We start from the raw sequence: 144,179 nt of genomic DNA, 5'->3' as shown, positions 1-144,179 counted from the left end.
AAAAAAAAACCCACCAAAAAAATGATTCAATGCAAGGTTTTCATAAAACCTTTCATGGTTTTGCAAAAAAATTTAAAATATTTTTGTTGTCATACATCCAAGATGTTGCATTTAGATACTCACTGGCTTAATCAAAATTTCAAGGTGGGTTTGTCATTCTTCCTCGAAAAAACCATACCTTTCAAGTTCGGTTCCATGAGTTTTCTTCCAAGGAAACCAAAATATTTTTTTTCAAAAATTTAACTTTTTTAACAATTCTTTCATGACGTGGGTGTTGAATGGAATAAAAAGCCTATTTTCTGAAAGGTAAAAGAATTCCAAATCAATTTTATGACTTTCCTCCCAAAGAAACCAAATCATGCAAATTCAAGAGTTTTCAACAAAACAATCCAAAAAATTATTTTAACATTAAAGTTGAAAATACTTTTTGAGAACTAAAAATGGTTTGATTCCTATTTTGAGGATATGAAGGCAATCTACTTTATAGATCTAGTCATACCAAATAAAAACCCATAAGGTCTTTATTTCCTATTTTCTTTATTTTATAATTTATGTTTGTTTTGTGTGTCATTTTAAATGGCCATTAAGTAGTAGGATTTTCATTAGGTTAAGTCCTCGGTATAGATCAATTCCATGAAAACCTTTTTAGAGTTGTTAAGATCTAGAAGCTTTCTAAAGAATGAACAAAAAGAGTCAATGGATCTCTACAAGTAGTCGACTACCTCATCGTGCAACATGATTTTTTAAAATATTTTTCAAATTCCAACCATTTATTTCATAAATTTTCTTTCAAAATGGGTAGATATACTCATAAACACAAGCTAAGCATGATAACCATTCATAAAATGAGTTTTAGGTTGCTAATTCTTTCAATTCTAACAAAAAGGAATTTAAAGTATTTTCTTTCTAATTCACAAAAGTACTATTGAACATTATCCCTTTTCAAAAAGGTTTTCCTTTATTTTGTCTTTTCAAAAACTAAAATAAAATGACAACTCCATTTTCTAAAAATAAGCAAGTTAAGAAACCAATTGTTTAGTTATCTATACTTGTTTGGTTTGTAAACGGTCACCAAAATGTTGGCAACCTAAATGGATCATCAAAACCTGATATGGACATTACCTTTCAAGTTTCATCATTTAACATATTAGAAAATCCAAAGAAAATAAAAAATAATAGAAGGTCAAATCATTTTTCTTTAATACTATTACTATTGTTATAATTATTATTGGATTGTTATTATTATTATTATTATTATTATTATTATTATTATTATTATTATTATTATTATTGCCGTGTATTAATTTCCAAAAGTCCAAAAAAGTAAGGTTAATATGTAGAGAAGAAAAAAAAAATTCTTGGTTATTCACTAGAGGTATTAGGGCCTCTAAGATTTTTATTTAATGCATCTTCATATGTTAGTTTTTCCAAACTTGTCATAACAAATCACAAAAAAGGAAAAAAAAGTTTAAGAAAAAAAGTATCCCCTTATGCATGACAAATTTGAGCTTTGTTTGCATATACATATTTGTACAAGAAATATAAAATACCTCTAAATAGAAAATTAGGATTTGAATTTGCCTAACTCTCTTTGTAGATTATGGTAAGCATTAAGTGCTATCTTGTTTCCTCGCTTTAGAGTTTATTGTGCTATTTCTTTTTTATTGCATCTTATTTTAGGTAATTTTGATTTGTTTGAATGTTTGCTTCAATTGTGGATTGCTAACATATTTTTGTACCCTAACATATGTTTTCTTGCAAGACTTAGTAGATATGTCTCCATTTGTATTCTTATGTATTGCATATTTTTTTAATATTAAAAATAATTAATTAATTAATTAATTCAAAGATGAAACCTAGAAGTAGGCGATGGCATCTTGGGATTCTCGAGGTGAGGGAAGACCTATATTTGTAACCAGGATACTACATGGTCATTGGGTGGAAAGATACTTAAAGAATTGTAATCTAGAACATAAATGAAGAATCAATAGCCATGCAAGATTTATGTTTGAAATCCAAGTTATCATGGTACCGTTCATGGAATGTGTGTGTAGGGAGCCCTAATACCCTCCCCTCGCATAATTGTACTTATGAACTTAACTCTAGTATGAAGGCCATAATTATCAGTTCCTTGGACATGGTTTAGTTAGAGACAAATTAATCGATCGTAATTAACTGACCTAGCCAAACCTAGGGTAAAATAAAAGGTTAGTTGCGACTATGTAAAGCCTTAACATGATTAAAATCTCACAAAGTTCATATTAGGGTTGTCATCCCTGTCAGGTGTCAAATTCTCGATTTGTACATGTTGACACCCACCTTTGGTATGTAGGTAGCTTGCTGAAGAACGTAGTTGAATCTAACTTTTTATCATTTAATTGTTACCATCCAAAATTATGGGCCTCGAGTTTAATATTAGAATTTCAAGCCTAGTTTCCTATCATTTCTTCCATCTTTAACCCGACATACATTTCATCCCGTGTCACTAAGTCCAGCTTGATATCATGGGTTTAGCATAATACGCCAAGATGCTTACTCTTATATCTTAACTCAAGGCCAGACAAAGACAACCAAGGGTGATTTTACAAGCTTCGTCAAATTTTTAGGATTCAAAGGAAGTTAAGGCCATATGCAGTATTTGAGTGCAACAAGTCACTTAGAAATTCAAGGGATCAAGATATCTATGTGTACAGCAAAAACTTGCAAAGGTGGTATACGTGCAGAGCCAAACCTTAATAAAAAAAAAAAAAGGGAACAACTTCAAGTATGGGATTTAGGCACCAAAAAAAAAAGAATAATTTTTTAAAATAAAAATAAAAATAAATATAGAGCAAAAGAAGGAGGAGAATCGAAAAGGTGAAAATTCCACAAAGAGCCAAAGAAATATGTCACAAAATACACTGAAAGAGACACCTTGCTCCAAATTAAGGAATTTTTATTTATTTAAATAAGGAATTGAGCATGAAATAAAAAGCATATTTTCATCTCTCAACTTTGATGAATTTTATTTGAAATGGATTTCTTTTTGAAATAAAAATGGAGGCAATGAAGGTCGTCTACAATATCTCAGCCTAGGTTCTTGAATTATACCCAAGCCAAATGTTACAATTTGTGAAACAAACCAAAACCTTCTATTGTTTTCTCATTAGAAATAACTTGTGTTTATACCTTGCTCCTTGCCATCTATTCTTCAATCATTAACTAATTCCAACTATAGGTTTTGAAATGTGCATTCTCGTTCCATAAGGATCATGTGTATGATTCCATATGTCTTAACATTTTATTCTGACAGGAATGGTGTGATCCTAGTGATTGTCTCTTCAGGGTTCATCATAAATGTTTTATACTCACTAGTGAGCATGTCAATTCAATGGTGTGATCCTAGTGATTGTCTCTTCAGGGTTCATCATAAATGTTTTATACTCACTAGTGAGCATGTCAATTCAACTATCCCTTTTGTCAATCGTTCCTTCATAAGTAACTTCAAGCTTATCCCAGATTTCCTTAGTTGATTTACATCCCATTATCCTATTGAATTCATTGGCCTCTAAAGTACAATATAGTGCATTCACTGCACTTGAGTTTATCTGCATCATCTTCATATCATTGTCAATCAGTTCTTTTCCTTCCTTAGGTATTTCTTTGTTATCTATAGTTTTAGTGGGAATGAGGTCACCATGTGTGACTACTTTCTAGACCTTCAAATCCATGGTTTGTAAAAATATTCTCATTCCCTGTTTCCAGAAGGTGTAATTAACACCGCAGAAGATAGGTGGTCTAGATGAAGATTAGCTTTCGCCAAATGGGGATACACCTACGTGTGCCGTAGGAATTTTTATGTAGCTTCTAGTTCAAGATTTACTACAACCTAGGGCTCTGATACCAATTGAGAATCAAGGTGTAATCCCAATAGGGGGGTGAATTGGGTTTTTAAAATTTTCTTTTAGTTTATAAATATCTTAATTAAGTATTACCCTTTTCAAATTAACTTCCAATAGTCACACAAACACAATAACACTAATCAGCAACAATCACAACCAACAATCCTTTGTATATTATCACAATCTATATTCAATCTTCTATAAATAAACAATATTCAAGATAAGCTTTAAATTTAAATGAAAATATCAAGATAGGATTTCAGAAGATTGATCTCAAATACCCGGCAATATATCTTCAATGAAATATTTAGATTCACAAGGTTTATCTCAGTTGTATTCTCAAAACATCAATATTCATAATATTTCCAATCATACAACCAATTAATTACTTGATTCAAATATCAATTAAAATTAGGATTTCAGTAAGCTCCCAATATTCAAAATATTTTCTTGTAACCATGGTTTTCCTCCGCCATAAGTGAGGTTTTATTAATAAATTTGGGACGGGGCTGCTATGTGGGTGGCTACCAGCTCTTTTTCGAAAAAAAAGAAGAAGTATAATCTGATTTTTCAATCCAATAACAAACAATCAATATAGTTCATTTGATCAATTTTCCAGCAATTCCCTAATAACTAATAAGTTCTCAGCATTCAAATAAGCATACACACAGTGGATATACTTGCAATAAATTTAAAGAGATTAAGGGAAGAAGAGAGGAATACCAGATTTTTTACAAGGTTCGGCTAGTAGCCTACGTCCCTGCCCCAAGCAATAAGATATTACGATTCCTTTCCAACTTCTTTACTAGGAAAAGTTACAACCTTTCTCCATTCGAGGTGGAGATCCCTCTCTAACAAGAATACCCCTCTCTCTAGGCAATGATCCAACAATCCTGAATCGTCAAACAAAATAAAAACAAGAAACAACTTTGTTCGTACAAGTATAACTCTCAGTTAGAGTAGATTAGTACAATTCAAAATCAGTATACTTCAATCAAAATACAATATGGAAGATGAAGCTTATAATAATATCACCAGAATTCTGATTTGGGAGTGAGTAATTCATGAAATCGAATAAGAACTTCAACAAGATTTTAGCAATAGCACAATATGACTTTCAGCAGAATATCAACAAGCCTTTAGTAGAGAGTTTTCAAAATATGATTCGTATGTGCTTGTATGTTCTTTCTAATTTGCAAAAACATCAGATATATATAGTGTAGAAAAGTTTCTTACCATTTTCCCCAAGTTTCCTCTTAGTTTGGGAGTCAAGAAATCAAATTTGGAAACTTTACAAACGTTGTTTAAAAGTTATAACATGTACCTCAGTCGACTAAGCCCAAGGGTCAGTCGCCTGATCTTTTTAAGTTCAGGGTATTTTGAAAAACATTGTTAAGAGTTAATCAACTATGCCTTAAGGGGTTAATCGACTGCTTTGGTTTTGTTTGCTTATAAATAATTAAAACAATATGTCAGTCACCTGTCCTCTTACTACTTCTTTGTTCTTCAAAATTTGATTTCAAAACTTGACTTTGATCTTAGAAAAATGTATGTGAAACTTTATAAAGAAATTTTCCATGATTTTAAAAACAGGTCTCTAAGTCAATGATATTCTTAAGAGCTTCAAAACATCTATATTGAAATTGTGAAGTACTTACATGAGACTTTCGTGAAATAAGACTATCTAAGCTCTAAGTTTTCATGCTTTAGCTTCCATTCTTTGTGTCCAGTTTGAACTCTTTCTTCAATTATTTTAACTTCATCATTACTCATGAGACTTCCATTCATTCAAGCTTTTCAAATGCTCGAAGTTGATCTCATGAATACCTTTGAGCTCAAAAACTATACTTAAACAAACATGTTAAGTAACCTTGATTTATTATTATCAAAACAAGATTTAGCCTTGTTAGTCTAACAATCTCCCCCTTCTTCATGATGACAAATAAAGAGGAAAAATTAGTAAGCCTTAGTAAGGCTCTCCCTTACAATAAGCATTTTTCTTAACAAGATTTGTAGAATAATAAGATTTCATATCAGAATTCATATTTCATATCAAATTCATATCTTTCAACAATGGACATATATCATGATATCAATATTTATCAAATATAACTCCCCCTGAATATATGCCATATTCAATAAACTTTAAATTTCATTAAAGCATGTAAAGTGTGAAGCCAATATTTTCTAGATGCTTAGTTGCTCTAACTTTATACTCAGTTTTGCCCAACCTTTGGTATCAACCTTGTCCCCCTTTTGACATCAATCAAAAAGGAGAAACGAAATACGAATATCATGCAAAGGTACTAAAGACCAAAAATCAGCATTTTGTTCTCAAAATACAAGGTCCATAACTTAACATGTGATTTGTACTTAATCAAGACATAGTTATCATTCAACATGCAAGAGATAGTCAATATAATCCAACAACAGCATGTGTAAAAACATAGTCAAAAGAAAAAGAAGAGCAGAAGGAGCTAAGAAAAACAAAAGAGCATTGTCAAACACAAATATTACAGCCTAAAGTAGTTCATTTAACGAGAATAACTACGCATCACCATCGTCATCAGTTGCAGTTCCTTCCTCATCAGCATTGTTTTCATCGTCATTATCATCATCACCCAAGCTTGACTCCATAGGAGCTTTGCCTCATGAAGCAGACGACTCGACCATATGTTGTTCAATTCGTCCAAGTTGTTGGTAAAGTGAAGTGAACCTTGTATGCACTTTGATCAAGGAAACCAAACAATTATTACTGATAAGCCGCAAACCAAGAAGGAGTGTCATATGTTGGAGGAGCGGGTGGCTGACCAGGTTACTGTGCAGGATCCTGGTGACGTCGCCAACCATATTTGGGAAACCACTCTTGATCATGACATTCATAACCCATTTTCTTAAGTGTAGTGGAAGAAAATATGTCATAATGGGTTCTTTTGATGAACCATGAGGATGGTGTGGCTACGTCGAGATGGTCAAAGATGAGATTTAGAATTCCTCCGTTGGGAAGAATAACTCTACGAGCTTCTTCTCTAGATATCATCCATTTCAGAATTAAGCTTGGTAAGTCAAGCTTTTTCCCTTTGAGCAGGCGCCACATTACAAAGCAATCAAGATAGGAAACGTGATCATAAGATCCTATCCTAGGCAAGATATTGTAAGTAATGAGCTTTTGTAGGATTTGAGCCTACAAGTTCAATTGATTATAAAGTGGAGGATGACCCAAGTAGAGAGGATCTTCAGATATAACCAGAGGTAGAAATTCTTTAGGGGTGAAATTTTGAGTCATAATCCATGACTGGCCAAGAGGTGGACACTCAAATTCTCCCTCTTTGATTTTTAGAACGACAGCTAAGGTTTGAGGAGTAATGGCAAACGATTTATCTATGACCTAGGTCGAGGTCACTGTTTCTCCTTTGATCATATTAGCATAAAAGAGCTTAACCAAACTTGGATACATTCCTTTTGCTTGATATGTAATAAAACAACACCAACCTAAAGGTTTGAACATAGGAAAAATTGCAGGAAAATCATCTTGAAAGAATGTAGTATCTAATACCTTACCAAAGACGGGTTCAGTAGATCGAAGATGGTCACGATAAAGTTGCTTGGCATGGGGAGTCATTAGCCAATGCTTAATACAAGTGTTGTCATCTTTCCTAGAGGAATATCCTTTTTTTTGTCGTAGTCTTTATTCTTGGCATGATTTTGGAGAATAAATGAACCGGTGAAATCCTTAAAAATAAGATGGGAATGAAGTAAGAGGATATATTTCAGGGATTAATTGGAAGATTTGTCATGGGGGAACACTCGGGAAAGAAAGAGAAAGGGTTTAGAGGAGAGGAGAAACATGGTCAATAGACTGAGGAATGAAAATTAGGGTTTTGATGAACACTTAATATTTATACTACCACGGGTTAGTCGACTGTGCTCAAAGAGTCAGTCGCCTGACTTGTGTATTTCTTCAAATTTTCACAAGTCAGTAGTGAGTTAGTTGACTATAGTCGACTATGCCTCAAGGAGTCAATCGACTAATGAGCCTTAAAAAAAAGAAAAAAACTTAGTAACTCAGAGAGTGACCAGTCGACTGAGGGTAAGTTGTCAGTCGCCTGACATTCAGTGTTTTGACTTACTTCCTAATTCAAACACTCATCCAATTTCCTTTTCAAATTACTTCTCTACTATGCAATAAGCCTAATTTACTTTAGATTCTCTCCCTTTTGATTCAACTTTTTTCCTTTTGCATATGGATTGACCAAGCTTCAAATGACTTTCCAAATTAGTCATTAGTGCTTATATCTCTTGGATTCATTGCAGTCTAAGTTAAGGCTTGCACAATCCATTTTTTTATTGTGGCCAACAATGCCATTTTTGTATTCATTTGTTTCGATATAATAGTCATCAATAAGCTCAAAAACTCATTTGTAAGATTTTTATAATCCATTTCAATTATGTTCAATACTCTTGTATAAGTTATGGTTTTGGGAACTTCTTGAATTTCTTAGTAGTTGCTTATAATATGATCATTGAATTGAAGCTTTTAAGCTATTACGAGTTACTAACTTATATAAACTCAGAAAAATTACTGAGGTACATTTTAATTTTTGAAAAAAAAATTTCATTGCACTTGAACTTGCACTTAAAGATGAATATCCTATTGATTTATTCAATACTTAACCAGATAAACTATAGATTTTCCCTTTGAACTTCTTTCAGTGTTTGATCAATCAACTAGGTTTCAAGACAAGTTTAGGATTTTATGAGTAACATTATTAGGGCTCTTTTAATTTGGTCTTCTAAATCTCAAGTATGTGCAAAGAACAATATATGTTGTGCTCTAGAATTTTAACCTTAAGTATTCATAAATTATTTTTAACGATTTAACTAAGGTTACCACTGTTGTCCATGGGAAATGAATTAACTTGATTGTGCTCTCTTATCTCTTGGGCTATAGCCATCATTTTAATCAATTAATCATGATATGCTCGGTTAAATTTGCCTTTAGATTGATTCTTAGGATTCATTATCTTTACTTAGTTTCTCAAGGTCTCTACTATAGTAGACATATCCATTATTAATTTATACTTTGAGCATTATCTACTATCAAAGCACACTTATTGTCATTACTAAATTTCTTCTTATATTAGGATAGACTAAGCTAAACTCTATGAGCTGTTGAAGCATCACTAACCCCTTTTATTTTGGTACAACTGAATCTTTTTTATTCCTAAAAGGGAAATGACTAATCCTAGGATCTTTGAAGGCCTTAGTTCAAGAATTAGGCTATCATTTTGGTACCCATATTTTCTCGGGTCTTAATGGTTTAGTAAGAGATGATTCTTTTACTCTCCATACCTTCATGATTTTGACTTTTTTTTTTTCTCTTGTATGGACATTCAAACTTTACGTGTCCCTTTTCCTTACATAAGAAACACGTGTGTTCATATGCATTTGTGGAAGATGTGTTTGCAAAATGTTTTAAGGCTTTTACAAAGTACCCCATGTAGAGGTTTTTTTTTTCTTTTTTCTTATTTTCAGCTCCATTAAATCCTATTCCTTCTTTATCCAAGGACATTCTTTGCAATCCAACTAGTTTATTAAAGTTTTCCTTTCCTCTAGTAAAATTGTAAATGATTTTAGATTGATTCTCAATTTTACTTCCAAGACTGAGTATTTCTGAATCTTTTATATATTTGCAATTTGCTTGTGACCGTACTAATTCTTTGGCCATCTTGTTAACTTTACTTTCTAGTTCAGAAATATATAGATCCTTCTCATTTTCCATAGAAATTTTGGATCTTAGATCTTCTAATTCTTTTATCACCTTTTCATTCTTACTTTCCAATCTCTTAATTTTTAAGTCTATTTCTCTTTCAGCAAGATTTTGAGATTCTAATTCTTTCATCACCGCTTCATTCTTATTTTTCATCAAAGTGTACCATTTAGTCACTTTAACTAGAATCTTGTTGACTTTTCGGGTCCTATCTCATTTTTTATAATGACAAATACAAGGTATTTAATGTTTGCCGAGTTTGTGTGCAGGATCAGTCTTGCATGTTTTGGAAAAATCATATGGCGTCACATGGTGACTTGAAGGGAAATGAAGACCCAACATGTTTAATTCTTGTAATCTATATTTCATTCTCGATCTGTAATATTATTAATTCCAAAGGTCTGTAATAAATTATGCATGTCATGCATGGTAGGGACTATAAGCTCACGGCCATAGATGGACCTTAGAGATCACCCTTCAGTCGACCAATGCCAGATTTTTGGGGTTAACTCTCAAAGACCTTAGACTGACCATAGGTCCCAAACTATTGCATGAATAAGTTCCCTATAACTTAGAAGTATCAATTATGTGAACATGGGTGTCTTTAAAAGAGAGTTAGAAATTGAATGCACAAAGTTAGTGTGTTCGGTCGACCGAAACCTAACATACAGAACAACTTTGGTTGACCGAACCTCCCCAGGTCAATAGTTGACCATTTGGTCGACCGAACCAAAGTCCTTTGGTCAACCAAACCTCCCTAGGGTCAAAAGTTTCACCATTTGATAGACAATCCCTAAAATGTACATCAACGCCCTGGTCGACTGAACCAGAACGTGGGGAAATCCCAACGCCCTAGTTGACTGAACATCCAAATTCGGTCAACCAAACTTAGCCTGGTCGATCGAACCTCGAAGGTTCAAAAATCGCCTCAAGTCTGATCGACCAACACCTCAGTTCAAAAACACTTTGGTCGATCAAACTGAGTAACCTGGTCGACCGAACGCTAAAAATGGTTGACTAAACCTCTCGAGTTGTTCAATTTTTACCAAGGTTAAACTGGATTATTTTTAATTAAACTTAATTAATCTTTTCCCAAAATACCTAGCGTGTCCCCAATGGCTATATTTTTTCTCATCTCTATATATAGGTCCTCAATTGCAAAAATTAAGATAAGATTAGGGATTTAATTAGCAAATATTTTCTTTGAATTTTTTAGAACCCTTCTTCATACTCCAAGCCAAAATACTCCTCCTTTGATCATTCTTTTGCAAAATCCATTTGAGTGAGAGTATTTTAAATCATCCTATATTGCTTTCCAAAGCTATAACTCTCATTGTGTTTCATTGCTTGTTGATTTTTGATTGAGAGTTGTTAGCCAAAGTTTTTCCCCCGGTTTAATTAATAAACTCATTGAGTGGGGAAAACTTTTAGCCAATGAGTCTTTGCACTATTATTGTAACATTTATTAAGCTTGTCTTGTATTGTTTTCTTGCGAAAACTATTTTGACATATATTACAAATATCTCTTGCGCTAGATTTTTTGAGAAAATCATTATTGAGATATTTTAACTACACTATTTGGATATCTTTGAAACCCTACCTAAGATTGAGATATATTGATTTATTGTTTCAAAGATTGTTTGAGAATACACTCTTGTGCATGATTGACTATTGACATTAGATTGAGTGTAATTACACTTCATTAGCATTGAGCTTATAGTTCTTATCATATTGATGTGCGTTAATTATTACATATGCATATCGGTACATATTCTGCTTGTGATAGAAGCAATTTGAATTGAACACAAATTTGTATTTTATTGTTGTATTCCAGGTGTGGCCTAAGGGGGTTTGATCTAGCCCGTAAGGATTAGGTTGGGGTCAGCCCTTTGAATTTGACCTAGGGCTTTCTCCGTCCCACAAGGAGAGTTTGTAAAGGTTGAGGTTAGCCCTGGGAATTAGACCTGGTTGTAATCGGTATCGCTCCACCTGTTAAGTGAGCAATAGTGATAATCCTTGGGCTTGCAGGCTAAGGCGAGGACGTGGGCATAGTTGGCCGAACCCCAATAACATATATTTCCGCAATTCAATTACTACACATGTATGTTATTTTTCAACAAGTCCATGAATGTTGTGCATGATTTAAATTTTTGCATATTATATTTATCTGCGCATTTGGTATTGCATAGATAGACCCTAGGTTGTGAAATACTATTGTTTATATAAAATGACCTAGGAAAGTCTAAATTTCCAATTCACTCCCCCCCCCCCCTTAGGAATACACCAATTCCAACAATTGGTATCAGAGTCTCGTTGCAATAGACTTAAACATTTTTGCAAAAGATTGCAATGACTCATATTGGTGTATCCCCATTTGGAGAGGGACAGTCACCTTCTAGGCCTCTTGTATTTTGTGGTGTTGATTACATCACCTGAAAAATTAGAATGAGCGTATTTATAAAATCAATGGATTGGATAGCCTGGTGGGTGATTGTTAATGGAATTCGTATGTCTCTGGATGAAAATGATATTAGGTTAATGCATGCGAATTCATATGCCATGGATTTATTATACTGTGCTTTAGAGACTAATATTTTTCATGAGATTATGGTATGTGGAAGTGCACAGGAGATCTAAGTTGAGCTGGAAAAAAGATATGGAGAGACCCATGAAAAGGAGATTGCCACTCCAAATGCTCCAAGCCTAAATGATCAAGGAGTGGCTAATCATGAGCAGGTTGCATTAGTAGACGATGAGGTATATGAATCTTACCCTACCTCATTCACTGATTTGTCTAATGAAGCATGTGATGATTCTTATGTTGAATCATTTGATATATCATATATTGAATCATTTGTTGCCTCTAATGACTACTTTGACGATAATGCATGTATTAATTCATGTGATGTTTACTGTGATGATTCCTGTGCCAAAACATGTGATAAACTATATGATAAATCATCTATTGTTTTTTATAATAATATCGTTTATGGTGCGTGCATTGATTTATTTGAGTATTACTATGATATTCCTATGTTGAATCATGCAATAAATCTAATGATAATGGCATGCCCTTTAACAAGGAACTAGAATGTACTTTATTGAAAATGAATAAACTTTTAGCTAGGTTGTCTAAAAAAAAATATGTTTGAAAAATGAAAATAGAAGGTTAACAAAACATAAAAGATCTAAGAAAACATCATGCCACCTTAGGGAAGAAGAAGATTGTGAAAGGGTTGAAAATCATCTGCTCAGAAAGAAAAATTGAAAATTATTCTAAAATGATTTTCAAATCCAAAAATAAGAAGTATAGTTCAAATAAGCCCTTAGGAGCTAAAAGAAATAAATCTTTTCAAAAGGGTTTATCATACAAATCTTATTGCCATGTCTCATTGAGCAAAAATAGAATAAATAAGCATAATCTTTTATATATATTCAAAACCTACTTATTTTGCAAAACTATGTGACACGTATGGTTTAATTGTTTACTCAGAAGTGTCAGATGCTTATAAAAAGAAATGAAATGGATAATCAGCAAAGCAAACCCTGTAGGACCTAAGGAAAAAATTGATTTAAATTAATATTACTTAAATATTTAATTCTTCCTTAGTTCCTAGGTTTAAAGGTAGTGATGACTGTTTGACTAGGAAGTGGTTGGTGCTTAAAATGAAAATTCTTAGTAGATATGATTACTAAGATCATTAGAAATTCAAGCAAATATGAAAACATTGGAGGTTTAGGGATCCATCCTATTCTATATATCCTTAACCCTAATCTCATTAATCAAAATTTGGTCATCACTCTAGGTATAAGCATGGATGATAATAAATGTCCATTCCATTAAGTTCTTATTAAGAAGTCATCCTTTATAACAAAATTAGAGGCATCCACTAGAGGATTCGAGTTTCATCGTTAAATCAAAATATTTTCTCTGTGTTTCAAATGCAAAAATCCTCTATTCATTGGTTCACCTTCTCCATCATAGGAATTCTTTGCCTTACCATGGTCATATCTGGTAAAGATTCTTCCTTCATTGGATCGTATCCTTGCTCATAATTATGATCATATTCGAAGGATACATTCCAATCTCCAAAGAGCATTGTTCAAAAATATTCATATTCTCCTATATGCTATTTGCCTAAGCGGTTGGACATATTCATTTCCACGCAAATATCTTGAATCATGTCCACTCATAATGAATACTCTTCTAAACTTAATGAAAATTTTATTATTTAGGAGTATTTATCCAATTCCCCTTCTTAAAGCTCTCAAACTTTAAATCAAATCAATTAGAGCTACATATCTTTAGAGATGAGTCGAATGGCTAAGTTGGTTGCACTAGGTCTTAAATTCAAGGAGACCTATGCACACATAGTTTAAATAGAAAGTCATTCTGAATTCGTGCCTCTCACATATTGAAAATCATAAGAAAAAGAGACAAACATAGGCTTATCACACCTAGACAAATATTCGTTGTGACTTTTTGATCCGATAAGCCTTAAGCATTCATTGCCAAGATTAAATCATTGAAAATCTTAAGAATCTTGGCTAAGATATTTAGAAATGAAAAAAGGCATAAAATGAATAAGTGCATAACTCAGGGGAGCATTTCTCTTTCATGACTATTTATAAAATGCTCTCATGATTTTATCTTTTATGCCCATATGCCTTCATAAGAAAAGCGCTGAATTCCTACTATTCATTTTGTGTTAAATGATTATATCTTCTAATGGATAGTTTATCTTTTATATCATTTGTTGATTACTACTAGATTACACGTTTGAATTGAAAGCCTCCTGCATGGCGGATGCAGTGATGTGTATTGTATGCTAGTAGTGGATATAGATTCTCGTGTGCCTTGAACTAAATTATAAATTACTTATTTGAACCTATCAGGTACAAGTTTTATGGGAAAACGTTCAATTTACAAATGGCATGCTGCCGAAATTTCGATAGATTTTTCCCAAAATAAAACCTTGTACAAAGATGATCATTTTTGAAAGGATGAGTGAAAACTAATTGAATATTAAATTTCATCCTAACATAATCATCTAATAGTTAGAGGAGCTCAGCTTCATTCCTAGAGAAAGAGCATAAAGAACTCATATGCATCATGCTTTACTTTTTGAATATTGAGACTCTTCTAAGAACCCTGAACATTATATCCCGCTTTTAAAGCTCCATGTTTTGATATGGATTGTTCTTGGTTTTATGCTTTATTGTATGCCTTAATATATATTTTATGATGTATGTGTGACCTATAGGGATAATTATACTGGTCGAATGGTAAAATGAATAAATATTAATCCAGTATATTCATTTTAAAAGTCTTAAAAAAATATTCCTTATACTACTTGGCATACTTAATGAAATTAATCTTTGTTTAGTATAAGCAGTTCACTGTATCTAAGCATGAATTCAAATCTATAGGGGGAGCATCCAAAATTAAATCCTACCATGTTATGCTCTCCAACACTTTTTTAGCTTAGATCTGTTTTGAATTATGTATGGCATGTGCTTAAATGTAATGTTCTTATTGCAAATCATAATTTGAAACGTGTTAATTTGCCACAGTCATTTGATTTTCCATATGATCTTGTACGTGATTGTTATTTTTTTTATTTATATGTTTGTCCTATTCTAGTTATATTATGAAGTTGTACTTAAATGTTTAACCAGAATAATGTTGGTTGCTTGTTTTAAATTAAAGTTCTTTTTTCAGCAAGCACCCCCACTATTCTTTGCAAATATCAAAGGGGGATAAATATATATATAAATATATATATATTTATATATATATATATATATATATATATATATTTATATATACTTTTTGGCAAGATCAAATTTCAAAACTAAAACTCCTTATCTCTTGCCTTATTATTATATACATATATTTTTTTTAAAAAAATTGCATAACTAATTCGGTAACTTCTCATGAAAATGCATGCGAACTTGTTAGATCATGTTTATGGTCAAACCTATTTTTTATATGTCGCATGTCTTCAAATTCCAAAATTCTACGGGTCTTATGAAATGTGTAAATTGCAATGGTTTAAGGATATTTCTTGTTTGACTTGTTTTCATGTCATTTAAATATTTAAATGACCAGTTATATTGTTTATGTGCTTAACTGCCATATTTTTTTAAAAAAAATTATTTATTTTTTTATATACCCTTTTTTGCTGATACCAAAAGGGGGAGAAATACACTTGCAAAAATTGGTATGCACATATTCTTAGGTGGAGCTTTATCTGGCTTTACCCATTTTTGTATTTGTATTTGTCATTATCAAAAAGGGAGAGATTGTTGACTGTTTGAGTCCTATCTCATTTTTTGTAATGACAAATACAAGGTATTTAATGTTTGCTGAGTTTGTGTGCAAGATCAGTCTTGCATGTTTTGGCAAAATCATATGACGTCGCATAGTGACTTGAAGGGAAATAAAGACCCAACATGCTTATTTCTTGTAATTTATATTTCATTCTAGGACTATAATATTTTTAATTCCAAAGGTCTGTAATAACTTATGCAGGTCATGCATGGTAGGGACTATAAGCTCAAGGCCATAGATGAACCTTAGGGATCACCCTTTGGTTGACCGACGCCAAATTTTTGGGGTTAACTCTCAAAGACCTTAGATTGACCATAGGTTCCAAATTATTGCATTAATAAGCTCCCTATAACTTAGAAGTATCAATTATGTGAACGGGGGTATCTTTAAAAGAGAGTTAGAAATTGAATGCACAAAGTTAGTGTGTTCGGTTGACCGAAACCTAATATACAAAATAATTTCGATCGACCGAACCTCCCCAGGTCAACAGTTGACCATTTGGTCGACCGAACCAAAACATACTAAGACCTTTGGTCGACTGAACCTCCTTAGAGCCAAAAGTTTGACCATTTGGTCGACCATCCTTAAAATGAACATCAATGCCCTGATCGATCGAACTGGCACGTGGGGAAATTCCAACACCCTGGTCGACCGAACATCCAAATTCAACCAACTGAACTTAGCCTGGTCAACCGAACCTCGGAGGTTCAAAAATCGCCTTAATTCTGATCGACCAACACCTCAGATCAAAAACACCCTGGTCAACCGAACTGAGTAACTTGGTCGACGGAACCCTAAAAATGGTCGACCGAACCTCTCGGGTTGTTCAATTTTTACCAAGGTTAAACTGGGTTATTTTTAATTAAACTCAATTAATCTTTTTCCAAAATACATGTCCCCAATGACTATATTTTTTCCCATCTCTATATATAGGTCATCATTTCCAAAAAGTAAGATAAGATTAGGAATTTAATTAGCAAATATTTTCTTTGAATTTTTAAGAACTATTCTTCATACTCCAAGCCAAAATACTCCTCCTTTGATCATTCTTTTGCAAAATTCATTTGAGTGAGAGTATTTTAAATCATCCTACATTGCTTTCCAAAGCTATAACTCTCATTGTGTTTCATTGCTTGTTGATTTTTGAATGAGAGTTGTTAGCCAAAGTTTTTCCCCCGGTTTAATTAATAAACTCATTGAGTGGGGAAAATTTTTAGCCAGTGAGTCTTTGCACTATTATTGCAGGACTCATTAAACTTGTCTTGTATTGCGTTCTTGCGAAAACTATTTTGATGAGCTTATATTACAAACATCTCTTGCGCTAGATTTTTTGAGAAAATCATTATTGAGATATTTTAACTACACTATTTGGATATCTTTGAAACCCTACCTAAGATTGAGATATATTGACTTATTGTTTCAAAGATTGTTTGAGAACACACTCGTGTGCATGATTGACTATTGACATTAGATTGAGTGTAATTACACTTCATTAGAACTGAGCTTATAGTTCTTATCATATTGATGTGGATTGATTATTACATGTGCATATCGGTACATAATCTTCTTGTGATAGAAGCAATTTGAATTGTACACAAATTTGTATTTTATTGTTGTATTCCAGGCGTGGCCTGAGGGGGTTTGATCTAACCTGTAAGGATCAGGTTGGGGTTAACTGTAATGACCTGCTACTTATATAACTTTTTTTTCCCATAAATATATAACATAAATACCATCTATTTGAAAATACTACTGAAAATATCTCAGGCTCAAAGGAACACCAAGGAAACTCTGTATGTCAAACATACCTAAGCAGCGATGTACAAGAAACTGTAATCTGTTATACACAATACCAGAAAATTATAAATCTCATAGTGTATGTAAATATTACAAAATACCCAGTGACATCACCAAAACCTAGAATCTACCCCAAACCGCTGGTATATTAGAAACTCCTACCCTTCCAAAATGGGTAATGCAAGATAACCTCTACCCGCGAGCCTGATCTGCTCGCGAACTGGATCTCCTGAAAAATAGTAAGTCACTGGGATGAGACAACACTCAGTAAGAGGAAATATGCTATCACTAGTGTGTAACAGTTGAGTTACACATTTAACATACTGAAATAATACTGATACTATAAAACGAGTAAGCGGATATACTTTATAAAACCCATGTAATGTAGTCTAAAACACAACTGTGTATCTGAGCTTGCTATCTGTACATACTACTAATATGATAATATAAACTTCTATTGTATTATATATCTATATATACATAGGAACTTTTCCTATTCCCTGGGATCTATATGTCATGATATAACCCCTCATGACAGGGTTGTGCAGCCCGTAGGCTGGACTTACTCTAGTTGGCCTACCAGACAAGTCAATCTATATCTGCTATCATCTGCCAATCTAACCCATTGCAATCTCTACGGGCAATCTCCATATCTAACTCGTCTAATCGGCCATGTCAACCCAGCTTGTTGGGGAGATTGTAATCTCTCCTGGCGCGGTTAGACGAAATCCACATACTATCTGAGTTATGTGGTTGCACTCTTACTATAATAGCAACGGTACCGTGCTCTGTTGTCTGTATCTATTTGTAATATCCTCAGGGATCTGATACTGTGTAATACTATATATATACATTTATCTTGCTATTTTAACATGATTTCAAAACAACCATAACACTATAAATTTGAGTTGTAATATCTGAAATATCTATAACATCTATCTATAACATCTGTTAGATCTATCTGAATTATTTGTAACATTTGTCTATAATATCTATAATATTTGACTGAGTGCTATGGTTTAGAAATTATGTTATTTTGAAAAATTGCTATAAATCTTACTTCCTGCTAATATACTCGTATAACTGGATATCTGTAAAGTTTCATAATTAACATATTTAACTATAGTAAACTCAGGCTACACAACTGTGTAATTAAAATCTCATGCTTCATATTTGTAATTTCACTAAAATAATAATACTCATGATATTCTGGAAAAATAAACGGATCATCATACTTGTAAATATACATACATAATCTTCTGTATTACATTCTAAAAACTCCCTAGCATAGCATATTTCCCTTACCTAATTTCTGAAAAGCCCCTACTATATTCTGGCTTTACACCCATAGGGGTTCCTCACTTAACACCTTGAAAACAATATCTCACAGAACAAAATATCAGTATTTCTTTGTGTACTAAATTTCTTATAAATGTGGGAAAGACAAATACTAAATAAAATGCCTTACTCTAAGATTGGGATGAATTTCAAACCAGCCCCACCAACGATCCGCTCCAGCAGACTTGAAGAGAACTTTCCCATGAGCGTCATGGTAGCCTTGAATCATCGAACCGGCGAGAATCTGGCCCGAAAACTTAGAGAGAAGGTGGAACGGACAAAGTAGAGAAAGAAAAAGGTTTTTGTGCATGAAATTCCGGCTAAAAATGAAGTTTAGGCTATTTATACACTGGCCTTCGTCGACGAGGTCAAGAAGTAAGTTCGTTGACGAATGCCTACTCCTCATTGACAAAATTTAGAACTTGGAAAAAAGCCTCTCGGTATCTTCTCGTCGTCAAAACAGGTCCCCGTCAATGAGACCCTCATGTGTGCTCGTCAACGAATCCCCTGTGTTCGTTGACGAGACCCTATTTTAATTTCTTCTTTTCTCTCTTTCTCTTATTATTAAATTATGAAAATAATCCGGGTCTCTACATTAGCCCTATGAATTTGACTTAGGCCTTCTCCGCCCCGCAATGAGAGTTTGTAAAGGTTGAGGCCTACCCTAGGAATTTGACCTGGTTGTAATTGGTGTCACTTCACCCATTAAGTGAGCAATAGTGATAATCCTTGAGCTTGCATGCTGAGGCGGGGATGTAGGCACAGTTTGGCGAACCCCGATAACATATTGTATGTGCACTTTATATTTCCACATTTTAATTACTGCACATTTATGTTATTTTTCAACAAGTTGGTGAATGCTGCGCATGATTTAAATTTTCGCATATTATATTTATGTGCGCATTTGGTATTCCATAGATAGACCCTAGGTTATGAAATACTGTTGTATATATAAATTGACCTAGGAAAGTCTAAATTTCCAATTCACCCCCCTCTTGGGAATACACTAATTCCAAAAAATCTTATGGACCTTGAATAGTTCTATTTGTAGTTCTTCATAAGATGGCATACTCTCATCACTAGATTCATCAGATGAACATGACTCATTACATGTATCATCAAATGAAATTCATGCTTCATCATCGTTCCAAGCCATAAGGCAAGCATTAGCAACCTCTTGGTCACTTGATTCACTTTCTGAGCTACTCGAACTTACGTTGTCCCATGTAGTGGCCTTTATTGCCTTTTTCTTCTACTTCTTAGAATCCTTCTTAAGCTATGGACAATCCAGTTTTATGCAGCCTACTTTTTTACAATTATAGCATGTAGGAGGTTCATTCTTTGTTTCCTTCTTGCTAGTTTCCCCTTTATTAGTTTTTAAGCTTTTGAATTTTCTTTTAAATTTATTCTTCTTTCTAAGGAATTTTGCAAATATCTTGGTTATGAAGGCTATATCATTAACATTTGTTGATTTAGATGTAATCCCAAGAGGGGGGGTGAATTGGGTATTTTAAACTTTTTTGAATCTATTTACCACTTAATCCCTATTTTTATATTTAACAAATCAATTTCAAGGATTTATGACAAAGACAATTTTATTTTACCAATGAGTTCTTTTTACCTAATTAATTGTGTGTAACGTTATTCAACCTACACATGCAATACGAGTAAATCAAATGTAGTGCAGAAAGTAAAGAAAAAGGGAAGAGAGAAGACAAACACAGTTTTTATGAGGTTCAGCCAACTCAGTTTACATCCTCGCCTTGAGCAACCACTCAAGGATTTCACTATAATCTCTGCTCCTTAAATTGGGACAGAACTTCCTTTACAATCTTCTTCTTACAAGAGGTACAACTCCCTCCTACTCCGTTGCTTACAAGAGATACATCTCTCTCCTCAAACTCCAGTTCACACATCGAACCGTGAATATAATGAAATCTATAAAACACTCAAAATTGCTTCCAAATAAAGCTGGTGAGTACAATTCAAAATCCTAATACATTACCATATGATGAAATTAGAAGCTCAAAATGTATGAAACGATACAATCATTTATGAATTATATGCTTCAACACACAAACACCTTTTTTATCAAATCTCCCAAAAATATTTGCATAACTCAATGCTGTGGAGAACTTAGGTTAAATCTTTGAATAAAAAAGCACTTTGAAGATTTCAAAGATGTTAAATACACTTTGTCAAAAACAATATTTCTCTAAATATTTCAATCTCAATGTGATCTTGGTAATATTTGACTTAATGTATATATATGCATCTATATGATGAGAATACCAAAGATCAACACACTTACAATATGACTTTCAGAAAATATCCTTCAATATATATGTAGTTATAAACATTAAGGATCTACAAATAATTAGATTTGTTATATTGAAAATATCAACTCTTTAAATGAGAAACTCACTTGAACCAAAAATATTTAATCAATAACTAAAACTCTTCTCAAGTGGTAATCTTCTCAAAAATGATTTGCTATATGCACAAACAAGATCAACCTCTTATCAAATATTCAAAAGTAGATTTTGCAATGATCAGGTCTATGAGAAAATAGATATACTCTTGAATCAAAAACTTATTCAACCAATAGCTAAAACCTTTCTCAAGTAATGAACTTGTCAAAATCAATCTTTATATGAATGTGAAACACTTAATATCAAAGTTCTCTAAAGAAGTTCAAAAACAGATGTTGATATGAGAATTTCTTAATAAAACTAAATGGATTAATCAAATCTCAATACCAAGTTGAACGAAAGATGTATGAGTGAGATCCCTTTTGGTTCTGAGTTGACTTGCCCAAAGAAGATGAATGAAGAATGAAGTGCAGGCAATCGTACAGCAATCAGCTCAAGTTTCTCTATTCTCTTTCAATAAGACGTGTTCTTCTCTTCTTGTTTATCTTTTCTCTTTTCTCTTCTGTCTTTTCTATTTTCTCTTAACGTACTAGGGTTTAGATATGCAGTATAAATAGGTGCTCAACCCTAGAACCAATCTTGACTGTTGGATTACAAGATAGCTCGCGTGTTTGCTCATTAAAAATTAAGTTTTTAATCTTTCCCGCAAGTTCAAACGACTGACGTCAAGGGCCCAGACGACTGAAGTTCTTTTTAACCTTCGAAAAAATAACCTGGACACAAAGTTAGATGACTGAGGTTGGGTTCAGTCTTCTAAGGTGCTTTTGCCAGGTTTTGAGTTTTACTAGAAAATCTTCAGACGACTGAACTTAATCTTCGATCTTTTGAAGAAATTCTTCAGATGACTGAAGTTAACTTCGGTCTTCTGAAGTTGCCACTTCAGACGACTGACTATTGACTTCAGTCTTCTGAAGTTCCTAATTTTTGAAATTTTCTTTTCGAATTTGAAAATATGCTTTGATCTCTTTCTAAACTCTTTTATAAAAACATTTTTCGGGGTTTTGACATTATTTCTAAGTCCATGAATGTCCCCTAATGATGTTCATGAAATGCACGAGTCCTAAATTCTTTCTAAGATATTATTTGAGCCTAAAATTAAATTATATGAAAATGTAAGTACATGAGGTCTAAGTACTCATTCCCATGACGTTCTTGAACTTTGCCACTTGCATCTTGATTTTTGTATTCTTTGAGTTCCATGGAATGTGCCAAGATATGTAAGCTTTAATCTTCATGGCTTCCATTACTTGTTATCCTTCCGTGCATGCCTAATATAATTCCTGTTCACAATCTCAATTGCACAGATCAAATTCCAAGTGATTTGTCATTATCAAAACAGGATTGGACATGTAGAGTCAACAACATCCATTACCTTTTCATCTTCATCGCTAGAGCTTTCATTTGAGGCATTAAATGTGATGGATTCCTTGGTTTTAGATTTTCAACTAGCTCTTTCATTTATTGTCATATCATATGTGAGAAGCGATCCTATCAATTCATCTAGTGAAGTGTTCTTCAGATTTCTGTCTTCAGTTATGGAAGTAGACTTAGGTTCCCATACCGATGGAAGTCCTCTGAGAATTTTTTGAATCATCTCATAATTAGAGTAGTTTTTCCCTAATACATTAAGGGATTTTATTATATGGGTAAACCTAGTATACATTCTAGTGATAGTCTCTTTAGGGTTCATCTTAAATGTTTCATACTTGCTGGTGAGCATGTCAATTCTACTATCCCTTATGTCAATCATTCCTTCTTAAGTAAATTTAAGCCTATCCCAGATTTCCTTAACTAATTTGCATCCTATGAACCTATTGAATTCATTGGCATCTAAAGCACAATATAGTGCATTTATTGCACTTGAGTTTATCTACAACATCTTTATATCATAGTCGGTTAGTTCTTTTTCTTCTTTAGGTATTTTTTTTGTTATCTATAGTTTTAGTGGGAATGAGGTCACCATGTGTGACTACTTTCCAGACCTTCCAATCCATGGTTTGTAAAAATATTCTCATTCGCTGTTTCTAGAAGGTGTAATTAACACCGCAAAAGATAGGTGGTCTAGATGAAGATTTGCCTTCGCCAAATGGAGATACACCTACGCGTGCCATAGGGATCTTTATGTAGCTTCTAGTTCAAGATTTACTACAACCTAGGGCTCTGATACCAATTTAGAATTAAGGTGCTATACCAAGAGGGGAGTGAATTGGGTTTTTAAAATTTTCTTTTAGATTATAAATACCTTGGTTAAGTATTGCCCTTTTCAAATTAACTTCCAACGGTCACACAAACACAATAACACTAATTAGCAACAATCACAATCAACAATCCTTTGTATATTATCACAATCCAAATTCAATCTTCTATAAATAAACAATATTCAAAATTAGTTGTAAATTTCAATGAAAAATATCAAGATGGGATTTTAGAAGATTTATCTCAAATATCTTGCAATATATCTTTAATGAGATATTCAGATTCACAAGGTTTATCTTAGATGCATTCTCAAAACACCAATATTGAGAATATTTCCAATCAAAGAACTAATCAATTACTTGATTCAAATATCAATTAAAATTAGGATTTCAGTAAGCTCCCAATATTTAGTAATTTAGTATTCAAGTATAATCTGATTTTTCAATCCAACAACAAACAATCAATATAGCTCCTCTGATTAGTTTTCTAGCAATTCCCTAATTACTAATAAGTTCTCAACATTCAAATAAGCATACACGCAGTTGATATACTTGCAATAATTTAAAGAGATTAAGGGAAGAAGAGAGGAACACTAGATTTTTTACAAGGTTCAGCCAACGGCCTACATCCTTGCCCCAAGCAAAAAGCTGTGAGGATTCTTGTTCAACTTCTTTACTAGGCAAAGTTACAACCTCTCTCCATTCGAGGTGGAGATCCTTCTCTAACAAGAATACCCCTCTCGCTAGGCAACGATCCAACAATCCTGAATCATCAAACCAAATAGAAACAAGAAACAACTTTGTTCGTACAAGTAGTACTCTCAGTTAGAGCATATTAGTACAATTCAAAATCAGTATACTTCAATCAAAATACAAATATAAAGATGAAGCTTAGAATAGTATCACTAGAATTCTAATTTGGGAGTGAGTAATTTGTGAAATCGAATCAGAACTTCAACAAAATTTTAGCAATAGCAAAATATGACTTTCAGCAGAATATCAACTAGCTTTCAGTAGAGAGATTTCAAAATATGATTTGTATGTGCTTGTATGTTCTTTCTAATTTTCGAAAATATCATATATAGTGTAGAAAAGTTTCTTACCATTTTTTCCAAGTTTTCTCTTTTTTTGGGATCTAAGCAATCGAATTTGGAAACTTTACAAACGTTGTTTAAAAGTTATAACATGTACCTCAGTCGACTAAGCCCAAGGGTCAGTCGCCTGATTTTTTAAGTTTAGCATATTTTGAAAAATAGTGTCGAGTCAGTCAACTATGCCTTAAGGGGTCAATTAATTGCTTTGGTTGTGTTTGCTTATAAATAACCAAAACAATATGTCCGTCACCAGATGTTAAAACGTCAGTCATTTATCCTCTTGCTACTTCTTTGTTCTTCAAAATTTGATTTCAAAACTTGACTTTGATCTTGGAAAAACGTATGTGATACTTTCTAAAGATATTTTCCATGATTTTAAAAACAAGTCTCTAAGTCAATGATATTCTTAAGAACTTCAAAACATCCATATTGAAATTGTGAAGTACTTACATGAGACTTTTGTAAAATAAGACTATCTAAGCTCTAAGTTTTCATGCTTTAACTTCCATTCGTTGTGTCCAGCTTGAACTCTTTCTTCAATATATTTTAAGTTCATCATTACTCATGGCTTTAAGTGCAATTTTCATTCAAACTTTTCAAATGCTCGAACTTGATCTCATGAATACCTTTAAGCTCTGAAACTATACTTAATCAAACATGTTAAGTAACTTTGATTTGTTATCATCAAAATAAGATTGAACCTTATTAGGCCAACACATAGATAATCATAATTGCTGTGAATTAGGCATAATTGTTGTGAACTTATTGCTGTGAAAATAATGATGATTCCATTTATTGGAAATCTTTGATTGAAATTGTTGATTTAACTAGTAATATTATTAATAATTTAAATTAATAATCATCTAAAAGTGGTATGCAGTATATTGTTCTAATTAAAAGATAATAGTGATGAATTAATTAATCATAAATTTTTTGTTCAAATTGTTAGTTTAATAATTTTATTAAATTAAATTATTATTCATATATTTATTTTTATAGTATAATACTTTTTGTTCACACTAATAATAAATTGAATTGATAGTAAAAGCTTACTTTTAGATACAATCAAATAATATTTATGTCCAATACTTTTTGAGTTCAATACTTATGATCAACACTTACCAAATTAAACACATTTTCTTTTAAAACATTTTTATAAGTAGTTTCAGATGTTCCTTACTTTTTGTATAAAACTAAAAATACTGCTCATTTTAACTTTTTTAAACTATTAAAAAACAACATCATTCTTTGAACCAACACAGAGAGTCCCTCCCCCAAAGTCTCATGTTTTCACATCACATTTGATTCACAAAAATGGAATGAAATAAAATATTGAAGTTAAAATATTAAAAATAAAGTAATAAATTTGATTATATTATATTCAAAACATGCAATAGTAAATTGGGTGAAAATTAAACTAAATGAAAATTTTGAAGAATAGAAAGTATGAAAAAATTGAAAAATAGATTTGATTTCATTCTATCTTACTTAATTCCATTCTTATGTATGTAGTTAGTTCGCACTATTTGGCATGGGATAAGGGTAAAACCATTTTTTTTTTCCCTTTTTTTTGTTGGCTATAAAATTATTTTTTCTTAGCATAAATAAATAAATAAATTTACTTTTATTTCAACAATAATCATCATATTTAATATATTTCATTTAGTTTATAATGAAAAGAATTAATTTTTTTTTTACAATTTTTTCTATTTATTTTATAATTTAAATAATTTCTATGTCAATTAACAGGATTTAAGATCTTAAAATGTAGACACCAAAATATATTTGAAAAATGAACATAAAAACACACATAAAAACTTCTCATTTAAACCTTCTTACTTCAAAATCAAAGCTAAATTTAATATGTATACAATAGATAAAAAATTTACACAACGAAAAATTCCATACGCATTCATAAATTTAATATGCATTCATCATTTCAACAAACAAAATTTAACATCCATTCATCATTCATACATGAATAAAAGCCTAACCTAAATTTGGGAGTTCCACAATGATGCTTCAAATCACCAAATTGACTTCAATACAAGTCAATTCAATATGCAAAATACAGATTTCTACTTCAAACTAATCAAAACTTTTTAGAATTTCAAATCAAATTGCAGATTACAAAAAGTTAGGGTTTTCAACAATGTTGAATGTGGGAGAACATACCTCATTTTCGTTCCTTATATAATGTTCCCCCAATGTTCGCTTGTACTTCGTAGGCAGAACATTCGATTGTACAATCTGAACCACGATGGTTACCTGCAAAATCTTCATTGACTTCTGTCGCCCTCCCTTTCGGCTCTTGGCTATCACCTCACCTCTTCGAACGTAGACAAAGAGGAAGGAAGAGGACGGAATTTAACCCAACAAAAAATGCTGGATGAACCAGCAATTTTTGCTAAAAACGTTACTTGACGTAGCATCTTTTAATGGTCACGTATCACCCGTGCTTTTATGCTCAAATTAAAAAGCACTGGATTGCCCCGTGTGTTTTGTTTAAAAAACACTGGACCATCTAGTGTTCTTTGGATGCATCAATTTGGGAAACAAAGTTCCATCCGAACTGTTTTTAAATAATTTTTATTAAAATAATATTAAATTGGGAAAACAAAAACAAAAACAAAAAAACAAAACTCCAACATTTTACGCCCTTAAATTATTCATACTTTGATACACAGTAGCAACAACAAAACCAAACCTCAAGTCCCACTAGGTGAGGTCGGTTATATGAATCATTTTCCGTCAATTTATGTGATCATAAACCATTCCTTTTGACAGATCTAGGATATACACACTTTTAAAAAATTGAAATTGATTAAATCAACAAAAGAGAACCCAAAATAAAAATGGTCTAGTTTTAGTCCTCTTTTTCCTGGAAAATTTAAGCACACTTGCCTATTTTTTATTTTTCATGAATATTAAAGGAAGAGAATGGGCAGATAAATGCTTTTTGGATTAATTAAGAAAGTAACATCCATCATTATTATTATTATTATTATTATTATTTTACAACAAGGCAGTAGACATGTTAAAATGGGCGGAGGCCAAATGGAGTAGATCATTAGTACACATTCATCCATTCATATGGAATAATTTGATTCATTTATAGTCCTATCTATTTGAATATAAATCAATCCATTTATGCATTTAATTAATGCATGGAAAGACGATTATCGAATGTGAAGTGAAATTTATAATAACGGTACACACTGCAACAGCCTACATGCTTCAATTCATCAACTAGATCTATGACTATCCTTGCTAACTGAATTTCAGCAAAAGCCCCAAATGAGGGTTGTTTTGTTGCCGATTAAAATATCCTAATTATTATATTAATTATGTAATCACATAATTATATAATTTAATTTCAAATTGTATACGTAATCAATACTTTACGTTCTTACATAATTGTGGACATCTAAATCGAACCAATTTCACAATCATATACGTATATATTAATTGGTTTTAACTCCAACCAATTACATCATTAAGTACATGCATAAATTGTTTTGAATAATCGAATAGAAGTAGTTATATATGTATATATAATCATGTAATTATATGCAAATTTGAATCACATTATTCATCATTATAAAATTATGTGTATACATATTTGAATCATAGTATTAATTACATAATTATGTAGTTTAATTTCAAATGAGATGTATAATAGACAGCATAATTACATACATATGAGAACCAAATTGTTTATAAGTACATAATTATGTGCATAGTTATTTAATTATAGTATTAATAGTGTAATTACGTAGTTACTTAGTCTAATTCCATAAGAGTGGATAATTGCATACATACATAATTATGTATATATCTGAATTGAACTAAGAATTGTGCAATGCATAGTTACATAATTGCATACACATTCAAATGAAGTATCCCCAAGTACATAATATATAATTACATACATAGATTTTCAAACTATAATATTAGTAACTTAAAGTTTAGTTTTAAAGAAGAGGTGTCAATAACATAATTACGTACGTATTCAAACCAAACTCTCCATAATTACTGCATAATTATGTATTTCTATAATCAGCTTGGTTTGGTTATGTAAACCAATTAATATGCATGTATGTAATTGCATAGTCAGTTCATTTAGATATGCAAATAAATTTATAAATTCATAATTATAGTATTAACCACAACTATCATTTTAAATTAAATTACATAATTATGTAATTACTTAACTAATTTATAATTTGAATATCTATGTGCATAATTTTGTACAAACGATTACGTTCAAATATTTACATAATTATGCAACCATGTAGATACGAAATCCAAGTCAACTAATAGTCATGAATACAATTACGTAACTAACTTAACAATGTATTAGGTAACCATGAACTTCCACTGAATTTTGACAAAAAGATTCTAACCTCTCCTAAAGTTTCAAAAATTTCAAGAATCTCCCCTAAGACTTCAGAAACACCAAGGACCTCTCCTAAGATTATCAAAAAACACAAATCTTACCATGAATTTTTTAAAAGATAAATCTTTTGAGGGAAGGTTTGTATCTTTTAGGCAAACCTTAGGAAAGATTCTGACAGTTTTAAAATCTCAAGAAAAGTCGACAATATTTTTAAAATCTCAAGAAAAGTTCATATATTTTTTTCTGCCCTCAAACTTCAAAAGAAATAAGTGTCTTTTGTCTTTATGTAGTTAAGTAATTATACCATTAACTATACATATTATTAATTATTTTGTTTCAGATATTTAAGCAATTAGTTTATGTAGGTACACACTTGTCATTTGCAATTAAATTATGTAATTAATATTATATTTCAAACATTTTAGCTAGGCATTAACCCTTGAATGGAAAAGATGAGAAAGATGTGGCCATTTGAGGGTATAAATTTCATTTGGTATCTAATAAATAACTTTACATGCTTATAAGAAAATTATATGATTAAATGAGTTAACCATGTGTAAATGGATTTGAGTAATAAATAAATCAAATTATTTTATATAAATCAATCATAAATGAATAAATAACTAAAGACCCAATCAAATTATTTTAATAAGTATATCAAATTATTTTATATAAATCGATCATAAATGAATAAATAACTAATGACCCAATCAAACATGCAAGTGCAGCTTCATCCCTTACTTTTAAGAAATTGTCGTCCTGTAATACCATACAATCGCTACATAGTTGGAATAATGAGTGTTAACAGTAAATTGATTAACTTTTCAAACTTATTTAGTAAAAACAATAAATAAATAAATAAACCATTAAAATTCCATTCAGAACTTAAAAAACATCAAATAAAGTGAAAATAAAAATAAAAAATATACCAAATCAAAAAATAAAAACTTAATTTTACTCTATTATTTAATTTTTATTAATGCTTAATCATAGTAAAATAACTTTTGAATTGTAATAACTTTTGATGTAGCATTTACTTACTTTTGCCATTTCGCTCGTCAAATGTTAAAAACCTTTTGGGAACTAAAAAATTAAAGTGGAATTAATATTTGAAAACAATCTCAAATTTGAAAAAAGGAAGAGTTGGTCCTCCCCTAAAACTCTGGATACACGAGTTTTGTGTACCGAACTACCCCTTTCTGCTTTTATGATTTTAAAAGTTTTTATCTTACCCATTAATGGAGCCCTCAAATTCATGATTTTTAAACCCAGACCGACCAGCTACCAGCTAGTCCGACGAGGTTGGACTAAAACCCATGACTTTTGCAGTTTTCATCAGACCAAAAATGAAAGGAACCAGTGTCAACCTGAATAGAGATGGTCAACCCGCCCCAACCCGATCAGACCCAGTGAACGTAGCCAATCGACTCACTTCTAACAATCAACAAGAAACAGAAACCTGCCATCTGAATTTTTCATACTCAAAAAGAACATAAAAATGGATGAGCAGAATAAAACTGAGCACCAATCAACGAGAAACGAATCCCAAAACCCTTGTACATGAACTTTCCAACATAAACTAATTATGGTGGCATTCTGGCAGCAGGGAAAGACAGCTCTTCAACCAGAGGAAGATTTAAGACACAAGCCAAGTCCACCATAGCAGCACCCTCTGTCGGAAAGCAGACCGTCCACCTAACGGAAATAAAGTGCATACCTTTCAGAGAAGAAAAGCAGAACTTGAATGTGACAATAATAAGAAACCTTCCCATATATACCTCATTTTAAATCAGTGAGGGGCCTTCATCCGTAATAACTCAAGGATTGTATGTGGTTTATCATATTAAAACTTCCAAGGGCGCTGGCAAAATTACAAGTGCATTTCAACATTGATGTGATAACAAGCTACAAAAAGGAGAAAGATTCACTCAGTAACCTTCCGTTAGTAAGTAGCATCACTGCTGTCGATTGAGAAGCATGCTGGAGAAAAAAATATATAGATATTTTGTACACGAGTACAAATATTTCATCAACGAGCAGAGTAAAATACAAGCACAGACATGGATACCTTATGTCCTTAACTATGGAAGCACGTGAGAATGAAATATAAGAGGATAGGTACAGCAAAATCCACTGCTCCAGCACTGCATCATCAATAAAGCCAGAATGAAGTTCTAAACCATGTTAGTCACAGAAATAAATGATTTTCACCAGTATATACTCAAAACTTCAATAAACTGTAATAATTGCCCCCAGAATTTGTCAATTATTTAGTGTACATATGAGCCTAAAAGTTTGAAGTCTATGCAGTCAAGTGACGCTTGTAAGTCTAAATCAGAAGAAGAAAAAAAGGCTCTGTACCACAAGTATGTCTCAAGCTTCTTAGGACATGAAAGAGTGTTCACTCAGGAAGATTGAGAATATTTACCACACTGAGCAATGGTCCTTCTTTGAACTTGTTATGAAACGAAAATGCTATTGGTTTCGGATTCTCTCCAGGCCCTCTAATGAACCCACTGAATTCAATAACATCAAAGCATAAGATTAGATATTGGCTAAAGATAGATATCACTCATCACTCAAAAAAACCAGAAATATAAAAGATATAGAAGACTCACCATTAGCAAAATAAAAAAATTATAGAAGAAACTCACATGAGGGAAGCAGAAATCAGTGGAGATCTTCTCACATCATATACGGCAACAAGGCCCTTGTACAATTCATCTCCACCTTTATATGACAAAGCCAACCTTTCTCCAGAAGCATCCCAGGAGATCTTTTCAATCGCCTCACTGCATAACACAGTAAGAACACAGAGAACAAAAATTATTGTTTGAAAAGCACTATAATGTAACCGAAATTGTTAAAAGACTGTAACCAAAAGATATATGTGCATCATGTTGCTACATGCATAACCATCATGTTTTTACCTCTCTTTAAGATGGGAAAAAAAATATTAAAATAAAAAAGGAATAACACAAGAAATCCTCATAAAAGAAAACTTAAAAAGAGAACTAAATGATAAACTCAAACAGTACTGCTCGCTCTGCTCGCTAACCAAAAGAGACCAAAGAAATGCTACCTAAGAAAAGTGCCTTAGCTGATAAAGCAAAGCAAATTCGCAAACTCCCGCTGACCTGCTTGCCCTTACTTTTACTGCCAAGTAACCCTTTTCAGTAGTTATAGGAGATATCATTAGAGATTTATCCAAGTCCTGTCCATACAACCCTCAGGCACAGCAACATCAGAATGCGAAGAAGCCGAATGTGAAATAAGAGCTAGAAGTCAATTAGAAGGGCCAAAGATCCTTCCTGAACTACAGCATTTTGATGGCCAGCATCTTTATTTAAATGCCAAACACCACCATGTGAATTTTACCAGAGATTCCCCAGAGTCCGCTGTTTAACCCCCAATTACACAATATTAGAGCTTGAAACATCATTGTCTTTAGTTTTATATATCTTTCTCCAAAAGCAAAGCTCTCCATTAATTGATCCAACAAAAAGGCCCCTTTCCAAATCACACAAGCTGTCATAGTCATCATCATCCTCATCAGTGAGTTCTCACATCAATGGAGACTCATATCCATCATCCTCCTGCATCACCTCCTTCCCCTTAACTTTCCCAAAGTTTAAGTCAATTTCTTGAATAGCTCTTGAATTTATTTCATTACCAAAATTATTAAAAACAGGAAATTCCACAGGATTTCCCAAACATGCTGCCACTGAAACCCCTTGACACTGCAAAGCCTCAGAGCTCTCATTGCCCTAAACCAAGTAAGTAATGAAATGAGGTCGATCGTTATTCTGTGAATTCTCAAGTCCAACTTCACGAACTTCTGCCACACCTTCCACTTCTTCCAACATGTCTTCAGCTTCTCCAGAACCCTTATATGAAAATTTGATATTAGGCTTATATTTCACAGCCAGCATTACACTGTATTACGTCTGTTTCTAGTAGGCCCATAATAAGCCCAATGCCTTTATTAATATTGAACAGCTTTGAACTAACTCCCCAATCAGTGGCAGCCCATTACAAGACACCCTATAGATTGACCAGCCTGTCCCAGCCCACCCAAATCAGAACTAGTATTTGCTCTATTCTCCAGCAAATCTTTGGGGGAATCAAAACTGAAAATCCACTTGGATTGTTGCCTGACAAATCTGTTTTTTCCAACCGAACTTTCCGGCAATGTTCTCATCATCCACCTTCTGCAAATTCCAATCAAAGTTTCCAGCTAACCCCCTCCATCATAGTACTCAAAAGCGTGCCTCAGGTGCAAGGTGCAGTGGGAGAAAAGAGCGCCTCATCAAGGTTGAGGCGAGGCGACCTTCAAGAGGTCACAGCCAGGCACAGTGAAGTGCACTGAGGCTCCAGGCGCAGTGAATCGCAACTTGAGATTTCTGACCTTTATAACTTCATTTTTTGAAACATTTTAAGAAAGAAAACATAGCCCGACTCCAGAGCCAGAGCTTTTGAACCAGCCCTAGCCCTAGCCCTAGCCCTAGCCAGAGGCTTCGACTCGAACCAGCAGGTCCAGGCTTCATCTTCGAGCCTTCGAACCAGCAGAAACCAGCAGGTCCAGGTTTCGTCTTCACGCCTTCAAGCCTTCGCCAGCTAGAGAGAGATCACAAGAGCTCTTTGTCTTTGAAGTTCGAGCCTTTGAACCAGCACAACCTTCATCCTTGAGCCTCCAAACCAGCACAAAACGCCTTCATCTTCAAGCCTTTGAGTCTTCACCAGCAAGAGAATCTTCGCAAGAGCCCTTCTTCTTCAAGGTTTGAACCTTCGAGTCTTCCGCCAGCAAAGAGAGCCTTCACCAGAGCCTTCGAACAAGTGGAGGCTTCAAGCCAGTGAGTCATCATCCCCAGTCTTCATGAGTCATCATCGCCAGTCTTTGTACGTCGTCAGGCTGCTTCAATCTAGTAAGTCATCTTCTTCTTCTTCTTCTTCAGGGCTCAGTATTTTGCTGCTGCTGCTGCCGGCTGCTGCTTCTTCTTCATGTTCCTCGGAGCTCAGTATTTTTCTGCTGCTGCCTGCTGGTGTCTGGCAGGCTGCGCTGCTCTTGGCAAGTTATTTATTATTGCATTAAGCCACCAAGTTATTATTATATAATATGTAATCAATTTATGAAGTATAATGCAAGTTTATAATTAACATATTACATTTTTTACTGAATTTAACCGCTGTTTTGTTTGGAAATACAGTACACAAACTATACATTTTTCTGAAATATATTATAAACTGCTTTTACATTTAGGGTAACAGGTCTCAAATCTTAAATGGATTCTAGATGTGGAAACTCTGGCTCTGCAAATAAAGATCCTCCATGGAAGTATGCACATTTACATGATCAAAAAAATAGAAATAATTGGACTTTCAATTTTTGTGGCAAAGTCACAAAGGGAGGAATATTTCAGGCAAACAATATATTGTTGGAGGAGTTCAAAATGTAAAAGAATGCTCTAAGTGCCCAGCTCATGTTCGTGAGGAGATTAGGGAGTATGTGTTGCAAAAAGATATAGAGGAAGAGGAAAATGAGTTATTGCCCGACTTTGATGACAGATTGTTATGGTGAAGATGAAGAGGATGAAGTTCAAGAAATCGTGGCAAGAGAGTGCTTAGTAGTGGAAGTGGAAGTCGAAGTTCATACCAATCCACCTCGAAGAAACCAAAACAGAAGGAGCCTATAGACTTGTTTTTTACTCCTAATCCAAAGAAAGCGATTCAAGCTAGGAATGAAGGGAAGATGAAGCAAACATCAATAAATGAGGTGTGCAAGAAATAAATAAGACAAAAGACAATGTCAGATTTTGCTAGGTGGATGTATAATGCTGGAATACCATTTAATGTTATACGTTTGGACTGCTTTGCAGTGGCACTTGAATCGATTAGGCAATATGGTCCTGGAATAAAGCAACTTAGCTATCACGAAGTAAGTGTTTCTTTCCTAAAAAAGGAAGTTAGTCAAATGAAAGAGTTGATGAAGGTCCATAAGGAGGACTGGGCAAAATATTGAAGTTAGATTATGTCCATTGGTTGGAGAGATTAAGTTGTTAATAAGGACATAATAAACTTCTTAGTGAACTCTCCAAGGGGATCAACGTTCATCAAGTCTATTGATATTTCTAATATTGTCAAGAATGCTGATATAATGTACAAATTACTTGATAAGATGGTGGAGGAAATTGGAAAATCAAATGTGATTCAAGTAGTAACGGATAATGCTTCATACTATGCTGCAGCAAGTAAGAACTTATTTCTAGAACAACATTATATAATGTATATATTATTTATTTTAATATTTTAATGGTCTCACTCCTTGATTTTTGAATAGGAAGGTTGTTAGAAGCAAAGAGGCCACATTTATATTGGACATCATGTGCTGCCCATTGCCTTGCTTCAATATTGGAGGGTATTGAGAAGATGCCTACAGTTCACATAACTTTGAGAAGGGCAATATTTTTGAATGGTTATATTTATAACCATGTTGGTGTGGTGAACTTGATGAGATAATTCACTGGAGGGAAGGAGTTACTAAGGGCTACAGTTACAAGATTTGAAACTGTCTTCATCACTCTTCGTTCGATCCACCTTCAAAAGAACAACTTTAGGAAGATGTTTATTTCTGAAGATTGGGATACAACAAAATGGGCAAAGGAGGCAGCTGGCAAAAGAGCAACTAGTATTACTTTGATGCCTACCTTTTGAAGTACCATTTGTCTATGCTCTTAAATTGACAGGTCCACTTGTCCGTTCACTCCATTTGGTTGATGGGGAAAGAAACCTACTATGAAATATATTTATGAAGCAATGGATAAGGCGAAGAAGCCATAGCTAAGGCTTTCGGTGAGAGAGGATAAATTCAAGAGAACATTTGAAATTATTGATACGAGGTGGGGATGCCAACTCCATCAACCTTTGCATGCAACTACACACTACTTGAACCCGGAATATTTCTATTCAAACCCCCACATTTCGCAAGACAAAGAAATCATGGCGCCTTTGTATGCCAATGCATTACATGGTTGGTGCCAACCCATGAATTGCAAGATAAAGTTTTACAAGAGTTAGAAAATTACACTAGTGCTAGTGACCTATTAGGAATTGATTTGGCAGTGAGACAAAGGAAGATAAAAGCACCAAGTAAAGTGCCATTTTTTTTTCTACCTCTTTCTATATAAAATTATTTTTGCTAGTTAGCTAGTAGGTAGTCATTTAAAATTTATTTTATAACAATGAAATGGTGGATATCATTTGGATCATTGGCTCCAAATTTTCAAAAGTTCCCTATGAAAATCTTTAGCCTCACATGTAGTGCTACTGGCTGCGAAAGAAATTGGAGCATATTCCAACATGCGAGTCATTAGGATATCATGGATTAAAGAACATGAACTACCATTCTACTATTTAGAATCATTATTTACTATAGTACTTTAAACTTCTTGCAGCTTCATAGCAAAAGGAGAAATATGCTAGCCCAACAACACTTGAATAATTTGGTATTTGTGAAATATAATCGAACTTTGCGGCGTCAATTCAACAAGCGCAACACCATTGATCCCATCCTTTTGAAGGACATTGATGATAGTAATGACTGGTTGATTGGTAGTATGGATGATGAATCCGATGAGGATGATGAACTTGTGTTTGAAGATGATCTTTCGACTTGGGGTTCTATTGCCAGAGCTGCTGGAGTAAATAACCCCCTGCATTGCACTAGATGAAGAATAAGTGCAAATATGTCATCATCTTCTAGAGGAAGAGCTTCATCTAGCACTGCTAGGGGCCGGACTACAGTGTTGGAACTTGTAGATGGGGATGAGATTCAAGTGGATAGTGCAGAGGAGACAGAAGAGGAAGAAGATATTGGACAAGAAAATTCTGATGATGAAATGGAAGACGATGATATCTGGATAGACTTAGTTGATGATGAGTGTTGATCAATGACTGATGATTGAGGAGGATTTTCAGATTTTAGACTTTGAAATCTTTGTACTTTTTTCTTTTGATATTGAACTATGTTAAAGCTTTTGGGCCTTCAACCTGGCAATTTCATTTCCTTTCTAATTTGAAGCTTGAACTCTTGCATGCGTAATTACTCATGTTGAACTTTGTTTGCTTCACTTGGAACTTTACTTGGTTGTCATAATTTCTATGCATTTATGTTTTGGTATTGAATATTTTTCCATTTTAACTTATAATATGACTATTGAAGTGTTCATATATCAATTACCCACCAAATAGGCATTGTACATAATTTTAATAATTGATGAGGCACACGCCTTCACCTCGCGCCTCGGCTCCAAGTACCCTTTGCACCTCGGTGCACCTTGCACCTTTGACTACTATGCCCTCCATATCCAATTGGTTCCCAACCTTGGGTGCATCCGCATACGATATATCCTCTGAAATACTGAACCCTAGTTTTGGATTTCCATTATACCATGACACACAGAGGATAACCTATATTCCTTGCGAGAAAGTAAAGCTTTCACTTCTCACTAATTATGATGATTTACCAGGGCCTCCTTTCTCTGCCATTTGCAACCAACTTGCAGGGATCTAGACCCCTACAAAGTGCGAGGAAGTAGACTGAACACCTCAGCCATTTGTAGGAATTTCACACTTATTCTCAATCATGTTTGCGCATGATCTTTTGGTTTTACAAAGGAGGGCAAAGTCCTCATGATGAGATGGTTCGACCCCAAGACCTTGAGGAAGCATCAAGACTTGGTGGGAGGACTTAGCACTGAGCTAATCTTGCACTTGTTTTCAAGAAGAATGATCATGTTGACTCTTCTTGGCAGCTTCTCTACATCCCTCAAATCCTCAAAATTCCTCAAAAAAATTATCCATGGTTCATATACCTTCAAAACTTTATCCATTTCTTCACCACATTTATTCGTAATTTAAGAGGAATATATAGCCCTATATATCATCATAATTTTTTAACTAGTCACCCAACCATTACCATAATAATAGTTACAATAATTTGACTTACAATGACCATCCACATCAAATTTATTTTTCAGCCGCTTAGCCATAACTACCATAATCATTGTTGTAATTTTTTGGATTAGTCATTATTAACAGCACACCTTCAAAAAATTTTATTTGCCAACTACTATGATAATTTTTACAGTAATTCGCCATCACTAATGATTTAGACCACTTCCATTTCTAAAATTATTCACTTGGCTAGTGAGCATAAAAGTCCATCTTGGATTTGCTGGAAGCTCATGAAGAACAAAACACAATGAACTGTTAATTCACACACATAAGTTTATGTAGAAATACAATGTAAGTATGACCATCATTTGGCTTGGAAACTCACAAGCACCCCCAAACTAGTTTACAAAACAATTCTGTTTCAGTTCAGGATGCATTTTATTGGGTGGGAGCTTTCCAACAAAAGCAGAAATGTCGAAGGTTCTAGAGAATATTTGAGCCTTACATCAAACTAACCAACAAGACATACATTCAAATAGATTCAAGTCTCTCATAGAGGACGCTATCTTCTAAAACTCTTTCATCAATTTTCCCACAAAAGGATAAACTCTAAAACTAAAAAATCTTAGACCCAATTCACCCAACACAACAATTGCAATTGGATTTAAATGAATACAAGGGCATCAGGTGTGACTGAAACCACTGAGGAATTTTCCAGGCAATATTCGTACTCAAAATGTCTATACAATATGTTACATTTCTGTAATTCCCACTACAGGTTTCATGGTTTTGTGACATCTGTTATCAGATACTAGTAACAAGTTAGCCATATAATGCTGCAAATGTTACTTTTCTTCCTTTTTGACTCATTCTGCATTTTCAATGCTTCGAACCTCACCTAATACTAGCTCCATACACAAGCATGAAAAATGGTTAGTTCTCCAGCATGGCATCCTTTTCAAATCTATTGTCACTGCATTATTTCAAAAGCGTCTTTTTCAAATCGATTAAGTCTCTGAGTTATTTCAAAATTACCCTCAACATAGAATGTTAGTGGTTGATATCCCACCCACTTCTATTCTCATCCAAGTGAAAGAGTTACTAGCAAACCATTATTTTCCTCATATAGTTAAAAAAACAAGTGATACATGATAGAATTTCCATCCAGAAAAATTAAACTAATTAGGAGGCATCAGCTTGTTCTTAATTAGAGATGAACACTTTTAGATACATGTATGATGAGTCAAAAAACATAACAGCATAGATAGTTTAACAAATGAAGTAAGCAAATCAATAACTATCCCAGCAACTCATTTCACCAATTAAAAATTTTGAACATGACCACCGATCAAAAACAGTGAGGAATGAAACCAAAGGAACTTAGCTTTCAATAATTCCAACTTGACATGTTTTGGCATTTAGTCTTCTAGTGAATTCTTTTAATTGAGAGCTAGTTTGGTCAAAATTGCGAACACATTATAAGTAAAATAAAACAAATTCTAGAACTTGGATGAAGTTAAACATAGAGCCATAAATAAAAGTTATTTTATTTTTACCTGCCTGTCAAGGATGCTATCTCGGGCAAATCAACTGGTAATAGGTGCGCATCTGGAGATAATCTCATATCACATACAAGAAATGAAACTCATGTCTATCAACAAGCACAAAGCCACAAATTTTTAAGGCTAGAAAAAATCACACCATAGATAAGCAAGTAACTGAAGATATCAAGAATCTTCATTGTGGAAATGAATACACAAGAACTAAGATCCAGCCAAACACTATGCCTTGGCATTACTTTTAAACAGCAATCTTGTTACCTAGGGATTTCCTTATTTTGTATAACAATTATCACAAGATACATATGAATTTTCTAAAGAATAAAACATGAAAAACAAATGAGTCGATTAGATACACTAGTAGTAAAGTCGTAACATCATTATTTCAAATCTCAAAAAAATAAAAATAAGGTTTATAATATAAATTTTTTTTTTTCAGATTTAACAGCTCATGAAAAAGCATTAGTTAATGAAGTTTTTTTAAAAAAAAAATCTATAATATAATTTATTAAAAAAAAAATAGAGATGATTTTTCAATATATCAATCAAAAAATAAAATAAATTAAACTTGGCTGCATAAATTCAAATGTGTAATTGTAAAATGTAACAGTTGAATATATTATGCAAGTTCAAATGGAAGAAAAATGATTTTTTTTTATTTATAATGGAACAGTTTGGGGATCTTATAGTCCAAAGAATCCCATACCACGAAGATTATGTAATTGTAGTAACCAGAGAATCATAAATACTCAATTACATTTTAATTTGCAAATTAGAGGTCGAAAGATTTTGCCTTCTATAACCAAATACCAACTTGCGTTCAAATATTTCCTTTTCCAAAAGAGTATCAATTAGATGCATTTAATGCAGAGATCAAAGTTAAAAGCCATAAAAATCTGAAAATTATTCTAAAAAACATTTTACCAGAAAAAAGAGCATTCATAGAAGGCACCAGGGGGGTGCCACACAAGTAGAAACAGATGAACAGTGAAAAAAGCCCCCTCCGGTATAAGGTGTCAAAGAAGTCGAGAATTGTATCAATTTGTATCCTGTCAACTAGTTAGAGTGGATGTCTGCCTGTCTTTAATAATATTGAGAGATGTAGCCAATTCTTCAAATGCTCTTCTATTTTCTCAGCCACACAATCCAAAAAAGGGCCAGGGGAATTACATTCAATGATCCTTTCTTTTCTTACTTGAACAAAGAACTCTACAGGTCCAGATTTCATTCTCTATTGTCTTAGCAGTTACCCACTGCTGCCTGAAAAAGCATAGTGGCCAGATCATGGTTATAAATAGCAGCTGCAACTGTTACATAATGAAGTGCCATTACATAACAAATTTTTGGGTTTTCTACATTGTTACACACCACTAAATTGGTGGGAACAAAAATCACAGCAATAATCACTCTAATGGATCTCTACTGTCACGTGAAAGCTGCTAAACCAGAAATGTAACCGCTATTGGGTTGATGTGGTAAAAAATTTACTTTTTTATTTTTATACCTTTTTTTTTTTCTTTTCAATTTTTTTTTTATTTTCCCTTCCATAGGTCATCCCAATAAGCTAAGTGAAATGGGGAGGGAGAAGATTATAACAAGGGTGATAGTGGTACAAAATTATTTTAATTTTCTTGTAATATTCACGAGATATGAATTAAATAAAAATTTATTATGAATACTTTTTTTTTAGATAACAAAAACTTCATTAAAGCATGAAAAGGAAAAAAATATTTCAAGAAAAGGAGGACAAGCCATCCTCCTTCACAGAAAAAATCAAAGGAAAAAAGAAAAAAGTATTTACATCAATGTTGCGTTCCAATCCATTTCGCTATTGGACAAAGAAATACCCTTATGTTGTGGTTGGGGGCATGGATTTGGAGCCTTGGATTTTTTACTTGAGTGGATTTGGACCAAACTCAACACAATTTTGTATTACATTTTGTCCAAATCCACACAAATCCAAATCCAAGGCTCTTCCAAACACAGGATAAAAAACCACAGAAGAGTAAGCCCAAAATGCAGCCAAAAATGAAGCTTTCTTCCAAATCAAATGTGTTGGATTTTTCTGATCTTCGAATATCTTGGCCTTCCTTTCAAGCCAAAGAATCCCTAATATAGAAAAATCAACACAAAACCAAAACCTTCTCTTTTTTCTCTTCCTTCCAAAGTCCCATAGTGTACCAATATGAAATCATAAGTAGTTTTTGGAGCCAACCAATCTTCACCATTGCAGGGAAAAAAATTACTCCAGTGTCCTTGCCACCTCACAATGCAGGAATAAATGACGATTAGTCTCACTTTCTTTGCCACACATCAAGCAGGCATCAAGACTGAGAGTCTTATAAGGCCTTATATCGGAAGCAAGTCATTTATTTTAACACTGTTGAGAGACCAAGTCCATATGAAAGCTCAAATCTTAAAAGGAACAGCAGCCTTCCCCACTATTTATTCAGATGAAAAGAGCTGGGAATAATAGGTTTGGTCACACAAACAAAAAAAAACCTTTGAAGAGAATGGATCCTAAGAGTCCCCAATCCAAATCCCACTACCCCCGGGTTTTTGAAATGAATGAATTCAAAATGCTCAACAGGCAGTGAGCTCTTCTATCTATCTCATTTGAGTATGAAATGGAAGTCCCAAGACATGAGACCCCCCTCAAAAGAATAGAATTCAGAAATAGGAACATCATGCATAGATGAAAGTCTAAGCAATTGAGGAACAAGGTATTCCAACAAAGTCTCTCGACTCTCACCCACCCAAATATCGTCTCAAAAGCGAACCCTATCCCCAACACCAGCAAAAAATGAACGAGGAAAGAGAAAACTAGAAACCTTAGAGACAAATTTTCAACTGCATGCATGAGAACCAATTCCACTCCCCGTCGTATGCCACCCAATCCTATAAACACCATACTTTAACACCATACTTACTCTTATTGCTTTATGCCATAAGGAACTAAACTCTAAAGGGAATCTCCATAATCATTTGCCTATGAAAGAAATTTTTTTAGCACCGATGCCCAAGCCTCCCTCAGATTTTGGTCTCCTGACCACCTCCAACTAAAAAGACAATCCCTCTTAACCTCCCCAATACCAGACCATAAAAAATCTCTGATAAGCTTCTCTAGCTCTTGGCTACTTTCAATAGGAATTTTAAAAAGAGATGTAGTAAACAAGATATTAGAGAGAGAAGCACTAATGAGAGTAATCCTACCACCCAAGGATATGTAAGCCTTCTTCCACCCTTCTAGTCTCTTCCCTACCATCTCACGCATCGGATTCCAAAAAGCAGTGGGCAAAGGATTACCCCCAAAAGGAAGGCCAAAATATGAAATGGGCCAAGATAATACATCTCACCCCGCAAGAGATTTAAAATCCTCCAACTTCTTGCTGCTCGAATTAATACCAGCCAAACCACTTAACCAAATTATTTTCAGAACCAAAAATCTTCTCAAAAATTTTTAGTAGAATACCTTGTGAAATTTCTTTGTATTATTCTCTAAAATGAAAATGGTATCATCGACAAATTGTAAGTGAGACATCTCCACCTTATCCCTACCTAGCTCTTGACCCCTAATCACACCATCATCCTAAGCACGTGACACCAGCCTGCTCAAACCATCCACAACCAACATGAACAAAAACAGAGATAACAGATCCCTTAGCTTAACCCCTTGGACATCTCAAACCACTCCCAAGGCTCACTATTAATAACCATTGGCAAATTGGCATAACTAAGGCAACCTTTGATCCATTTAAGCCTAACAATCCAAGGCCCTTCCTGGCCATTACCTAATTCAGGAATCCCCAACTAACCAAATCATAAGCTTTCTCAAAATCTAATTTAAAAATAATGCACTAATTACCTCTCCTTTTAGCATCCCCTACCGCTTCATTAGCTACTACCAAAACCACATCCAGGGTTTGTCTCTCTAACAAAAGAGGATCGAGCTAATGAAATAGTAATCCCCCAGCACCTCCCTGAGTCTCCTAGACAAGACTTTAGTAAGAATCTTATAGACGCTAATGACTAAACTAATCAGTCTCAAAACTCTAACCTTTCTCCCTCTCTTTTATAGGATCAAGAGCGAATAAAAGAGGAATTAATGCTCTCACATGCTATATTTTTATGAAATTCCTCAAAAAGAACTCATAACATCATCCTTCAAAAGCCGACGTAAAACCATCTAAACTTGGTGCTTTATCCCTATCCGTCCCCATCACTACCTTTCTTATCATTTCAAATAGCCTCTCAATCCAATTAGCAGACTCTTCCCCGATGGGTTCTCAATCAAGCCCCTCCATAGTCAACCTATTCCCACAATCCTTGGAGTAAAAAGGATTTTAAAAATTAGTAATCTCTTCCTCAATCTGCAACTGGTCATTCATCATTATACCTAAATCCAATTCCAATTCTTTAATCAACCCTTCCTTCTCCTCCCATTGGCAACTCTATGGAACAATATAGTATTACAATCCCCATCCTTAGCCCAACGAACCCTAGATTTATAATGCCAACTTCTTTCTTATCTAAACAAAAGAAATTCCAACTCATTATGCAGATGAATTCTCCTTTCCCTCTCTTCCTATCCAAATAAACTACACTCCTCTAATCTGCCTAAACCCTTAAAATATTCAAAATATTATCCTTCTAATCCCCAATATTTCCAAAAACCACTTTGTTCCACACCTTAAGCCTATCTTTAATGAAACTCAGCTTCTTCATCACTCTAAAACCAGCCCACCCCTGAGCCTAGCACTATTTCCACCATTCCCAAATTCTTTCCTGAAAAGATGAATGGGCCAACCACATATTTTCAAATCTAAAGGGAATGGTCCTCATTGAATGGAATTAGATTCCAGGAAAACAGGGCATTGATCGGAGGTGCACCTTTTGTATAGTGTTTGGAAACAGTTAACATTTGTGAAAAGGAATCTATCAATGCGAGAGCAAGCTCTATCTCCGACATTCATCAATTAAAATTGTCATTATAAGGCTCTGAGGCCACAATCACAAATAAAAATATTGAATCTTCACATCCCACTATTCACCCTACAAAACCCTGATATCCCTCATATTACAAAAAAAATCAAAATCACCACTCACCACCCACCGTGGGTTACAAAGACCAAAGTAGCTAGCCAACTCTTCAAAAGAAAACTATTCCGCTGAGAATAAATAGTTGGGTCATACACAAAAGTAAGCCACCACTCTCCAACTACCTTAATATCTAACACGACAGACAAGGAAAAAGAACCAAGAAAACAGTCTTTTAACAAATAAATTCTAGCGTCCTTGACCACTAATTGCCCCTTGAGGCCCCAGGACGAAGGAAAAACTGCCCACTCCCCAAATCTCAAATCCCAAATACTCCTAAAAGGATGGGGGCTAATGTCCTCAAATTTGATTTCCAGAAGAAATAAAATATTGAGGCCAATTTTGTTAATCAAATCTCTAACAACCCTCCTCTCACCCAGCCCCACCCAACCCCTAACATTCCAAGAAAGGATCTTCATTTAGAGCAAGCTAAGACCCCTGAGACCCTTCCCCCATTATCATAGTTCATTGTGGTGCTAATCTACCTAATTCCCTAACCAACTATTTGCTTTTTCTTCTTCCCAGGCCCCTCCAAACAAGCACTAAACTGCTCCCAACCCAGGCACCAGCTTAAGACCTAAATCGTTCAAAACCTGGGTATCCTCGTTTTCTCTCTCACCCTTAAAAAGGCTCATAGTATTGGGCATCCCTTTAACAACTAGCTCCTTATGACATAACGATAATTCATAATTAGTATGAATAGATCCAAGAATGAAAGGTTTACATTCAGGTATGTCACTGTATTCTTGTCCAGCTCTTGAAAGATCCCTTTCAAGGTTATTGGCCAAAGCTAAATGGCTAGAGCAAAATTCGGCTGAGTTGGGAGAAATATTTTTTAGTGTGTGGATTAGCCATTACTCTTTATAATTGAAGATACATCTGAGCTCCAAGCTCCCTGAACAGAATCCAGCAGCGACCTTTCATATTGTGGAGGCCTTGTAATATTACCCCAAGCTCCCTCCCTATCTTCATGCCTCCCCACCTCTACTTCATTGCAATTTTCTACCCCACGCATTCTAAGATTCTCAATAAGTAACTCCACCTTGTCGGAATCATATGAGGAAAACAAAATCTATTCTTCTTCTCTAGACACCATCGAACTATCAGTGTGTCTGTCCGAAAGCATTACCTCCGTCTTCTTCCTCCATCTTCCTCTGCTCCCAGTCATAGACATCCTCCAGCCTTCTCAAAGTTTGTGCTGGAATCCCTTGGCCATGGTCCTCACTCGCTCACCTTGAAGCTTTTTTAAGCATCAATCACTACTTTCCTTCTTCTCCATCAGCATTAGCCATCTCCTTTATTTGCTAGTTGGAAGGCTTCTTCTCTATAGTTCTTTGAGCCCAAAAAAATCTGTTTTTTTTAGGAAGAGGACTCTTGGTTATTTAAGAACCCCCAAGCTCGAAACCCATGAAACCCTATCTCCATCTGGGATGAAATATTATTTTCTGTTTGGCTTCCTTTGGGCCTGTGTTATTAAGCCCATTTTTAAGAGCTTGACTGTAAGCAGCCTTTGTTCGAATGGGCTTCTGATTTCCGACTTGCAGCCCCTTTTAACTAAACCTTGGCCCCAGTAGCTTCTTGTTCCCCCCATGCTCAAAGTTCCCATAACTGCTCCCCATCAAATCTCACCATGAATGTGCAGAGAATTCCCCGAATATCCTCCCTGAAAATTAGGAAAATCAGAATCTTTCCTTCTCTGCTGAGAATTCCCTGAATAACCTCCCTGAAAATTCTGATATTCAAAATCTTTCCATCTCTGCCAAGACTTCCCTGAATATCCTCCCCAAAAATTCAGAAACTCAAATTCTTTCCTCTGAAATTTAAATTCTTTCCTTCACTGGTCATCTGCATTCAAGCTTTCCCTGCTCCAGCAAGCTTGAGCAGTGCCTAACTCCATGGCTGGTTTTTAGCACTGCCTAACATTCATGGAGCCGCAATCCATACACTGATAACACAACTCTCCTACCTTCCTCTCTTCAACTGCCTGAGGTGGTTTTGAAATTCCCCTTTGATTGAGGCATCTTTGATTTTTTTACAGAAATTATACCAACCCCCTACCTCCTTCCCTTCCGGAATGCAAATAGCTTGAAAAATGCAACTGTACATAATTTTCTCCAGGGATAAAAACCTCCCAAAATTATTGGCCCTCAATCTGAACATGAGAAAATTATTGGGCGCACTAAAAGTCTTGACCCAAGGATTAATAGTTTTTGAGAAGAGAGGATTTCAGTTCTTTGATGATCCAATTTTTCCCCTCCAAAGATAGATGCAGCCAGAACACTCATCTGATGCTCTTCTGGGTAATCTTAAAAGAGTCTGCATACTCAACAATAGCAAAGGTCTTGCTGCCAATGACTAGAGAAGATTCTCCCATAATCGGAAAAACTTGGATTACAAGAGGAAGGAATGAAAGCACTCTGATTTTGGAATTCAAAAGAAAGAGAGAGAAAGGGTTCTGTGTTAAGGGATAAACAGAGAGGTGATTAAAAAACATAAAAGAGGAAAACTTTGGGTTTCAGTAAGAAAAAACAAACAGTTTAAACTGAGAATAACAAGAGAATGACAAGGAAAAGCAAATGAGAGATTTTCTGGTGGGGGTTTAGGTTAAGGACTGAAGAAGCATCCATCCCCTAGAATGTATTTTTGGCATCCAAATAACAGAACAAGCAATATAATTTCAAATCACATAATTTGAAGTCATGAAGGCAAGACTCTGAAATCAGGCCTTCCCCAGAACCCTGATGAGATGGTAGCCTTCTGCACTGGGTGTTTGATGAATACTGTTTTGTCAAAAAATATATATATTACAATATTACTAATTTGATATTTCTTTTCTATATTGTCCTATTTAAACTTTTTTTTCTAGTCGTGCTCAAGTGGTTAATACTTCATTTAGTTATGCATTTTATGAGTTTTGTTACATTGATGAGAAGTGAGAAAAATCTAATTTTCTATCCATAGCAAGTAAGACCAATGCAAAGTGTATTACCCTTATTAAACAATATTCATGAGCTGTACTAGAGGATTCAAAATACAATAAAATATTTTCAAGAAGAGTTAAGATCTTAAAACATGCAAATAAAAAAATAGTGTGATTGGGGGAAAAAAATCACAGCTATCCCTGCTACCTGCTATGTAACATCCGCTACTCCTGCTTCTGCTACACCCATCACTGTTATGCTAAGCTACCCACTTCTGCCATTTAAACCATGGGCCAGATTCCAAGAACAGTGCAGGAGGATAGGTTCAATAGTTTCAGCATCTCCCTCACAGAAAAGCATCCATAGAGGCAGGCCCCTTTTTCTGCAGGTTGTAAATCATGAGGAATCTTCCCAAGAGTTTCAACCCACAAGAAAATAAGCAACCTTTGAGGGGGCGGATGCCTTCCAAATATGTTTCCAGGGGAACTAGCTATTGACTGCAGCAAGAGAGATGAGCTTCATATAGGAGCTGACAGTAGAGCTATGCCTTCCAAATATGTTTCCAGGGGAACTAGCTATTGACTGCAGCAAAAGAGATGAGCTTCATATAGGAGCTGACAGTAGAGCTACCACCCTTGTCCAGGATCCACTTCAGCTCATGAGAGATGTCACAAAAAGGAACTTCGTATGGGCTGCCAAAACAAATCCACAGAACTCTCAGTATTCCTAGATGGATAGAGCTGTCTGGTGTTAAACCTAGTCTTTGACAAATGCTCAGACAACAATAAAAATGGGCCCCACTCCCAGGAACCGAGGGCTGAAAGAGTTGTGTATTTGGTCCATTGGAAGCTCACACTAGGCCTGGGCTACACAACAAGATGTAGCCATCTCCCATCCCATACCCCTTCCCAGCCCTCCTAGGATTCGAACTTAACCAGTGGGATGGCCCCTAGGTGTAAATTGGCACTGTTTGCTTCAAGCAGCAGGTCTCCAACCGGGTTCCCCACAATGAATATGGTTAGTAAGACCATTTGAATGCCCTTCAAGGGCTTTGAAGATGAGGCTATGAGCCTCTTTGAAGAGATAAGAGGAAAAAAAACACGGGGGGAAAACATATTATCAAAAAATCAATAGGCGACAGTAATAAGAAAGATACAAATAAAGAACTCAAAAAACTAGAATTCTCGATGAACAGCGCCAATAATGGAGTATCAGACTTGGAGGCTGGGATATTTACTGAAATTATGATGATGAAATTGACATCTTCGAATGTTAAAAGATTGATTGAGAGATAAAAAAGGAAGTTGTTAAATGCTTTCACCAAGATTGGAAAAGTCACATGATATGCTTACAGGAAACAAAAATAGAGATAGTTGACAGGATTATGATCAGCAGTCTCTGAGGGCACAAAAACTGAAAGGGGGTCCACCTTAGAGCTGCTGGAAGTGCGGAAGGTCTAACTGTTCTATGGAACAATAACATAGTGGAAATAACTAACCACATAATATGTATTTTCTCAGTAACAAGCATCTTCAGAAAGCTGGATGGTAACTTCACGTGGATTTTCACCAGAGTTCATCACTCAGGTGAAAAACCCTGTAGCCAGCTGCTGTGGAAGAAGCTATTTGAGGTAGAAGCCTATTGGGATGTCCCTGGGTTGCTCGGGAAGACTTCTTGCATGGTTTTGTATCCTCATGAAAGAAATGGTGGCATTTCGATAGCATAAGAATGAAGAAATTTCCTGAATTCATTAATGTTAATGACCATGTTGACCTTCCTCTTCTTGGTGGTTCTGTCAGATGGCGTAACTCACAAGAGATCCCCTCCTACTTGAGGATTGACAAGTTTTTCAGTCTAAACAGGGTAGGAAGAACATTTCCTCTAGGTTTAACAAAAAGTTTTCCCAAGGCCCATCTCTGATGACTTCCCTATTGTGCTTGATATTGTGGGTTGGCACCGGGGGTGGGGAGGGGGTGTGGGTGGTGGTGTTGATAAAATGGGGTCCAACTCCCTTACCACGTTGAAAGTATGTGGCTCAAACAATAAGGTTTTGGCAACCAAATTAAGCTTGGTAGTATCGAAGAAAAATTGAAATGGTATAAGAACACTTTCAGGAATATTCACTTGATAAGGATGTGATTAACTAGGTACGAAGAACATTTCCTCAAGGTTTCACAAAAATTTCTCCCTGAAGCCTATGTCCGGCAATCTCCTTGTTATCCTTTATTTATTTATCTATTCTTTGTTTCATCTTTTGGTTTGTTTAGGGGGTGTGAGTGTGTGTGTGTGTGTTGAGGTGAGAGAGGGGAATAAAATGGGGTTCAACTCCCTTCCTGTTTGAAAGTATGCGGCTCGAACACAAAGGTTTTGCTGACCAAATTAAGCTACAAGGAAATGTAATTAAAGGTTGCAACGATGAAATAAGAACACTTTCGAGAACATTCACTCAAAAAAGGATGTGATTATTAGCAACCTCAAGGAGATGGCTCAAGCTTCGATGTTGAAGATAAAAGGAGGAGGACATTTCTTAGAAAAGAGATGTCTAGTATATTAACATGGAAGAAGCAGGTTGGAGATAAAAATCTAGGGCCTTATGGCTCCAAGAGGGGGATCAAAATACCAGCCTATTGCACTGAACAGCAACTGCAGTAGAAGTTTTAACGCCTTAAGTGGAGTTGAAATCAAGGGCAAGGTTTTAGTAGAGGAGGAGACCACTAAGAGTGGCGTTTCTAAAGACTATAAGAATCTTTACTACAAACTTTCAAACTGGAGATCAAAAGTGGAAACATTGCTGTCAATAATTAAAGTTCCTCCACAGCCAAGTGGCTGGAAAGGCCTTATGTGAGGAGGAAATTCTTCAACCACACAAGGATTGCAACAGGACAAAGCCCGAAGGACTAAAAGCTTCACATTGGCTTTCTTTAAACCAAACTATGAACTCTTCAAATATGACACGGTTGGTATTTTAGATTACTTTTATAGATCAAGCAGATTAGTAGGCAGCCTTTGTGACCTTGATTACTTACAAAGTAGGGGCCACAAAGATCAAGAATTTCTGGCTTATTAACTTAGTGAGAAGTTTAACATAATCATATCCAAGGTGATCGCCTCAAAAGAGATCCCAAACTGTAGAGATCCTAGGTACAGATAGAAGGAAAACCCTAGGTTACGGGCGCTGTAGTTTGCCCGCGGCCGCCCAATCACACGGCTGTTGGTAACCCGAATCGCCTCCCCACACCGTCGTACGGGAGGCTCTTTCTGGCTCGATTCAAGAGAGTCAATGCCTTCACGTCTCAGGCGACGCGCCGAAGTCCGAACCAGTAAGCACCGCCGCCTGCAACATTTTCGCCTCTAGAGATTAACGTCGCCGCAAGCAAGGAGAAGTTTGCACTTTTTGGCTCGATTCAGGAGATCATCAGTGCCTTCATGTTTTAGGCGACACGCCAAAGTGCCAATTGCCGAACCAGCAAGCACCGCCCACACCAAGCACCGCCGCATGCAACATTTTTGCCTCCGGAGATTGACATCACCGCACACAAGAAGGAGAATACCGTCGCCGTCGCAAAGCAATGTAAGATCCAGCCCACCTTTGCCAAAGATTGAAATTTTGGGGACGCCGCACACTAGAAGGAGATTGTCGTTGCCATTGCACCTCAGGTTCCATCTTATCTTTCCACAAAAGGTTGGTTCTTAATTTTAGGCTTTCAATATGGGAAACATGTAGCCGACATCAATCCTAGTCCTTGGGTTGCCCATAGCGGCGCCTATTCCAACGGTGAATCCCTCACCGATGGGGACCTTTGAACCTGGAGATACTAGCAAAAGACGTATTCTCAGATGGTAACAAAAATGGTGGTGCCTACGTTCAGAATGCCAATGCAGCATCCTGTGGATATTAATGGAGAGAAAGGCTTCATTTTTACAGAGATGGAGATGACAAAGGCGGCTGAGGAATTCCGGTTTGCTTTGGTTCTGAAATTAACACGCTCTAGGCCCTCAATAGATGTCATCAAAAATACAGTGGTGAAAACTTGGGGTTTACTAGAAATTCCAACGGTTAGTTTCATGGACAGCTACCATGTTCTTGTACAATTAAGATCTGAGAGGGACTTTGTGCATGCATGGGCACGTGAAGGAAGAGTAATAGATGGGTGTTCGTTTCGGCTATTTCATTAGGCGAAAGACTTTGATCTAAAAGAGGAGTCTACTTTGGCACCCCAATGGACATTCCTTCCTAGCTTACTGATCCATATGTATCACCCAGATTGTCTTCAAATTCTAGCATCCAGATTTGGTCGATTTTTAGGAGTTGATAATGCAACATTGAACAGGACTCGAACGTCTGGTGCACAGATATGTGTAGAGATTGACCTTCAAGAGGAACCGGTACAGAGATTCCCCATTGTTGTTTCAAATAATAAAGTGATTTAGCAGGAGGTGCGATATGAGAAGCATGGTTTCTATTGCTCCAAATGTTGCCATCAAGGACATACAGAGGTAGTTTGTAGAGCTGGAGAAAATAAGGGCAGGAGGGATAAAGAAATTACTCGTGTGCCAAATAAAATGTGGAGAGAAAAGGAGAAACAGAAAGCAGAAGGACACACAGGCCTCCTAACGTACAATAATGCAGAGCCGAAGGCCCTATATGTCTCTCAGCCCTGACATGTGTATTATGTGCTAAATGATCAATCAAATGAATGCTCCCCTTTTTTCTGCATTGTAAGATGGCATCATACCTCAGAATTGGAAGCTTGGGTAACATCCCAGAATGTGTAAGAATTCTTGCTAGGTTGAAACACAGGAGTTTTGGCTCTAGTAGAAAGGGAGGTGCTTTATGGAGCCGAGTAGTTTTCACTACCTTATGGACCCTTGGAATCGAAAGGAACACGAGAATATTCTAGATGAAAAATCTTGCTCTAATTTATTATGGGATAAAGTGGTGCTTCTGGCTCTGTTATAGGCCCACCCATTTAGGATCTTTTGGGGTTTATCACTGTCAAATATTCAAAGGGACTTGGTGGCAGCTATCATGTAACTTTTCTGGTTGTAGTTTTTTGGTACATTGAGGACATCTTGTCCTCTTATATTGTACAACTTTTTATTCTTGATACAATTTTCTCTTATCCAAAAAAAAAAAAAGCCACTGAAGGAGGTCTTTTAAAAGGTCATAATTTTGGGAGGATGATAGAGAATGGAAGCTCCACCTCCCTCCTCCCTTTTATTGATGACACTACTGTCTTCTGCGAGAAGGAACCTCAGCAAATCCTCAAATTAGAGTGCAGTCTCAGGTCTAAGAGTCAACCTGGGCATTTCTAGCAGGAAATTTATGCTGCAAGTTGGGGGCATTTTCCTTAACCTGTATGGATCTCACTCTTGGATCATACTTTAAAGACAAAGAAGTCTGGGATCCCACTATTGAGAGGTCTAAGAAAAACTTGCTGAATGGAAAAGTAATTTATCAAAAGGAGAAGATTTACTCTCATCTGTACCCTCTCAAATCTCCCATACTATTCTATGTCCCTTTTCCTATTCCATGCTCAGTAGTCAAAAGATTGGAAAACATCATGAAAGATCTCACTGGGAAAACATGAGAGTGGATTTTAAAACCATCTTGTCATATAAGGGTCAGTGAAACCACCTATTAAAAATTGAGGCTTGGGGCTCAAGTCCCTGTCTACTTTCAACAAAGCCCTCCTCCAGTAAATTGCTATAGAGGTTCATGATGAATGAGATCTATTTTGGAGAATCATCATTGCTTGGAAATATGGCTTCAAACACAAATTCATAATGGACGGACTTCTAAAGAAGTTAGAGAACCCTATGGTGTGCAGTTTGGAATATAACCAGAAAGGATAGGAAGACTTCTTCACTTTATCAATTTTGACATGGGGAATTGGAAAAACATTTACTTCTAGCATGACATGTGGGGTGGCCCTTCTCCACTTAGCACAAGATTTCTAACTACTTTTCTGCTTAGCCTTTGACAAAGATGCTCTAGTTAGCAGTCACCTTCAGCTTTTAGACAATTGGTTTACCTGGGGCATTCCGTTAGTGAGAAGACTGTCAGTTGGGGGCCTGATCTGGGTTTGGGCCATCATTGGCTGTGAAAGGACAGATGGAGGTAGGGCCTAAAGGAGGCCCATTTGGTTTAGACAGAGAGGGAGCCAGACAGATTGAGCTTTTCTGAAGGTGAAAGGGCCAAAAAAAACACTCTAGTTGCCTGAAAATGATGAGTCCAAATCATGGCCCACCCAGAGATCAACAAAATTATTAATGATTTTGGGCCTGTGGGAACCCAGCTCAAGCTTTTTAAAAAACAAATCATCACTATTGGAGGGCAGCTGTCTCCCAACCTGCAAAAGGGACTGGTTTTTGAAGGCTTTCCAACTGGCATCTGGGAAGATTCTATGGCCAAGTTCTTCAGCACCAACTGAGAGTTTGAGCCATCCCTTTGAATCATAACCCTCTAGGAAGGCTATAGTTCTCCAGCCACCTGGGTTAACCTCTGTGAGTGCCATGAATCCGCTGACGTTTGGTCCCCTTCCCTGTTCCTCTTGATCCAATGTTGGGGTCTGGCATTGCCAGAAATCCTTCCACAGGAGAAATCAGCAAATTTTCATTAGTTTCCAGGAAGATGGAGATCCTGTGGCTTTCCTATATTCTGTGATTTTGAAGACGTCCGCCCTCTCTCCATCAAGAAAATTATCGAAGGATTAATTGGTAGAATCAGGATCTATTAAAAATACTTCTCCATGCTGATGCTTGATTTGTTACAAATAATGGCCCTCCCTCCTCCCCATCCCCTGCTTTACTGGGCATGAGGAAGGTAGATCCTTCCAAAACCATCCAAATTGGAAGAAAATCCTTGAATCTGGCTTTGGAAAGGGTAAATACAGAGGGTCATTTGTCCGAAGCACAATATGCGCTCAGGGTGAAATTTCCTCACCAATACAAACTGAGATAACCAAGAAGGTAGGAAAAAAGACACATACGAGATTCAAAGCAGTATACAAATTTATTTTGGAGCTTGTAAAGACACTCTTGGACGTTCTTTCTCAGTTTCCACCAAGTTAACTACCCATCAGAGGGTGATGCAGTTGAGTAGCCAGAGTCTTACCTCAAAATAACATAAAATGAAATATCTACATGCTCTGCGATGAAGGTCAGACTGGAAAATCTTCCTGCACAAGATAAATACTACTAGAATTTTTTTTTTTTCTTAGTGCACGGGACTGTTTTAGACTTTGCCAATTCTGCGAAATAGTGCATGATATATCTATATGCTTATTCAGTCTCTCCCTTCTTTCCTCATAAACCTATCTTTTCTTATACTCAATTCCTTACAAAATTGAAACTTCCTCAGCTTCAGTTCTTGAAGAGTTTACTAAAGTAACACTTTGTTTCTCATTCCCAGCATATTTGAAGTATTTCCCCAACCCACTCTCAACGTCTCCCCCCGCCCCTCGTGCGCATGAGGAGAAGAAAACTCATAAGAAAAGTAAAATTTACCCGTTTCAATTAATTTAAGAATCAAAAGATGAGGTGGACCTTCTATGTTAGGTCGTAAACCTGATCTCAAGCTTTAGCTTTTCAAATGCTTGAAATTACATTGAAAAATAAAATAACAACTGGAATGTAAATCTCACATACCCAATGATGGAGGCTTTGCTGCAAAGTGAAGTGAACCTAAAATTGAAGACTGAGAGAAAGCAATCAGTATCATACGTCCATCAGGATCCCAAGTTGCTCCCTTAAAACAAAAGACAAGATTTATCAGCACAGCTTGAAAAAGATTTATTTAATAAAATGAGATAAAATCTTTAGGAAAAAAAAATATATTATGAAAACTATCTGTTTAGTAGCCTCACAACTCACACAACAGCAAGAAGAAAATCTTGTAGGGGTGAGAACAAAGCTCAATATGAAAATCATCACATAACCACTTGTTTAAATAATCATGATTTGTTTTCATTAGCATTAAATTCAATAATTCTAAATATTCTTTTGTAGTTTTAGTGCTCAGGCTTAGCATTTTCAGGCTCTGGCTTGGACCAATGATGCTAGGGAAGAGGAGCATGAAGTAAACTAGGAGGTTAGGGAGAGTGCTTTAGATGAGAGTGAGCCTTCCATCTTTAGAGAGATAATTACGCTTCCAAACCAGCGAGTTTTTATTTTTAAAATGTTTCAGCAATTGGTACCAGATGCAAGTTCCCTCAAACTTTGCACCAAGAGGGAGACCAAGGTAGTTCAAACTTCAAAGGAAAGGTTCACAGCTTGCAACTAGTGAGGATCTGCACAAAGCTGCCTCTCAAGTCTCAAGAAAAAGCAAGAACACTTCGGCCGAGGCAAGAAAATTCAACGTAGCCATCCAGGGGAAGGCTGATCCTAGCCTCAACAGGGTAGTCTAGCTTCTTATAGAAGGAGCTAATTGTGAAGTACCCATTTTTGGTAGGTCTCCACCTAAGCACATTTGGCTTGGCCCAATGGGGAATATTGCTGCATAAGCAGCCACAAAAATCTGCAGAAGTGTCTATCTCCTAAACTCCCAATCATGGCATTTCTGACAAAGGTTATGTCCCAAACTACACCATTTTTGAAGTGATCAGCATGGATACTCATCAAAGCATCCTTATCACATGTAAAACTGAAAATCATACAGGAAATTAAGTACTAAGTGGAGAGAAACCGCACCAGACATCATGCAAAAGTAAAATATTGTGTCATCATTTCCAACTTCAAGTTGGATGGAAGTGAAGAAGCCCTCCAAACCTTTTATGATCCAGACACCTACCCAATAGGGCTTCCTAACCTCTTTGGAGGCCCACCCATTCTCATCAAGACCATCCTTTAAAGCAATTGCCTTTCTCCAAAAATTCTCTCACTCATGGATCTCCAAAGCCATTTGCTAAGAAGCGCTTCATTGTAAAGCGCAATAGATTAAGGACCCAAGCCACCCTTTTGAGTAAGTTGCCAAACAATTCCCCATTTAACCGAGTGATAACAATCCCAATTCCTTTTTGAAGAATGAAAATAGCCCTGCACAGCTATTAACATGAATTGAGGTCAGTATATGTTCAATCCATTTGCACCAAAAGTCCAAAAAGCCCGTATAGTCCCAAGCCTCCAATCAAATCCTCACAAAACTCAAAAAGATCACTCACATCCACAATGTCAAACCATCTTTACCCCTCCTAGAACCTGAAAATGATATATCCAAAAAATCCTCTATTGATCCTAGACACACCCAACTTTCTCCAAATAAGGCGAAAATATCATTCCACACCCTCCATGAGAAGGAGCAATGAAGGAACAGGTGAGAAGCAAATTTGAATTTTCAAAACAAAGGGAACAAACGTCCAGAGAGAGCCTTAAAAGAAATCCAGCTCTGCAACTGATTGTTAGTGCTAACTCTATTAAGATGACTCCAACAAACATTATCAAATGCTTTTCCATGTCAAATCTGCAGACAACTCCCTCTTCCCAGAAACAGAATGGCCATCCCAAATTTCAGAAGCTGGAAGGGCAGTGTCCATAACTTGCCCCCCTTCAACAAAGGCATGCTGATACTACCCACTGACATGTCGGATCATTTTTTTCAGTCTTGAAGCAAGCACCTTGAAGAAATTTATAAACAATTCCCACCAAGAAAGGGATTGAAATATTTGATGTAGAAGCCTCTGCTTTCTTTGGGAGCAGAGCAACAAAGGTATACATGCTGTCCACAAGCCTGTCAAGTATGAAAACTACAAAAAACTTCGACAATATCAAATTTGAGTTGATCCCAATAAGCTTGCAAATGGTAAAACCATCTGAGCTTGGAACTTTGTCCACATAAAAATCTTTTGAGGCACAAAAGACTTCTTCCTTGCTAAAGGGGCTTTCAAGCCACAAAGTTGATCCTGCAACAAGTAATGCCCTCCAGTTGGGATCTCTGAGTTGATGGTTGTAAGGGATCTCACACAAATTGCAGATGCCTTCTTTGATGTCCTGTCCTCTTCTATGACTTCCCCATTAATTTCCACCTAGGAAGCACTGATACCAATCAGGATACGGACGACACGATGATACTGCGATATGAAGACTTTGTAAAGACAAGGATACAACATGCTCAGGATACGTTAGCTAATTAACATAAAAAATTTATACATTTAGGCTGTTTTTCCTTTTAAATGAAAAATATTGAGATACTAGGCATTATTCATGCTCAATTGTTTTTTTTTTTTTTTGGGATAATAAAAGAAGATATATTAAGAAAGAGAATATACAATCATAGCGAGGACACTACAACAACAACAACAAAACCAAGCCTTAAGTCCCACTAGGTGGGGTCAGCTATATGAATCCTTTTCATGAGGCCTACGTCATCCAACAAACTCTTGAGTTTCACGGTCCTTCCTAGAAGCAGAATTCCATCATTTATCTTCTATTCATCCTTAGGAACATCATCTTCAAAAATATTAATTCCATCTAAGACTTCTAGAGGAGGAGGAGGCGGCACACAAGATAAATCCTCAAGGCGATCACTAGAAGAATCAGAGAAAAATGCATGCTGATCCCAAATATAATCCAAAGGTAAACCTCTTCCACATTCAAAATCACCACAACCAACACTATCCTCATCTGAAACATTCCCCCATTACTTACTATCGTTACTCATTTTGGCCCTCTCATCAATTGGCTCCTCCACTATACTTAGAGCACCTTTGGAATCTCTTGATAATTTTATTCATTTTCTCAGAAAATAATTATCGCCTATCTTCAATAAGTTTCCTCTCTTCAGAACCCATTTGCACTTCCTTACAGTGGAAGTAAACCTTTCAACTCCTCAAATTATCCAAATTGGCTCCCTTGGCAATAAGATTTCCAATGAGGCAAAAAATAAAATCCTAGGTTTCAATCTCACAAGAATTTTAATATTCTTAGAAACAGAACCCCTACTTACGTCCCTAAAACCCAGCCTTTATTGTTCTTTTCCTGAAGAGGAGAAGCATCATCCTCTCATCCTCTAGAGTATCAGTAGATTTTTTAGAAACCCGCATTTCTGCTTCCATCTCCTACTCTTTATTGATATTGGAGCATCTCTCCTAATGACACAATGGATATTGTTCAAAAAGAAGCACATCTCTAAACCTATCAGAAACCATTGTATATTGTTCAAAGATGAGCACAATTCATCTTGCTTCTGTTCTAAAAGATGCTGATCTCTCGTAGCCTCAGAAGTCTTGAGCAAAAGGGCTTCATTATGATTGGGGATATGTAAAGGCTGCCCAATCATTTGGCCCATCTATGCACAACCCAGCTGGATGATCCTCTCAACCTTTCAACATCTGGGCTGGATGATTTTCCTTTCTCTCGTCCACTATTCACTTGGTCAAATAAAAGGGAGGAGGGTTTCATAGCCAGAAAATTAGGCAGATTCCTTGTTTCAAATCGTGCTCTTTTGGCTTTCCCCTCAATGATTTTAGAGTTTCTGCCTCCCGGATTATCTGACCACTGTCCTAATATGGTTAGCTTGTCCTCTCAAATGAATAATATTTCTCTCAAAATCCATTTCAAGTTCCTCAACTGCTGAATAAAACACAGGGATTTATGGGTTTGGTTGCTAAGGTTTAGTGCAATAAGTTGTGGGACGCCTATGTCCATACTTCATCAGAAGTTTAAGCTCCTCAAAGCTTCTCAAAGAATTTCATAAACTCCATTTTTCTGATCTGAGCAATAGAATCAGTGTGCTGAAAGATGACCTTAATACAGCCCATTTTTCAATTTCTAGTAGCATCTCTTGACTCTCAATCATTGAATTCAAGGCTTCATAACTACTCAGATATGCTAAGGACTGAGGAGGAAATGCTAAGCAAAAATCTAAAGTTGATTGCCTTCATTTGGGGGATAGAAACAACAAGTTTTTCTCTTTAGTAACTCAAGACAGGAATGCTAAAAGCCAGATCAGATCCCTAACAGATATTAATGGGAAGAGAATGACCAAGTTTAAAACATCTCCAAATGAGTTGCTATCTTTCTACTTTAATCTCTTTGACAAAAAAAATAAGGAAGTTCTTCAATGCAACCCTGATTATTTGAGACCTATTCTTAAGTTTTCCAGGCTGAAGATGTTAAGAGTCACTTGACTTAAGATGTGGATAATGATGAAATCAAATGTGCAATCTTCTCTTTTTCTGATGATAAATCCCTGGTCCTGATGGGTTTAATGCTAAAGTCTACAAGTGTTGCTGGACTACAGTGGGTGAAGATGTTTGAGGTGCAGTTAAGTCATTCTTCAAAGATGCTAAGCTTCCAAAGAAAGTTAATGCCACTATTTTAGTTCTGGTGCCTAGAGCAAGAAACCCTTTTCATCCAAGTGATTTCACACCTGTGGCTAGCTGTAACATCATCTACAAATGCATTACCAAAAAAAAAAAACAAAGAAATATTAGATAGAAAGAAGAGAGGGCACAACGTGCAGAGACAAGGAGTCCAGCAAATAAAAATAAAAACCAAACCAAAGAAAAAAAAAGAAAAAAATATGGAAAACAGGGGGGCGGGGGAACACAATTTCACAAAAATAAAACTAAGCAATATAAACCAAAGCCCTTTTCAAACACTTTCCATCATAATTTACCAAGCTCTTCAAATTTGCTTATTCCCTTTGACCCTTCATCTTTCAAATTTTGCCACTATACATACACAATTCATTTCCTCCAACATCACTCGTCTTTGAATCCATTGTACCAAAAAGATTTGGAGCTTCTAATTCAATCTTAGGAGTCCCCACCACTGGTGTAGGCAGAATTCCATCTTTGCAATGTAACTTAATAACAACCCATCGTTATAAAAAATGGAAACTCCCTCCAAACCTTTCCAATGGGAGAGGATAGACAAGATTTTTTTTTCTGATAAAAAAATTAAAAAAAATAAAAGCTATATTAGATAGAAAGAAGGGAAGATAGAACGTGCAGGGACAAGGAATCCACCAAATAAAAACAAGAAAAGGAAACAGAAAAAACAAAAACAAAAAAAAAAAAAAAACAAGATCATAAAATAAACCTAGACAATGTTAACCAAGGAAACCTCTTTTTCAACCCCTTCACATCATAATTTACTAAGCTCTTTAAATTCGCTAATTCCCTCCGACCCTCCATCTTTTGACTTTTTCCGCCATCCAAGTGCATTTTATTTCCTCCAAAAATCAGTCAACTTGAAGTCCATTTTATCCAAAAGATCTTGAGCGCCCTTAGGAACCTCTGTGTATGGACATAAGATAAATCCCCTACCTGACTGCAGGAATCAGAAACATACCAATACCATATTGTTCTCAAATCTCATCCAATAACCACCACCACCCCCCCCCCCCCACCCCAAACGACAATCATAAACTCCCAAATAACATCACTTTCTGAACCTGAAAAATCCTCCATTTCTTTACCTCCTATCATTTACTAGCCTCATTTACTACAACCAACCTTCTTCATAGCATGAGGATCTTCCACAATACTAAACTCTACTTTAGAATCTCTCCTTAATAACTTTGACACTGACTCACTAGAATTTTCTCTCTTATCTTCAAAAATCTTCCTCATCTCAATACCCAAACAAGCCGCCTTCCAACGAGCATAAACCTTGTTACCCTCAAATCTACCAGAATTAAGACGAAAAAATCAAATTTCTCCCCCAGACAGTTTCTTTTTACTCTTTTCCACACAACTTCCAATACCTCTTCGAAACTTGACACAATTTTAACACCACGATCTTGTTTAAATCTAATCTTCTAGCAGTCTGAATATGCTCCAAATCGTGGTTAGTTCAAATCTTATCTCGGAGAACTGGAGGTTGGATATGAACTCCATTAGCCAAGGGTATAGTGGCATCTTCCTATCCTCATCTTCGGAGATCTAGGAGCAGAATTTTGGGCCTGGCCACTATCAGGAACCAACAAGAAAGTACCCGGGTCACCATTCCCCAAGAATGGGCTTGATTTCCACCATGACCCTTCTGCAGGAAGCCCATATGAGGAAGTCTCCCTTTGAATGCAATGCAAAGCCCAAATCAAACTTTCCTAAACTTTGGCCCTGCTCAAATATTTGGCCCAATTTAGTCAAAAAAGAAATACCTTCCTTTTCAATTACTTGGGCCAGGTCCAACACAAGGAGCATACAGCCCGGTCCAATTCTCTTCGTCACCTCCCTGCAAAAAATTCAGCTTACAGATTGCAAAATTGTCTTTCTTCATTTATCAGTTTAAACAAACTGCATTATCAAGGGCAGAAACATACAGGACAACACCTTAGCTACCCAAGAGCTCTTACATTTAGACCTCTCAATTGTAAATCTCCCAAACTTGCTTTTGAAGTGGACCTTAAAAGGGCCTTTTATTCAGTCAGTTGGGATTTTGTCATTCAGATTCCAAAATGCATTGAAACCCCTCCTTTTGTTAATTGGATCAAGGAATGTATTACAACTCTCTATACTCTATTGTTAAAAAATTGTTCAATCTAAAGTTCCTTTAAGGGAGAAAAAGGGATTAGTCAAGGAAACTATATTTCCCCTTACATTTTGTTATAGAGATGGAAGCCTTAATTAGGCTCTTAAAGCATGCAGCTGTTCATGGTCTTTTTTCCTATCATCACAGGTGCAGCAAGCTGGCCATTACAAACCTGGGATTTACTGACAATATTCAGATATTTGTCACAGGAATCTTAATGCTGCCAACTGCATTAAACAAATTTTGTCTCTTTTCTACATGATCTCTGGGCTGCAATGTAACCCCTCAAAGTCAAGAGTTGTTCTGCTCTGGGAATCCTTAGGACTTAGCAGGTAAGATGTCAGATTCTTTGGATGCAAAAAGAAGCACTCTTCCAATCAGATATCTTGGCCTGCCTTTGCTCACTAAAAGAATGACAGCATGATTGTGAGCTGCTAGTGAAAAGAATTTCTGCTAGAATTGACTCTTGGACTCATAAGTCTTATCTTATGCTGGCAGACTGCAACTCATTAATTATATTATACTCAACATCCAGGGCTATTGGTCTTCTGTTCTTTCCTTCCCAATTCTGTGGTGCAGCACCCACAAAAAAAAAATTAATTTTTTCTTTGGAAGGGAAATGTTTGGAATACTCAAAATTGTAAAGGAAAATGGACTAATGTTTGTAAGCCTGTGGAGGAGGGTGGGCTTGGTTTAAAGCTTCTAACAATGGAGAGAGGTTACCGCCCTGAAGTTGCCACAGTACATTTATGATTCAAAGAAATTTCTTTGGGTTATTTGGGTGCATACCTACAAGTAAAATGGGAAAAGTATATGGTCTGTTAAAACCATCATTGAACAGCACTTGGACCTGGAGAAAATTATGAATGGAAGAAATGTGGCTTACAAGGACATTTAAATTACAGTTAGCATGGTAAGAACAGCTTATTTTTCCTTGACAAATGGATGAAGCTATCTTTTCTCAATATTACTTCCAGCTTTCATAAGGAGCTGAGGATCACTTTGGAGGCTAATGTGAATGATTTCTGGTATAATGGCTGCTGGGCATGGCCCCAAAGGTTGTCTCATAATGAAGTCCTTAAAAACGACCTCCATGTTTCTCTAGACCCTGCAAGAGAGGACAATGCTACTTGGCACATTTCCTCTTTGGGGGATTTTACTTCCAATTCAGTATGGAACTCAACCAGAGAAAAGAAGAATGTTCTCACTTGGCATAAAGCTCTATAGTTAAAAAAAGCTATTCCCAAGCATGCTTTTATTGCTTGGTTAGCAATGCTGGATAGGCCCCATACTCTTGCAAAGCTTTTTTCTGGTGGTAATGCTGAATGTTTTGTTTACAAATTCTGTGATGGTTTAATATTTTTCAATTGCAATGCTACTAAGAGAATCTAAGAGGCAGCTTGTTCTACACTGGATAATACCAGAATCTGCATATCATGGAATGAAGAGATTAGGTGAATTTCTTCTGCCAAAATGAAAGGAGGAATACATCAGTAGTTGATTTGGTCCTCTGCCATTTATTATGTCTCGAGAGCCAGAATTCCCTTCTTTTTGCTCATACAACTCCTAAATCTAAAGAGATTGTTCAAAAAATTGTTCAGGAGGTGAAGAGGAGACTGATGTAACTCCTGTTGGCTAGTTGGTTAGCTGTTTGCTTACTTCTTGGCTTGTTGTGTTTCAGGAAGCTTTGTTGTATTATTTCCCTGAGCTGATAAAATTCTTCTTACCTCGATAAAATTCTTCTTACCTCGTGCAAAAAAAAAAAAAAATAGTAATAATTAGTCACAACAATTATTTTCTTAGAGAGCCATCTTGGTTCCTATTTTTGCATCTAGTCTCTTCTATTTGAGCTTGAGACCTAACCAAAACTATCCATCACCTCTGTTCCTACAGGTTTCTGCATCCTTTCCCCTTGCTGCTCCAAAAACCTTCTAGAGTCTCACCTAGAAGAAAAGCATTCATGAATTTCATACAAATTGTGCTTACAAGCTTTGCTTATGGAACAAACCATGCGGCTTGGCTCCCAAATCCTGGTCCAACTCATGGAAATTTTTTAACAAGGAAAAGATTCTCAAAAAGAGAACTAACAAAAAAAACTATTAACTTAAAACTAAGCAACCTATAAATTTGAAGACCAAGCAACAAATCTTGAAATTACCAATGGAATTTTTAGATTTTCCAAACTCAAGGATGCTTGAATTTGTAAACTCAACCATACCACCAAAAACTGCAACATTAACACGTAAGACCTATGGTAGGAGCCTGGTAATGAAAGCAAAGTTGGCTTTTAATGTGTTAGGGAACATGAGTTACTTTGTCATCACATGAATTCAGAGGTCAGTGGGAGAGAATTGCTATTTTATAATAACTTACTGTAACAAAGCCACTAGTTGAAGACCATGGTTCCGACGTCCACGTGTTTGTCTCCCACAGATAGAATTTTCCATCACTGCAAAAGAAAATGATCGTCAGCTTGTAGCCTAGCTTAACTTCATCGTATGTGACACTATAGTAGAATTCTGCTCATACAATTTTGCAGCAAAAAAATAATCTCCAGTGGGTGACCACTTTAGCATTGATACACCAGCCAACCCTCGTCGAATGGGTGTCCCTAGTCCTGCAAATCATATACTCAAAGTAATAGACCATACGCACACTAAGAAAATAAGACACGAAAGTAAGAAAGGAAATCATCACATCAAAGAAATGTAAACAACATTTGTAATGAAAAAAAGGTTGGATTGGGTGTTTTGGGGGTGGGGTGGGTTCTTAAAAAATTACTTTACATGTTTTCAAGACTGGACATCTCAGAAACCTACAATCTGCATCACTGTTTCTCCAAAGTTTTGTTCAAGTGGGTTCTTAAAAAATTACTTTACATGTTTTCAAGACTGGACATCTCAGAAACCTACAATATGCATCACTGTTTCTGCAAAGTTTTGTTCTAGCAGAATTTCCTTAGATTGCTTAGACATTTGACCATAGACTCAATATTCTTCTCTATCTTCTGCACCTTCCAATAAGTACATCACAGATGAAGTGGGTGGGAAGGGGAGGAGGGGGAGAAAAATCAAGCTTAAAGAGCAGTTACTAGGAGTCACTTGTAATTGCCCTCTTGGATATTTGATAAGAATAACTTTGTCAAAGAGAGGTTAAAGAAAAGAGAGAAGTACAAATTACCAACACATACTGTCTCACACAAATTGAGTAGCACCAGGTGCCAATCTAGAAATGTTATCTAACGTAGAACCCCCAAACAAGTACTTTCATGCAAAACCAACAGAATGCATTGATAAGAATAACTTTGTCAAAGAGAGGTTAAAGAAAAGAGAAGTACAAATTACCAACACATACTGTCTCATACAAATTGAATAGCACCAGGTGCCAATCTAGAAATGTTATCTAACGTAGAACCCCCAAACAAGTACTTTCATGCAAAACCAACAGAATGCATTGAGTCCAACAGTTTTTGGCTCCACGTCAGTAATATTTATAGAAATTTGGCAACATGACCAAGGGCTAACATTAATTTTAGGGCAAAAGACACTGACCTCCTCTAAGGCTGGCAAAAAACACTAACCTTCCCTGAGGTTTTAAAAATTCCAGGGACCTCCCCTGAGGTTTGCCAAAAAGACACTAGCATCTCCTTGTATTTTTCAAAAAGACATGTCTTTTAAGGGGAGGTTTGTGTCTTTTTGGCAAACCTCAAGGGAGGTTTGTGGCATTTTGAAAAGTTAATGGAATTTTTGAAACCTCAAGGAAGGTCCCTGTCTTTTTGTTCAACCTCAAGTGGGGTGAGAGTCTTTTACCCTTAATTTTATCCAACAATCACATTTTCACATCTTTGGGAGTGAACAATGCTCCAACCTTGTGAGACTACACTGCTAACTAAAGTGACTAGGTTTAGCTCCATATTAAAGTTTTGGATTTTTTTTTTTTTTTTTGGTCTCAATTGTTAAATTTGGATAAGCTCTACAAGCATGGATAGGTAATCTGTGAAAAGACTAAAAAGCACTGTTCATGTGAGTTTCGTACACTGCAATATTTCTAGGCTCAAAAGACACTGATACATGAAACATACAAATCTAAATACATAAAATATTGTATGCTCAACCAAAACAAATGTGATTTTGCGTATTTGTGTTTTGTTTCCATTTTTTAAATGTCTTGATTCAAGAAATTAATGTACAGCAAGAAACTCAAATGTATTGGGGTGAATCTAAGATACGTTCACAAAAGAATCCCAAAGCAGGTTCTTCGAATTCATTTTTTATATTTTTTCCCTTTTATTGTATCTAAAGATGTTATGTCCTACAGTGACCATTTAAACCATTTTACCATGTTTATATTTCATCTAGTTACTTACAAATTCATCCTTCAAGCTACTCAACAAAAGTGTGAGCAGAAATAAGCACCTAATGAAACTATATTATGAGAGCAAGAAAAAAATTCCTACCTTGAGCAACATCCCATATGGTGAATGAAGAGCTTTCATATGATCCAGATGCCAAATATGTAAATATAGGTCAAGGAAATGTCAGTTTCTTGACTAAGTGGCGTGCTTAAAATCCTGAGAGTTTCATGTGAACCAACACTTTCCAAATGGGAAAAAAATACACCAACATCATAAAAATTAAAGGAAATAAATTCCCACTATAGCAGAGTGCTAAGCTATAACTATTAAGTATGTCGTTTCTCCGGACTCCTACACCATAAGCATGACCATATCTCAAAAACTGTCAGAAATAGGCTGCCATATGCATATAAGAATTAAATAGGGAAAAAATAAAATCTGTCCCACGAGTTATCTACAATGAAATAATCAAAGAAAAATCTGACTCTCAAGCATGGTCAGAAATTTCCACGAAATTGTCGAAATTTCCATCTAAATTTCTGGTTTCCGTTACCCTTGAAATCGAAATGGCAGCCGATTTCTGTCTTGCATAATTTCCATTGAAATCTCAACGAATCATCTAAAATTTATCGAAATTTCAAAATTTTAGCGAAAATTGTCGAAATTTTAACTATACAATGAAATTTCCTCAAAATTCAAATGAGAGATTTAGGAATGAAAAGAAATTTCTCTCATAATTTATTTTATTTGTTTTTATCAAAACAAAAGATTATAACAAGTGCTTTCAAAATTATATGAAGAATAAGCTTACAACAACATTTTATTTAATCATTCATGTCTAAATTATCATTATTTGTATAATAAATAATATTTAAATGATTTATGAATTTCATTCGTATTAACTGAATATCTTTAATGTACATTATCTTCCAAATGTGTTTGATACACATACTATATTATAACTTTTCCACCTCATACATAATATATATGTATTTAATTTCTAATATATTAGTCCTAATACTTACATTATTATGTCTATTAACCAAGGACTTAAATTTCGATTTCGAATCAAATTTCGAAGCTCCAAAAGTACGAAAATTTCGACGGAAATTTCGATGTCGATTTTGATTTTGATTTCGATTTCAATTTGAAAAAATAACAGGAACTAGTAGTAAAGCATGGAATTCTTTGTGAAACTTTAGAAATGGTTAACAAACATAAAAATATAAGTTTTAAGACTAATATATTACAAATTAAATACATCTATGTTTTGTATGAGGTGGAAAAGTTGTAAAATTGTATGTGTATCAAACATGTTTGTAAGATAATATACATTAAACATATTCAATTAATGCAAATGAAATTCATAAATCATTTAAATATTATTTATTATACAAATATTGATAATTTAGACCTGAATGGTTAAATAAAATATTACTATAAATTTATTTTTTCATATAATTTCAAAAGCACTTGTGATAACCTTTTGTTTCAATAAAATAAATTAAAAGAGAAATTTCACTTCACTCTCGAGGTTTTGATAAATTTTGACCAATTTTGCTAATTCGAGGTTTCAATAAATTTCAGATGATTCGTTGAGATTTTGACAGAAATTATGCAAGACGGAAATCAACTGCCATTTCGATTTCAAAGGTGACGGAAATCGAAAATTTCGACAGAAATTTCGACAGTTTCGTGGAAATTTAAGACCATGTTGTTAACCATTATTAAAGTTTCACAAAGAATTCCATGCTTTACTATTGATTTCCGTTATTTTTTTGAATTGAAATCGAAATTGACATTGAAATTGAAATTTCCGTACTTTTGGGACTTCGAAATTTGAGTCGAAATCGAAATTTAAAACCTTGCTCTCAAGTTCCTGTTGCCATATAACACATGTAGAACAATTACACTACATAATAAGTAAGAAATCAAAGTTCATTTGGATATCTTCCATTAGGACACCATGCCATTGCACTAATTTGTTCATTGTTATGACTTCGAAGAAAGTCCGTAAGTATCCATCGAATTCCAGAGCCTCTAGAAACAGTGCCTGATAACGGGGCTACTCCCGATCTCACACAAGCTGCATTGCCAGGGTAAGAAGCAACCCAGATGCAAATTCCACCCCTGAAAGAGAAATACAACCCAATATAGTAATTATTTAAGGTTACTATAACATGAAACAGGAATTTACTGAGATTTTAAAGGAAATTTTTAGTATTGTGATGCTTGCTTGCATGCTACAGAAAGTGTCTTCCCGCCATTTGGCCTCCACTCGAGAAGTTTAACATCTTGTTGGGATTCATTCATCAAAATGCAAGGATCCTTCCCCTCTGTTAAAAATAATAATATAATTTACTATTATCAAATTTTGAATTGAGATATTGTTAAATAAAATGTTTTAATTTCAAAACCAAAAAGAAAATGTAAACATGAGGCCAAAAATCAGCAGTTAATTAAAACTTTAATAAGCCACTAACCTGAATCCTCATAATCATAAATGATAACCTGATTGGGCCCAGAGATAAATGCCAATATATGCTTATGTTGGTGCCAACTCACTCCTTGGAGATCAACCTCTGGTAGAAATTGCACCTACAAAACAATCAATGTGATAGCAGATTTCAATGCTTCAGACCACTTTTATTTAACAAATATTGATTCCTTTAGCCCATGTGTACTTTTCTAAAACTGAACAAATCTAGTTGAAGGCTTGGAAGTGCTTATTTAAGAATCAGCAATGGTGTCACTAAAACTCTTTTCGGCGCCCAATAGTATCTGTTTTGCATTTTCTTTTGAAGTTCACAAGGAAAGAACCAAAAATCAAGTTCAAGCACACGATAATAATCAATAAAATATAGCAACTATGCCATATGAACAGTGAAATGCAACTAGCGCCTCAAAGACAACAGGGAAGACCAGAGGGATTTTCAGGCTCCAGTAACAACAGGTATAGTAGCCAAGTCAAGCACACAGAGAAGAGACAACTGCCCATACGAGACCACTATGATTAAGAACAAAAGATATATCAATATATGTTATATAACTATAGATATAAATAAATAAAGGGCAAAATTAATATGAAGAGTTCATGAATGAAGACAGTGAGAAAAGATAACTTGCATCAAAATGCGAACAAGGACCTGTGATGAAGATGAGATTTATGTATCACTGACTTTGATAAAGCCACTGAGAGCCAGGGACTAGGGTAAAGCGACTTGTGGTAGTAGAGAGCTCATCTTACAATTTCATCATGGAAAGAAAGTGAAATGACCTTGTTCGCACATCTTTAGAAAAGGACAAGCAGAACAACATCCAGAAAACAGGAATAAGAAGAAATAAGGCTGGAAGGATTCTAGTTCTTCCAGAAAAAAGAGAGACATTTTAGACTGATCATCATTCCAGAAGGTGATAAAACGAAGTGCTGGAGGATAATATTTCCGTGCTTCAAGCATTCAAGGATTTTTGCGATCTATTCTTGCCAAAACAAGTTCCAAAAGGAAAATTCATCACGGGAACATTGCTAGCACTGCCAGCGCCCATCGGCATAGGGGAGAAGGTGAACGCCAAGATGAAATCTCCAAAGAAGTCTTAAGAAAACAAATATCACTCTCTCTGGGCCATTGTCCACATATGATAAAACAGATATCACTCTCCAGGCCATTGCCCTCGACTACAGATGGGCATGTTCTCTCTAAACGTTTCTTTGTTGGGTACTCAAGAACTACAAAGGGATAAGGATGTTATGATCCCCACATCAGCAAAAACCATGTTAGTGTAACTCTCACCTTTTTCTAGCGCACACCTTATTTTTCAAGTGTCCAGTCCTCTTTTGATGAATCTATTTTGAGTCCATCAATGACTTCTAGTGCCACTTAGCGTGTTGATACTTTCATCCCTACCCTAGTTTATTCCTAGAGAGAACTTCCACTCCTCTTCCCAATCCATAAACATTGAGGGTTCATGAATGATGAAAAGCTGTCACATACATTGCTACCACCATGCAGTCGCCTCTTCCCCCTTCACTATCTTGACTTTTTACTAGAGGTTCATCCCGACGTGGCTTGCATTTGCCGCTCAGAAAGGTACAGAAACTTGTACTTCCTCTATTCCCTAGGTCAAAGCATACTATTACTATGTGCTCTTTTGCCTTGTCTATTTCCTCTATTCCCATCCCTTCCTCACATGTTGAAGCGCTTGCAAACCTTAGGTGAAAGCATGGATGACAGATGCCTCGACAACTTAAGTGGCATGAGAATTGCTGGATCTTCCTCTTTGCAAGGAGTTGGTTAGGTACTGACGGTCTACCCTGTAAAGTATCTTTCCTAACACTCTTGAACAGCTTAAGGCTCTATTGACTGCCAAAGATACCCAAACATATGATATTACGTTGAGGCCTTTTCTCCTGTTGCTCAACTACATTTGGTTTTTTCATTAATCAACAATTAATTTTGTGTTGGGATTTGCAAGAAGAGGTGTACATGGAGCAACCTCTTGGGCATGTTGATCCATGAGGGTGGGAGGAGTGGTAAGGTATGCAGGTTGCATAAGGCCATTCATGGTCTTAAGAAACTTGTTTGACAAATTTACTACAACAGTCTCTACATCTTGTTTTACCCAATGGTACTTTGATCATTCTGTCTTTCTCCAAAAAAAAAGAGAAAGGCATGGTGTTTTTAGTAGTGTATGTCGACGATATCATCATGACTAGAACTGACTGGAATGCATTTGTTGTGGCTTCAAGGAAAATTTAAAATCTAGTACTTGGGAACTGAGGAACTCTATGTTATTTTCTTGGCATTGAGACTGTACGGTGTAAAAAAGAGGGCTCCACCAATCTCAGTGAAGATATACATGAGATTAGTGTGTTAGCAGCTAAACTAGTTGATACTCCAATGGATCCCAACATCAAGTTGTCTAGGGATGTGAACAAGATGTATCATTTGCTGTGCAGATGGTGAGTTAGTTTTATGGAAAACCCCAAGTAGCCGCTAGGATGCTATATGTAGGATTTTCCTAGTATCACAAGAGCTCTCTGGGCAAAGATGACATATATATATGCAATGGAAACAATGAGATCATGGGATACTTATGTAGATTGGCTGGCTCTATTGAAGAACAAAGATCTACTACTCATTTCTTTTTTATAACAAAAGAAAATATTTCATTCATAAGAGAAGAATTTACAAAAAGAAGAAAAAGACCTCTCCCATCAAAATTCTGGAATAATCCAGAAAAAAAAAAAATAAACTACTAAAACAAAAAAAAACTGGAAAAAAATAATCCAGAGCAGAAGGGTCCTCCATTCGAACTGAACATCCGAAAAACTAACTCCCTTAAAGCAACCGAAACCAACACACCATAAAAAGGCCAGGTAATGAACCTTCTCCCACACCAGCTGCCAATTCAATTTTCTCCCAAAAAAAATCCATGCATTATGCTCCAACCACAATCCCCATAACATTGCAAAAGTACATCATTGTCAAAGTGCAACCCTCTCCTTCCTTCTAACAAACCCCTCAAAAGAAATAGACGACAATTCCTCCACCAACACTGGGCAAACCCAAGATTCTCCCATTATGCCAAATAAATTATTGCAGATTCTCCAAGCATAGTGACAGTGTAAAAATAGATGAGGTGCCGTTTCAGAATTTAAATAACACGGCATGCAAAAACATCCGGAGATAAGGCCCTCAAAGGTCTCCTGATCTGCAATAGGATATTAGTATTGATTTAATTAAGCACAATCAGCCATATGAAAGCATTAATTTTTGGGGGAGCTTTGGCCTTCCACCTAAATGAATATAGGGGAAAAGAAGAATTGAAATGGGTCAAAAACTCCCCAAAAAAATATATATTTACAAGAATACATCCCCAAATTATCCAAAACCCAAGACCAAGTATCCCTAGCTGAAAAAAATTGACAATTGTTCAATAACGACAAGAAGGATGAAAGTTCCAACAACTCTCTATCATTGAGAGATCTTCTAAAATGAAAATTACAAGAAACCAGATGGCTACCTAAGTCAATGACAAAGAAGGAAATCATACTATCTTGCCCTAAGCTAAAAGAAAGAGATGAGGAAAAGATGTGGCGAGAATATCATTCCCCAACCACGGATCTTTCCAAAATCGAATCCGAGAACCCATCCCCACCACAAATATAATGTGAGGTGTAAACAAGGGAAATTTGAGAAATAGATCTCCATGGGCTCCCTGATGAACATTGCAAACTAACATTTGTACCCCACCCATTCTCACACAAGCCATGCTTCTAATCACACTATGCCAAAGGGAGTGATCTTCTATGGGAAATGCCATAAACACTTAACTAAGAGAGCAATGTCTTTAGGCATTCAATTTCCAAGACCCAACCCTCCCTCCAATTTAGATCTATAATCCTCATATTAAACATCTATGGGTGGAAAATCGTGTTACCAACTACTGTAACAGGATCCAGAGTCGAAGAAAAATACCAAGCTATGCCAGTATGGCTCATACTATTTGTGTGGTTGAGGTCTCAGTCTTAAATTTCGATTTCGATCAAAATTTTGATGCTTCAAAAATACAAAAATGTCAATGAAAATTTCAACTTCAATTTCAATTTTGATTTCAATTCTGAAAAATAAGGGAAATTAGTAGTAAAACAAAGAATTCTTTTATGGAAAGTAGGAAACGGTTAATAGACATGATAATGCAAGTTTTAGAACTAGCATGTTATAAATTAGATACATCAATGACTAGTATGTTGTGTATGAGGTGCAGTAGCTATAATATAATACTTGTATTTAACATATTCAGTTAGTACAAATGAAATTCATAAATCAATTAAATATTATTTATGATACAAATAAAGAAAATTTCAACATGAATGGTTAAATAAAATGTAGTAGCTAATATCTAAGTTCAAAATTTTTTGCATGATCTCAAAAGCCCTTATAATAATCTTTGGTTTCAATTTATTAAAAAAAATAAGATAAATTAAGAGAAAATTTTCATTTTGCATTTAACAGTTTAATTCTGACATTTGAAAACAAGGAAATTTCATTATATTGTTTATATTTCAACAAGTTTTACTAAACTTTCAAGACATTGATAAATTTTGGATGATTCAATAAAATTTCGATGGAAAGTTTGTTAGACGGAAATTGCCTACCATTTCAATTTTGAGGGTGACGGAAAAGCAAAAATTTCAACATAAATTTCCATTATTTCGTGGAAATTTAAGACCATGCTTATGTCAAAGATGAGGTTCCTTGGTAATGAAGCCCATAAATATGTTTTGTGATGGTCAAGCTACAATCGAATGTGTCCTCAAAAGACAAAGCAAACTGAGGTTTGATTGTTATTTAGTGAAAATGCTGTGCTGAGTAATCCCCTTGTGAAATTTGTGGATGAGTTGGAAAATGCTTTATCAAGGCTCTATTAAACCCGCCTTGTCTAGTTGTCGTAACAAGCTGGGTGATATCTACACACCTCCAAATTAAAGGGGAGGGTTTGAATTGATGTTATTTTAGTAATTAGGTGGTGTGCAAGGCAGTATTGTATGTCTTTGGCATCCTATTATTAATAATATACAAAAAAGTTAATATACAAAGAGGGCAGACATGGAAATATATAGAAGCTCTATGGGACTGTCAACTAGAGATTCAGCAACTTCAATTTTCTTTAATGAAGCTTCTTTTTTCTTTTTTTTCTCCTGTAAGAAACTTCAATTTATTTGAAACTTCAATTTCTTCATTGAAAATTCTCCCCCTGTTCTCTTCTTCTTTTCTCCCTCTCTAACTCAAAGTGCAGTATTTTCTTCATAGAAACTTCATCATTTCATTTGTAACATTCAAATTTTGGAAGGGTGAAGAAGTGAAGGAAGCAAGGAAGCCCTTTCATGCCAACTCTTTTAAAGGACTTGCGGCTTTGTGTAAACTTTAAACAAATTAGATGGCTATGAATGTGTGCTTCTTCATATAGTGTGAAACCAAGACCACATAGAGACCAATAAAAAGAGTGAGCCTTAACCCAAAAAAAAATTATTATGATGAGAAGGGCTTTAAAGAAGGATTTTCTCATTTAGGGATCATTAGGTTTTCATGTGCTTTTATTTCCTTCACTGTTTTTTCTTCTTTTGTTCTTTTTATTCCTGCTATGAGGATATCGTGTCCTCTCCTATGTTGTAATTTTCTCCCTTCTATTTCTTAATGTATTTCTCTTTCTATCAAAAATTTTAAATAAAATAAAAAGCCTGTTGTCTCTGGAAGCCTTTCTGGAAGACACTAATATGTCTAAGGAGGGCTCAACCACACCCCATGGTAATCTACACATGCATATGGTGGGGAAATCTTGAGAAATCGAATAATCTGATGGTTCAAGGATAAAAATGAGGAAATGATGACAACACTATACCTGAACACTTTAGAGGGGACAGCAAAGAACAAAAAGGAATTCAGGACACAACTGGAAACAAAGAGGAAGGAGGCCCTAATAACGATGGAAAATTTTATTCCTGTTGTGAGGGGATCTCAAATGGAAACTCAAAACAAGCTCAAGGGACAGATGAGGAAGAAGATGATAAAAGTACCATGGATAATCAGTAGGAAAATGCCCAATAAGAATTTGAAGCTCCCACCCCACTTTGGTTCCTCATCCAACTAAATTTGAGGTGCTTGAATTCCAGTCCTATCAGCATCTGACCAACCACTGTGATCTCAAAAGAGAAATATATGGATGGGTCATTTGCAAGGATGATGGCTGAAATGAATGTACAAAGATCTCATTTGAGAGATTTGATGAACTGATATACAGTCTCTTCAAGGAAATTGGGATAAAGAGAAGAAATGAGAGGATGGCAAGCAAGAAAATGATACGATCTGCATCAACAGTAGCAGGGAGGTGAGTAGGAAATTAAAAGGAGGGACTATTCAGTTAACTATCACAACAAGGCTAAGTGGTGGCTTGCAGAATGAAAAGCAGAAAGGGGAAATTTTTTTTGTAAAAGAAGCCAATAAAGATATTTACATAGAATGTTGAGGTTTGAAAGAAAAGGACCGTCATAAAGCACTACTTGAAGAAGTTCAGAAGAGATCTTACATGCGCTTTTGAAAAACAAAGTAGGAAACTGCAACTAATCAGCTGGTTCAAGGCATTTGTGGAACACAGGTTTCAATTTGAAAGCCTTGCCCGCAAGAGGAACAGCTAGAGGGGTTTCAGTCATTTGGAAGGCATAACTTCTGGGCCTTATTTTGCCAGCCAGTCAGGTGAGTCTTTTGTGAGCTGCCAGAATAAAAAATTTAAATGCTGGTTTTCGTTGGGTATTTCTGGTGTTTATGGACCACGCAAAGGTTAAGAAACAGTTTTTGAAATGAATTTATCAGAGTTAGAGAGAGTTGGGATGATCCTTCACTCCTAGGTGGGGACTTTAATGTGGCCCTCTACAGGCAAGAAGAAATGGAAGAGGCTCAGAAACTGCTAGTATGAAACGAACACGTGAATGCTCTCATTGATCATACATTTAGGAGGATCCTTTACCTTATCTAATCCCTGGGAGGCTAACTTGCTGCCCAAAAATTTCCAGGTTTCCTTCATGAACAGGGAGAAGCATTTTCCCTAAACAACTCGGAAGCTTTTGATCACTTTGCAAAAAGGTGGTTCGAAGCAGAGGGTTCTGAAGACTGCATGAAACAATGATGGAATAGATTTCAAGTTCAAGGAAACAAAAGCTTTGTGACTGCAAGAAAATTGAAAACAGCCAGAGAAGGGAATCAGGAAGCGGAAGAAAAAAGTTTTCTATTATACATACATAAAAACATTAGCATTCATATAAACTTTAATACGTGTGTGCGTATGTACAGCCCCTTGGCATGAGCAGGCCAATTGGCCTTCCTTCAGAAAAGGGAAAAAAATGGAAAATAAATAAATAAATAAATAAGTTGAATACTTTCAAGATAATTTTGATGGTTCAAAATGCTACTGACTCTAAAAAACCACCTTGTCAAACACAATTTGAAGATAATTATGTGATTTTCTGGTATTAAGGTACTGGTGGTAGTCGTTATCAGGAATAAAGTACTATGCAACAATAACTTTAATCATCTCTTTACCCTTCAAGCCATTTTATGTAAATCATATAAAATAATATTTAATTTTCAGAGGGGGAATTTTAGAGTTGGAGGGTCCCCGGGCCACAAGACTCCCTGCTTTGCAAGGGTAGGGGGAGGGTCATCACAATGTATGCAAAGAAAAATTCTTCCTCTAATTGTGTGTCTGGTTAGAAATGCAAATGTTTACTCAGGGATATATGTGCCTAAAGCACATTTTATTTACATTTATTTCCTACTTCTTAAGAATTTCCCCCTTGCTAATATCCATGTCATCTCACAACAATTTCTTGTGAAGTTGATGTCCATGTCCATGCTTCATAATAGTGTACATATAAACCCATCAAAATACAAGAAATTCCTGACATCTAGATTTTGTCAGTCCAAGGTTTAAATTTATCCAGCCAATGGAATATGGGCTACAAACCCAAACTCCAAATGGTTGTTTGTGCTCAAAGGTACACAAAACATAAATAGCTGAAGTACTTGTCACTCACAATGCTGTCCCATCAATGAGTATATAACCACCAAATGATATTTTAACCCATCAAACACAGAACCTTTTTTGAAAATGTTCAAATCCCAAAGGAGAAAATTAGAAAAATTCAAAAATCAAAATTATCACCCTAATTTTGTTACCCTTCACCTTTTCTCAGTCAATCCTGAAAATTCCAACAAGCCAGCCACATGTGGAAATACGTAATTTCTCGTATGCTAAACAAAACATGCTGCACTATATTGCAACTTTACTACAGAATTCAGGATGAATGATAAAAATAAAACACATTAGCCATTGGACACAAATGTTCTTACCTGATATTTATACGCACAAATGACAAAAGTGTGTGCCGGGTTAGAACTCCAAATACTCAAACACAAGAGTATGGCAAACAATGCTATAAAACACTTACATAAAACACCACATACGATTTCAAAAACAACAATTAAACTCACGCCAGTGGGATGAAAAAGGCGTCTGAGTGCGTCACTAAAGATCGTCTGCAATGCAACTGAGAAACCCTTATTTGACATCGTCTCTGTAGTTCTTGCCTCACTTTCTGTGCCGTGATCAGGACTCGTAGACAAGATAGTATTGGACTGGAATGGAATTGGACTAAAAATAACTCCCTGTAGTGAAGATTTAAAGAAAAAAACAATCAACTTTGCGATACACAGAACATGTCCAGAGGAATTAGGAGGTGAGTTTCTTACAAGAGCTTTGCCATAACTTTCCTTGGCTCGGTCGTCTTGGAGGCTTTCAGCAGTAACTGCAGATTTGCAAATATATATACTCATACACGTCTTGTGCATTCATTAATAAGAAACTAGAGAGAGAGAGAGAGAGAGAGAGAGAGAGAGAGAATCATACTAAGCTCTCTGTTAATTTCACAGATGGTGACAGAACCGGGACGAGGAAAGGATGGCATTCTTGGCGGTGTTTTGGCGTGGCGAGCGAGAAGCGTGGCTCTAGGGTTCCTTTACACTCCCTACTCAGTACTTCACCCAACCTCCGCTGGTCGCGCAATTTCCAAAGCCGACCTCGCGGAACCGCCTGAATTTCTTACAGGTACGGTACGCTCGCGGAACTTGTTTGTCAACTAGAATTTAAGCAACAATTGGAATTTAAATTTGCTGAAATTAAAAAATAGAATCACAGTTTTCCTTTTATATTTGATTTAATAAAGAATTGTTAGAATTTTATTCCTTTTTTGAAATGTTCAGGTTCCAAACATAACATTTAGAAGTTGCTAAGACCAGTTATGAGTAATTATAAAGAAAATAATAAATAATTAAATAATATAAAATTATTTTGAGATTGTTGTAAATAATTATAAAAATATTTTGAGATAATTATTATTAGTTTTTGAGATAAATTTGATATAATTATAAGAATATTTTGGGATAATTATGAATAGTAAAAGAAGTATTTTCAAATAATTTTTTGTAATTATAGGGATAAATTTGATATTTTCTCTAAAAAAGACATTAAAGGGAGAATCCCCTCTATAGTGTTTGGTTTGCAAGTAGAATAAAAATCAAAATCAAATTAGAATGAACTAGAATATTATATTCCTCTCTCATGTTTGGTTCAATACATAATTCGAAGCAAAATTATATTCTAGTGTTTGGTATATATAGCCATAGGAATCCAAAAGGAGTCCAGTTTATAAATTGTTTCATTATAGTACAAAAGTTTATTCAAATAATTTAATATAAAATAATATCATAAAGTTATAATTATTTTATAATATTAGTGAAAATTATTTTGATTAGATTTTATCATATTTGTATTATTATTTTATTTTAATTATATTATTAATATTACATTCTATTTTATATTTTTTAAGTAGTGTATTTTAATATGTAATTTATTAAATGTAAATTAAAATCTCATATATTATGATATTATAACATAATTTATTATTTAATATAAAATAATTATATAATAGAACAGCAGTAGTGATCCAAAAAATAAAAAAAAAATTAATTAATTAATTAATTATTATTAATTATATTATATAATATAATAATATATTATATTATAATAATTCAATCCAGAGAACTGCACCCCCCCTGAATCCTCACGTTCTCACCTCCGTTCTCCTTCCCTCTCTCTCATTTTCTCGGCAAATATTCAGCCGATTAGGAAACGGAAGGTACCATTGGATTTCTATTTCCGCCACCGACATTCCTACCGAAATGGATTTGTCGTAGGAGCGGCATAGGCACCACTCTTGGGGAAAGGTATATTCCCTCTATTTCCTTAATTTCTCCTTAGATCTTCAGCCAAATCACCGATTGGGTACCACCACGGGGTCCTAGTCTCGATCGTTATCATTTTGGTCGAAGTAAATTTTCAATTTGGGTTTCCTAGGCACCACTCCTATAATGCCTCAACCTAGGTCTGTCAGGGAGTACTGCGTCTCTCCTCCTCCGCCTGGACCAAACAACAGGGGGGCAGGTCCTATCGGACTAATGACTGACCCCACAAACCAACACGTGTCCTTTTTAGTGTGTTTTTGCCCTCACTCACACACTTCCTGAGAAAATTCCTAGAAGGTCGCCCATCCCAAGATTACTCCAAGTTAAGCATGCTTAACCATGGAATTCTTATGGGAAGGCTCCCTAAAAGAAAGGCACACCTTGTTGATGTAAGTAGTAACATCTAATCCTTTTTTAAACCTTTTTTTCCACGATGTATCATATTCTCCCCTCACTTATAGAACGCAACGTCCTCGTTGCGAACCCACATTTCCAAACCTAGGCCACCGAACTGGGACTCGGGCTGTCGAACCTATTTAAAAGTCATTTATAATTGTATCTCTTCGGGCAACCAAACCACGATTCAGCCACTCGAACCTCACTGAGTTAAAAATGTTTTAACTGTTGTAAATACGAGTTATTTTGGGTTAATTATATTTAAACATTTTGGAACTTTTCTAAGAATACCCAATAGGTCCCAAATGGTTATATTTTTTTACCTTACCTATAAATATAGGCTCATTTGTGAGGATTAGTAATTAATTAGAAAAATCATTAGCCAAGAATTCTCTCTACTCCAAAAATCATACTTTGCTCAAATACCCTCAAATACTCATTCCTTTGATACATCTTGGCATTGTAAGAGCTTAGTGAGTGTGCTTGTAATTGCTAGATAATGCTAAAACTCCTATTTACTTGATTGATTTTTTATATTACTTTTGGAGAGTTTGGCTAAGGTTTATCCCACAAATTTCAAAATTATAAATCTTGTGTTGGGATAAACTAGCAAGCTTAGAATATTTGCATTGTTATTGCAAGTGTCCCATAGCTTTGATTTTGTTGTGCAAAATATTTTGTACAAGATAAAATATTTTTCAAACTACTCGTGTGCGTATTTCATTGAAGGAAATCTTTTGAGTTAGTTTGAATATTTGACTAACATCTTTGAAACACTGATTGAACATTGAGAATTGATATAAACCTGTTTCAAAGATACAACTTGTTTAGAACACTCTTGAACATTATTGAGATCATATCTTATTGAGTGTTATTTGCACATATATTCACATCACTGATCTTACATTACCTATATTGTTGATGTGTATGTGATTACGCGTAGTGGGCACATATTTGCTTTACATGAAAGCATAATCACTGTATCATTCTTATTGAGAAAAATACTGTTGTATTCCAAGCGTGGCTTGAGGGAGCAGTAATCCAGCCCGTAAGGATTGTTAGGGCCTTCTACGTCCCGTAAGGAGAATTTGTAAAGGTTGAGGTCAGCCCTGTGTTAATTGACCTAGTTTTATTAGGTGGTGCTCCACCCGTTAAGTGAGCATTAGTGGAATCCTTGGGCTTGAGAGCTAGACGCGGGGACGTAGGTAAAGTTGGCCAAACACCGATAACATATCGTGTGTGTACTTTATATTCTCAACACTTTTTATTTCTGCACGTGTATGTTATAACACATGATTTAATTTCCTCATATTATTTGCGCATTTGGGTATGTGTATATAGAAAGACCCTAGGTTTTGAAATACTGCTATTGCATTAGCTAAACCTAAGAATAAAATTTAAATACCCAATTCACCCCCCTCTTGGGAATACACCAAAGTCAACAATTGGTATCAGAGCCTCGTTGCACTAGACTTAAACGTTTTTGCAAAAAGATCGCAATGGCTCGATTTGGTGTATCCCCATTTGGAGAGGGATAGTCACCTACTAGCCCTCCATTATTTTGTGGTGTCGATTACACGACCAAGATATTTAGAATGAGAGTATTTATAAATCTATGAGTTGGAGGGTCTGGAAGGTGATTGTCAAAGGAATTTGTATGTCTGTGAATGAAAATGATATTACTTTGATGCATGAAAATTCATATGCCATGGAATTATTATACTATGCTTTAGATTCTAATATTCTACTTGAGTTTGTGGCATGTCATAGTGCACAGGAAATTTGGGATAAACTAGAAAAGAAATATGGAGAATCCGAGGAGAAGGAGATCATAACTCCTCCGAATGCTCCAAGCTCAAATGATTAGGAGGAGGTAAATCATGAGCTTGAAATCAACGAGAAGGTATATGATTCTCACTCTAACTCATTTGATGATTCTTGTGATGAATGTTGTGATGTGTCATATACTGAATCATCTGTTGATAATACTGTATGCGAAGTTTACTGTGAAAAATGTTGTGATGAATCATTTGATTGCTCATGTGATGTTTTGGCTAAAAAATCATGCACTAATTCATATGATAATTCTTGTGTCAAATTGTGTGATGAATCATGTGCTAATTTGTTACATGAAAGCATGCCATTTTACGAAGAATTAGAAAAGGATTAACTTAAAATGCATAAGCTTCTAGTTCGGATGTCTAAGTAGAAAACAGTCATGAATAAAGAAAATAAAAGGGTGGCAACACAATTATACGATCTAAAATATCATTATGCCACATTAGAAAAGAGAAAGATTAAGAAGATATTGAAAATTGTCTGTTTAGAAGAAGAAATGGATGATTATTCTAGAGCTACACTCGAAGTTAAAAATGAAAAAAATAATCATAATAAACTCTTAAGAATTAGAAAGAAAAACATTTTCAAAAAGGGTTCATCCTTTAAATCCAATAACTATTTTTATGCCTCATCGAGCAAAAATAAGATTTGTAAGCATAATCTTTCACGTATTTACAAAACCTGCTTACACTGTAAATGAAAAATGCACATTCAATCTTCGTGTCCATCTAGTAGTGCTAGAGGCCTGGATAAGAAAATGAATTGGATTATCATGATGGTGAATCTCTTAGGATCTAAGGAAGATCGGATTCCAATAGAAATTATATAAATATTTTTATCTTCTCTTAGTTCCTAGGTTTAAGAGTAGTGATGACCAAAGGCTAGGAGGTGGTCTTTGCTTAATATGTTAAATCTTGGTACATGCATTCACCACATAATATTGCTTTACTAAGAACCTTTGGAGAATCACGTCAGTGTGGAAATGCATGTAATATATCCAATCTGAACTTAATGCATATATATCATAATGATTGGTGAAAATGTGAAAACATTGGCAGTTTGCTAAAATGAAATCCACTTTCGAATGGACAAGGCAACTAGGCCTAGTATATAATTCTGATTGCTTAACTCACATGCAAATATGAAAATTTTTAGTTAGGCACACATTGTCTGTTAATTCAGGTGTAATCCTAAGAGGGGGGTGAATTGGATATTTTCAATTATTTCAGATAATTTACCACTTAATCCCTATTTGTAAATTTAATAAATTGATTGCAGGGGTTTAAGACTTATTTAAATTATTATACCAATAAATTCTTTTCACCCAATTAATAGTCAAGTGTGTGTGGGGTTATTCAACATACACATGCAAGATAGATATTGAAATGCATTGCGGAAAATAAAAGGAGTAAAGGAAGGGAGAAGGCAAACACAATTTTTACGAGGTTCAGTCAACCCGGTTTACGTCCTCGCCTTGAGCAACCCACTCAAGGATTCCACTATATCCCTGCTCCTTTAACTGAGACAAATCTTCCCTTATATCCGTTGCTTACAAGAGGCACAACTTCCTCCTCACCCGGTTCACAACCCTAACCGTGATTACAATACATAATGTCAAATCTGCAAAATAACTCAAGATTCACTTCTAACAAAGCTAATGAGTACAATTGAAACCTAACACATATCCATATGATGAAACTTGAAACTCAGTATGCAGGTAACGATATATCGTTAGATGAATGATATGCTTCAACGCACAATTTCTCTTTTTATCAAATCTCCCAAAATAATGATAGAAGTAAAAGTTTTGGAGAAATTAGGGTTCTAGTTCAACTTGCTAAATGCACGAATATCAAATGTGAACTTATCAAAAGATTTGTCTTGAATATTATAACGATAAAAAACAATAAGTTTTCTTCCAAATATTCAACCACAATATGATCTTTGTAATATGCAAATATATATATATATATATATATATATATATTATGATTTCCAAAGATCAAAAACCTAATATACTATTTTTCAGAAAATATCACACAATAGTATATATATAATTATGAACCCTATGGATATTTAATCAAGTGGTTTTGTAATATCGAAAATATTGAATCTTTAAATGAATACACACTTGAATCAAAGATATTTAACCAATGCCTAAACTTTTCTCAAGTAGTGATCTTGTCAAAACAAACTATACGTATATGAATACACTCAAGATCAATCTCTTAAATAATATGCAATAATATACTTTGAGATGAAAAACACTTTGAGAAAATGTATTAACAAATAAATTGATTTACCAAACCTCAATAGCAAGTTGAATGCACAACAATCACAAGAATGTCTTTTGAAGGTCAATGTAGCCTTAGCTCAGATTTGAAGTGTAAACTTTGAAATCCCAATCAAAAGTTTCAGCAGTGTGTTCTTCCAAGTTGTGCTAATCATACAATATGCTCAATCGTTTGTCAAAGGTTCTTTCTCTTCTTTTTCTTGTGGGGTACTATGGTTTAGATGTTGATTACATAGGTAACCTTGCCATTAGAATGAATCTTAACCATTGGATAAAAAATAACTCGCGTGTTCTCTTATTAAAAATCAAAATTTTAACTTTCCCTCAAGTTCAGACGACTGAGGGTTAGAGCCTAGACAACTGAAGTTCCTTAGAGCTTCAAAAAAATTAACCTAGACATTGGGTCAGACGACTGAGGTTGGGGTTCAGTCTGCCGAAGTGTTGGGTTCAGACGACTGAAGTCTAAGTTCAGTCTTCTATTGTGCTTCTGCCAGGTTTTGTGTTTCACCATTAATTCTTCAGATGACTGAACTTAATCTTCGGTCTTTTGAAGAAATTTTTCAGATAACCGAGCTTAACTTTGGTCTTCTGAAGTTAAATCTTCAGACGACTGAACGTGGAGATCGGTCTGCCTGAATTGTTCATTTTCTGGATTTTTCTTTTTAGTTTCAAAAATCAGCTTTGCTATCTTTCTTTACTTTTTTATAAAATATTTTCCGGGGTTTTAAAAATATCTCCAAGTCCATAAATATCCCTTAATGATGTTAATGAGATGCATATGACCTAAGGTCAGTCTAGGGTATATTTTGAGTCTCAAATTAAATCATATGAAATATGTGAATACATCAGTTCTAAATACCCATTCCCATGACAATCTTGAACTTGCCGCTTGCATATTCATTCTTCAACTCTTTTAGTTCCACGAATTGTGCCAAGATGTATATTCTTTAATCTTCATGGCTTCCATGACTTGTTATTAGTTCCATGGATTGTGCCAAGATGTATATTCTTTAATCTTCACGGCTTCCATGACTTGTTATCCTTCCGTGCATACTAAATATTGTTCTTGTTCACAATCTCAATGCACAGATCAAATATCAAGTGGTTTGTCATTATCAAAACAGGATTGGACTCATAGAGTCAACACTAAGAATATATATGAAATTGAAAAATAGATTCTAAATTTTAGCTTTTAGTCGGTTCAACAATCAACCATGAATTCAATCAACAATCAAGTATGTATTTAACACAAAATTCAATAATGCACACTTCTTATGCTTGAATACACAACGAATCATAATAGCTTTACCTTAGCAAATTGAAATTAAATTTAAGTTTCAGCACTTGCTTGAATATTCAACCACCATAAACCAATTAAACCATTAACAATCCAATAAGCTTAATTAAAAGAATCCAAAACTCAACTCAGTGTTCAACATAATTTTCCCAATAAATTTAGAGCATACACAACAGATTATAATGTACATAATTTAAAGAGATAGGGAAAGAAGAATGAACACCGAATTTTTTACAAGGTTCGGCTTACCACCTACGTCCTTGCCCCAAGCAACTTGTTGTGAGGATTTCCTTTACCCATTCCATTCAATATGTGGAGTACGCTTCTCTCCATTGGAAGGTGGAGATTCCTTTCTAATGAGAATACACTCTCACTAGGCAACAACTCTATCCCCGAGTCGTCAAATTGCAAACACAGTACTATCAATTCTTTCGTACAAATATAGAACCCTCAAAGTAGAGCAGATTTTGTACAAGATTAAGCACTATTTACTCAAAACAACAATTAAGTAATGGAAGCTTATAGAGATTGCAAAGAGATTCTGATTGTAGTTTGAGAAATTCAGATAATTGAAATCAAACTACGTTTAGGGCTTTGAATAAAATGCACAACAACTTTTTTGAATTTGAATCAAGAGTATAGAGTTTTTATACACGAGTATTGGTTACCCTAATGCGTGAATAAACGTCTTTATATAGAGTTGGAAAAATTCTTATCGTTTTCCCCTGTCGCGATGTTCCTAGACGCGAACTTGGGACGAGGTGGATTTTAAAAATGATATCTTCATGGAAAACATGGTGTGATGGAGTTGTCACTAACCTTTTGGAGTGTGGTTAGAACACTTGATTACTACCCAATTAAAGGTAGAATCAGTTTGCATTTCTAAAGCCGGGATTGACAGTTCGGTTACACGAGAGGAAGGTATTAGCGCCCCCTACACGCCCGTTCTTACTTACGGTACCTAATTAATTGAAAGTTATCTTATAAATCAAATTTAATAAGCCTTTGAAATTACTCCCTTTCATAAATTATAAAGAAATGCTCAAGATAAATACTATGTAAGTATTCCCTCAAAACTGGGGCATACTGTACTTTGAAGAGCTTATGCCTCCCTTTAAAATCATTGAGATTGGAAATTTGAGAAAATAGAGTACAAAATACACTCGAAATTTTGAAATTTTTATAAAATTTTCTAAGTATGAAAAATAAAATCCCAGGAGGTTTGGGACTTCATTCGGGATTAATAGAGTGTCAAAAATGATATTCAACTTCGAAAATATTTTTCTTGATTTTCCTTCCATTTTTTTAAGTTTTTATATTTTTTTGAATTTCGAAATAACAAAAAGACAATTAAAAAAAATCAAGTCCAAATTTTTTTTTTTGATTTTTCCTGAGTTTTTTGAATTTTCTAGCATTTTCTTGATTTTTATGAATGTTTCTAAATTTTTAGACATTTTTCCTTGAATTTTTATTCATTTTAATTTTTGTATGTAATTTTGGGTGTACCCCCACCCCTTGTATTGTAACCATTATTTTTACACCTTTGAGCTTTAGTATTTTCTTTGATATATTTGTTTTCTGTATTTTGTTCTTTTTGTTTTCTGTATTTTGGCAACACGACTCTGTACCTCATAGTCAGTAGGCATGTGCTTACCCTTTTCAGAATGAAATTGTGAGTGTATATTCATTTTCAATTTTGACCTGAATTTTTGTACCACAGTTGACCAGTCTTGCTCTCAAAAATACCTAGCAATAAGATGACCTTAAAATTCTACAAATACCCAAGACACAATTTTAAAAAGACTCAAATTCTAAAGACTTAATTTAAAATCTAGAACTCACATTAAAACTTAATTTCCAATGATGAAAGGAAATTTAACTAAAAGTTAGAAGAATTCAGATTTTTTAAAATTAAAAATTAAAATGGAAAACACCCCTTTTATTTTGAAATTACGGGATCTCAACTAAAATTAAAAAGCTTAGTTATAACTCAGAATTCTTTCTTGACATGCCGAGGACTTGAGTGGAGATCCCAACAACGAGACTTATTTTCAAAAAATGAAATTGACTTTAATATTGAAAAGACTCAATCTAAAAATGACTGACACCTGAACTTGCTTTTATGAAAATACACAATTTATCTTATAGCCCCTAGACTAAGAAGAGAGATTAATTTTGCAACTAAAGAATTTTACCAAGACAACTATAGTAAAATGACTCCAAATTTTTTCTTAAAATGTCGAGGCTCAACTTGAAATAACAAAACCATCTTGAAAGGGCTAGGACTTTATATGGGACTCAAATTTTGAAAAGGACTCGATTGAAAATAACCGAGACTCCGAATGAAAATAGAACAATCATTGTTTAATCAGACCTAAATTCAAACTTTATTATATCAGGTCTTCTTAGGAGGGTTGTTTAGTTAAAATTGGGGTGTCTACAGCTGCCCCTCTTTGTAGTCTTTGTTGCTTCAATGTAACAGTAGGAACTTTCATACGTTAATTGTAGCAACAAGCCTATAAAGATAAAAGACACCTATTTTAACTAGGTCACAACTTTGGTTAATCGGGTGCTACTTCTGCCAACCAGGGATAATGATTGCACTTATTCTAGAAAGTTAGTAGTTAACAGTTAATGGGGGCTAGTGGTTAGTACGCAATCATAATATAGAGACCCGAAGAATTATAAAAATTAAATAATAAAAAAGGAGAGAAAAATGAATTTTCTTAAGGAATTTCAGTAGGGTCTCGTCGACGAGCAGGGTTCTTGGGCTCGTCGACGGGAACATGCGTCTCGTCGATGAGAAGTTACCGAAAGGACTGTTTCTAGACTCTAAAACTCATTGACGAGGAGAAGCTGTTCGTCGACGAGCTCCCTTCATTAACTTGTCGACGAGGAAATGTGACTCATCGACGAGGCCACATGGACAAACTTTCTATATAAGCTCAAGAACTCATTTTTCTACGAGGAAAATTTACAGAAACTCTCTCTCTCTCTCTCTCTCTCTCTCTCTCTCTCTCCCATGACTCCCTCTCCTTCTCTCTTCGTTTTCGGCTCCATCTTTTGTCGGTTCAACGATCTGAAGCCGCTACATTACTCTTTGGAAGATTCTCTACAAATCTGCTGGAGTGATTCGTTGGTTAGGCCAACTTGGGCACCATTCCAAAATTTGGGTAAGTTGATTATTTTAATATTTATTAAGGTATTTGGTATTTTTGAGTCGAGGGAGATATTAGATGGGTTTATACTGAGGTTTTGTTAGGGGAAATGCAATTTCAGGGTGTTAAGCTGGGGAACACATGGGGTGTAATTTTGGAGTAATTTGTGGGCTTTTCCATAAGTCAGGTAAGAGGATAAACTAAGTTAGTATTTCCATGAAATTATTTATTAATATTCAGCTTTTATTTTCAAGGAAATTATGTATGTTATAGAACTGAGTTTGAAAATATTGCTGTTAACAAGGAAATGATTTTAATACAGTTCAGCAAAGAATATGATTTTGTGCAGATTTTATAAATAAAACAATATTCACTTTTGTGTGGAGTGAGTATGAAATTCTATGATTTTATGTAGTATCAGAATATTATGTTTTCAGAATAAGCATATTCTTACTGTTTTTAGGAAGATATTAAAAATGATACGGGAACTATGTTTTTAGTATGTATTGGAACAGTACAGAGATTTCAAACTAAGTATGTAAAAATAAATGTCGACGTAAGGGCCGTGGGTTTTATATGATATGCTATGCTGGCATAAGGGCCATGATTTATAAGATACAAAATGCCGGCGTAAGGGCCGTGGTTTATATGTTTTAATATGCAAAAATTCATAAAAATATTATCTTGACTGATATTATTATGGAACAACTATGTATCATCATTTGAGATTTACTATATGTTATTAGAACCCGGATGACTTGGTTTAGGCTTTCACGAAGCATGGTACTGTAACTATATGATCACGATCATGTATATGTTAGTACTACCACATGTCGTAAGGGACAGTGGGAGATCGGCAGTCGATGTGGTTTTATGGTAGGGCAGGCGTCCCTCTGGCATCCAGACTAGAAGGGGCAGACCTATCGTACTTACAGACTTATGTTGATCTAGCATCGTCGGCCAACCATTGCTAGGTCCAGCCTTCGGGCCATAGAACCTAGTCATGTGGGGGTAACACATGACACCAGCCAGCTATCTATCTAGGGTGTTATTTCATGTACAGTTATATATGAGGATTTCATGTGTAGGAACACAATATGTTATACCATGTTATGATAAATTATGTTTTATCCAAATATAATTTATGTACTGTTATATGTATAACACAAAAATACTCATATTGCCACATACTAATATTAGTTTATTTCCCTTATTGAGAGGTGTCTCACCCTAGCTATATAAACATTTCAGGAGCTCCAAATAGAAGAGTGGATAGAGCTACGCAGCATTAGAGGTCGACTGTTATACCCTGTTAGAAGGGCAAGTCATTATGCTAGGGTCTGATGGATTTCATTATGCTAGGGTCTGAAGGATTTTTGGGTTGGGACCCTAAGGCACTTTCGATCTTTTTGGGGTGTGTATATGTATATAACAGTTTTAGTAAAACTCTAGTATTGTATTGGTTGGATGATTTGATATGTATATGATTGTACGTTTTCTGCTGCTTAGGTATCAGGATTATTATATTAAATGTTATTATGAAAGAAAAATTATTGTGGTAAAATAGGCAAGTCCTTACACACAAGGTGTGGAATTTGGCTTGCATCGGATTTGATGATTCGAGCCGTGAAGGGTATGGCGACTTGAGCCAACAGTTTTCCAAAATGGCTTGCTATGGATGTGATAATCCAAGTGAAAACTTCTCTAAAATGGCTTGCTATGAATGTGATAAATCGAGCCACAACGAGTATGACTACTTGAGCCAAAACCTTTCCAAAATGGCTTGCTATGGATGTGATAATCCAAGCAAAAATGGGTACGACAACCCGAGCAAAAACTTTTCTAAAATGGCTTGCTATGGATGTGATAATCCGAGCCACAATGGGTATGGTGATTCAAGCCAAAACTACTTCCGGATGGCTTGCTGCGGATGTGATAATCTGAGCCATAACGGATACGGTGATCCAAGCCAAAACTACTTCCTATTGGCTTGCTGTGGATGTGATAACCTAAGCCACAGTGGATATGGTGATCCGAGCCAAAACTACTTCCTGATGGCTTGCTGCAGATGTGATAATCTGAACCATAGTGGATACGGTGATTCGAGCCAAAACTACTTCCTGTTGGATAGTTGTGGATATGATAATCCAAGCAACAATGGATATGGTGATCCGAGCCAAAACTACTTCCTATTGGCTTGCTGTGGATGTGATAATCCGAGCCACAATGGATACAGTGATCCGAACCAAAACTACTTCCTGATGGCTTGCTATGGATGTGATAATCTGAGCCATAGCGGACACAGTGACCTGAGCCAAAACAACTTCTGAATGGCTTGCTATGGATGTGATAATTTGAGCCACAGTGGACACGGTGATCCGAGCCAAAACTACTTCTTGTTGGCTTGCTGTGGATGTGATAATCTGAGCCACAGTGGATATGGTGATTCGATCCAAAACTACTTCTTGTTGGCTTGCTGTGGATGTGATAATCTGAGCCACAACGGATATGGTGATCTGAGTGAAAATTACTTCATGATGATTTGCTGCGGATGTGATAATTCAAGCCACAGCGGATATGGTAATTAAAGCCAAAACTACTTCCTCTTGACTTGTTGCGGATGTGATAATCCAAGCCGATATAATGATTTGAGCCAAAACTACTTCCTATTGGCTTGTTGCGGATGTGATAATTTGAGCCACAGTGGATACAGTGATCCGAGTGAAAACTACTTTCTGTTGGCTTGCTGTGGATGTGATAATCCAAGCCATAGCGGATATGGTGATCCAAGACATAGCGGATATAGTGATCCGAGCCAAAACTACTTCCAGTTGGCTTGCTGCGGATGTAGTAATCTGAGCAACAACGGATATGGTGATCCGAGCCCATTTCTTCTTGAGTATTTAGGTGTGAAATCCTGTGTTTGAAAAATGGTTACTTCATTGGGGAAGTCCAATCAGGTGCTTGGCCCTGAGATCCTGGATAAATGCTCAGGTTAGTTAGTCTTTGGGGTCAGCTACCCCAGTTTCTAGGTGAATCAAAGTTTGCCTAGGGTCGGCAATCCCAGTTTCATCTATTCAATCCTTGTGCACTTGGGGTTAGCTGCCCTAGTTTTCAGATGTATTATTGTGTGCCTGGGGTCAACTGCTTCAGTTTCCTAAGATTTAGAAAAACAGGAAGTGCTTGGTTAGGTATGCCGAGTGATTATTCGAAAGCTCATTTAATAGGACCGGTGTAAATGGTGTTTTGCTACCATATGTATGCATGTTGCTACTTATGATGCTAAGGGTATGCACGTTGATGTGATGTGCTTGCATTTGTTTTCTTCTCAATGCAATGCATGATAATGCATGAATTGTGCTTGTGACCAATAGACCGATCTCTGATCTTGGTCATGTTTCCTAATTCTAATATGATAAGAAGGCGTCTGAGTGGGTTCCGCTAGAACTGCCCTAGTTACATCTAGTCATTGATCTTGGCCACGTTTCATATTCCAAGATATGGAGGCACCTGAATTGAAGCTTGGCACAGAAGTTGCCCCAATTTTTGGCTGGACTTATCTCTTGCTAAGTTCACTCTGTCGTGAAGGCACCAGGATTGGCTCCACCGAAGCTCAAAACGAAATCTGGCCCGGTTTGTGACTGATCTTAGTTTTTTCAAATTTCACTCTTGATACAAAGGCACTTGAAATTTGCCCCAGTGTATTGGCAATTCTGAACCCTTTTGACTATCCATCCTTCTTGTAGATTTTTTGAAATGCAAAAAGGTTTTGTTAATGAAAATGAGTATGCATTTATGACACCAACTTGCTAAATCAAAAGATCAATTAGCACAAAATAAATGTTTTACCATGTTCAAAAGTTGTTTTTAGAAATGGATAAATTTTACACTAGTATCCCAGAGTTTTATGACATTGGTGTTAATTTATTAAACCAACCCCTCAATGATTGACTTTCTCTTCTTCAACAACTGTCACGGTTGGAAACACCTCCTCTGCTTTTCTTTAGTGTTGTGAAACTCAAAAGGAACTCCCTTATTCAACCTTTTGACCATGGTGTAATCCAGTTCTACTTATGTTTAGATCTCAAGATAGTCTTTAAGACTCAGAACGAAACATTGGTTTTGGGTTCTTAAAAGAAAATGGAAACTAAGGCTCGAAAATCCCATCACCGTTTGCCCCAGTTTGGGGCTTTTTACATGACATTGTCCGAACTTGTCAACTTAAACAAGTTGCCTTTGCACCTTTTCTGGATCAGGTCATTACATATTTCAGAAACAACATTGAGTCTGACAAATTAATTAAGACAACAATGCATACCAATCTGGTCAGGTCTTTTGATAGGACCATAATGTAGGCTAGGGTATAGGTCAGAAAAGAAAAGGGTATAATAAGGCTCTAGTTTTTATGAAGGGTAGTCATTGGTCATAGATCATATTTACAACATGTCTCTCTTCTTCTTCATTCTATCTTTTTCCTTCTTCATTAGCTATACTTTTGCTTTTTTTGAATGACTTGTTGATATTATTTTCCTTCATAAACCTCTCAAGACAAAATACTTTTGAAACTGCCCCAGTATGGGGTGTAATCTTTTGATGGGTTTATTAAGAAATGAATTTTCCTGGCTCAAGAGGGTTAGCAAGAGTTTTTTTTTTTGTGGGTAGCAGAAGAATGGCCTACCGTCATTTTGGCGGCCAATTGTTGTCTCGCATGATTTGCCAAACCCTTGAAATCCATCCCTGGTTAAACTTTGGAAGATGACTTTTTAGAAGAAAATGGTTTAACATTCAGGTTCAATTTGTTTGGCAAGTGATAAATTAATGTTTGGTTCTTTATGGGAAAACTGGCCTGCCAAGAGGGCCATCTATCGTTTAATCAAAACATGAGCATATAAGAGATCTGTTGATTAAGGTGTAATCCAAAGACGAGGGGTGAATTAGATATATTAAAAAAATTCACTTAATTTTCTTTTACACACTTCTTATAAGTTTACCAACTACTTCTAGTTGCTTAATTATGTGTGAGTATGACAATCCTATCTATGCATGCAATATACTCAATTTAAATATAACGCGGAAAATAAAGAGTAAAAGGAAGAGAGAAGACAAACGCGATTTTACGAGATTTAGCTGACTTGGCCTACGTCCTCGCCTTGAGCAACCACTCAAGTATTCACTAAAAACCCTACTCCTTAAAGTGGGACGGAGCTTCCCTTACAAACCATTGCTTACAAGAGGTATAGCTCCCTCCTTATCCGCTGCTCACAAGAGGTACAACTTCCTCCTTACACCCGGTTCACAACCCGAACTGTGTTTACAATGAAATCTAAAAACTAACACTTAAAACAATGCTTCTAACAAAAGCTTGTGAGTACAATTCAATTTCCTAGTACATTAACATATGATATAACTTGAAGCTCAAGAATGTATGAAAAACGATACAATCGTTTGATGTATATGTGTCAACACATAAATTCATATTTAATCAAAACTCCAAAGTGAAAATATATTCAAAATGCTTTGGAGTCTACTAGGGTTCTTGATTCACTTTGAAAAGATGCTCAAGTATATTTGAAGTGAGCTATTTAACAAAAATTTGACTTGAATACAACTCAATCAAAAATCACAAAGTTTTCCTTCAAGTTCCAATATTTTAATCAAAGTAGGTTTTTCAATAAGAAGCCCAATGAACAATATATATGAATATGTGTTTATGTACTTCTTGAATTTCAAATCAATCAACCAAGCTAACAAGTTTTTCTCAAAACATGATCTTCCTGAAAATCAATTTTTATATGTGAATACACACTCAAGATCAAAACCTCTTTCTAATGATAAACACGTAAAGAGATGAGAGGTTCTTGAAAAGTAATAACTTGACAGATCAAACCTTAATACTGGATCAAAGTTTAGTTGGATGAATGAATGCCCTTTTGATTTCAGTAGAGATTTTCCCAAACGAAGATGGAAGAAGATTGAAGTGCAGAAAACCGGCTCTAGGGTTCAAATCTTGCAATGAGAAGTATGTATTTCTTGTTGTGTCCCTTAGCTTATGTTCTAAGGTTTAGATATTCATAATATATATTATATTACCCTTAGAATTAATCTCAGCCATTGGATCAATAAGATACTTCGCGTGTCTTTTTAATAAAGAGCTGATTTTTAGGCTTTCTCGCGAGTTCAGGCAATCGAACTTGACTTCGGGCTCCTGAAGTATCAACTTTAGGCGCTTGAGGTTCCAAGGTCAGGCGACCGAAGAGCCTTGGCCAGGTTCTGTCTTCTCCATTTAATTCTTCAGGCGACTGAACTTAATCTTTAGGCAACCAAAGAAATTCTTCAGGCTATTGAGGTTTGAGTTCAGGCGACCGAACTCCCCATTCTCTCAAATTTTCATTTCTAACTAAAAGACCTGCTTGGCTTCTTTTCTTGGGTCTTTCATAAAATATATTTTTCATGATTTTGAAAACATTTCAAGGTCCATGAGAGTTTCCTAATGATGTACATGAAATGCATGAATCCTAAAACCATTCTAAGTTATAATGAGCCTCAAATTAAATCATATGAAAATGTTAATACATGAGTTCTAAATACCCTTTCCCAAGATATTCTTGAACTTTGCCACTTGCATCTTGATTCCCGTACACTTTGAGTTCCATGGATCTTGCCGAGATGTGTCAGCTTTACTTTATGGCTTCCATGACTCGTTATCTTTTCGTGCATGCTTAATATGGTTCCTATTCACAAACTCAATGCACATATCAAATACCAGTTAAGCCAAGAAGAAGGAGATCAGGTACGATGGACGATGTTGTTTGATGGAATAGCTAATGTGTGGGGACATGGAATAGGGGTCGTGCTCATGTCGCCAGAAGGGAAGCATTACCCGGTCGTGGCCAAACTTACTTTTCCCTGTACTAACAATGTAGTCAAATATGAGGCCTATGCATTGGGTTTGCAGACTGCCATTGATAGAGGCATTAAAGAATTGGCCATCAAAGGAGATTCAGCTCTGGTCATTCATTAGTTAAATGAAGAGTGGGAAACATGAGATGCCAAGATGATACCATATCAAAAGTACATCCAAGGAATGATTAGGGAATTTGATCATGTTAGCTTTTTCCATCTACCTAGAGAAAATAATTTGATTACTGATGCACTGGCAACATTGGCATCTTTAATCAAAGTGGAATCGGGAGTAAAGATTGAGCCAATTCGTATAAGGGTGCGGGTAGAACCCGTATACTGTGCAGTAGCAGAAGAAACCAATGGGACACCATGGTTCTATGATATCAAGACCTTCATTCAAAAGAATGAGTATCCCAAAGGAGCCACCAATAACGATTAAAAGACAATCAGGAGGCTAGCCATGGGATTCTTCTTGGACGGAGAAGTACTATATAAGATAAATGATGACATGACTCTCTTACGATGTGTAGATGTGCAGGAAGCTAGATGGATTATGTAGGAGGTCCATGAAGGAGTTTTTGGAACTCATGCTAGAGGTCATTCACTGACTTGGAAGATCCTTAGGAGCATGTATTATTGGATGACCATGGAGAGAGACTGCATCGAATATGCCCAGAAGTGCCACAAATGTCAGATTTACGAGGATCGTATAAAAGTTCCACTAGCCCAACTCCAAGTCTTATCCGTGCATTGGCCCTTCTTAGCCTGGGGCATGGATGTGATTAGGCCAATCACCTCGAAATCCAGCAATGGGCACCGTTTCATCTTCGTGGCTATTGATTATTTCACCAAGTGGGTAGAGGCGGCATCATACTCCAACGTCACCCAGAATGTAATCTGTTGTTTCATAAAGAGAGAGTTGATCTACAGATATGGAATCCCAAAAAGAATCATCTTAGATAATTCCAAGAATTTGAACAATAAGGTAATGACAAAGTTATGTAAACATTTAAGGTTAGGCATCACAATTCAACCCCGTATAAACCATAGATGAATAGGGCAGTTGAAGCAACCAACAAGAACATCAAGAAATTTTTTGAAAAAAATGACAGAGACCTACAAATATTGGCACGACAAGCTTCCCTTTACCCTGTTGTCCTATAGAACCACGGTTTGAACCTCTACAAGGGCTACCTCTTTCTCTTTGGTGTATGGAATGGAGGTTGTGGTTCCGATAGAGGTAGAAACTCCTTCCTTACAGGTCCTAAAAGAAGCAGAGCTGACGGATGCAAAATGGATACAGTCCTAGTATGACCAACCGAATTTGATTGAAGAAAAGAGAATGACCTCCATAACTCATGGGTGGTTGTACCAAAGAAGAATGATGAGGGCATTCAACAAGAAGGTGCGACATCAGCAATTCTAAGAAGGGGATTTAGTATTAAAAAAGATTTTGCCAATCCATACTGACCCACGTGGGAAATGGACTCCCAACTATGAAGGGCCTTATGTGGTTAAGAAAGCATTTTCAGGAGGCACCCTGTTGCTGGCAGACATAGATGGAACCAGTCTCTTACACCCTATCAATTCTAATGCTATAAAGAAATACTATGCTTAGAGACTATAAATTTTCAAAGAAATTCAATAAAATGTTTATGATATTTGTTCCATGGATCTTGTTGACTCTACGAGTCCAATCTTGTTTTGATAATGACAAATCACGTGGTATTTGATATGTGCATTGAGTTTGTGAATAGGAACCATATTAAGCATGCACGAAAAGATAACGAGTCATGGAAGCCATAAAGTAAAGCTGACACATCTCGGCAAGATCCATGGAACTCAAAGTGTACGGGAATCAAGATGCAAGTGGCAAAGTTCAAGAATATCTTGGGAAAGGGTATTTAGAACTCATGTATTAACATTTTCATATGATTTAATTTGAGGCTCATTATAACTTAGAATGGTTTTAGGATTCATGCATTTCATGTACATCATTAGGAAACTCTCATGGACCTTGAAATGTTTTCAAAATCATGAAAAATATATTTTATGAAAGACCCAAGAAAAGAAGCCAAGCAGGTCTTTTAGTTAGAAATGAAAATTTGAGAGAATGGGGAGTTCGGTCGCCTGAACTCAAACCTCAATAGCCTGAAGAATTTCTTTGGTTGCCTAAAGATTAAGTTCAGTCGCCTGAAGAATTAAATGGAGAAGACAGAACCTGGCCAAGGCTCTTCGGTCGCCTGACCTTGGAACCTCAAGCGCCTAAAGTTGATACTTCAGGAGCCCGAAGTCAAGTTCGATTGCCTGAACTCGCGAGAAAGCCTAAAAATCAGCTCTTTATTAAAAAGACACGCGAAGTATCTTATTGATCCAATGGCTGAGATTAATTCTAAGGGTAATATAATATATATTATGAATATCTAAACCTTAGAACATAAGCTAAGGGACACAACAAGAAATACATACTTCTCATTGCAAGATTTGAACCCTAGAGCCGGTTTTCTGCACTTCAATCTTCTTCCATCTTCGTTTGGGAAAATCTCTACCGAAATCAAAAGGGCATTCATTCATCCAACTAAACTTTGATCCAGTATTAAGGTTTGATCTGTCAAGTTATTACTTTTCAAGAACCTCTCATCTCTTTACGTGTTTATCATTAGAAAGAGGTTTTGATCTTGAGTGTGTATTCACATATAAAAATTGATTTTCAGGAAGATCATGTTTTGAGAAAAACTTGTTAGCTTGGTTGATTGATTTGAAATTCAAGAAGTACATAAACACATATTCATATATATTGTTCATTGGGCTTCTTATTGAAAAACCTACTTTGATTAAAATATTGGAACTTGAAGGAAAACTTTGTGATTTTTGATTGAGTTGTATTCAAGTCAAATTTTTGTTAAATAGCTCACTTCAAATATACTTGAGCATCTTTTCAAAGTGAATCAAGAACCCTAGTAGACTCCAAAGCATTTTGAATATATTTTCACTTTGGAGTTTTGATTAAATATGAATTTATGTGTTGACACATATACATCAAACGATTGTATCGTTTTTCATACATTCTTGAGCTTCAAGTTATATCATATGTTAATGTACTAGGAAATTGAATTGTACTCACAAGCTTTTGTTAGAAGCATTGTTTTAAGTGTTAGTTTTTAGATTTCATTGTAAACACAGTTCGGGTTGTGAACCGGGTGTAAGGAGGAAGTTGTACCTCTTGTGAGCAGCGGATAAGGAGGGAGCTATACCTCTTGTAAGCAATGGTTTGTAAGGGAAGCTCCGTCCCACTTTAAGGAGTAGGGTTTTTAGTGAATACTTGAGTGGTTGCTCAAGGCGAGGACGTAGGCCAAGTCAGCTAAATCTCGTAAAATCGCGTTTGTCTTCTCTCTTCCTTTTACTCTTTATTTTCCGCGTTATATTTAAATTGAGTATATTGCATGCATAGATAGGATTGTCATACTCAAACATAATTAAGCAACTAGAAGTAGTTGGTAAACTTATAAGAAGTGTGTAAAAGAAAATTAAGTGAATTTTTTTAATATATCTAATTCACCCCTCGTCTTTGGATTACACCTTAATCAACAGATCTCTTATATGCTCATGTTTTGATTAAACGATAGATGGCCCTCTTGGCAGGCCAGTTTTCCCATAAAGAACCAAACATTAATTTATCACTTGCCAAACAAATTGAACCTGAATGTTAAACCATTTTCTTCTAAAAAGTCATCTTCCAAAGTTTAACCAGGGATGGATTTCAAGGGTTTGGCAAATCATGCGAGACAACAATTGGCCGCCAAAATGACGGTAGGCCATTCTTCTGCTACCCACAAAAAAAAAAACTCTTGCTAACCCTCTTGAGCCAGGAAAATTCATTTCTTAATAAACCCATCAAAAGATTACACCCCATACTGGGGCAGTTTCAAAAGTATTTTGTCTTGAGAGGTTTATGAAGGAAAATAATATCAACAAGTCATTCAAAAAAAGCAAAAGTATAGCTAATGAAGAAGGAAAAAGATAGAATGAAGAAGAAGAGAGACATGTTGTAAATATGATCTATGACCAATGACTACCCTTCATAAAAACTAGAGCCTTATTATACCCTTTTCTTTTCTGACCTATACCCTAGCCTACATTATGGTCCTATCAAAAGACCTGACCAGATTGGTATGCATTGTTGTCTTAATTAATTTGTCAGACTCAATGTTGTTTCTGAAATATGTAATGACCTGATCCAGAAAAGGTGCAAAGGCAACTTGTTTAAGTTGACAAGTTCGGACAATGTCATGTAAAAAGCCCCAAACTGGGGCAAACGGTGATGGGATTTTCGAGCCTTAGTTTCCATTTTCTTTTAAGAACCCAAAACCAATGTTTCGTTCTGAGTCTTAAAGACTATCTTGAGATCTAAACATAAGTAGAACTGGATTACACCATGGTCAAAAGGTTGAATAAGGGAGTTCCTTTTGAGTTTCACAACACTAAAGAAAAGCAGAGGAGGTGTTTCCAACCGTGACAGTTGTTGAAGAAGAGAAAGTCAATCATTGAGGGGTTGGTTTAATAAATTAACACCAATGTCATAAAACTCTGGGATACTAGTGTAAAATTTATCCATTTCTAAAAACAACTTTTGAACATGGTAATATCATACTCAGTTAACAACATCTACCACCAAGCCACGTGACTTGTTACTGCTGGCTTTTCAAAGACATACTTAATCGGGTCTATATTGGAGATCAACCAAATTGAGTAATATAATGTGTATTGTCTCAGCATACTGACCACCCATACCAAAGCACAACAAGTCTTTTCCAAATCAGAGTATTTGGATTCACGCTCCGTGAATTTTTTGCTTAGGTAATAGATGGCTTTCTCTTTTCTCTCGGACTCATCATGTTGCCCCAAGACGCAACCTATGGAGTTTCTGACATTGCCAAGTCAAAAATAAGCGGCCTTCTAGGCACTAGGGGAACCAGAAATTGAGGGTTTAAGAGAAATTATTTTACCCTTTCGAAAGCCTCTTGGCACGCTTCATTCCATCTTTCTGGGTTGTTCTTTCTTAATAACTTGAAGATGGGTTCACAAGTGGTAGTTAGTTGAGATATGAACCAGGCTGTGTAATTGATCCTGCCTAAGAAACAATGGAACTCCTTTCTGGTTTTTAGACTGGGCATCTTTTGAACGACTTTTATCTTGTACGGGTCCACCTCAATCCATTTTTCGCTCACTACGAACCCCAACAACTTTCTCGAAGTGGTGCCAAAAGTACATTTTTACGGATTCAACTTTAACTAACATTTTCGTAGTCTTTTAAACAACTTCTCCAAGTTTGCTGCATGAACGCCTCCATTCCATGACTTCAGGATCATATCATGAACATACACCTCAATCTCCTTGTGCATTAATTCATGGAACAAGGTTACCATTGCCCTTTGATAAGTGGCCCTGACATTCTTCAATCCAAATGGCATAACCTTGTAACAAAAGGTCCCCCACAATGTGATGAAAGTTGTTTTTTCCTTAACCTTCGGGGCCATCTTAATTTGATTGTATCCCGAGAAGCCATCCATGAACAAAAATAATGCATGCCCGTTCGTATTGTCTACCAACACATCTATGTGTGGAAGTGGGAAGTTGCTTTTTGTGCTAGCTTTATTTAGTTCCTGATAGTCAACACAAACTCGAATTTTCCCATTCTTTTTCATTATTGGGACAATAGTGACCATCCATTCAAGATATTGGGCTACTTCCAAAAACTCAGCCTTAAATTGATTTTGCACTTCCTCCTTTATCTTGATTAACATTTTCGGCCGCATTCTCCTCAACTTTTGCTTTATTGGCTTAGAATCAGGATAAATGGGTATCTTATGAGTTACAAAGTCCATGTCCAAACCTAGCATGTCTTGGTATGACCATGCAAAGACATCCTGATATTCCTTCAGAAGTTCAACTATTGTGTCCTTTTCTTTACCCTTCAACGATGCCCCAATTTTTACTTGTTTTAGTTCTTCCTCCGATCCCAGATTTATTGTAACTATGGGGTCACCGCTGGATAACGTTGGTAAACCGAACTTGAGATCGGGCAATCGAACCTCGGATAGAATGGAAAATCGCCTAGGTTAGCAAACAAAACCCTGATTTAGGCACTCGAACTCGGAAAAGTCACTTTTTCTAATGTGTCTGTTCGAGCGACCGAACCACAGGTCAGGTGCCCGAAACTCTCGGGTTGCACAAATTTTTACCGTGGTTAAGAGGGGTTAAATAGGGTTAATTTTCCTAAACATTTATAAAACAAATTTAATAATACCCTATGTATTTCCAATAGTTATAAAATAGGGCAAGTCCACATATAGGGGTTCATTTGCTCTGATTAGGAGGTAATTAGCACATTGATTAAGAAAAAAATTCTCTAAAATTTCTTAAGCCCTACTTCTTCATACAAACCCTATACACTCATATACTACCATTCTTTTGAGAATTCAAGCTTTGTGAGTGTTTTATTCATTGTGTGCTATTGGTAGAAACCCTCATTTGTTTATTATATATTTGATTTTCGGATTGAGGGTTGAGCTTAGTTTTCCTTCTTGGTTCAATCTAATAAATCTTTTGTGTGGGAAAGCTTAGAGCTTGTAGGTCTTAGCATTCATATTGCAAGACACCTTAGCTCATATTTTTGTGTGTGCAAAAATATTTTTACAAGCTCACATTTGAATATCTCTTTGTGCGTTGATATTGAGAAAATATTTTTGAGATATTCCTATTACTCTTGGTACAAATCTTTGAAACCCTAAACTATGATTGAGATTTTTATGTATACATAGTTTCAAAGATTAGCTTGTAGATACACTCTTATGCTTAAATTGAGATAGTTATTACCTCGAGTGTTGATTGCACATATACACCATTGAGCTTATTGTTCTCACGTTACTAGTGTGTTTTGATTATTACTGGTGCAAAACTACTTGTTTAAGAAGCGGAATATTTGTACGCAAATTGTATTGCGATTCTATTGTATTCCAGGCATGGCCTGAGGGGGCGTTAATCCAGCCTTGAAGGATTGGTTGTAAAGGTTGAGGTCAGCCTTGTGCTAATTGACCTAGTTGTATTTAGGTGTCGCTTCACCTGTTAAGTGAGCCTTAGTGTAATCCTTGTGCTTGTGAGCCAAGGTGGGGACATAGGTAGTTTGCTGAACCTCAATAACATATCTGTTGTCATCTCTCCTTATTGCTTTATTGTGCATGCTTAATTAGATTACCTGTGCAGTTTAATTTTCGCTGAATATACATTAATTTATTTTATCCGCGCTAGATTGACCTTAAGTTTGTATAATACTATTGCTAGTTGATTGACCTAGGGGATTAATTTTTTAAAATACCAATTCACCCCCTCTTGGGATTATAATAAAGCTAACAATTGGTATTAGAGTTTAGTAGCTTAGAGTAAATAGTTATTTTGCAAAAGATCTAGATGGCTCATAACACTGTAACCCCTTCCCCCGAGGGACCCTTTTCCATATGCATTCTGGTTTTTAGTGGTGTCAATTACATCTTATGGAAATAGAGGATGCGCATCTATTTTCAGAATATTGATTGGAAGGTGTGGAGAGTTGTCTCTAAGGGAAACTATGTACCTATTAAAACTGAAGGTGAAATTAGAATTTCTACGACTAAAGAGGAATATACTGATGATGATATGAAAGCTTTTAGCATAAATGCTACTACTATGAATAATCTGTATCGTAGTCTTAATGTTAATGAATTTAATAGAGTTATGGCATGTTCTTCTGCTAAAGAATAATGAGATAAGTTAGAGGTCACCTATGAGGGTACAAACGATGTAAAAGCTAGTAGGATTGATATGTTGACTAGTGAGTATGAAACATTTAGGATGAACACTGGTGAGTCCATTCAGAGCATGTATACTAGATTCACACACATCATTAATTCACTGCATGCATTAGGTAAGACTTATCCTACATACGAGATGATTAGGAAAGTCCTTAGGGTTTTGCCTCCTATTTGGGAAGCAAAGGCTATGACCATATCTGAGGGTAGAGACCTTAAGGATATGTCACTAGATGAATTGATAGGTTCACTTACCACCTATGAGTTAGCTATTAATGAGAGACTAAATAAGCACAATAGGATGAGAAAAGTGACTGCATTAAAAACTTCTACTAATACATCTAGTGAGTGCAGTGAACCTGAATCTAGAGATGACATGGCTATGCTTACTAAGAAGTTCAGCAGGTTCTTCAGGAAGAACAAATAGGCCATATAGAAAGTTTAGAGATTCAGTATCTAAGAAGGGAGAGTTTACTAAAAGAAAATAAAAATCAAACGCTCCCACGTGCTACAATTGCAACAAGGTCGGGCATATCAAACCTGATTGCCCATTGCTGAAAGAAAAAGGAGAAAGCCATGAAAGTAGGTACCTCATAGGATAGACAAAACAACAAAGATTCATATTCAGATTCAGATTGCAACAACTCTAAGATTGCTAACTTGTGCCTTATGGCATGAGATGATGAGGTATTATCTTCTTGTTCCTTATCTTCATTTTATTCTAATGATGATTGTGATTCTGATAGCATGCCTACTTTTAAAGAATTGCAATATGAATATATTCGTGTATCTAAACTGTTAAACAAAATGACCAAGAAGAATTATGTTTTGAAAAACAAATGTAAAAATTGGTCCAAACTGTTTGAAATTGCAAAGAACTCTCATGCCTCGATTCTTAAGGAAAAAGATTTGAAAATTGTTGAGCTTGAGAGAAAATTGGAGGATAGCTCCAAAATTGTTTTTAAATTTACCGAGGGCCAACGCAATTTTGAAAAACTACTTGGAGCCCAAGGAAACTCTCTTAGCAAAGAAGGTCTTGGATTTAATGATGTTGAAAATGTAAGACGACCTAATCTTTATTTAGAACATTTTACTCGAGAATCAAAATCCCAAATTCCATCTAAAGATCCTCGGTGTCGAATGATATGTTTTATATGTAAAAAAATTGGCCATATTCAGTTTGACTGTCCACTTAGTAATAGACATGTAAAAATTAAAAGGGTGTGGAGAGTCAAAGGTTATCCAAACACTAACCCTTGTGGATCCAATCGAATTTGGGGACCAGCGTCAATTACTTAGATTTTCTTGCAGGTGTGCTTAAGATCATCCTCTTCCAAGGACAAGTGGTACTTGGACAGTGGCTACTCACGACATATGACTGGCGACAAGGCTAAGTTGGCATCCATCACTCCCAAAGATGGAGGATATGTGACATTCGGAGACAGTGCAAAGGGGCGAATCATCGAAGTAGGTAAGGTTGGTAAGGAACCTTCCCTGGTTATTGATAATGTACTGCTTGTTGATGGTTTGAAATATAATTTGTTGAGTATTAGCCAGTTGTGTGATAAAGGATATAAAGTGTCTTTTGAAATGATAAATGCATTGTTGAGAGTAAATCTGATAACAAAGTACTTTTTATTGCTAAACGTCATGAAAATGTGTATACAACTAGCTTTGATTTAGCCTCTCAACAAGTTACATGTTTTTCTACAATAAATGAAGCTAGTTGGTTATAACATAGACGTTTAGGACATGCAAGCATGGATTTGTTGTCAAAACTTGTGAAAAAGGATTTGGTTAAGGGCTTACCTAAAACACATTTTGTGAAAGATAAGATTTGTGATGCACGTCAAATGGGTAAGCAAACAAAATCAAGTTTTAAGAAAAAGAAATTCATATCTACCACTAAACCACTTGAAATGCTACACTTACATTTATTTGGCCCTAATCAAGTTCAAAGTCTAGGTGGAAAATTGTATGTCTTTGTTATTGTGGATGATTATTCTAGATTCACATGGGTGTTGTTTCTCTCTTATGAAGATGAATCATGTGTACAATTCACTAAACTATGTAGAAGAATTCAAAATAAAAAAAAGGCTACAAAATCGCACACATAAGAAGTGATAGGGGAATTGAATTCAAAAATGATGGCATAGAAAAATATCGTGACTTAGAGGGTATTTCACATAATTTTTCTGCACCTAGGACCCCACAACAAAATGGATTTGTAGAAATAAAGAATAGGTCCTTGCAAGAAATGGGTAGGACAATGCTAAATGAACATAAATTACCCAAATAATTCTGGGCAGAAGCTGTAAATACTGCATGTTATGTCATGAATAGAGTGTTAATCAGGCCTTCACTTAATAAGAATCCATATGAATTGTGGAACAACCATAGACCTAATATTTCTTATTTTCATGCTTTTGGTTGTAAATGCTTTGTACTTAGAGATAATGAGCACCTAGGGAAATTTGACTCCAAATTTGATGAGGTATTTTCCTAAGTTATTCTCTTAACAGTAAAGCATATAGAGTTTTCAATAAAAGAACATTAACTATTATTGAATCTATTCATGTTATGTTTGATGAATCTAATCCATTTTCTAAAACAGATGATGAAGATGATATTGATATTAGAAAAGGTTTAGATAAGTTATCTATTGAAAATAATGTGGATATCAATTCAGAAGCAAATGATAAATGAATTAAAAATGATAAAGTTGAAAGTGAGGTTCAAGAGTTGCTTAGGGATTGGAAATTCATTAGGAACCACCCTTTAGATCAAATTATGGGTGAACCTTCACAGGGTGTAGCCATGTGATCTTCCTTAAGAAATTTAGTTAGTCATTTTACATTCTTATCTCCAGAAGAGTCCAAAAACATTAAGGAAGCCATAGAGGATGAGTATTGGGTAAAGTCTATGCAGGAAGAGCTTAACCAATTTGAAAGAAGCAAAGTTTGGACCCTAGTTCCTAGGCCTAACGATTATACTATTATTGGAATTAAATGGGTTTATAGGAATAAAAAGGATGAAAATGGGGCAGTAACTAGAAATAAAGTTAGACTAGTTGCCCAGGGATATAATTAGGAAGAAGGGATAGATTTTGAGGAAACTTATGCTCCCGTAGCTAGAATGGAGGCCATCCGTATGTTGCTTGCTTATGCTACTTTTAAAAACTTTAAATTATATGAAATGGATGTTAAAAGCGCATTCTTAAATGGTTGTATAAATAAAGAAGTGTATGTAGAACAACCTCCCGATTTTGAAAATCATAAATATCCTAATCATGTATACCGGTTGTCCAAAGCCTTGTGTGGATTGAAACAAGCTCCTAGAGCTTGGTATGAGACGCTTAGTGGTTTTCTATTAGAAAAAGGGTTCACTCGGGGCAAAATTGACACTACACTTTTCATCAAATCTAAAAATGATGATATGCTCTTTGTTCAAATTTATGTTGTTGATATTACTTTTGGAGTAACTAATGATGATTTGTGTAATCAGTTTGCCAAATGCATGCAAAGTGAATTTGAAATGAGCATGATGGGTGAACTAAGTTTCTTCTTAGGACTTCAAATTAAATAGGCTAAACATGATACTTTTATATGCCAATCTAAGTATGTTAGGGACTTACTCAAGAAATTTAATATGGAAGATGGTAAAATTCTTGGTACCCCTATGAGTTCTTCCACAAAACTTAATAAAGATGAGCAGGGCATCCCTGTTGATGTGAAACTATATTGTGGCATGATTGGTAGCCTCCTATACCTTACTGCTAGTCATCTTGATGTCATGTTTAGTGTGTATGTGTGCTAGGTTTCAGGCTGCTCCTAAGGAGTCTCTTTTATTAACTGTGAAAATAATTCTTAGGTACCTAGTTGGAACTATAAAATTAGGCTTATGGTACCCTAAGCATACGACATTTGAGATTGTTAGTTATACTGATGCTGACTTTGCCAGTAGTAAGGTTGATACGAAGAGTACTAGTGGCACTTGTTACTATTTAGGACAATCTCTAATTTCTTGGTTCTCCAAGAAATAGAACTCCGTTGCCTTATCCACAGCCGAAGCAGAATATATTGCGGCTGGAAGTTGTTGTGCTCAAACGCTCTATATGAAACAACAATATATGGATTTTGGATGTCACTATGATACGGTTCCGATTAAATGCGATAATACTAGTGCAATTAATATATCTTAAAATCCTATCTCACATTCATGAACCAAACATATTGAGATTAGACACCATTTCATTCGTGATCTTGTGTAGAAAGGGGATGTGGCACTTGAGTTTGTGTGCGCAAATTAGTGGTGGGCTGATATTTTCACCAAACCCCTTCAGAAAGATAGGTTCGTACAAATTAGACGTGAGTTAGGTCTAATGCATATTAGAGATGCCTTCTAGAAATTTGATAGAATGCACAAACTTAAGGGGAGTTGCTTGAACATAGAAACATACGGCTCTGAACTTTAATTCTATCATTGCTTTATAATTTATGAGTTTGTATGTGTTTTTTTTTTTAGAATGCATGACTGTCATATTTCTTGCATGTTGATGGTTATATTTATGTTTTCTATCTTGATCATACTGAACTGTTTGAGTTGGTAGATGCGGATAAATTATTAATTTAAAACTCAATCAGGTCATTTCTATACAGGTATTTTTGGGAAAATGCTCTATTTACAAACGGCATGTTGCCGAAATTTCTAAAAACTTTCCCAATCATATCTTGCATATAAATGATTCATACTCAATGCCTTGCTTATGTGCATTATACTTACAATAGCCTCTTTTGCTGTTGCCAAAAGGGGGAGAAAAGGCAAAATTGGGTTCCTTTTGAACAATGTTTAAACTTTAAATCTTTAAACTTCTTTTCTGCATATTGACAGGGGGAGCCTTTCAAGACTGTACCCACTTTTGCATGATGTATTTGTCATCATCAAAAAGGGGGAGAATGTTTGTAGTGACTTGAAGAGTAATAATATTTAAATAATGAAGAGGGCGAGAAGTGGAAACAGTAACAGAAGGAGGTAGTCGACAGCGTTCGTCAACGACATTACATTTTTAATATAATAACCCAAGGGATTTTCTCATGGTCTCGTCAATGAACACAAGGGATTCGTCAACGAGGGTACAAGAGGGTCTCATCGATGAGGGAAAGTTCGTCGATGAAAAGATGCCGAGAGAGGATTTTTTGAAGTCTGAAATTCATCAATGAGGGTGCAGGTTCATCGACGAACTTACTATAGGACTCGTCGACGAGGTGACGTGGCTCGTTGATGAATCCCGCAGTATAAATAGCCTTAAACTGATTTTAATCACAGAAATTCGGCCATAGTCTCTCTCTCCTTTCCCTTATGGTTCCTTCATCTTCTTTCTTCGATTTCGGCTCCGGCAGTTGTCGGATCAACGATCTGAGGCCACCACGACGCTCTTGGCAGAGTTCTCTGCAAGTTTGCCAGAGTAGATCATCGGTGGGACGAAGTTGGAATTCATCCCAAATTCAAGATAAGGTCTTTTATTTGGAATTCGACTTTCCAGCAGTTGTAGGAAATGCTATAGACGTAAAAATAGTGACATTTTGTTCTGGAATATATGGTTTTCAGGGTATTGAGTGGAGAACCCTGTGGGTGTAGGACCCGTCTCAGTGGGGAGATTTTATTAGAAATCAGGTAAGGGAAATATGTTATGCTAGGTAGTTCTAAAATGATTTCCAGTATGAAATGTATATTTTTATCAAGTTATTATTCACACTAGGACTTTATATAGTTTATTAATTATGAATATTATGTATTAAATTACTATATGGCTTGAGAATATAAATATAGTACAAAAGTATGTTTTATAGTATTTTCAGGGTATGTTTTATAGAATATACAGCCAATGGATATGTTTTACAGTAATTATAGAATACCATGATTATACAGTTTTCAGTGCCATGATTATACAATTTTCAGTACCATGATTATACAGTTTTCGATATCATGACTTACAGATTACAGTTTAGTTTAGAAACACAGTTGACACAGTTACAGTTTATTTTAGTGTCATGGTGAATACAGTTATTCCAGAATCATGGTAAATCAGATAGTTATATATAGAAATATATTATATAGTATCAGACCCCGTTGGACCATACAGCAGAGCACGGTACCGTAGCTTTAGATATTTAGTTCAGAGTGCAACCACCTATTCAGATAATACGTGGTAGTAGGTCAATTGTGCCCAAACGTGGACGGGCTCCCCATCAGATATGGGTTGAGGAGTGGCCGATCTGACTGAGGGAGTATAGTGGTTTACCTTGGTTGACCAGCCAAGGTAAATCCCGCCTACGGGCCTGACAACCCTATCATGAGGGGTTAAATCATAACACACAGTTATCCACAAGGAAGTGTTCAGTTATTCTTATATATATACAGATTTACAGAGATAGAAAATATACTTATATGTATTAGAAGTATTTTGAGTAGAAACCTAAAATACAAATATGTTAAGCAACATGGAAATGGTGGTGGTTTCTCGTCTGACTGAGGATGGAATGCCGTGCTAAAAGATAATTGAGATCCTAGAGCTTCCTATAAGCTCTCCCAAAAACGTGACGTGAATCGCGGGTCTCTATCTGACACTATAGACATAGACACTCCTTGAGAATGAACTATCTCATGAATGTAAATCTCTGCCAAACGATTAAAGGAGTAGCTGATCTTGATAAGAAGAAAATGGGCGGTGTTAGTCTATCAATCTACAATCACCTAAATCGCATTCTGACCATGTAATGCCGATGACATACCTGAAACAAAATCTATGGATATATGATCCCATTTCCATTCTGGGATAAATAATGATTGCAATTGACCTGTCGGCCTCTAGTGCTCAGCTTTTACTTGCTGGCACATCAGACACTGTGCTACATACTCTGCAATTTCCTTTTTCATACCACTCCACTAGTAAAACTCTCGTAGATCCTTGTACATTTTCATACTGTCAGGATGAACTGTGTACAAAGTTCTATGAGCCTCCTCTAAAATGGTCTTCCTGATGTCAGGATCAACAAGAACACATAATCTGGAACAGAATCCCAAGGCTCCATCATCTGTATTACAATTCCTCTCCCTGACCATTCTGTACCCTAACCATCACCTCTACTAATTCTGGGTCTTTCTTCTGGGTAGCTTTAATCCTTTACTACAGAGTAGGCTGTACCACTAAACTGGAAATACGTACTGAAGGATCACTCCCCACCAACTCTATGCTGGGTCTCTTTAGATCCATCATGATTGGATACTGGATCTCCATAGCTGCCAATACTAGTCTCGCAGACTTTCTACTTAACGCATCAGCTACCACATTTGCTTTTCCTAGGTGATAACTGATGGTACAATCAAAATCTTTAATAAGCTCCAACCATCTTCTCTGCCTTATATTCAATTCCTTCTAAGTGAAGAAATACTTCAAACTCTTATGGTCGGAGAAAATTTCACACCGCTCACCGTGCAGATAATGTCTCCAAATCTTCAATGCATGTACCGTTGCAACTAATTCAAGATTATGGGTAGGGTAGTTCTTTTCATATTCTTTTAAGTGCCTGGAAGCATATGCTACCACTTTACCATGTTGGATCAGTACACAACCAAATCCCTTCAAGGATGCATCACTGTAGATAGTATAACCCTCACCCCCTGATGGGATGATCAACACTGGTGCCATGACAAGTCTTTGTTTCAATTCCTGAAAATTTTGCTTGCAACTGTCGTTCCATTCAAACTTGATGTTCTTCCTAGTCAGTCGTGTCAGAGGCCCTGATAAAGCTGAGAATCCCTCAACGAAACGACGGTAATAACCAGCTAACCCCAAGAAACTCCTTTTCTCTTGGACATTCCTCGGTCTAGCCCAATTCACTACCACATGAATTTTACTAGGATCCATAGAAATTTCGTCCCCTGAGATAACGTGCCTCAAAAACACAAGTTTCTCAAACCAGAACTCACATTTACTGAACTTGGCATACAACTTATTTTCCTTGAGCATCTATAAAACTTGCCTCAAATGCATCTCATGCTCCTCATAGCTCATTGAATAAACCAGTACATCATCAATAAAAACAACAACAAACTGATCTAAATATGGATTGAAAATCCTATTCATTAAATCCATGAATATGGCAGGAGCATTCGTCAGACCAAACGACATAACAAGAAACTCGTAATGTCCATACCTGGTCCTGAAGGCCGTCTTCGATACATCTTTTGCCCTTACTTTCACTTGATGATAGCCTAATCTGAGGTCAATCTTAGAATACACCCATGTACCCTAGAGCTTGTAAAACAAATCATCTATACGGGATAGAGGATATTTATTCTTGATTGTCACTTTATTAATCTCCCTATAATCTATACACATCCTCATATTTCTTCTTCACAAATAATACAGGAGCTTCCCATAGAAATGCACTAGGACATATGAAACCCTTATCAAGTAAATCTTACAACTGATCTTTTAATTCTGCCAATTCTGCTGGCGCTATTCGGTAAGGTGCTTTAGAAATCGATGCTGTACTTGGAAACAGATCAATGGAAAAATCTACCTCATGATCAGGTGGCGAACTCGGTAATTCATCTGGAAATACATCTGTAAGCTCCTTTGATTACTGGCGTACTAGTGAGCTTCACTTCATTCCCTGTTGTTTCCTTCACAAAAGCCACGAATCCTTGACAACCACTCAGTAGCAGTCTCCTCGCCTGAATAGTTGAAACTATCTGAGGTAGAGATTGCACTCATGACCTTATAAATCTGAATTCTAATCTTCCTAGAGGTCTGAATATCACTTCTCTCGAATGACAATCTATACTAGAAAAGTTAGCTGCTAGCCAATCCATGCCGTTATGACATCAAACCCATGCATGTCTAACACAATCAAATCAATAGATAAAATTCTCCCCTGGATATCAACTAGACAGCTACATAGCACCTTACTACACCTCACTGCTAACCCAGTCGGTGTAGTCACTAACAGTTCAATATCTAATAATTGTGTTTCTGCCCCACATAGTTTAATACACCTCAAAGACACAAACGAGTGTGTGACACCTGAATCAAATAATACAATGAGTTTAAATGAAAACATATTAATCATACCCGTCACCACATCGTTGGCTGCCTTAGCATCACCCAGCATCAGAGTAAAAACCCTAGCTGAAGCCATATTCCTCTGCTGGCCTCCACGTGGCACCTGATAGGCTCCACGAGCAGGTCTAGGAGTGGAAGCAGCCTCAATATGAGCTTGACAATCTCTCATTACATGCCCTGGCTCTCCACACCGGTAGCAAATACCTCGCCCGGCATGACACTCACCCAGGTGTTTCTTCTCACAAGTCGGGCAAGTTGGAAAAAGCTGCACACCTTGGAAACCACGATTCCCCGTCTCTTGCCTTCGGTCTCTATAATAGCTAACTCACTCGAAAAATGAGCAGCTCGAAAGCTATCCCAAGTATAGGAGTTATGTTGTGTAATATTAAGCCCAAGGGCTAGATCGTCTCCTCAGGGAATGCGTTTTAATCTCAGATTTTACGTTCTTCCAATCAAAAATAAAAATGTACTGAACTCAGTTCAGATTCGGATTTTCAAAATTTTGGAGATTTGAACAAAAACTTAAATTAAAGTCCTAAAACTAACATGCTTCAATTTAAAGAGTACGAATGGAAACTCTAATCTACCTAAGGAGACATCAAAACACGCGCTAACTAAAAATGGTAACATTGATCATGGAATTAAAGCACGCGGGAATGGAAACTTAATCAAACACAAACATGCACTAAAAATCGGGACTTTAACGCAAACCAAGACCTTGAAGTAAAATTAAACTATTAACGATTTAAACAAAGACAAAACACGAGAAAAACAAAACAAAACAAAACACAAACTTTAATAAAAACCTAAACTAATCAAGCTTCAACAAAGAGACGTGATTTTTGGGAAAACTTCGAAACAATAACATTTTTTTATTCTTTTTATTATTATTTTGGAATCAACCCAAACTTCAATTGAGTAAAGCAATTACTTCAATAAAAGATTAAATACTAAAAGCTAACTTATATCAATATGAGCATCTAATTAAATAACAAATAAAAAAATAGAGTAAGAGAAAGAAAGATGGAGAGAACAAAACTAATTAACTAAGTTCTTCAATAAAATTCTGTAGGTAAAAAAAATAACAATTAACATACATAAAAGAAAGAGATAAGAAAAGAGAGATAGAGAGAGAGCAGAGGAGAATTGCAGGCTGAGTTGCAGGGTGGAAACAGCAGATAGAGTCCTCGGGTGTTCTGCTCTACTGGAGAAGCTGCTGTGTGGTTGCCTCGGGTCTAGCTGGTAGGAGTCTTGTCCATGGGTTCTGCTCTGCTGGAGAAGTTGCTGCAAGCTGCTGGTATTGCTGTTGGTATGGAGAGGTCTGCTGCGGTTGTGTTGGTGTTCTGCTGTGCCGTGAAGCTGCTGCGGCTGTAACTGGAGCAGAGGGCGGAGGAGGCTGCTGGAGGCTGAAGTATTGGGAAGAGGAAGGGCAGAGAGATAGCAGAGAGTAGGGAATAAGAAAGAAAAATAGAAAATAGAGAGAGAGGAAGGAAATAAGATCAAGGTAAAGAGAAGGGAGAAGGGGAAGAAGAAGAGAAGAGAAGATAAGAGAAGAGAAAACAAAAAAAAGAAGAGAGGATGCAGGGAAAGGTGTTGGTGCGCATGGCACACCCAGAACAGGGGAAAAAAGAAAGAATAAATAGTTAATCTGACCCGGCAACTTGACCCAACCCGGATTGTTATATTTTTTTTCATTCTCTGTTCATTGCAAATCTAACTCTTCTGGAGCCTGTTTCTCACAAAACTCAAAACATGAAAGTTGTAGATAATCCTTTCCTATTTCTCCAAAAATTTGAATTGTCTCGATCGAAACTCGGACGAAAAAGTTATGCATGAAATACGAACAGGTGTCGATTTTGGTTCCCGGAAATTTTCCTGCTATAAAATATTACCAAAAATTTATAAATTGCACAATAAAACTCAAGAATGATGATTTTGGCACTTTGTTAAAATATTGAACAAATTTGGACATTTAATTAAAAATATAAACCGTAAAGCCTGGGTTAAGATGCCCAATTACGCAGTTTTGACGTGTAATCAATAGCCACCTCTCTTCCACAAACCAAGACTGACCCCTTGCTGAGAACTAGAAGGTGTGGATCTCTTCTTTTGTTTTTGCTCCTCGGCCTCCGGTCGCTCCCCAACCTCTACTATAGTGACCCTATCAACCAACTCGACAAAATCCCACAATGTTAGTATCGACACCTGCTAATATATTTCTCTCCTATGTCCTCTTTCAAATTGTCGTACCTTTTTCATCTCATTTGGAATAATGTATGGGGTGAAGCGAGATAGTTCAATGAACCTAGCCATGTACTGCTACACCATCTGCTGTCCCTACTTCAAATTTAGGAACTACTTTATCTTAGCTTCCCCGGACGAGGCTAGAAAATACCTATTAAAGAATATCTCCTTGAATCGCTCTCATGTCATCTCCATAGGTACTGCCCCTTGGTGCTCTAGGAGTTTCACTTCCATCCACCATCTCTTGGCCTCTCCAGTCAATTTATATCAAGCGAATAGCACCCTCTGCTCCTCTGTACACGGCAGCACTGCAAATACTTTTTCAATCTCCTACACCCAGTTTTCAGCGATAGTAGGATCAGTTCTTCCTGAGAAAGCCAGAGGATTCATCTTAATAAATTTCTCAATCGAACTGTCGTGGCCTGTAGACGAACCACCTAGCTCCTTGGAATTCCTAGCAATTTTAGCCATCACCTGCTGCGTCACACTGCGTAAAACTGTATCTGAATCACCGCCAACAGAGCCTGAAGGCCCAACACCCTCATTGCCATTGGCATGGGCGCTACTACCTACAGGGTCCATCCTGAAAAGCCAATAAACTTTATTTAGGACCCTATCTCCATAACTTATCATCTAACTAGTATAATATATCCTTAACTAATTCATCACTCTTAATCTCAATTCAAGGTTTAATCCTGCAACCTAGATACCTAACTCGACGATAGTTTAACATGATTTTCCTAAAATCGTCACCCAAGGAAAATCACACAAACCATCATGGAAGTCCTTCATCTACACAACAAAACCAGACATCAAATTTCTTTATCATATACTATGGTATTATTACTGCTACACTTTAGAGTCTACAGAACCTAGCATCCTAGGCTCTGATACCAAACTGTAACGACCTAATTAACTTACCATATAATTAAACACTTATAATATATAGTCAACCTGAACCCATGGGTAAAGGGGACACACTGGTCATACACAGCGGAAACCTAAGCAGCAGTAAAATAAATTACATTCACCAAACCATATAGTGCATAATACAAAAGTTAACTACAATCCACAATAATACTGTGTTTATATACAATCCCCAAAACATCCAAAAATATATCTAGGATCCCGCAACAAACAAAAAAATCTCCTAATCCTAGTACAAAACTTACTCCCCTAATGGAGTAGCACCAAACTAACTCAACGGCGGCCTTGATCCGCCGGTCTTTCTAGGTTTCCTAAAAATTTATTTAAGCTAGGGGTGACACCTCTTAATAAGGGAAAATAAATTAAATACAGCTGTGTGGCAGCATGAATAAATAGTGCTATAGTAGATATACAATACATTTCACATGCTAGAAAATACTAAACATCACATGATTGTGTAAACATATAATTTCATAATTCTACTAAATCATATTGTTCATGAATTGTCTAATATAACTAATAATACTGTAATTTACCTAGGATGTATAGCTAGCTGATGTCATGTATTACCCCCCATGACGGGTTGTGCAGCCCGAAGGCGGGACTCGATAAGGGTTGGCCGACCACTACCGAGTAAAAAATGCATGTAAGTATGATGGGCCCACCACACCCTGGTCCAGACTGCCAGGTGGACGTCTACAACTCTATACTGAAAGCCACATCGACTATCCATCTCCCAACCCCTCTACTAGTAGGGGCAGTTAGCACAAGTCTGAACTATAATAATCTGATTTGTATAGCTATGGTACCGTGCTCCTGAAACTGAACTGAACTATCATCCGGGTTCTGATAAGATATAATACATGATAATATAGTGTTTAACATAAATAGATTGATAGTATTTTCTGTAATATCATAAATACATATGGCCTTAACGCCGTTTACTTTCATATCTGCGGCCTTACGTTGAAATCATGCATATATACGGCCTTGCGCCAAAATCATACATCATACACGGCCTTGCGCTAGCTATCAATCACGGCCTTGCGTCAAACATTTCATACAAATCAATCTGAATAAATAATTTATTTATCATGTATTTTAAAATCATAGTGTATTGTATTATTTCATAATCTCTAAAAATCTCTATATACTTTATTTGAAAAATTACCTTGACATCATATAGTTTGCGTAAAAATAATATTCATGTCACACAATGCTGAATAAAATCATACTTTCTATTTTGAAACCAACTCTTTTGGCATTTTATACTAAAAATATACATTCTAGTATAACGACAGTATTTTTCCAAATATACATTTTCTCAGTAATATTCACATATAATACATGCTTTCTGAACATAAATCTACTAATAATTTCACATTAATTTTCATGGAAAAATTACTGCTTTAGTTTATTCCTTTACCTGATAATCAAAAAGCCCCTATATAGTTTTTGTCCTACACCTGTAGGGTTCTCCGTTCAATACCCTGAAATCAATATCTCTCAGAACTAAACTTCTGTATTTCTTCATGTACAACACTTCCTATAACTAAGACCAAATTTCGAATAAAAAGCCTTACCTTGAATTTGGAATGAATTTCAAGGTGGCCCCATCGACGATCCACTCTAACAGATTTGTAGAGAACTTTCCCAAGAGTGTCGTGGTGGCTTCAGATCGTTGAACCAGCGAGAATCCAATCTGAGATCTTAGAGAAAATGGAGGAGGGACGAATGGAGGAGAGAGAGGGAGGTTGGTGTGTCAAAATTTAGCCAAAAAATGAAGTTTGAGCTATTTGTACACTGACCTTTGTCGATGAGCCATGTCACTTTGTTGACAAGGTCAAGAAGGCAATTCGTCGATGAACTCTCACCCCTCATTGATGAAATTCAGAATCGCCAAAACACCCTCTCGGTATCTTCTGGTCGTCAAAACATATCCACGTCGACGAGCCCCTTATGTATTCTCATCGACGAATCCCCCGTGTTCGTCAACGAGGCCTTGCTTAATTACCTTCTTTAATTCCTTTTTCCTGCTTCATCCATTATTTAAATACCATAATTGTCTTGGTCACTAAAACTTAAGGTGTAAAAATTATAGGGCTTCAGGTGACCGAACCTTGGTGTTTAAAACACCTCGGTCGACTGAACCTTGGTGTTTAAAACACCTCGGTCGACCGAACCGTTGACTAGTCAGCGTGTTGACCTGACTTCAGGCGATCGAACCCAAAGGACTCTGTTGACCTTATTGGTCACACCCGATTTTGATTATGACAAATACTCATTGTATCTAATGGGTGTTTGAGGTTTTGTGCAGGAACTAAAATTGTTGCGATCAAGATGGGCACAAAGCTTAAAGCTTGAAGACCAATTCATGACTTTCAGTCGTAATATATATATATATATATATATATATTTAGTAGGGAAAGTGGTCCATAATAGTAAATAGGTCTTTGGTTTGTAATAAGCCCACACAACACATGCATGGTTTATTTTGTAAGCTCAACAAAAAAAAAAAAAGGACTAAAAGTGACCATAGAATGACCTTAGGGTTCACCCTTGGTCGACCAACACCGAACTTTTTCGGTGTCTTAATTTTGAACATAAATGACCCTAGGACACACAAATTTGCACCTATGCTTGTTAGGCACTTCATTAGGATTTGTGTATATTAAAATGGGACTGAAATGCACACTTGGTGCACTTTCGGTCGACCGAACCAAGCAGTTCATTCTGCCCTGGTCGACCGAATCAGGTCTGGGTCAACAGTTGACTAAGGCCTTGGTTGACCGAACCAGGTAGTTCAAAACCCCCCGATCGACCGAAACCTCCTTGGGTCAACATTTTGACCATCTGGTCGACCGAGCTATTTTTGTACTCCAACTACTTGGTCAACTGAGGGTCCTTGGGAAAAATCCCAACGATCTGGTCGACCGAACCAGCCAGTTCAAATTGGCCTAGTCGATCGAACCTCGGAGATTTGAAAAATCACCTTCTCCTGGTCGACCGAACCTTTAGTTCAAAATCCCCCTAGTCGATCAAACCATGTGAGACCTGCCTTGATTTTTACCGCGGTTAAATATTTTTTAAACAGGGTTAAAATGTTTTAAATGTCATTAAACTTTCTTAATAATACCCAATAGGTCCCCAACGGTCATATTTTCTCCCATGTCTATATATATGAGATCATTTGTGAAAATTAGCATGGATTAGCTAATTTGATTAGGGGAGAATTCTTTAAAAACCCAAAAGCCTATACTACTCATTTTTGAGCCTCATTCACTCATACTTACCTTCTATTAGTGCCGACATCATTTGTAAGTGGATTGAGTGTTTGTTTCCATAGGTTTGCTCTCCTTGTCTTGCTTGGTCGATATGGTTTTATTGAGAGCAAAACCTAAGTACTCTTAGGGGACTTCGTTAATAAGTCTCTCCTAAGAAGACTTTCTTTTGATCTTCTAAGCTTGCACCTTCATTGCAATATCTTGAGAAGATTGTATTTGTTTTTGGTTGCAAAATATTTTCAAAATACTTTCAAATATCTAGTGTGCTTTACCTTGATAAATATTTAAAGAGATATTTGTTCGTGCGAGAAAAATCTTTGTTGCTATATTCATTGATTTATATCTTTAGTTCAATACAAAAGATTAATCTCTTTTTGCAAACCAAATCCATATACTACTTGAGCTTCATATACATATATGTGTTGAGAAAACTTGTTGATTGAAATATATGAAGTGTGGCTAACATCTTTGTGTGAGCTTATTGGCTAAATTTATTGTGAAACAAAGATTGCTTGTTTGACACTCTCACATACGTATTGCACTGATAGAAAATACCTTTGAGAGTTGAACTATCCAGATCACATTGAGCTTATATATTGAATCATATTGTGGTGTATGTTATTACACGTATTTGGGTACATATCTGATTTACACGAAAGTACAATCACTGTATTATTTGATTATATACACATTTGTTGTATTTCCAGGCACAGGCCTGAAGAGGGAGGCTAGCCCTGGAATAGTCCCAGATTGGCTTAGACCCAGTTAGGAAAGATAGGTGCGCCATCCTTTTAAGGCATGTACGTTGAGATCAGCAATGCTAATTGACCTGGTTAAGGTTGAGGTCAGCCCTGTGCTAATTGACCTAGTTGTAATCCACCCTTAAGTGAGCCTTTAGTGGAATCCTCTAGCTTGCGAGCTAGAGGCGAGGACATAGGCACAGTTGGCCGAACCTTGATAACATATCGTGTGTTTATGTATATTGTCGCATTTTATTTTTACCGCACGTGTATGTTATTATGTGAATGATGCGCTTGATTTAAATTTTCACGTATTATATTTATCGGCGTATTCAGAACTGGATAGAAAGACCCTAGGTTGTAATACTCAACTGACATCTAGCTCAACCTAGGAGAAAAGTTTAAAATTCCAATTCACCCCCCCTCTTGGGAATACACCAATTCTAACAGACTCTACCGTCCTCGATCAACTGAACATCTACCCTTACCTTTTCCAACAACTCGGGTGCCCAAACGTTCACGTTCAAATCAACCTTGGGCGACCGAATGTGTGAGTTCGGTAAATCGAACATAAGATCGGGTGACCGAACCTTGGACATAATGGAAAATTGCCTAGGTCAACAAACTGAACCCTGATTTAGCCACTCAAACTCGAAAAAGTAACTTTTTATAATGTGTTTATTCAGGCAACCGAACCACAAGTCAGGCGTATGAAACTCTTGGGTGGCACAAATGTTTACTGTGGTTAAAAGGGGTTAAACAAGGATAATTTTTCTAAACATTTTTAAAATAAATTTAATAATACCTTACGTATTCCCAACAGTTATAAAATAGGGCAAGTCTATATATAGGGGTTCATTTGCTATGATTAGGAGGTAATTAGCACATTGATTAAGCAAAAAACTCTTTGAAATTTCTTAAACCCTATTTCTTCATACAAACCCTATACACTCATATACCACCATTCTTTTTAGAAATCAAGCTTTGTGAGTGTTTTATTCATTGTGTGCTATTGCTGGAAATCCTCATTTGTTTATGGTATATTTGATTTTCGGATTGAGGGTTGAGCTTTGTTCTCCTTCAAGATTTAATCTAATAAATCTTTTGTGTGGGAAAGCTTAGAGCTTGTGGGTCTTAGGATTCATATTGTAGGACACCTTAGCTCATATTTTTGTGTGTGTTAAAATCTTTTTACAAGCTCATATTTGTATATCTCTTTGTGCGTTGACAGTGAGAAAATATTTTTTAGATATTCCTATTACTCTTGGTACAAATGTTTGAAACCCTAAACTATGATTGAGATTTTTATGTATAATTAGTTTCAAAGATTAGCTTGTAGATACACTCTTGTACTTAAATTGAGATAGTTATTACCTTGAGTGTTGATTGCCCATATACACCATTGAGCTTATTGTTCTTACATTACTAGTGTGCTTTGATTATTACTGGTGCAAATCTACTTGATTGAGAAGCATAATATTTGTACACAAATTGTATTGTGATTCTGTTGTACTCAAGGCATGGCCTGAGGGGGCATTAATCTAGCGTGGAAGGATTGGTTGTAAAGGTTGAGGTCAGCCCTATGCTAATTGACCTGGTTGTATTTAGGTGCCGCTCTACCCGTTAAGTGAGTCTTAGTGCAATCCTTGTGCTTGTGAGCCAAGGCGGGGACGTAGGTAGTTTGCCGAACCTCGATAACATATCTGGTGTCATCTCTCCTTACTTCTCTATTGTGAATGCTTAATTAGATTACTTGTGCTGTTTAATTTTTTCTGAATATACATTGATTTATTTTATCCGCACTAGATTGACTTTATGTTTGTGTAATACTCTTGCTAGTTGATTGACTTAAGGGATAATTTTTTAAAATACCAATTCATCCCCTCTCTTGGGATTACAATAAAGCTAACAACTTCAAAGGCCTGGAATGAATCTTCGAGAGCTTCTTTAGCAGCTTCCATGTAGGGGGTGGAAGAGGGTTTGGTCACCATCAAATTTGTTTCCTTATATACACATACCATTTTCCCTTCCATAACAAACTTTAATCGTTGATAAAGACGATAGAACTGCCCCAACGTTATGTATCCATGACCTCCCTAAAAAACAACTGTAAGACGACGTAATGGCCATGACTTGAAAAGTTATATCAAAAGTGACGGGTTTGATTTGTACGGGAATTTCTATCGACCTCATTGATTCCTTGCAAGTTCCATTGAAAGCTCATATGATCAAGTTGTTTTGTCTCATGCAGGAAAGATCAATGGACAATTTTTGCAGTGTTATCATTGGCATAACATTCAGAGATGACCCATTATCTATTAGCACTCTCGCAATCATGTGGTTCTGACATTTAACAAATATGTGCAGTGCTTGATTATGCCCTTGGTCCACACCTGCTTCATATGTGAACTGAGCATCTGCCAATCCGTGTGTCATAGGTATGAACTGAACTACCTCTACTTGCCTTCTGAACATGAGGGGTGCATAAGCTATCCCTCCCCAAGGACCTAGCAAGGGTACCCATGGGAAATTTCCGCATCTGTATACGATGTTGGACTGGTCCATCCATGGTGCTTGCTATACGTGTAACGTCCTCAAATTTCTTACCATTTTATTTTTATTTTTATATCCATATCCATACTTAAGCAGCGGGAACACAAATTATACAACCATTCACATATATATTAAACAATACCAGAATTCAGTATATACAGACCAGAACCATACAAAAATACCCCTCCAGCATCATCTACTCAAAAATATACACAATTCTGTAAAAAACTCACCCTATAACCAGGGTAATCAAACAACTCTCTATCCGCGAGCCTGATCTGCTCGCCTAACTGGCTTACCTGAAAAATGTTAAAATAATAAGGTGAGACGACGTTCAGTAAGTGGAAATATGCTATTACTAGTGTGTGGCAACTAAGTTAAGGATACTTTAAATAATAATTGAACTGTAATGCAACAAATAATCTGTAAAGCATATCTTTCTTTCTCAATTTAAAATATACTGTATTATCTGTATTTTTTACTTTTCATACTGATAATATCATACTATACTCATCATATACTATAAAACTGTATACATATATATAACTGTGCTTTATCCCTAGGACTCTGTACGTCATGATTTGACCCCTCATGACAGGGTTGTGTGGCCCGTAGGCAGGACTTCATCTGGTCGGCCCTCCAGATAAGTCAATATACTCTACTTTACCTTAGCTCGACCAAACTACATCCACTTTTAGGTTCGGGACTGGCTACTACCTCATCAAAATCGGCCCCCTCCACCTAGTGAACTAGGGAGCTGCATCCTCTCCGAGCACGGCTGACGGTACCCACACACTATCTGAGATATGCGGTTGCACTTTATCTGTACATACCAATGGTATCGTGCTTTGTAATCTATATCTGTACTGTATTTGTCTGTAATCTTTCCACAGGGATCTGACCACCTCTGTATATTTGTCTGTATCTTTATACTCTATCTGTATACTCTGTATGTTATGGTAATAGGAAACATGGCATGCTATAACTCTGTATATACTGTTCTGTATAAAACTGTAATATAAATACTGATCTGAGTAAAACTGTATGCATGTATATGTATATATATATATATATATATATATATATATATGCATATATAACTGTTTCATGAAACTATTCATATAAAAGCTGTATATGCATGTACATTTCTCTGTATACTCTGTGAATATGTATCTATATCTGTGTATTCTGTATAATTCCATATACTGGGAAAACTATATAAACTGTATATATTGTCTATTTCTGTGTATTCAGTATAGCATGATACATTATAAAAACTATATAAATTTCTTCATCACATGAAAATCTACTTAGGCCACACAAGCATTTAAACTCATATTCTGTAAATACTGTATAATAAACTGGTATAAATATGTGTCTATGAAATATCTGATAGCATTATGAAAACTCCTAGCATAGCATATTTCCATTACCTTAACTTTGAAAAGCCGCTATATAATTCTAGCTCTATACCTGCAGGGTTCCTAGCTCAACATCCTGAAAACACAATCCCTTAGAACAAAATATCAGTATTTTCTTACCTACAACATTTCTTATAACTGAGGGAAAGGAAAATACTGAATTAAATGCCTTACCCTAAGATTGGGACGAAATCCAACCCAACTTTTCCAACGATCAGCTCTGGCAGACTTGTAGAGAACCTCGCCAAGAGCGTCGTGGTAGCCTCAGATCTTCGACCCGTTAAGAAATAGGCCTGAAAACGAAGAGAGAAGTAAGAGAGAGACGTAGAGAGAGAGAGAGAGAGAGGGGTACTGAAATGTGATAAAAATCTGATTTTTTTTCTACTTATAGGGCCAGATTTGTCGATGAGACACGTCACCTCGTCGACGAGTCCTTCAGTAAATTCGTCGACGAACTCCTGTATTTGTCGACGAAATTTAGAGCTGCCCAAACCTTCGCTCGGTATTTTATCATCGACAAAACCCTGTATTCGTCGATAAATTTTCTTATGTGCTCGTCGACGTAACCCTGTATTCATCAATGAATTTCCTTATGCGCTCGTCGACGAAACTTGTATTCGTCGATGAATCCTGGAAATTCTTTAAAATTATTATTATTATTATCTCCAAAATGCGTGTCGTCGATGAAGCCTACTGCCTCCTTCTATTTTTGTTTCTATTTCCCTCTCTCTTTCATATTTAAATATCATTATTTTTCGGGTCGTTACAATACGAGCCCCTTGTTGACCAGTTGGTGCAGCCTTGTCTTCCACTCGGACTTATTAACGTGTTCTTCCCAGTGTACTGTCCCGAATTCAGCCAGAGGAATTCTAAGTGTTAAGAAGGTAGAGCGAAAGGATCCCTAAGTACACGGTAAGTGGCTCGTTATCCAGACATACAGCAATGGGACGCAGTATGTCATCTTGGCATGCCTTCTAGTTTGACATTTATGGAGAGATCAGAAAGTTTTGGCTAGAATTCTGTGAGCCGGATTAAATCCCTCATTCACCTATGCCACAAAGAAACAATTGTGTGGTCAATGGTCCCCAGCTCCATTGGAAATACAACCAGGTCGTAAATAGCAATTGCTAGTATATACAATTGGGCCTCTTCCCTATCTTCTTTTTCCATCAGCTCCTTCAAATATTGCCAGGTGATTTTTGTATCTTCTGTCTTCTGAATTTTAACCCCAGTGACATCACGCAACACTTTAGCAAAGGCTATTCTGGTGGGTGCATATGTCTTGTAGGGCATTGGAAGCTTGGCTAGATGCAACAATGATGTGTACTCCTCAATGGTTAGAGCCAGATCCACCCCATCTATGGTGAAGGAACAGTATAAAGGATTCTAGAATTCAACTAGTACTTCGATCACGTGGGGGTCCACTAATACATGTAACAAGAAACCAATGTGCCCATACAGTCGAGAGAACTTTAAACAGTGTTGAGGGGTCCACCCTTTCTAGATATTTTTTAGTTCCCCCAAATAATTGGATCGAGTATTTATGTTGACCTAGTCTAGTACCTTGATCACGGACCCTTTGCCCACATTGTCACCCCACTACCCCTGTTGATTCTCGAAATCTAGTTGGACTATGATTCAGTCTCTCGATGGATCACAACGCTCTTCATGGATGAATCCAATCTTTTCCGGAGCCTTGGTAAAGTAAATGGGATGCCTATGTGGATGCAACATGTCGGTGATAATATCACACAGTTTAAGACAATGTGTACAAGCATGAAACCACACGAAGAAGGATGGAGCTTACGTCCTAGCCCCTAGGGAGGTTTGCATATACACGGGATTCTTTGAGGCTCTGTCCTAAGCAAAGGATTCAGGATAAAGCATGTGTGGTTAAGCTCTAACTCCTTACGAAGAAAGGTCCCCAATCCAAGCTCCGCCTTCCTCCAAAAGTGTTCGGACAATGTTCAAATTGAGCGGAGTGGTTTGCGGCCCCCACAAGCCTTGCCATGTGGGGACTGACACTATTACAGTTCTTTCTAATCCTATCAAGGAAAGCCTGGGCATAAAGTGTGCGAACGTGAGTGAATTTCTTTAATTTTAACCTAATCCCACTACCCCATATTCATCCACATTTTATCCAAACAAAATATTCACAGCAAAGTATTCACAATTGGTTACTTGCTTATTCAAAAAAAATAATAATAACATGCTTATTTAAACAAAGTAGTCACAAGTAATTACACGCTTAACTCAAAGTATTCACAACCAGTTGCATGCTTAACAAAATATTCACAATTGCTTACATGCATGGCAGAGTACTTATCCTTATTCATAATTAATCACATGCTTATCATGAATATTTCATCCTATATACAGACTTCACATATTCACATTATTCACAAAAATGAGTGGGAGTAATCAAAAGGCTTTTTAAATTTAAATTTTGGGATGACTCAATCAACTACTGGCTCAGCTCTCATCGTCCCTAGCGGAGTCGTCAAGCTGTCACGACATTCTCGGACGCGAACTTGGGACGAGGTGTATTTTAAAAATGATGTCTTTGTGGAAAAGATGGTGTAATGGAGTCACCACTAACCTTTTCGAGTGTAGTTAGAACACTTGATTACTAACCAATTAAGGATAGAATGGTTTGCGTTACTAGAGCCGGGATCGGGAGTTCGGTTACGTGAAAGGAAGGTATTAGCACCCTCTACACGCCCATTCTTATGAACGGTACCTAATGAATTAAAAATTATCCCATAAATCAAATTTAATAAGCCTTTGAAATTACTCTCTTTCAAAAATTATAAAGAAATGTTCAAGATAAATACTATGTAAGTATTCCCTTAGAATTGGGGAATACTACTCCGAAGAGCTTGTGCTTCCCTTTAAAATCATTGGGATTGGAAAATCGAGAAAATAGAGTACAAAATACACTTTGGATTTTTAAAATTTTTATAAAATTTTCTAAGTATGAAAAATAATATTTCGGGAGGTTTGGGACTTCATTCGGGATGAACAGAGTGTCAAAAATGATTTTCAACTTTGAAAATATTTTTCTTGATTTTCCTTCCATTTTTTTCTCAATTTTTAATAATTTTCTTGAATTTTGAAATAAAAAAGACAATTAAAATAAAATCATGAAAATCAAGTCTAAAATATGTTTTTAGATTTTTTTTCTTGATTTTTTTGATTTTCTCTAGCATTTTCTTGATTTTTATGAATGTTTCTGAATTTTTAGACATTTTCCTTGAATTTTTATTCATTTTTATTTTTATATGTAATTTTGGATGTACTCCCACCCCCTTGTACCACAACCATTGTTTGTACACTTTTGAGCTTTAGTATTTTCTTTGATATTTTAGTTTTCTATATATTGTACTTTTTGTTTTCTATATTTTGGCAACATGGCTTTGTACCTCATAGTCCCTTAGCACGTGCCCACCCGTTTTTGAATGAAATTGTGAGTTTATATTCATTTTCAATTTTGATCGAAATTTTTGTACCACTGTTGACCAATCTTGCTCCCAGAAATACCTGGCAATAAGATGACCTTAAAATTCCACAAATACCCAATTTTAGAAGACTTAATTTTAAAAAGACTCAAATTCTAAAGACTTAATTTAAAATCAAGGACTCGCATTAAAACTCAATTTCCAATGGTGAAAGGAAATTTAACTAAAAGTTAGAAGAATTCAGATTTTTTAAAATTAAAAATTAAAATGGAAAACACCCCTTTTATTTTGAAACTACGGGATCTCAAATAAAATTAAAAAGCTTAGTGATAACTTAGAATTCTTTCTTGACATGCCAAGGACTTGAGTGGAGATCCCAACAATGAGACTTATTTTCGAAAAATGAAATTGACTTTAAGATTGAAAGGACTTAATCTAAAAATGATAGACACCTGAACTTGCTTTTTTGAAAATACACAGTTTACCTTATAACCTCTAGACTAAGAAAAGATATTAATTTTGCAACTAAAGAATTTTACCAAGACAACTATAGTAAAAGAACTCCAAATTTTTTAGTAAAATGTCAGGACCCAACCTGAAATAACAAGACCATTTCAAAAGGACTAGGTCTCTAGATGGGACTCAATTGAAAATAATTGGAACTCTAAATGAAAATAGAATAATCAGTGCTTAATCAGACCTAAAGTCAAACTTTATTACATCAGGTCTTCTTAGGAGGGTTATCTAGTTAAAATTGGGGTGTCTATATCCCCAAGTTTGGAAACCATATCATTCAAATTTGGAAAGAAATTAGCGCTGTTAGAAAGTTTAAAACACAGACTTCAGTCGCCTAAAATATACCCTCAGTCGCCTGAACTATTTAAAAATGGCGCTTTAGAACTAGCAGTAGCCATTTAGTCGCGAGAACTTAAGTTCTGATTTCTTCATCACTGGAAATAGCAATTCAGTCACATGAGCGCTAAGCCTCAGTCGCCTGGACGCTATACAACAAAGTGTTTCTTAAAGTTTGATTCCAAAGCTTGTTTATACTTACTTTGAAAAGTATTTTGGACTTTAGGAAAATATTTTCCAGATTCTAAATCAGGTCTCTAAGTCTAGAATTAAATCCTACGAGCTTCAGTCACAAAATTGAAGTTTAAAAGTACTTACATGAGACTTTAATAAAAATTTAAACATTTAAATTCTAAGTCTTCATATTGTATAGCTTTAACATTGTCCAAGCTTGATCAGCACTTTAATAAGCTCATATTCTTCATGACTTATGAACTTAAAATTAGCTTTAGGTTCATCTTCATCCATTTCAATCATTGTGCTTGTAAAAACTATTAATATCTAAAATTTAACTCGAAAAAACAATTGGCAATTAATTTTTTACCATCAAAATGAGATTTAGCCTTGTTAGGCCAACAGAAAGTCGTTGGCAATACAAGCTTTTTCTGTTTGTGTAAATAATTCTTGCTTACGTCCAAAATATTTTCTAAACTAATCCCCATAACTTACTGGCTCACTCTCTTTTGAAAAGAAAAGCACAAAATTGTGATTTTTTAACTGAACTTAAGCTCATGCTTGAGATCCCTTCGCTTGCTATTGATTTTTTGAGTCCGATCCTTGTTTTAATGCTAACAAAAGTGTATGTATCTCATGTGTGCATTTAGTTTTATTGAACAGGTTCATGATTCAGCACACACATGAGGTAAAGGACATGGAAGCCCAGAGGAATATAAAGATCATATTATCTAGCGTATTCCATGAAGATTGAAGAGCAAAAGACGAAGACATTCATTTTAATTTGTATTGCATTAAAGTTTTTATTATTCGGTCTACAACAATGCACGTATCTGCATGATATGATTTGAATGCTCAAACAACACCATATATTGCCGCAGGGAAGCAAAGGAAATAGTTTTACCTTAGGACAGACTTCCAGTGGATTTTTAGGCTTGATTAAAAAGCCTAGGTCGACTGACCACACATAAGGCCAAAAGTCAAACATTTGACTTGGCTCAGTCGACCAACCTGCTTATGCCTTATACCCCTTGGTCAACCGACTGCACTTTTTGTCGAAGTCAAAGTTTTGACCGAGGCTTGATCGATCGACCCAATCTTGAACGTAGCTTCCACGATCGACCAACCTTCAAGAATTTGACTTTTCACTTGTCTCGGTCGACCGACCTCTTAGTTCAAAAACGTCATGGTTGACCGAACCATATGAGTGGCTAACCAGCCTTTTGCCTTCGTTGACCGAACCTATGAAGGGTTTTGTATCGCCTTTCGTTCGAACAACTGACCTGTGCTTAGGTCAACCAAAACTCTCGGTGACTCACTCGAAAAATGAGTAGCTCGGAAGCTATCCCAAGTATAGGAGTTTTGTCGTGTAATATTTAGCCCAAAGGCCAAATCGTCTCCTCAAGGAACGTGGTTAAATTCCAAATTTTACGTATTTCCAATCGAAAATAAAAGTCACTAAACTTAGTTCAGATTTGGGTTCCTGGATTGTTTGAATTTTTTTTGATCAATTAAATGAACATGCAATTTGAATTCTAATCCCTAACACGCACTTAATTAAATAACGAGAAACAAAAATCCTATAATTAACCATGAAAAATTGAAACACGCGTTGAACTTTGGAAAGAAAACCGAAGATGATAACTATCCTACGTAATTAAAACATGCAATGATGATTAAAAAAAAACTCAATCAAGCACAAATGCGAACAATAAAAACCGAACTTTTGACAAAATCAAGAACCTGAATCAAAATCAAAACTTAAATGTAAACAAGAACTTAAACAAAAATGAACGCCTTAACAAATTTAACGATAACTGAACACGATAAAAATGAGAACTTCAATAAGATTAAACCTAAACTAAATTGAACTTTAACAAACAAAATTTAAATTTTAAATAAAACTACTAATTTAACTTCTTAAAAATATAATTTTTTTATTTTTTGTATTTTATTCTTTTTATTTTTTTTCAAGAACTAAATAGGACTTTAATCAGTAAAAAAAAATAACCCGAGCAACGTTAATCCTAATGATAATGTAAAATAAGACAAAAAAAAAAAAAATATCTTGATTTAAATAATAATAACAACCAAATGAGAATTAAAAATTAAAACTTTAACTTAAATTCTTCTAAACAAAATATAAAAATTATCTAATTATTTAATAGCAAGAACAAACTAAAGAAAAAAGAAAGAAAGAAAGAAGAAGAAGAAAGAGTCTGGTTAGCCATGGGTGGAGCAATCAAGCTGCAGCAATATCTCGGTTTGAAGAGCAGCAACAACAAAACTTCGATTTGACCTTAGATAGTAGCACATAACCAGGTGGTTCTCGGTGGCTTCAGCAACCGTAGTAGCAGCAGCTAGAAGAATGGCAGCAGCGGCAAGCAGGGGCCTCGAGTTCGGACCTCCAATGGCAACCAGAAGAACAAGACTACACCAGCAGCTGTGGAGGAGCAGTAGGGCTGGAGCTGGCCGACAAAGTAGGGAGAGTAGAGAAGAAGGGGAGAAGGAGAATAGGGAATTTAGATTGCAGCTAGAAAAGAAAAGAAAGACAGAGAAGGAGTGAGCTGAGACTAAGACAGAAAGGGGAAGGAAGGAATAGAAAGGAGAAGAGAGATTATAAGAAAGGGAAGCTGGCTGTTGTGTGGCCGAGAAGAAGGAAAAAAAAGGAGAAGGGTAGTGGAGTTAGGGCCAAGAGAAGGAAGAAGGGAAGGGAGAAGAAGGTGTCGGGATAAAAGAGGAGAAGGAAGAAAAGAGATGGTGCGCAGGCTAGGAAGAAAATGAATTTAAAGGGGAAGGGGGAGAGAGCCCTACACCCAGCCAAGGAGGAGACCCAGAGTCGGTGCATGGTCGGGTCACATCAGGTAAGGTTAAAATTTTTTTCTTTTTCTTATTCTTGCTTCTCTGTGAACGAGGCCAATTTTGACCCTCCTGGAGCCTGTATCTCTTGAAGCTTGAAACACAAAAGTCATAGATAATCTTCTTATATTTCTTTAGAATTTTGAATCATCTCGATCAGAGCTCGGATGGAAAAACTATGCATGAATTACGAACTAATGCCGGTTTTAGCTCTCAATAATTTTCCTATGATAAAAATATGTCAAAAATTCATAAATTACTCAATAAAACCTAGAAATCATAAATAAGAAACAACGTTAAAATATTAAGAGTAATTAGGTATTTAATTAAAAATCTACACCTCAATGCACGAATTAAAATGCCTAATTACGCAGTTTAAGCGCGTAATCACACCCCCCAACTAACGTTTTGTTAGTCTCTAGCAAATAACGTGAATGAATTCTAGGGCGGTATCCACAAGTACTAACTCCAACAAACATGAAATGAATGCACATGTTACACAACCATACCGTTTCACATATAGGAATATAACCAGTTTCACGCCAACTTGTTCATATTTAATGCATACAACTCCGAAGCATGTCACTCAAGCAAGTTTCATCATTATATAGCATTTAAAAACAATATACTCACATGAATTTAACCAAAAGTACAATTCAGAGTTAATGTAGTTATATAAATCCGAGTATAAACAAGGCGAAGTCTCGAGATATGTGTAATGTATGTGTATGACTCGTTACACCTAGGATACTAGTGGACACCTACAGAACGGTCGTTTTGACTCGGCTTAACTGGTATACTCTCAAGAACACTCAAAAGGAATGAGTTCAATCATTATATATGAGGAGGAGTGTCATGATCAAACATCCCACATATTGCAATGAATAAGGGCTAAGTATATGGAGTGGACTAGTTTGAAAAGGATCTAGCCTATCTATGAGGTGTCGGGTCCTTCACTCTAACATCTTCTCACTTACTCGCCATGTCCAACCGAGACCACCCTAGATCAATTTATTCACAAACTTGAAGTGAATACATCTAAGGTATTAAACGGTTGAAGAATCTTTATACATGAAGAACATGTGTCGTGTCCTTGACTTTTTGTGGTATTTGTGTGGAGCAGGCATTAGCATTTTATTTCATGTGCATTTTTATTTGTCTTATTCTTTCTTCTGCTCATTCGTCAATTTCTATCTTTTAATTGTCAATTAGGACAATCATTACACTTCTTTTGTTGTCTTCATACCACCAATGGAAATTAAGCATGAACAAGAGTCCATGAAATAAGTCTATCTCTAGGGGTGGTTTAGCCTTCACATCTTGAGTAGGCTACAAAACCTAGGTTTCTATCTCCCCACTAGATGTCACCTCTAGGCTAGCAAGTCAAAAATTGAGACTAGTGTACAAAGAATCGTCCAAAAGGAAGGAGAACTGAGTTTCATGAACTCTGATTTGATGTTAACACTCAAAAGGATGATAAATAGCTCAAGGATACCTCACAAGGTGTCATAGTCATCACGAGTGTTCTCACAGTGCTCACAAGGAACCTTACGTGCAATGAATCACATGAATGTGTCTATTCAGCCTTATGAGATGCCGTGTAAATACAATAGTTTATATAGCCAAATTAACACGAGTGTACTACCAATCAATTCTTCATGGAGTTACAAAATCATATAAAGAGAAGCTACACATAAATGACTCAAGCGTGTAATTTTTAGGTTATATGCAAGTATGTGAAGGGTATAAGTCAGTGTTAATCATGACATAGGTTAGTGTAATTCCTCAATACTCTTTTTTTTTTCAAATTAATATTAAACCTAGCAAGTATATGTGCACAATGTCACATGCAAATTATCACCCCCCAACTAAAGTGGAACATTATCCTCAATGTGAAAGCATAAGGGAAATAGAAAAATGTGCACGGGAGAAGTAGAGCATACCCGGATGGAGAAGTAATGTAAAAGAAAAACTGAAACTACAATAAAATGTACCTGAAAATTAACTAAAAATAAAATAAGGTAAAATAAAATGAAAAGAAGGGAAAGAAAAACATCACAGTTGTCTGGCGGAGGCTCTGGAGGAATTTCATCTGGTGGGTGCAGTTCTATCAATTGAACTAGCGGGTCTCCAAATTTGAGCCTCCACAATGAATCAGTCTTCATACCTGCACGAAAGTCAACCTCAAATGAATTAATACTTTTCAAAATACCAGACAATATATGTGCATATTGACTTTTTTGTTTTAACAAGAAAAGATCTTTATTCAACATATTTTTTAAGAAATTTTCTTCTTTACGAACTGGTTTTTGAGGAAAAGTTGTTGGAACAGTTACCTTTAGTTCTTTATAAGCATTAGCATTAAAAGTTTTACCTGATTCCTTGAAAGTTAAACATTTACCATTCTGCTCACCCTCTTTATCGGGTGTACCAATCATCTTACCACTACGGGGATTTGCTTCAGCATTGGACTCCTTGACATTTATTCTAGTTGGAAGTGACGGTTCCATGACTGCCAAGCTTTGAGGATAAGGAACCACAGGTTGGTACTCCTTATTAGTATTAGCCTCCTCATTAACTGTCTGCTTCACTTCTAGGCCCACTTTCTTTGGTTTTTCTTTGACTTCATCTGTATCAGCCGTAACTTCAGTTGTCGGGACGACTGGTTGTCTGTTGATGAGCATCTCAGGTTGGGAAACTTCTTTCCTGCTTCTTGAAGTAATGATGGCCTCTGCTGTCTCAAGAGAAACATTATGTATTTGTTGTTGTTGCTGCTGGTATTCTTTAGGACTAGGATATGGTTCCACCAGAAATTCCCCTTTTTCTAAGATATCCAACTACGTGCTCATCGCATTAGCGGTGTCCCGAAATTCATTTATTGCCTGAGTATACTGATTGATTTGAATTTGCATGAACTGCTGGAAAGCATCCTCAAGAGACATCCCCGGTGAAGCAGGTGCTACATGAGATTGAAATCCTGATGACACATAGCTTTGAGGGGTCTGTTGTGGCTGATACTGAGGCAGAAGAGTGTTTGGGTAATATGTTAGCTCATATTTATCTCCACCACTGATTGCGCTCATAGGTTGTACTGTCATGGGTGCCTGATTGTATCGTGTATTCCATTGTTGGACACTTTTAGCTAGGTGAAGAGTGCAAACTGCAAGTGTACAGTATCGTAGTTTTATAAAATAATGATGTGTAGAGTATCGTTCTCAGGGATTGATGTCTTAATTTTATTTTGCAAAATTAATAATTTTTGACTGCGAAATTTAAACAAAGCTACTTTAAATAAACTATTCAATAGAATTTAAAACTGGACGCCGCGTATCAAATTACTGATGGTGAAAACTTCTAGGAAATCGATTTCACTTAGTTTCTCACTATGTTTTTCTCATTTAGCTAATTCGACTTCATTTTCTCTGTTTGTTAGCAAATCGCCAATTTTTCCAAAAGCCTCTTTCGATAGTCAATAAGAACCTATTCTTGTTTATTATTTAACATAAGAGTATGCAAATTAATAACGCAAGAACGCAATAAGACCCTCAATTTTTTAATGCTACGTAGGTTCATACAAGTCTTTCGAACTCTATATTTACCTACGCTGAATTATCCAAGATCTATCCTATAATCCCCCCTTTCGGTAGCAAATCATAAGACTAATATCATTTAATTAATGGCTAGTTAATTAAAAGCATTAAGCGTAGAATAACTCAAACAAATATAAATGAAAACTTCTTCAGATTAGCATCAAAGAGCAAGTATAGTTCGAAACTGGCTACATCGTTTTCCTAGAATACAAAAATTTAGTTCATTCCGAAAGTTAAATTCAACATAATAGATTTCACCATATTTTCTTCTATTTGGAGCGTATAGGACAAATCAATGCTCGCAGCACAGCCGTCGCTCGCCGCAAACACCCTAAGCACCACCGTTGTTCTCCACCTTCCGATTTTGAAAAGATATTAATTTTCTATATGCTACTAGCCACCTTCCTTGATGCCGTGTTTGTTGAACTTCAATCGTGCAGTCGCTAGAAGAAAACCTTAAGAAAAAATTCTACTTTTTTGCCCAAATTTTGGTGTGGCCTCTTGTATGTCAAAAAAATGATTTCTTTCTTTCCTCCTGTGCGTGTGTAGCCTCCTCCATGCCTCAGCACCTACTGCCCCCTTATATCTCCAAACCTTCTGCCCGGCTCCCAAAGAACCCTACTTCCAAAATGCCTGCTTTTTTCTTTGATTTTTCTTACCTCCCTTTCTTTCTCTTTTAATTTATTTTCTTTCCATTTCTTTGTGTAATCCAGAGCCTCACCTAGCTAAGATGACCCGGCTGCATGGCCGGGTCACATCTCACCTTTTTTATTTATTTATTTTTTCTTTTCTTTTCCTTTTTCAAAGGTACACAATCTGTCCTTCACCTTTAAGCCCGATTTTGACCCTCCTATAGTCCATAACTCTCAATGCTCAAAACATCAAAGTTGTAGAGATATTTCTATGATTTCTAGAAAATTTTGAATCGTCTCGATCGGAGTTTGGACAAGAAAGTTACGCCCAGATTACGTAGAATTGTCAAAATAGTCCATAAAACGGCGTATGGTAACTTCACGTCTGATTTAGATCTTGATGCAGCCAGTATTTTGCAAAATGCAAAGCATAAAAATTTTATAATGTTTTCTTATCTTTCTACAGCATCTTGAATCATCTAAATTGGAGATCATATGAGAGAGTTACGCACAGATTACAAAGTACCGTCAGTTTTTAGCTTCCAATAGCTGTCCCACAATAAACAAATACCAAAATTTCATAAATTACTCAATAAAACCCAATTATTATAAATAAAACTCAATGTTAGAATATTGAGAGTAATTAGACATTTAAATAAAAAAATATAATTCGTAATGTATGAATTAAAGCACCTAATTATGCAATTTAAGTGCATAATCACACCCCCCAACTAAAGTTTTTCTAGTCCCTAACAAATAACGTGAATGCAATTCAGGGGGGTACCCACAACTTTCAATGACTGAACACATATGCAACACAACCATACCACTTCACATACTGGAATATCACCAAATTTCACACAAACTCATTCATACCCAATTCACGCAACTCTGAAATAAGTCATTCATGTAAGTTTCATCATTATATGACCATTAAGCACATTATACTCACATAAGATTAACCAACACTCACAATTGAGAGTTAATGTAGTCATATAAATTTGAGTATAAATAGGCAAAATCTTGAAGCATGTGTAATGTGTGTGACTTGTTACACTTAGGATATCCGTGGACACCTAAAGAACTGTCGTTTTGACTTGGCCTAATTGGTATACCCTCAAAAACACTCAAAAAGGATGGTTTCACTTGTCGTATGTGAGGAGGAGTGTCATGATCAAACATCTAACATACTGCAAGGAACAAATGCTAAATGTACGGAGTGGACTAGTCTGAAAAGGATCCAGCCTATTTATGAGGTGTCAGGTCCTTCACCCTAGCATCTTCTCACCTACTCACCATATCCAACCAAGGCCACCCTATATCAACTTATTCACAAACCAAGCATGAATGCATCTGAGGCATTAGGCGGGTGAAGAGTCTTCATATGTGGAGAACATGTGTCATGTCCCTGAATTTTGTTGTAGTTGTGTGGAGCAAGTATTAATCTTTTACCTTTGCTGGGGTATTTCTAGTTCTCTTTTTCTTTCTTCTGCTCACTTTTCAATTTCTTTCTTTTCATGGTTTGTTAGGACAATCATAACACTTCTTTTGTTGTTTTCATGCCACCCATGCGCATTAAGCTCGAACAAGAGTCCATGAAATAAGTCTATTTCTAGGGGTGGCTCAGCCTTCACATCTTGAGTAGGCTATAAGACCTAGGTTTCTATCTCCCCACTAGATATCACCTCTAGGCTAGCAATTCAAAAACCAAGACTAGTGTACAAAGAATATCCAGAAAAAATAGGGAAAGTTGAGTTTCATGAACTTTGAGTTGACGTCAAAAACTCAAAAGAACGATAAATGGCTCAACAGTACCTCACAATGTGTCAAAGTCGCCACGAGTGCTCTCTCTCAGTGTTCACGAGGAACCCTCAGTGCTACAAGTCAGGTGAACGTGTATTTTTTTTAGTCTCAAGAGATACCATGTAGATACAAGAGTTTATATAGCCAAATTAACACAATTGAACTACCAATCAACTTTCAATGAGTTACGATTCTTAGTTTAGCCATATAAATAGAAACTACATATAAATGACCCCAAGTATGTACTCCAAGGTTATATGCAAGTATATGAAGGGCATAAATAGTGTCATGCATGGCCTAATCATCTATATTCACACTTTTTTTTTTCAATGTCATTCAAAAATGAGAAAGATTGAAGAAAAGAAAGAAACTTCCCTGACTTATTGGTGAATCTGTAGAGGAATTAAAATTTCAGCTCTGTACTCGTGCCAAATAAACCTGCATCAAAAATCTAAATTATTCAAAAGTGCGTAGATAAATAAATAAATAAAGTAATAAAGATAAAAGAAATAAAAAAAAGAAAACTCTTTGGGTTGCCTCCTATAAGCGCTTGTTTAATGTCTCTAGCCATACGTTTCAATCTTCATCAACCAGGTTCTCCAAGAGGAATACATGCACAGCTCCTCTCCATTTGTTCTCCATAGCAGTGCTTCAATCTCTGACCATTAATTCTAAATATATTCCCTGTCTTGTCCTTCAAGTCTATTGCTTGAAAAGGGAAAACCTTGTCAATTGTATAAGGACCTGTCCATCTTGACCTTAACTTACCCGACAAGAGTTTTAATCTTGAGTTGAAGAGTAGAACCCGTTGTCATGGAGCAAACTCATGCTAAAGAATCTGTTTGTCACGCCACTTCTTCGTTTACTCTTTGTAGATTTTTGCATTTTCATACGCATCACCTGAGAACGCATAGCGAAGATGCTCAAGGAATTGTTTCAACTATGGAGATATAGGTTGCTACATCTTTTCTTTAGAGATTATAGAATCTGTCTTTGCTACCAAAGGTTCTAGCCTCCATACACGTTGTTGTGTTGTAATCTTTTGCAAGGATTGTTCTAAGTGATTAGCTTGTACATCTTTTTGAAAGACTTTTTCTACACCTTGCTGAATGACATTTACCCGAAAGCAAGTGCTTGGATCCTCTGGGAAACACATGTCTTGGTAGATGTTGAACATAACCTCTTCCTTGTCCACTCTCAACGTTAACTCGCCCTTTTGAACATCAATTAACGCCCTTCCAGTGGCCAAGAATGGTCGGCCAAGAATTAGTGGGACTTCTTGGTCTTCCTCCATATCTACACCACAAAATCAGCAGGAAAAATAAATTTATCCACCTTTACCAATACGTCTTCTATGATTCCATGTGGATACTTGATGGATCGTTCTGCTAGTTGAAAAGAAATGGTTGTTTGTTTTATCTCTCCAAGTCCCAATTTCCTGCAAATAGAAAGTGGTATAAGATTAATGCTAGCACCAAGATCATATAAAACTTTATCAAAAAATGAATTTCCAATAGTGCAAGGCAAAGTAAAACTCCCTGGATCTTTTAATTTTTGAGGCAATTTCTTTTGAAGAATAGCACTGCATTCTTCAGTAAGCTTCACTGTTTCGAACTCCTCCAATCTTCTTTTCTTTGAAATGATCTCCTTTAGGAATTTGACATAATTTGGAATTTGTTCCAAGGCATCTGCAAAAGGAATATTTATGTGAATTTGCTTAAAAATATCCAAAAAATTTAGAAAATTGCTTATCTAATTTTTGCTTTTGAAAGCATTGAGGATCAGGAAGTGGAGTAGAGAGAATAGGAGGATTGTCAGGAAATGAAATTGCTGGAAGCGTGTTTGTCTCTCTTGGTGTATCATCCACAATCTTCTCTTCTTCCCCTTTATTCTTGCTTCGGCCATTCTTTTCAGGTGTAGGTGTGGACATGGTTTCCTTTGCTGGTGATTTCTCAATTTTTCTTCCACTCTTAAGCGTAATGACATTACATTGTTCCTTAGGATTCACTTCTGTGTTGCTAGGAAAAGTTCCTCTCTGTTGGGTATTTATGGCCGTGGCTAGTTGCCCAATTTGCATTTCAAGATTCTTCATGGCGACTCCCATGTTGTTACAATGAGTCTCGATGTTGTCTAACCGTGAATCAGTCTTTTTAAACCTGGTTTTTGTCTCCTCAACAAAAGATATCATGGCATCCTCAAGTGACCTCTTTTTCTCACCTTGATGACTATCAAGTCGTGGAGGAGGTTGCAACACATTCCTTGTATTTCTGTAAGATAAATTCTCATGATTTCGAAGCCCAGGATGATAATATTGTGGCAAAGGATCACTCTGATAGTTGTAGTTATGATCGTTGATGTATTGAACCTGTTTATGACTCGCTTCATTGCTTGGATCTGTCCTACTTGTAGCTGCCACATATTCTACACCTTGTGGTATCCTTTGGGTGGTCAAAGCTGAAATATGATGAGACAAAGAAGCAACTTGAGCTGAAAGTGCAGCAAATGACTCCAATTCATGAATTCCAGCAACTTTCTTAACCATAGTTCTTTCAGTTAGCCATTGATAGTTATTTGAGGCCATTTCTTCCAAAAGAGCAGTAGCACCCTCAGGTGTCTTTGACATCAAAGTTTCCCCAGATGCAGCATCAACTAAAGTCCGTGTTTGCCCATTCAACCCATTATAGAACATCTGAATTTGTCACCAATCCAGAAATCCATGTTATGGGCAGCTTCGAATCATATCCTTATATCTTTCCTATGCTTCATAGAGTGATTCCAAATCATATTGCTTGAATTGACCAATCTCACTCCTTAGTTGGGCTATTTTTGCAGGTGGAAAGAATTTAGCCAAAAAATTTTCTGCCATGTCCTGCCAACTCGTGATACTTCCATGTTGTAGCGACTGTAGCCAACGTCTTGCTTTGTCCCTCAAAGAGAAAGGGAATAATCTCAGTCTAATGGTGTCTTCAGTAACACCATTGATCTTCACAGTATTACAGATCTCCAGAAACATCGCCAGATGGATATTGGGATCATCAAGTGGTGATCCACTAAATTGGGCCTGCTGCACCATGCTGATTAATGCGAGTTTGAGCTCAAAATTGTTGGCATTAATGGGCTGGCGTTTGATACCTGAATAGTTTTCATTCATAACTGGTCGCACATAATCCTTCAAGGCGCGTGGCTGTGCATTATCTTGTTCGTTCTCCATGGCTAGTACCCTTTTTTTCCTTAGTGCTCTGAGCGTTCTTTCAATCTCCGGATCAAAAGGAATAATGGCACAGGTTCTAGCACTGCGCATCTAACATAAAAAACACACTAGAAATACAGAAAAAATAATAATAATAAAATAAAATAAAATAAAAAGAAATAAATAAAAATATAAAAATAAAATTCTAAATTAAAACCAAGATTACTTTGCATCGATATTGGCAAAAATAAGAAAAACTCAATCCTCGGCAACGGTGCCAAAAACTTGACCGGTGAAAACTGCAAGTGCACAGTATCGTAGTTTTATAATATAATGATGTGTAGAGTATCGTCCTCAGGGATTGATGTCTTAATTTTTACCAAGTACCGAATTTATAATAACCTTGATTTTATTTTAAAAAATTAATAATTTTTGACTGTGAAATTTAAACCAAGCTACTTTAAATAAACTATTCAAGAGAATTTAAAACTGGATGCCACGTATCAAATTACTGATGGTGAAAACTTCTAGGAAACCGATTTTATCTAGTTTCTCACTATGCTTTATTCATTTAGCTAATTCAACTTCATTTTCTCTATTTGTTAGCAAATCACCAATTTTTCCAAAAGCCTCTTTCGATAGTCAATCATAACCTATTCTTATTTATTATTTAACATAATAGTATGCAAATTAATAACGCAAGAATGCAATAACACCCTCAATTTTTTAATGCTACGTAGGTTCATACAAGTCTTTCGATCTCTATATTTACCTATACTGAATTATCTAAGATCTATCCTATAATCCCCCCTTTCGGTAGCAAATCACAAGACTAATATCATTTAATTAATGACCAATTAATTAAAAGCATTAAGCGTAGAATAACTCAAACAAATATAAATGAAAACTACTTCAGATTAGCATCAAAGAGCAAGCATAGTTCGAAACTGGCTACATCGTTTTCCTAGAGTACAAAAATTTAGTTCATTCCGAAAGTTAAATTCAACATAATAGATTTCACCATATTTTCTTCTATTCGGAGCGTATGGGACAGATCAATGCTTGTAGCACCGCTGTCGCTCACCGCGAACACCTTGAGCACCGTCGTTGTTCAGCGCCTTCCAATTTTGAAAAGATATTAATTTTCTATACGCCGCTAGCCACCTTTGTTGCTGCCGTGTTTGTTGAACTTCAATAACACAGTCGCTAGAAGAAAACCTTAAGAAAAAATTCTATCCTTTTTCCCAAATTTTGGTGCGGCCTCTTGTATGTCAAAAAAATGGTTTCTTTCTTTCCTCCTGTGTGTGTGCAGCCTCCTCCGTGCCTTAGCACCTGCTGCCCCCTTATATCTCCAAACCTTCTATCTAGCTCCCAAAGAACCCTACTTCTAAGATGCCTCCTTTTTTCTTTGACTTTTCTTACCTCCCTTTCTTTCTCCTTTAATTTATTTTCTTTCCATTTCTTTGTGTAATCCAGTGCCTCACCCAGCTAAGATGTCCCCGCTGCATGGCCGGGTCACATCTCACTTTTTTTATTTTTTTTATTTTTTTTTCTTTTCTTTTCCTTTTTCAAAGGTACACAATTTGCTCTTCACTTTTAAACCCAATTTCGACCCTCCTACAGTCTATAACTCTCAATTATCAAAACATAAAAGTTGTAGAGATCTTTCTCAGCTTTCTTAATAATTTTGAATCGTCTCAATCGGAGTTCAAAAAAAAAAGTTACGCCCAGATTACAGAGAATTGTCAAAATAGTCCATAAAACGGCGTATGGTAACTTCACGTCTGATTTAGACCTTGATGCAGCTAGTATTTTGCAAAAAGCAAAGCATGAGAATTTTATAGTGTTTTCTTATATTTCTATGGCATTTTGAATCATCTACATTGGAGATCAGATGAGAGAGTTATGCACAGATTACAAAGTACCATCGATTTTTAGCTTTCAATAGCTGTCCTACAATAAACAAATACCAAAATTTCATAAATTACTAAATAAAACCCAAATATTATAAATAAATTCAATGTTAGAATATTGAATGTAATTAGGCATTTAAATAAAAATGTATAATTCGTAATACATAAATTAAAACACCTAATTACGCAATTTAAGCGCGTAATCACTAGGTAATCAAAGAATGATAGTGCCTGATCCAGTTCCTTGCTGAAGAGTTCTCCATTGCACATAGTTTGGACAAAGTGTTTGCAATTAGGGGTAAGAGCTGTATAGAAACAATTAAGTAACCTCCATTATTCAAACCCGTGATGTGGACAAGTACTTAGTAGATCCTTGAACCTCTCCCAGCTAGCCCGAAATGTCTCGTCACCCTTCTTCATAAACTGAATGATCTGTTCCTGCAAAAATTGAGTCATATGTAAGGGACAAAACCTATGCAAAAATTCACTCTCCATATTAGCCCAATTAGCGATAAAGTGAGGTCTCAAAGAATTAAACCACATCTTCGCCCTATCCTTCAAAGAGGTAAGAAATTAACGCTGTCTAGTAAATTCATCAGTTCTTGCATGAGAGAAAAAAATATTGCAAGTCAACTCAAACTCCGTTAGGTGCTGATAAGGACACTCAGATTTCATCCCGTAGAACTAAGGTATTAATGACGTCCTCCTGCACTGCATCATGAAGTCAAGTTCGTCATTAAGTAAAACAGTGTAAGATGGTGCAGTGATGTATGTAAGTTGCAAAAAATCCATAAGCGTTCGTGGTGCAGGTGCAACCATATTATTTATTTATTTATGTATTTTTTCAAAACTCAATTTTTTTATTTTTTTTTTCATGAGAATAATTAAAATGACTGAAAAAACACTAATTTGAGACTAAGACCTACATTCCCCGACAACGGCGCCAAAAACTTGACTCACTTGAAAAATGAGCAGCTCGGAAGCTATCCAAAGTATAGGAGTTCTGTCGTGTAATATTCAGCCCAAAGGTCGGATTGTCTCCTTAAGGAATGAATTCCAAATTTTACGTATTTCCAATCGAAAATAAAAAGTCACTAAACTTAGTTCAGATTCGGGTTCCTCGATTGTTTGAAATTTCTTTTGATCAATTAAATGAACATGCAATTTAATTCCTAATCCCTAACACGCACTTAATTAAATAACGAGAAACAAAAATCCTATAATTAACCAGGGAAAAATTGAAATATGCGTTGAACTTCAGAATGAAAACTAAAGATGATAACTTTCCTACGTAATTAAAACATGCAATGATGATAAAAGAAAACTCAATCAAGCACAAACGCAAACAATAAAAACCGAACTTTTGACCAAATCAAGAACCTGAATCAAAATCAAACTTAAACGCAAACAAGAACTTAAACAAAAATTAACTGTAACGAACTGCTTCATTTACTACTTAATCAACCATATTAATTATCAATAACTTAAAACATAATAAAGTCAACCCAAACCCGTGGGTAACAGGGACACACTTGTCATACACAGTGGAAACCTAAGCAACAGTAAACATAAATTTCAACCACTCAACCATAAAATACAATATACTAGAGTTTCTACATTCCACCATACACTATACATATATTTACAATCCTTAACATCACAAAAGATAAAACTAGGATCTTACATCCAAAACCTACAGACCTTAGTTCAAAAGACTCACCCTCCTAGTGGGGTGGTAAACAGTGCCTCAATGGTGGCCTCGATCTGCTGGTCTTTTCGGGTTCCTTGAAATTTTTTAAGTTGGGGTGAGACACTTCTCAGTAAGGGGAATAAACTAAATACAGTTGTGTGGCAACATGAATATATTTAGGTGCTATTATAAACATATAGTACATTTCACATATTTGGAAACTGATAATATCATAACTGATTAAACGTATCATCTCATAAATACACTAATTCATACTGCATATCATTGTTCATAAAATAATTTGATATGACTAGTAATTCTGAAATTTACCTAGGATGAATAGCTAGCTGATGTCATGTATTACCCCTCATAACTGGTTGTGTAGCCCAAAGGCGGGACCCGACAATGGCTGGTCGACCATTGTTGAGTCAAAAATGTCTGTAAGTACGAAGGGCCCGCCACACCTTGGTCCGGACTGCCAGGTGGACGTCTACAACTCTACACTAAAAGCCACATCGACTTTCCATCTCCCACCCC

The 144,179-nt window shown here is 35.8% G+C and overlaps 1 protein-coding gene across 3 annotated transcripts; it reads right to left on the bottom strand.

Annotated features, from left to right (window-relative positions):
- Positions 1–30,656: 30,656 nt before the first annotated feature.
- Positions 30,657–78,332, bottom strand: LOC131160149 (aladin). 3 transcript variants are annotated; one of them, XR_009137940.1, is made up of 16 exons: positions 78,062–78,332; positions 77,905–77,960; positions 77,647–77,820; positions 69,082–69,196; positions 68,835–68,934; positions 68,549–68,728; positions 66,701–66,759; positions 64,774–64,861; positions 64,618–64,693; positions 55,420–55,519; positions 39,749–39,800; positions 31,895–32,032; positions 31,669–31,756; positions 31,309–31,384; positions 31,019–31,145; positions 30,657–30,935 (listed from the first exon to the last, which is right to left on the bottom strand). XR_009137940.1 is itself a non-coding variant. In XM_058115510.1 (15 exons), the coding sequence occupies exons 1-14, from the start codon at positions 78,117–78,119 to the stop codon at positions 31,322–31,324; spliced, it is 1,347 nt and encodes a 448-aa protein (XP_057971493.1). In that variant the 5' UTR covers positions 78,120–78,306; the 3' UTR covers positions 30,657–31,145; positions 31,309–31,321. The 3 variants fall into 3 exon arrangements, 1 of the variants encoding a protein (XP_057971493.1); XM_058115510.1 differs by having other exon boundaries at positions 30,657–31,145; positions 78,062–78,306; XR_009137941.1 differs by lacking the exons at positions 30,657–30,935; positions 31,019–31,145; positions 39,749–39,800 and having other exon boundaries at positions 31,334–31,384; positions 78,062–78,306.
- Positions 78,333–144,179: the final 65,847 nt, after the last annotated feature.

Source organism: Malania oleifera, chromosome 7 (genome assembly GCF_029873635.1).
Source record: "Malania oleifera isolate guangnan ecotype guangnan chromosome 7, ASM2987363v1, whole genome shotgun sequence".
Classification (NCBI taxonomy): domain Eukaryota; kingdom Viridiplantae; phylum Streptophyta; class Magnoliopsida; order Santalales; family Ximeniaceae; genus Malania; species Malania oleifera.
This window is presented reverse-complemented; position numbering and strand designations above follow the sequence as displayed.

Coding starts and splice junctions, on each gene's coding strand:
- LOC131160149 (XM_058115510.1), bottom strand. CDS start 78,119: ATGCCATCCTTTCCTCGTCCCGGTTCTGTCACCATCTGTGAAATTAAC. Junction 55,520..64,617: donor CAACTAGTGGCTTTGTTACA/GTAAGTTATTAT, acceptor TTTTGTTTTAAG/GGAGCAACTTGGGATCCTGA. Junction 39,801..55,419: donor AGCAAAGCCTCCATCATTGG/GTATGTGAGATT, acceptor GATTATCTCCAG/ATGCGCACCTATTACCAGTT.